Below are 144,179 nucleotides of genomic sequence, written 5' to 3'. Positions count from 1 at the left end.
CGCTGGATCGCTGCTCCGTCCCCATTGAGAGGTGGGAAAACTAGGATGGGTGTTTGGGTGGGGGCTCTGGAAAGGGTGGTGGGAGGTCCGATAGATAAGTGGGGGGGGGGGCGCATACATTTTTTTTGCTATGGGGCCCATGCATTTCTAGCTACGCCCCTGGTCTGGACTCTTTTATGGGTACAACAAAGTGATCCTATGCACTGCAAATGGACTTTGGACATAATATTGTTAGCCAGATAGCTAGCACCTTACTTCATTGCTCATATGTACTGCCTCTGAGGACGTTAATACTAATGGTCTTATGTCACCTTGTGTTAGCTTAGAAAGCCTAGGCATTGTATTGTGTTGTTGCTACACAAAGGGGGACCAAGTGGTAAGTTACAAGCAGATCTAACACCGTCAAGGGTAACCCCGCTGCTAAATGTGTTTATGTATGTGTTTATGTATGTCTAGATGTCCTAAAGCCTTGTTCGCAGCCTTAAGAAAATATGTTTAGCTACCAGTTTAGTCAAGGTGACCGTGCAAAAAGCTTTATGTAGACCTTGGTGCTGGGAAGGGATTACAGGATGAAGCCACCCTTCTATTTACTAACTTTTAATAGTATCAAGGAGAGATTACAGTACATGACACCCCACACTTCCAGTGGTACTAGGGCTCAGTATCCACAACGGGAGTATTTGAACGCTTTGTGCAGTCTTTTTGATTCTCTGGTTATTACCAAGCGGGACAAATGCATGAGACATAGTCTCATGCAGCACTCTAACCTCCATTGGGTACCCTTAGAGCACACCCTAAGCACAAGCAGAGGGCAACTTGGTTTTAAGTAAGGGTGTATGTAACACACCAGAGTGGTGTTACCACTTCTGCACCTTTCTTCTATCTTTTATGGTCTAACCTGTATGTCACCTATATATTTATTTACAGGTCCCTCAACACTGCATTTATAATAATGTTTTGTAACTGTTCGTCTAATGTGCCTGGTTCACCAGCAGGTGGCAGCGTTTCTGGCAGAGCTATCTTAGATAGAATGGAACTTACCGTGGGCTAGTTCTACTTCCTGTACGAAGGGTGGGGACCAGTTAGAGTTAGAGTTTAGTTTACCCTCCTGAAAGTAGAAGCCTAAAGCCTCAGGAGCCAGGAGTAAAGTTCCTTGGCTGAGTGAGAGAAGGATAGAGAAGAGTTTAGTTTGCCTGCCAGTTTAATGCTAAAGCCTGCTGGAACCAAGACAAAGCCTGTGAACTGTTTGAAGAAACGTTTATTCAAAGTAAAGCTGCCATTGAACTTCATCTCAAGGTCTAGACTCCAAGTCTTTCCAATCCCTTAAATGTTCCCCCTTTTCATTGCTTCGGAGCCAAAGCATGGGGTCCAGCAGTATCCAGGTAGGAGCACCGTGACACATAAAGAGACATTTAGGCCGCACTACACCACTCGGCATTTACACCTGGGATGCATTATAGAAGGACCCTGGGGGGAGATGGATATTAGATAGACAGACATATAGATAGACTGACATAGAGGGATGGATAGATGCATAGATAGATAGATTAGATTTAGATATAGACAGACTCACCACTTGAAGCCTTTTCAGTAACTTAGTGAAGCATGTCAGGGACAGCACCAACAGGTCATATTTGTAAGGGTCTCCAGACGAGGTGCACAGTGCACCACACAAACTGCTCACAACAAAACAGCATGTGGGAGGAAGCAGTTGTTGCTTTCCTTCTCAAGAGACTTCACAGCTCACAGGAAACTCATGGGCCGTCACAGTTGTTAGGTAAGAGCTGATGACGGGGAAGGAGGGATGGAGCAAGGTGAAAATGAATAGATTCATTGCCTTTGGAAAAGTTGCTCTGGCGCCCCCTTCAGGAATGCAGGGCATTGCACCCTGTGCGGCCACACTGGTTGCACAACCCTAAGGCCGTCCCTGCCTTCAGCTCCTGCAGTGCGTCCTGGTCAGTAGTCACCCTTGTATTTTCATTAACTGTGGACCAACTGAGCAGGGGGCCCTGGGCAATCATTCAGTGTGGTAGCTCTGCAGTGCAGGGATTCAATTGTACAGTCATATGGGTCCAGCAGTCAGTAGATTCAGGCTTAGGACAAAACATCTGGGGCCGAGGCCCCGAATGTTTTTATTTATTGACGCCCATATATCCCCTGTATAAAAATGACTGAAATTGAAAGGGGAAAAATAAAAAATAGTGTGTTTTCACGTTTTTTTTATTCAGTTTGACAAATGTCATATATTGCGTAAACATTGTTAAATTAATGCAAAGCACTTACTAATGTATTGTGATTGTCTATATTGTTTCCTTTGCTGGCTTGATTTAATCTTGCGCCGTTCAGTATTTGGCGCAGGCGCGGCGAGGAAGCTGGTAGCCTGAGAGCGTCTTTCCCTTCCGAATGCTGAACGGCGCGAGATTTCACCAGAGCACAAGGCTGGCAGACAGATGCGAGCTCTGCCTGGCCCTGTCAATCAGGACTTGGAGGGAGGCGACAAAGGTGGGAAAACGGAGCATCTAGGAGCAGGAACAACGCTCCCCTACTCCTAGAGGCTAATTAGCCTATTATAAAAGTTAGATTTCTGGCGTAACATCGCTAATGTCAGCTAGCTTAATAGGGTTAAATATGGTGACAGAAACCCTTTAAGACATGAAAACAGACTATTTTTTTATTTTACATTTTCCCAGGTAAAAAACAAAAAATAATAAAAATGACATAAAATATCTCACTTACAAAAAAAAAAAAAAAAAGAAAGATACAGACATTATCTAAATGACCAAATGGGAAAAGAAAAGTTAGGGCTTTTGAAGACGCATGTACTAAATAAGTGGAAGATGTGTGTGTTAGGGAAGGGGGGGGGGGGGGTAAATGGTCTTGAATTGGTCAATAATTATTGTCATATTTACTTACAGAAGATTAAAAAGTTAAGAGAATGGCATTTCTCTGTAAGCAGAAGATGCTGTTCCCTGACTGTAAACTTCAAGCACATTTGGCCACAGGACAGCAGAACCCAGGGGCGTAACTAGAAGTGACTGGGCCCCACAGCAAATTTTTGTATGGGCCCCCCCTTCCCCCAGAAAACTACTGATCGTTAAACAAAAACAAGCCCTCACATAGACCGAAATATAGAAAAGTAATTTTTAAAGTAATTAAACCAAATAAAAACCATACAAGTTTAGTATCGTACTGAGCCGCAGAATAAAGACGGCATTTTTAGTGAACGCTGTGATGTGAAAACCTCAAAAATCTTGGCGGAATTGTGTGTGTTTTTTTTTTGTTTTGTTTTTTTAACCCACAAATATATTTTTTTCCTGCTTTCTGATACAAGACATGGTAAACTAATTGGCGGCATTTAAAAAATGCATCTTGTCCCACACAAAATAAGCCCTCATATAACTGTGAATGGAAAAATAAAAAGGTTATGGCTAATGTACAAATGAAAATGGGGCCGGTCTTTAAGGGGTAAAAGGTATCAAACTACAATGATTTATATTGCTTGCTCTTTTTGAGAGCATCAGGGTTTTTGCGCATTTTACATACACAGCTCTGCTACATGCGCACACACACACAGCTCTGGGTGCCACATTATATATCACTGTGTTGCACATTTTACATACTCCGCTGTGCACATTATACATTCCTCTGTCTCATACAGCTCTGCTACATACACCACACACACTACTGTTCTGGATTTACACTATACACCTATCTTTGCTGCATTATACACATGAAGCACCCTCAGCTCTGCTACATGCACCCCACACACAGCTGCTCTGGGTAGGCAGACACACACAGCTCTGCTACATACACCACACACACTACTGTTCTGGATTCACACTATACACCTATCTTTGTCTGCATTATACACATGAAGCACCCTCAGCTCTGCTACATGCACCCCACACACAGCTGCTCTGGGTAGGCAGACACACACAGCTCTGCTACATACACCACACACACTACTGTTCTGGATTCACACTATACACCTATCTTTGTCTGCATTATACACATGAAGCACCCTCAGCTCTGCTACATGCACCCCACACACAGCTGCTCTGGGTAGGCAGACACACACAGCTCTGCTACATACACCACACACACTACTGTTCTGGATTCACACTATACACCTATCTTTGTCTGCATTATACACATGAAGCACCCTCAGCTCTGCTACATGCACCCCACACACAGCTGCTCTGGGTAGGCAGACACACACAGCTCTGCTACATACACCACACACACTACTGTTCTGGATTCACACTATACACCTATCTTTGCTGCATTATACACATGAAGCACCCTCAGCTCTGCTACATGCACCCCACACACACAGCTGCTCTGGGTAGGCAGACACACACAGCGATGCTACAAGCTCGCTGTACATCTTGTTTGCAGATTTGACTAAATCTGCAATGTGTGAATGAGGCCATACACATCATCCCTGCATTAACCCCTAAGTACCCGGAATTGTAAGTGCTAGGGTGCTAACCTCATGTGTTCAACAGTTCAAGCCAAAGTCAGGAGCAGATGAGGATCATAAAGGCGCTACCAGTCCACAGCCTGGCTCCTCCCACCCACATGACCGGTCACATGGTCATGACATCATCAAAGGTCCTGTAGCTTAGAAGGATCTACATTGAGCTGCAGGGCGCAGAGCCACTATGTCTGGTATACTGGGAAATGGGGGTGCAGAGCTGAGGCATCCCCATATGTTTAGCTCTGCAGGGATAGACAGGGTACGCTGCCGGGGGCCGGGCCCCTTGTCAGCCCGGGCCCCGAAGCAGCCGCTTCCCCTGCTTCCCTGGTAGTTACGCCACTGGCAGAACCATCGTTCTACCAACAGTTTTCAATGCTGGTTTGTGTAGTAACATGCCTACAGATGCGTGTTTTCCCTGTCGCCCTCATCCAAGACTCCAGAATCATAATTAGGCTTTCCTTCACAAAGATTCAGTTCACTGCATAGCCCTGTACCTAAATTCCCAGGCTTGATGGGGCCCAACCTTGGCACCTAACACAGGGGCCCACTCCCTGCCAGCATTCCATCCTCTTACTCAGTGTCACACAACTGATACGGGTTACACGCTGGAGTTCGTTCTTCCTGACTAGCAAAAAGAACTGGCATCACAACGTTGTATTTGGGCCTGGAATTCTCCTTCTTCTGGAGTAGCAAGGAAACCTGGCATCAGGACATTGTATTAGGGCTTGGGACTCCCCTCTTAGAGCTAAAACTGAGAGCTGCTTTGTATGAGCGTCCCTGACTCAGTCAGACTTAGGCCGCCCTTCTAATACAGGGACAGCCATTCATCTGAAACGAAATACCTGGCTGGATGTGGATGGTCGAGGCTTGCCCCAGCAAAATCAGCTGTTTTCTGGAGATGTTGAGAGAACATCAGCTGATGACTCCAGCGGCCACATTTTCAGTGAACAAGGAGTGAAGGAGTGACAGCTCCTTTAACTAAGGCCTCATGCACACGGCCGTGCTTCACGGCCAAGAGCGGACCGTGGAAACCCGGCCTCATTGGTTGCTATGACGCCGTGCACTCCCTGCTGCCGCCACAGTACAGTAATGCATAGAGCATACCAGTGTATTACTATATTGCGGCGGCAGCAGGGAGCGCACGGCGTCATAGCAACCAATGACGCCGTGCGCTCCTACTCTCAGCAGGAATCCAGCCCGTGAAACACGGCCGTGTGCATTCGGCCTTAGGGGTTTGCTATGAGGTCTGAATTAATTTAGGGTTCTGACCAGAGGTTAGAATACATTTTATGGCCTGGTTTGGGTCTGAATTAATTCAGAGGTTTGGTCTGAAGTCTCAATTGCATATATGCAGTGTCCCCACTATGTGACTGTGGGCACCGCAAACTCGTTTTTATTGTGTTTTAATGTCTTGTATTATGCCTTTATGCTGTATTTAATCTCATGTCATATTTTCCAATGTGATTCTGCATGTAAGATCCTTTACACAGACCTAGTTAGGGTGCACTACACTAGTTTCTCCACAAGATGGGGCAGTGTTACAGTGTATAAATAGCTTAGCTCAGGTCCAAGTTAGGCAGAGTAGAGTTAGTTTCTAGACAGAGAGCAGCCATGAAGTAGCTGCTTGTTGGAGGGAGGCCTCCTGTTGGCTCCACAGCCCAGGGTTAAAGCCACAAGATTCCACCCAGAGGTGAGAAGTCCACTTCTACAGCACACTCCTCCGGGGTGACCAGTGTCCAGCTACTAAAGCAAGTATTCAAGGGGATTTTATATTGTCTTAAAGTTAAAGGATAGCACACGGCCATACTTAAGGGCTTCCCAGGCACCTTTGCAAGCAGGTGTAGGACACAGCTTCCGGCATCCACACCTTCCAGTTTAAACCCTGAGGACATATAGGCCATCTGTCAGAAAACCCTGGAAAATAGAGGTTCAAGGATTCTGCAAACCACCTTCTAATCAGGTTACAATCAGGCGAGAGTTTTTACCAGCCAGACTTTTATTTCTTCAAAGCCTAGTCTGAAGCAGTAGCTTTCTTACATATATATAGGACTAAGAGTCTGTTTCTTCAGAGGACTTACATCACCCTACCCCCCGTATGCATGATACTGTATTTCATACTTGGCTGTACTAATGGACTGTTTATTACTTGGATGTAATGTTACCAAGAGCAATGTTCAGTAAAAGTTATAAGCTGGATTGCACCATCCTTGCCTCAGTCTCCAATTCCTCAATTAACACTACAGTAAATGGTTGTACCACCACAAAAGGTACTGGCGTCACGACTACAAGGGATCTTGCCATAGGCACATTAATACAGACCACCTAGGACACCTCGAACCACCATCTGGCCTGTGTCCCTTACACCAGAGTGTGCCCCAGAGAATTCCTGTGCTGTTCTTCTTATCACTTATGCGAGCCAGCCCAGGGACAACATAACCGTGAGTAACCAGAACTGTATTAACCTCGGCCCACCTATTGCTCACACCGTGACCTCACATATAATTCCCCTGTCGGTCTGGTATACTGCATATACAGCAGAGTGTAATGCACTGTGTGCTCTGACACTTTTCTATCACATCCAGCATTACCGTTTCTAGTAGTCTGTGCTACTGTATTGTTTGTTTCTTTGGAATTGCATCAGACAGGCTAGTCTTTGCTCCCAGAGCATCAATAAATCTTGGGTACCCTGTTGTCAGATTCACCAATTGTCCTTCCTTAAACTACTTGTAGTATGTAATAATCACTGCATACCAGGAACACCTCACAAGACCTGCCATTTTGGATATCCTCTGACCCAGTTGTCCAGCATCAGACAGGCCCACCAGACAACCAGAGAATCCTCCGGTGGGCCAGGTTCTGATGCAATAGTGGGCCCCAAAGATTCAAGAGGAAAAATACATGTGGAACTGCCTTTGGAGCCAACAACTTGCCACTAGAGTCTGTTTCTTTCAATCAAAATGTGTTAGACTTGATTGATGATATGGGGTTTGGGCCCCCAGAAAACTTTTTCTGGTGGGTCCAAGAAACCTCAGTCCGACCATGCAGTTGTCTGTCGACAACAATCTGGTTCTTGTCAAACTCGCTCAAATCCTTACTCCTTTTTCCTGCTTCTAGTACATCAACTTCAGGAACTGAATGTTCACTTGTCACCTTATATGTATAATCCACAATTGATATTGACACAAGATAATGTTATTCAGTTCACCTACGATATGTGGTTCCAATGTTATGGCTGATCGGTGTGTAATGTACTGTGCACCGCAGTTGGGCAGCCATATAGCAGAGCAGTGGCGTAGGGATCACCATAGCAACGGCTATGGGGCCTTACGCCACTGGGGGCCCGTCCGGCCGCCTTCTGTTGATTATTAGTATTATTATTATTTTTTTTTTTACACACACACACTACACACAGGTAGCCAGGCCCGAGCCCAGTGACATAACTACCGGCGCCCCGGCAGCGTGTGTAACAGTTTATTTTCAAGTTAGTTAAATATGATCGATTCTTAATGGCTGTACTAATGTTCAGGGCCCCAGCGGCTGCTGACCAGGCCCCCTCACTAATGTGATCTAATCTTACTGTCTCCTGATGTGTCTGGGATTCGAACCCAAAACCTCCAGTGTATCCGTGGCAAAGCATTTACCCTCACAGCCATAAAGGCTGCATTGCAACTGAAAAAATATGAGACTTCTACTGTTATAGCTGGCTAAGTGTACATCTATACACATGACAGCTGCCCCCAACACACCCAGCACTGCTATATCTCTATATGACAGCTGTCCCAGCACACAAAGCTCTGCTTTATCTCTATATATGACAGCTGCCCCAGCAAACCCAGCTCTACTACATCTATACACATGACAGCTGCCAAAACACAGCCAGCTCTGCTACATCTATACACATGACAGCTGCCCCAGCACACTCAGCTCTGCTATATCTCTCTATATATATATATATACTGTATAGCAATACTTAGAGATATATATAGATGTAGCAGAGCTGGGTGTGTTAAGGCAGCTGTCATGTGTATAGATGTACAGTTAGCCAGCTATAACAGTAGAAGTCTCTTATTTTTTCAGTCAGCAGCAAGGCATCTCTTATGGTCTTGTGGTTAGCTGCTTTGCCTCTGATACAGAAGGTCCTGGGTTCAAATCCTAGCAGAAACTTTTCTGAAATACAAGCACTGACTTCATATATGGACATACAGGACGGGACACAGGAAGAGGCTGCATCACATCGCTGACATGGAGGTAAGTAGAAGTGTTTATTATTATTATTTTTTAATACCCGACTGTTACTGCCATGGGGGGAGGGGTTGGCACCTGATACTGGCACATGGGGGGAGAGAGGCACTTGATACTGGCACTTTTTTTTGGGGGGAGATGGCACTATAATACTGGGACATGGGGGGGAAGAGAGAGGCACTTGATACTGGCATGTGGGGGGGTTGGCACTTGATACTGGGACATGGGTGGGTTTGGCACTATGATACTGGCACATGGGGGGGAGAGAGGCACTTGATACTGGCACATGATGGGGGGCATCTATAGGGACATTTACTGGCACATTATTAGGGGGCATTATGGGGGACAGTAGGCCGGAAGCCTATCAGAGGCCGGACACTGAGAGGCATCTACTGGGGCACTATATATGGGGCATTTTATACTGGTACATTATGGGGGGCACTAGCAGGAAGGGGGGAGAGGAGCACTATGGGGGAATTTAATGGGGGCACTATATAGGGGTATTTTATACTGGCACATTTTGGGGGCACTATGGGGACATTAGCTCAACTGGGGATATTACAAGGGGGTATTTTTTGCATTGTCACATTATAAGGAGAATTATTTCTACTGGGGGGGGCATTATGGTGGGCTTTATTACTCCCCTATGGTATGACCCCCTAGTAGCAGCACCAGCCTCTCACTGCTCTGCTAGCCCTCTGCCTCTTCTCCAAATCCTTATTATGAAATCTTTCTCATTAGGATAAAACACAACATCAGCTCCGCCGAGCTCCCGGCAAAGTGTGGAAGTGGCGTCCGAGATCCCCAAGGGCCAAGCCAAGTAACTGTAAGTGTTCATGTGAAATATGTTTATGTTATACACATATAGCGTACACTGTGCCACACAATATACAGTATACCGCTACAATGTGCCAAAGGAGTGGGGTGTACACAGGAGGAGGGAGGTGCGAAGCGCGCTGGAGGGGCCCTTACAAATATTTGCTATGGGGCCCAGTCACTTCTAGTTACGCCCCTGGCTGTGGTATTTGCCTCACCTGTGGTTGCCGCTGGCAACAGTATGGATGTGGCAGCATAGCAGTCTGAGCTGTGTCTTGGCAGCTTGCTATGCTGTGCATGCGGTTGTGTGTGATATCTGTGTATGTGTGCACTTGGTTTTATGTATTGTGTGCACTTCCCCTTTTAAGTGGTGTTTTCCCTTCCCTGGTGCTGGAAGGGTTAACTCCCTTCCCAGTGTGTGTGTGAGTCACTGGGTGTGTCTGACCGTTGGGTGTGGCCACTTAGGCCTATAAAGCCTCTGTCTTTGGCTTGGCTCAGTAGGTTGCTTCAGCCAGGCATAGCTGGAGCAGCCTCCTGTGTATTACCATCTACCAGTGGGGGCCTCCCTTCTGGTCATAAAACTTTGTTATTCAGTGTTATCTAGGTGTGTGTGGGGTTTCTGTATTATTGCAGCTTATGGTCCGGGTCCCTGTGTGATGTCTGTGTGTGCTGTCTTTGTTGGTGTCCTGAACAAACAGCACCTGCACATGGGTTCCTGGTTGTGTTGTCTGTGTTCTGGTGAGTGTGGTGTTGATTGCGTTTGCCTGTCACTGCCATAAGGTGTTTCTGTTTCCTTTGTAGCTTGGCCACATTAGGCTCCTGTTTCTCCGTGTCTTGGAGGAACGGGCTGTCTACCCAGCTCCTAGCTCAGGGAACGACGGAGGGTCAGTAGGGATCCGAGGTTCCTGAGTATGGGCCCTCCTACCTTTAGGGGCGGCCCATGCAGCTAGGAGTCAGGGTCAGATTAGGGAAGCGCTAGGAGGTGACCTGCTCCCTAATTCTGTGGTTCTGGCCAAGTGACAACCCTTCCATCTCCTGGCACCGCACAGCTGAGGGTTTTCCCCATCCTCAGCCATGACAGTGATATGTTGAATGGTCTTACTGGAAGATCCCATCTGCCCCAGGGAAGACAATCAGTATGTGTGAGTGTACAGGTCCTTCTAAAAAAAATTGCATATTGTGATAAAGTTCATTATTTTCTGTAATGTACTGATAAACATTAGACTTTCATATATTTTAGATTCATTACACACAACTGGGGTAGTTCAAGCCTTTTATTGTTTTAATATTGATGATTTTGGCATACAGCTCATGAAAACCCCAAATTCTCAAAAAAATTAGCATATCATGAAAAGGTTCTCTAAACGAGCTATTAACCTAATCATCTGAATCAACTAATTAACTCTAAACACCTGCAAAAGATTCCTGAGGCTTTTAAAATCTCCCAGCCTGGTTCATTACTCAAAACCGCAATAATGGGTAAGACTGCCGACCTGACTGCTGTCCAGAAGGCCATCATTGACACCCTCAAGCAAGAGGGTAAGACACAGAAAGAAATTTCTGAACAAATAGGCTGTTCCCAGAGTGCTGTATCAAGGCACCTCAGTGGGAAGTCTGTGGGAAGGAAAAAGTGTGGCAGAAAACGCTGCACAACGAGAAGAGGTGACTGGACCCTGAGGAAGATTGTGGAGAAGGACCGATTCCAGACCTTGGGGGACCTGCGGAAGCAGTGGACTGAGTCTGGAGTAGAAACATCCAGAGCCACTGTGTACAGGCGTGTGCAGGAAATGTGCTACGGGTGCCGCATTCCCCAGGTCATGCCACTTTTGAACCAGAAACAGCGGCAGAAGCGCCTGACCTGGGCTACAGAGAAGCAGCACTGGACTGTTGCTCAGTGGTCCAAAGTACTTTTTTCGGATGAAAGCTAAATTTGCATGTCATTCGGAAATCAAGGTGCCAAAGTCTGGAGGAAGACTGGGAAGAGGGAAATGCCAAAATGCCTGAAGTCCAGTGTCAAGTACCCACAGTCAGTGATGGTCTGGGGTGCCATGTCAGCTGCTGGTGTTGGTCCACTGTGTTTTATCAAGGGCAGGGGCAATGCAGCTAGCTATCAGGAGATTTTGGAGCACTTCATGCTTCCATCTGCTGAAAAGCTTTATGGAGATGAAGATTTCATTTTTCAGCACGACCTGGCACCTGCTCACAGTGCCAAAACCACTGGTAAATGGTTTACTGACCATGGTATTACGGTGCTCAATTGGCCTGCCAACTCTCCTGACCTGAACCCCATAGAGAATCTGTGGGATATTGGGAAGAGAAAGTTGAGAGACGCAAGACCCAACACTCTGGATGAGCTTAAGGCCGCTATCGAAGCATCCTGGGCCTCCATAACACCTAAGCAGTGCCACAGGCTGATTGCCTCCATGCCACGCCGCATTGAAGCAGTCATTTCTGCAAAAGGATTCCCAACCAAGTATTGAGTGCATAACTGAACATAATTATTTTAAGGTTGACTTTTTTTGTATTAAAAACACTTTTCTTTTATTGGTCAGATGAAATATGCAAATTTTTTTAGATAGGAATTTTGGGTTTTTATGAGCTGTATGCCAAAATCATCAATATTAAAACAATAAAAGGCTTGAACTACTTCAGTTGGTGTGTAATGAATCTAAAATATATGAAAGTCTAATGTATATCAGTACATTACAGAAAATAATGAACTTTATCACAATATGCTAATTTTTTTAGAATGACCTGTATATGACTTGCAAGGATGGATTCATACCAAAAATTATATTATACCGCCACTGTACAGTACAGATGTGGTGGTATCTATTTACACCCAAAATATATGGATACATTTTGTAAACTGGATTATTTAAAACATAACCTTTACTTGGTCATTTAAAATATTTCACACTGGGTGAGAGACAAAAAGTAACAAAAACAACCTCCACTATATCACATAAAACCAATGAATGCGTGAAAAAATGGGTGGATCTCACCTCATCCGAGCAGGATCCACAATCGCAGAGGGTGGTCCTGGCAGTTGATGGTGCCTGTGACCGGTGTGACCAGGGTGCTGAATTCGTGATGGCAGTATTAGGCCTCCTATTTAACCCTATTCTGGCTTTCCTGCCTACCTTGGGGTAGGGGACTGTTCTTATCGCCTGCCTACCACACATGGAGCACCCGCCCCGACAGGGGCGACCCCACACCGAACCTTACCCTCGGTATGGGTCTAGTGTTCTATATAACCCTATTACAATGCCCTACATGCCATGTTTCCATCTTTTATTACGCTCAGGCGCAGGTCCTTACCTCACTTCCGGCCAGCCCGTACCATGTGACTTGAACTTCCAGTCCGGTGGAACGCACGCGAGCGTTTGGATGCTGGACTTTAGGACTGTTCTGGTACCTCTGGAGTGGGGTACCTTTGGCTACAGTCCCCCTTGCAATATTCTGTCTGTAAATCAATAAGGAATCAGGGTGTTCTATGAGCTGCTGCCCTCTGGAAGGAATCCTCCTGCAGGAGGGGGGCCTACCTTCCCTGCTACATCTTTACGCATCTGTATCCAATACTAGACAAACTAAATACTTCCTGCAGTAGGAAACAGAGCTAGCCCACTTCTGCCCAGCAGGAGGGAGAATGGAATGGTGAGTTCCATTCTATCTAAAGATCTCTCTGCCATATATCCACTGCCACCTGCTGGTGAACCAGGCATATTACACAAAATGCAACAAATAACAGTTACATAGTAACTAGGGATGAGTGAATTGACTTTGGATGAAACATCCGAAGTCGATTTGCATAAAACGCTCCGTACAGTATTAGAATGTATTGGCTCTGATGAGCCAAAGTTATTACTAACCCCTGCAGTATACATAATGTCCTCCATAATGGACCCCACCATTAATAACATTACCTATAGTGGCCATTTCTTCTGCACCCTGTTTTCTATAGGCATCCTAGGGGTATATAGAAGGGGGTACAGGGCAGAATCCTTGAAGGATGGGGCCTGGATGTATTTCTGGAGTGTAATAATATTACAGGCTATAGCTACTAGAGAGGGGTCGTTGATCCAGGGAGTTATTCTGATTGCCTGATTGGAGTTGGGAAGGAATTTTTTTATTCCCCTAAAGTGGGGAAAATTGGCTTCTACCTCACAGGGGTTTTTTGCCTTCCTCTGGATCAACTTGCAGGATAACAGGCCAAACTGGATGGACAGATGTCTTTTTTCGGCCTTATGTACTATGTTACTCCAAAGAGGAAATTTATTAAAGGGATATTCCCATCTGGGACATTGATAGCATACCACTAGGATATGCCATAAATGTCGGATAGGGGCAGGTCCCACCTCTAAGATAGGCCCTGAATTGAAAGGAGAGCACCCCACAATGTCCTCTCCATTCGCTGCTATTGGTCTTCCACAAATTGCCAAGCAGGTGCGCTGTGTATCTAACCCCATCATGTGTGGTACTGTCTGCTGGGCTGTGTATCTAATCATCTCCCAGAATGCTCTCATTTAGAAAAGGTGCTCCCATTAGTTACAGTACTCCTTGTAGTGCCCCCAGTATTCATAATGTTTCCTGTAGTGCCCCAAATAGTTATACTGTTTCTTGCAGTGCTCCTAGTATTTATAATGCCCACCTGTATTGCCCCCAATAGTTATAATGTACCAAGTAATGCCCCCAGTATTTATAATGCCCCCTTAGTGCCTCAATAGTTATACTGTCTTTATATTGTATTTATACTGGGGGCACTATAAGACACAGTATAACTATGAAGAGAGCTTATGAGGAGCCGGAGCCGAGGATGGAAGTGGTAGTGGCTCTGACTGTCACAGTCAATCACAGCAGCTGTCCTCACACCGTGGTTCCCTGGGGCTGCACAGTGAAAGGAGGGCATACCTTTTCTTCCCTTGGGGCACACCCTGATTCTGGATAGGTTCAAGGCAGGTGGTGAGAGCACAATGGCCAGGAAGAATAAACGTCTCTCTTTACTGTTCAGCAAAATGGGAATTGTGATGCATCCAACTACAAACCGGATTCCAAAAAAGTTGGGACACTAAACAAATTTGGAATAAAAACTGAATGCAATGATGTGGCAAATGTCAATATTTTATTTGTAATAGAACGTAGATGACAGATCAAACGTTTAATCTGAGTAAATGTATCATTTTAAAGGAAAAATACGTTGATTCAAATTTTCACGGTATCAACAAATCCCCAAAAAGTTGGGACAAGTAGCAATAAGAGGCTGGAAAAAGTTAATTTGAGCATAACGAAGAGCTGGAAGACCAAATAACACTAATTAGGTCAATTTGCAACATGATTGGGTATAAAAAGAGCTTCTCAGAGTGGAAGTGTCTCTCAGAAGCCAAGATGGGTAGAGGATCACCAATTCCCACAATATTGCACAGAAAGATAGTGGAGCAATATCAGAAAGGTGTTACCCAGCGAAAAATTGCAAAGACTTTGCATCTATCATCATCAACTGTGCATAACATCATCCGAAGATTCAGAGAATCTGGAACAATCTCTGTGCGCAAGGGTCAAGGCCATAAAACCATACTGGATGCCCGTGATCTCCGGGCCCTTAAACGACACTGCACCACAAACAGGAATGCTACTGTAAAGGAAATTACAGAATGGGCTCAGGAATACTTCCAGAAACCATTGTCAGTGAACACAATCCACCGTGCCATCCGCCGTTGCCAGCTGAAACTCTACAGTGCAAAGAAGAAGCTATTTCTAAGCAAGATCCACAAGCTCAGGCGTTTTCACTGTGCCAGGGATCATTTAAAATGGAGTGTGGCAAAATGGAAGACTGTTCTGTGGTCAGACGAGTCACGATTCGAAGTTCTTTTTGGAAATCTGGGACGCCATGTCATCCGGACCAAAGAGGACAAGGACAACCCAAGTTGTTATCAACGCTCAGTTCAGAAGCCTGCATCTCTGATGGTATGGGGTTGCATGAGTGCGTGTGGCATGGGCAGCTTGCATGTCTGGAAAGGCACCATCAATGCAGAAAAATATATTCAGGTTCTAGAACAACATATGCTCCCATCCATCTCTTTCAGGGAAGACCCTGCATTTTTCCACAAGATAATGCCAGACCACATTCTGCATGAATCACAACATCATGGCTGCATAGGAGAAGGATCCGGGTACTGAAATGGCCAGTCTGCAGTCCAGATCTTTCACCTATAGAGAACATTTGGCGCATCATAAAGCGGAAGGTGCAATAAAGAAGGCCCAAGACGATTGAACAGTTAGAGGCCTGTATTAGACAAGAATGGGAGAGCATTCCTATTTCTAAACTTGAGAAACTGGTCTCCTCGGTCCCCAGACGTCTGTTGAGTGTTGTAAGAAGAAGGGGAGATGCCACACAGTGGTGAAAATGGCCTTGTCCCAACTTTTTGGGGATTTGTTGACACCATGAAATTCTGATTCAACATATTTTTCCCTTAAAATGGTACATTTTCTCAGTTTAAACTTTTGTTCCGTGATTTATGTTCTATTCTGAATAAAATATTAGAAGTTGGCACCTCCACATCATTGCATTCAGTTTTTATTCACGATTTGTATAGTGTCCCAACTTTTTGGGAATCCGGTTTGTATAACAAAAAACAGTTCCAACTGTACATAGTGCAATGTTCTTCCAGATAACGGTGTATGGATCTAGGCAAGGATAGAATATATAGCTTGGCAACAGTACCTTGGCAATAATGGCTGTAATGTATACTGCGGTGTACAGGGTTTTGATGGCACGTCTGGCCAGGGTGTTTCCAGGTGTGAAGGCTGTTTTAACAGTGTCCCTGTCACTGAAGGTGTGCAGGAAACTAGAAAACACAAAATGAATATACGACTGACTGGATCCAAAACTAAGGAACAAAAAGGGAGAGCCCTGCATCAGACCTGGCTCTCTCCCTTACTGCTCAGCCTATGCGAAAATCCCAATGGTAGATGATCGCATATCCTCGTACCTCAACTGTATAACACCTGAACACCCTATAATAGTGAGGGGACACGACCACCGGCTCCCTACACTAGATACGGAGGGAGTCAGGGTCACCTGGGATCCAGCAAACAAAAAAACACAAATTAATTAACAAAACTTATCTTGTAGAAGACACAGAAGTAAGAACAGCATGCACACACTCCAGGAAGTTGTATAAACCGCAAAGTGATCCACTATGGGAAAAGGATTTAAAGGGATGCAATCAGTGCAACTACATGACAGCTGAGAGAGGCTAACGAGATGAGAAAATGAAAGCAAAACAAAGGAACCTCAAGGAGGAGGTTCTAGACGTCTGTCAGAGCTTCTCAGATGTCTGGTGGTGACAGTCCCTTACTGCAACAAAGTCTGAATTGCTATAGTCATAGATTAACTTGCTGATTCATATGCTTGGCCATGCAGATTCTAAGTTATCCTTCTTCTTCTCTTTCTGTTGGATCTTGCAGAGATCTGTTAGTCTCAGTAGCTTTCTTGGGCCTGAAATGAGGGCGCATAAGGCTTCCTTTGTCTCTGAAATCTCACTAAGTACTCCCTAACTGAGCTGGGTGCAGATGCAGAACTGTATTTTTTTCTGCTGTTCGTAGCGTCTGGCAGAAAGAAAACCTGTTCATAATTTTTCTTAGTCATAATTTAGCCGTGAACAGGGCCGCCATCAGGGGAGTACAGCTGATACCCCAGTAAGGGGCCTGGACCCTGGGGGGGGGGGGGCCCGGCCAGTTCCAATAAAAAAATAAAAAAAATAAAAAAAATATATATATATATATATATATATTTTTATTTTTTTTTTTTTTTTTTTTTCCCCTCCCATTTGTCAGTGACTTGAGTTGAGCTTTATTGCATTGCTAGAGGGGGGCAATTGATTATTCCTTGCTAGTGATGTCCCGTTCATGAACGAATCGTTCATTTGAATCGATCCAGTTCACTGAACCGGAGGAGTCGATTCCTCAGACTGAGCTGATCCGAGTGAAACAGCTCTGTCACAGCACACAATAGCAGAGCCGCTGGCAGCAGTGAGGGGAGGGGCTCGGGAGGAGTGTAATCTGATCCTAGAGAGGAAGCTGCTTCTGCCAGCCCCTCCCCTCCCCGCCCACCAACCAATCAGAGCTGAGGCAAGTCAAGCACTAGCAGCTCTGAGTCTGAGTCACTGACACAAGTACAGGGAGTCTAAGAAAGAATCAAATGAGTCACAGGTGAAAAGAATCTAAAGATCCGATATAGAGACTCATTCGATTCTTTGAGTTAATAGAGCCGTCAGTCAGACTCTAGAACAGTTTACACTGAGGCTGATGCTTTTGTTGCAGCAGTGATTAGATTAAGGGACAGGAGCAGAGAAGTGATAGATGACGACCACGCGATCTGTTGCTCAGAAGCCATGAGATTGTAAGGCTACTTTCACACTAGCAGCAGGACGGATCCGACAAGCTGTTCACCCTGTCGGATCCGTCCTGCCGTTATTTTGCCGGACCGCCACTCCGTCCCCATTGACTATAATGGGGACGGGGGTGGAGCTCCGGCGCAGCACAGCAGTGCATGGCGAAAGGCCGCCGGACTAAAAGTACTGCATGTCTAACTTTTTAGTCCAGCGGCCTCTCACCGCGAACTGCCGTGCTGCGCCGGAGCTCCACCCCGTCCCCATTATAGTCAAAGGGGACGGAGTGGCGGCAGGACGGATCCGACAGGGTGACAATCTCTCTTCAGGTTTATTAGAAAATCGGGGGACTGTGGGGACTATTTTATTATCAGCCAGTGTTACTGTTATCAACTTAGCACATACAGTTTTCCCTGTGCATTCACTTCACTTGGTTGTACTGCTGTCAGACTGCTGTCACTGTGGGTAACGATGCATTGCATGCACAGCACACAGCTCCTAAGTCCTCCTGTCCGCTTCCCTTCATTCCTGACTCACTCAGTCAGAGCTCAGACAATGCACCAAGAGCCGACTCTGAAAGATCCGAACTTTTTATCTCTATTTCTTGCCCAACCCTTCCCCCCCCGCTCCACTGATTCCCGTATTATACCTGGTATACCGGCTCTGGCTGCATTCCCCTTTAAAAGGCTCTGAGCCGCTTCGCAGAGGAATGTAGCTGCGCAGCGGCAGGTGACATCAGACGCTGTCCGCTGCCTGCTGCCGCCTCATGCCGTGACGCCGCCTTCAGATTAGCGCGTCGCAGCCTGCCTGCCACTACCAGACACAGTCAATTCTGGTTTGCAGGCTTGCAGCCAGGTGCGGCGTCGGGAACTTCTGTTCTGGCCTCTGGGAGTGGGACTGGAATCGAATCTGGAAAGAATTGTGGTGGAAGCCTGCCCAGCTGCCCTAGTGCCCTCGCCCCTCGCCCCACTTAACCAGCCCAGGAAGGAGTCAGTGCCGGCTCCATGCTCCACTCCATCACATGTTGGACCGGACGGACTCCAACGATTTATTAAGGTCCATTAGGTTACTTGTTTCCATGAATAATGTTATCATTTTACTGTTAATGGTGGCATACAGTATTTTTCCAAAGCAGAACACACAGCTAAATAGCTGGGGCTGGGTGGGCTGGCAAGGGAGGGGTTAATAACAATAAGTGATGGAGGATCCTGGCCCTGTGGGATAATCCAGAAAACAGCTTTGCATTTTACCCCCGAGCAAAGACCACACAACATAGAGCTGCCGAGCCAAGCAGACAACATAAGGATCAATATGAAAAGAAATAATTTGGAGCCTTTGAAATAGCCCAGCTCAGTAAGGCTACTTTCACACCTGCATTTAGGTGCGGAGACGGATCCGCACCTATAATGCAAACGTTGGTATCCGTATCCGTCTGCATAACTCAGTAAAAAAAAAGTCTAAGTGTAGGTCAAACGGATCCGTCATAACTTTACATTGAAATTCAATGGAGGACGGATCCGTTTGCAATTGCACCATATTTGTGTCAATGTAAACGGATCCTTCCCCATTGACTTACATTGTAAGTCAGGACGGATCCGTTTGGCTCCGCACCTCCAGGCGGACACCAAAACGCTGCAAGCAGCCCCCATAGCGGAATGGAGGCGGAACGGAGCCAAACGCATGCATTCTGAACGGATCCTTATCCATTCTGAATGCATTGGGGCAAAACTGATCCGTTTGGGGCCGCTTGTGAGATCCCTGAAACGGATCTCACAGGCGGACCCAGAAATGGCAGTGTGAAAGTAGCCTGTGCCGCATACTGAGCTGAGCTGTTTCAAAGGCTCCAAATTATTTCTTTTCATATTGATCCTTATGTTGTCTACTTGGCTCGGCAGCTCTATGTTGTGTGGTCTTTGCTCGGGGGTAAAATGCAAAGCTGTTTTCTCTACGGCCACCGTGCTGCAGTAGGCCGCATACCTTTTCCTGGCCAGCCTGCAGCCTGAGTTACTTCCCAGGCATGCGGCGCGCCACATGATGATGTCATCATGTCTGCATGTCCCAGATGACATCATCATGCAGCACGCTGCCTGCACTAGGACACAGCTAAATAATTCAGGCTGCAGGCTGGCCTGGAAGAGATGTACACCCTACGGAGTAGGAATCAGGTATTTTTTTTTTCTTCTTTTCATCATAGAGATACAGACCATGGTGGCCATATAGGGGACTGTTTACACTACCATTTGTACTACTGGGGGCATTATAGGGGACTATTTATACTACTGGGGTCACTATATGGGGACCATTTATACTACTAAGGCACTATAGGGGATCATTTATACTACTGGGGGCACTATAGGGGACTATTTATGCTATTGGAGCCAATATAGGGGACTATATAAACCACTAGGGCCACTATAGAGGACAATTTAAATTACTGGGGTAACTATAGGGGATCATTTATACTACTGGGGGCACTATAGGGAATAATTTATATCACTGGGGGGCACTATAGGGAAGCATTTATACTACTGGGGGCACTAAAGGGGACCATTTATACTACTGGGGGCACTATAGGGGACCATTTATACTATAGGGGACCATTTATACTACAGGGAAACCATATGGGATCATTTAAACTACTGTGGCACTATAGGGGAGTGTTTAAGCTTCTGGGGGCACTATGGGGGTTATCACTGTTATTATGGGAGACTTTATTACTACTGGAGGCACTATGACGAACATTATTTCTATTATGGGGCTCAAGACTCCAATTGTTGTAATAGTGATTTATCCCTAGTGAGACCTCTATGCCTGGCCTGTATAAGCAGATATAATCACTGCGGACAATCCTTATCAGATAGCTTGAACTCACCAACACCGAATTTACCTGTGTAAGTTGCTTTATTCTGTAAGCCAGATAGAGTACAGCAGAACAGATGGATTCCGGTATTGTGCAGTCAAAAGATGATGCTTTCATAAGCGTACATGAGAATACATGTATACCTGTACATATGTCTGGATCAGTCTGAAGATACAGGAAATGAAGTACACAGAAGAAGGGGTGGAGCAAAGAAAAGAAATGAGTCACAGATATCACGAACAACAAGAAAAAAACAAGTGCAATACCAAAAACGGCCACTAGATGGGAGCATATAGCCAAATAGAGAATATCATATGAATTAAACTATATAGATTTAACTGCGTAGCAGCACAGGGGAATTATTACTACTCTTACAGGGTGTGCTATTGGGGGGTGTTATCATTATTCGGCACAATATTGAGGGCACTACTGCTAACAGGGGCAGCATTATTACTAATGAGGGCACTCTGGGAGAGAGTTATTAGTATAAGTGGGACTTTGGAGAACACTGTTAGTATGGGGGTACTATCTGTATGGCACTGTTATTGCTGCAGTATAGTGTTTGGGGACAATGGAGAGCACAGTGGGCACAGTATTGGGGTAGCATCAGGATCATAATGTTGGGGCAGGAGGAGGATGATAGAAAAGTGACAAATCTAAGATGTCTGTGTGGTAAACTCTGCAGAGAGAAGATGTGGCTGAAATAAATCATCATGGCGGTCTGGTCTGAATGGAGAAGATGATAAAAGAGAGTCTACATCAGAGGAGACATCACTGGATGGAAAAGATATGTGGTGCTGTTTGTGTTCTCCTGTGTGGTAGTGGTGAATGTAGTGTCCATCTAAGGGCTCGTTCACACGACTGTGTGAAGCCCGTGCTGTGAACCGCAAATTGCGGTCCGCAATGCACGGGCACCGACCGTGGCCCAGCCGCATGGGGATCATGGACCCATTCACTTGAATGGGTTTGCGTTCCCTTTCATTCCGCAAAAAGATCGAGCATGTTCTATCTTTTTGCGGTGCAGAGGCACAGAACGGAACTCCAGGAAGCACTCCGTAGTGTTCCGTTCCGTCCTTCAGTTCCGCACCGTTCCGCATCTCCGGATTTGCGGACCTATTGAAGTGAATGGGTCCGCATCCGTGACGGTTTTGTCCCTACAAAACTGATCTGTGCCCTACCTGTGTAAGTACGATTACAACAATGCCACATATGTGTGAGTTTTATATATTTAAATACTGACAAAATAAAAAACGTTGAAAAAAATATACTGTATATTTTTTTACATCACCATATTCTGACCTCCATAACTTTGTAGTTTGTATCGTTATGTGTACTGAGCTGTGTGGGTATTTCACAGAGATGCAAGATACATTTGCATAGGGGAAATTAGAAACTATCACTGAGCATAAACCCTAAAATTTTACTTTTATTGATATTCAGATAAAATAATGTCAAAAACCCAGACTTATATATATTACCCCTTAGGGACCGGGCTAATTTTCACCTTAAGGACCAGGCCGTTTTTTGCAAATTTGACTAGTACTTTATGTGGTGATAACTTTAAGGCTACTTTCACACCTGCGTTAGGTGCGGATCCGTCTGGTATCTGCACAGACGGATCCGCACCTATAATGCAAACGCTTGTATCCGTTCAGAACGGATCCGTTTAGCTCTGCATCATCAGGCGGACATCAAAACGCTGCAGGCAGCGTTTTGGTGTCCGCCTCCAGAGCGGAATGGAGGCTGAACGGAGGCAAACTGGGTTTTGGGCCGCTTGTGAGAGCCCTGAAACAGATCACAGAAGCGGACCCAGAAACGCCAGTGTGAAAGTAGCCTAAAACGCTTTGACTTATCCAGGTCACATATTTAACTTCATGACACTGGTAAAATGGAGTAAAAAAAAAATCATTTTTATTGTAAAAAAATACAAAATTTGCCAAAAATTGGGAAAAATTAGCAAATATCCAAGTTTCAATTTCTCTACTTCTAAAATACATAGTAATACCTACAAAAATTGTTATTACTTTACATTCCCCATATGTCTACTTCATGTTTGGATCATTTTGTTAACCCTTTAAGTGTTCCACAAGAATTAATGGAAAATAGAGATACAATTTCAAAATTTAACTTTTTGGGCAGATTTTCCATTTTAATAGTTTTTTTCCAGTTACAAAGCAAGGGTTAACAGCCAAACAAAACTCAATATTTATGGCCCTGATTCTGTAGTTTACAGAAACACCCCATATGTGGTCGTAAACCGCTGTACGGGCACACGGCAGGGCGCAGAAGGAAAGGAATGCCATAAAGTTTTTGGAAGGCAGATTTTGCTGGACTGGTTTTTTGACACCATGTTCCATTTGAAGCCCCACTGATGCACCCCTAGAGTAGAAACTCCAAAAAAGTGATCTCATTTTAGAAACTACGGGATAGGGTGTCAGTTTTGTTGGTACTAGTTTAGGGTACATATGATTTTTGGTTGCTCTATATCAGTGGCATACCTACCATATAAGCAGACCAGGCAGCTGCTATGGGGCCCGTGAGGAAGGGGGGCCTGCAGTGGATGAGAGTCCAAGCCCCTGTCAATCTTCCTAACTGTCTCCCATCTGCTAGCCCCACCTTCTGCCTCCTAGCCCCGCCTCCCACCTGCTAGCTCCGCCAACCGCCTGCTAGCTCCACCACGTCTGCTTCCTCTGGATTGCCACAACCCCCCCCCCATTAATGAATTAAGTGACGACTTGTAGCTGAGGAGTCAGGACAGTGCAGATGTCTGTGTGGAAGGAGGGGGGGGTCACTCAGCTTTCCCAGACTATTCCTCAGCACATATGCCATTCAGAACAGGAAGAAAGCTGGTTGTCGCTACAGTATGTAATGTGACTCAGACTATATCTCATGTCTCTCCACATGTGCCATACAGGACAGCAGGAAAGCTGGGTGCTGTTACATCATGTAATGTCACTCAGATTTCCTGCTATCCTGCAAGGCATCAATGCAGATAATAAGAACATGGAAAGGCAGGGCGGAGGGGTTCACCCAGCTTTCCCAGAGACTCCTGTCTCTGCATATGTGTCATGCAGGATAGCAAGTAATGTCAGTATCTCCCAGCTGTCCTACATGACACAGAGAATGGGGGAAGGGGGGTGTTCTGCCAGATTCCTATACCTGGCAGAAAGCTATACCTGGAAGTGACGCGGCCACACCGGAATCAGCTGGAGGAGGGTGTGTGTGGATCTGCGCAAGCGCAGATCCACTGAATTCGTGAAAATAATTGCACCGCCGCGGGAGAAGCACCTACTTCATTTGCATGCGCAAAACAGTACTCCTCGTGTGCGCACTCAGGGGTAGGTAGATTTTTCAGTGAAAAGTGTTCCATCAGAATTCCCTACCCCTGAGTGGTCATGCGCGGACACATCATCTGGAGCAGTTCAGCCTCACCACATAGCAGAGCTGAGTGCAAGATATTGGGGACTCCACATAGCAGAGGTATTTGCAGGATATTGGGGTGGTGGGGTCAACACATAGCAGAGCTGAGTGTGGGATATTGGGGACACCACATAGCAGAGCTGAGTGCAGGATATTAGGGACACCACATAGCAGAGCTGAGTGCAGGATATTGGGGTCACCCTGAGTGCGCACGTGCGGTGTACGGTTTCGCGTATGCAAATGAAGTAGGTGCTTCTCCCGCGGCGGTGCAATTATTTTTACGAATCCAGTGGATCTGCGCTTGCGCAGATCCACACACCCTCCTCCAGCTGATTCCGTTGCGGCGCGTCATTTCTGGTACGGCCGCGTCACTTCCGAGTATAGCATTCTGCCATGGTATAGGAATCCGGCAGAACAGGGGCACTCACTTCCTCAAACTTTTCTCATGTCTCTGCGCATGTGCCATGCTGGACAGCGGGAAAGTTGGGTGGTATTACATCATGTAATGCCCCAGATTCTTGTCAAAATATGCTGAACACCGCCGGAACCTACCAGATACCATTCACTATAATGGGTCTGTTGGGTTATGGCCTGAGTGCTGCCATTTTGTAGAACAAAATACTGCTGCATGAGGTGGGGCAGGGGAGAAGTTAGGGAGGGTAGTGAGAGGAGACAGGGCGCATAGTGGGAGGGACTATAAACGTGCATGGGGGCCCAATTTAAATTCTTGCTATGGGGCCCAATGTTTTCTATGTACGTCCCTGGTCTATATTACACTTTTTGTGAGGCAAGGTAACAAGAAATAGCTGTTTTGGCACAGTTTTTTTATTTTTCATCTGACAGGTTAGATCATGTGGTATTTTTATAGACCAGGTTGTCACGGATACCTAATATGTATACAATTTTTTTATTTATGTAAATTTTACACAATGATTTCATTTTTGAAGAAAAAAAAACATGTTTTAGTGTTTCCATAGTCTGAGAGCCATAGTTTTTTCAGTTTTTGGATGAGATGACGGTTTGATTGGCACTATTTTGGGGTGCATATGACTTTTTGATCGCTTGCTGTTACACTTTTTGTGATGTAAGGTGGCAAAAATTGGCTTTTTGTACACCGTTTTTATTAACGTGTTCACCTGAGGGGTTAGGTCAATTTACTTAAGGTTTTCACAAAAAAAATGATGTTTTAGTATCTCCATATTCTGAGCATATATAGTAACATAGTACATAAGGCCGAAAAAAGACATTTGTTCATCCAGTTCGGCCTGTCATCCTGCAAGTTGATCCAGAGGAAGGCAAAAAAAAAACTGTGAGGTAGAAGCCAATTTTCCCCTCTTTAGGGGAATAAAAAATTCCTTCCAGACTCCAATCAGACAATCAGAATAACTCCCTGGATCAACGACCCCTCTCTAGTAGCTATAGCCTGTAATATTATTACACTCTAGAAATACATCTAGGCCCCTCTTGAATTCCTTTATTGTACTCACCATTACCACCTCCTCAGTGTCACCGCCAGCTCTGTGAGAAGATCTGGCAGACCTTCTTCTCTCCCTTTATAGTCCCTCCCATACTGCCTCACTTTGTGGTTTATACTTCTTCCTGGATGTCTTCACTGATGGAGGCTGCGTCTCCTGATTACTCAGATAAGTCTGTTTCCTTTATTTGTGTTTTCTTGCTGGCTTGATTGTAGGTGACCCTGACTCCGTCCGTATTAAGTGCAGGGAGCCGGTGGTCGTGTCCCCTCACTATTGTAGGGTTTTCAGGTGTCACATAGTATAAGGTACGAGGGCATGCAATTGTCTACCATAAAGATCTTTGCATGGGCATAGCAGTCGGGGAGAGCTCTAAGGGTTTTATAGGGCTCACCCATATGCTCCTTAGTTTGGGATCAAGCCAGTTGGATGTTTATTTATATGTTCCAGCTTTCTGCAACACCATCCGTGACACTCAGGCAGAGAATTCCATAGTCTCACTGCTCTTACCGTAAAGAATCGTCTTCTATGTTTGTGTACAAACCTTCTTTCCTCCAGACGCAGAGGGTGTCCCCTCCTCACAGTCACCGTCCTGGGGATAAATAGATGATGGGAGAGATCTCTGTACTGACCCCTGATACATTTATACATATTAATTAGATCTCCCCTCAGTCGTCTTTTTTCTAAAGTGAATAACCCTAATTTTGATAATCTTTCAGGGTACTGTAGTTGCCCCATTCCAGTTATTACTTTAGTTGCCCTCCTCTGGACTCTCTCCAGCTCTGCTATGTCTGCCTTGTTTACAGGAGCCCAGAACTGTACACAGCACTCCATGTGTGCCATAGTTTTTACATTTTTTGGGCGATTGTCTTAGGTAGGGGCTCATTTTTTGTGGGATGAGGTGACGGTTAGATTGTTACTATTTTGGTGGGCATACGCCTTTTTGATTGCTTGCTGTTGTACTTTTTGTGATGTAAGGTGACAAAACAATTGTTTATTTAGCACAGTTTTTATTTTGTATTTTTTACGGTGTTCATCTGTAGTACAGAAAGCAAGAGTAGGAGATCTGTTTGTTGAGACCCATTGGACTCACAGTTCACCCTGGAACACCTTATCATGGATGAGATACCAGTTTTTTTTTTACTTTAATTTGTCCCTTTTACTATTCACTTAGGGCACCATAATTGGCTCCTCTGTGATTTACCCAAATCGATAGCGCTGTTGAGTATTAAGAAGTATCGGGACATAGGGATTGCGTCCGGTAATCATGGTAGCGCTGTGCTGTATTTGTGCTGCTTTGTAGGAGGTGTATCCAGTCTTGTGAACCTTACTTCCGGTAAGTGAAACGCATAATGCATTCCACTATCTGTCGGCGCTTCCAATATGCGTTCCACAGCGCCCAGCTGACGTCCAATCCGCCCGAACCAGTATGTATGATACAGCGCTTGCGATTTTTATAACTAGTATCTCTGCTACCTTCATAAATTTGGGTGTGCATGATATTGAATGGAAAATCATATAGGTATTGAAAACCAACATAATGTTCGTCTGACCATGTGACCGGAAGTGACGCGGTTTTCAATATAGCCTATAAAAGGAAACAATAGTAACATCACTGGTGCGGTCCTTTTTATCTTGGTGCCCTTATCATATGTGTCTTATGTATCACTTGCAGCTTTTATGCATCAACTAAACGCTGTCCCCTGATGAACCACTTGGATATCTCCTTTTGGAGAAACGCGTCGTGAAGATTGTTTTAGTCAGTAGGGACACCTAGGGACTTTGAGGGTTTAGCCACCGAGAAGTGGGGTCGCCCCTTTTGGGGAGGGTGCTCTGCTTTTAGGCAGGGACAGCCGGCAGGGATAGCTCAGAGAGAGGACATCTTCCCTACCCCATTTTCTCGACTGCTGGCCCACAGACTACCTGGTAATGTGTAACCGTGAGTCCCTCAACATCTAGAGACCATCTGTATGCAAGTAACCGTGAGTTTTTACATCACAACCGCTGGTTATTTATTGCATTTTTTCAAGGTCTATCATATATGCAGATGATAGGCTGGTTACTTTTCTCTGCTGATATTGTATAATATTGTACTACATTGACTCTGTATCTTCAGTGCAGGCATCAGATATAGGTTATCTTATTTACCTTTAATATATAGTCTGGGGTTTGGTTATTATTTTATCTGAATATCAATAAAAGTTAAATTTTAGGGATTTAGGGGTGTGGGGGCAAATTTTTTGTGGGATGATCTGTAGTTTTTATTGATACCATTTTGGAGTCTGTGTGTCTTTTTGATCACATTGAACTTTTTGGGGTAAGAGAAGCAATGTAAAAATGGCAAATAGGCCATTTAGATACTTTTTTCCATTACACCATTCGCCATATTGAAAAACTATTTTGATATTTTAATATTTCGTGTGTTTTTGGACGCAGTGATGCCCATGATGTTTACATTTTTTTATTATTTAAATTAGTGGACGCCATGATTAAAGACCGCACCAGCGCCGTACATGTGGGAAAAAAATTCCAAATGAGGGGGAATTGGAAAAAAAATTTAATTCCTTCACCGTTTTATGTTTTTTTTCCCCACGCCATTCCGTTTGCGGCAAAATTGACCTGTGCCCTTCATTCTCTGGGTCAGTACAATTGCAACGATACCCTATACGTGTAGGTTTTTTATGTCTAAATAGTGTAAACATAAACTTTTTTTTTTGCATCATCATATTCTGACCCCCATAACTTTTTTATAGTTATATCTACTGAGCTGTGTGGGGGCTCATTTTTTGCAGGACAATCTGTAGTTTTTATTGATACTATTTTGGAGTGTGTTTGACTGTTTGATCACATTGTATTACATTTTTTGGGTAAGAAAAGCAATGACAAAATGGCAAATTGTCAATTTTTACCCTTTTTTCCATTACGCCATTTGCCATATTGGAGCAATATTTTTATATTTTAATAGTACGGGCATTTTTGGTTGTAGTGATACCCATGAGGTTTATATTTTTTGTTATTTATGTATTTTTTTTTATCATATGGAAAGGGGGATGATTAAACTTTTATAATTTTTTATATTTTTAACAGTTTTTTTTTTACTTTTTTGTTATGATTTCGAAGCTCATATTTGAGCGTACAAAATCCAATATTTTTTCTTAAAATTCTGAACAATCATGGATTTTTTAAATCCATTTATTACTGAGAATTGCTTGTTTCTTATGTTGGCCTGCCTGAAGTGCATTGAAATCAATTACTAGCATCCCAACTGGCAGCAGAGGATGCTAGTAAGAAGCCTGGAAGCGCAAGTGAGCATTATTGCCGGTCACGGTAATTAGCAGCTGTTTGAAACAGTGGAGACCCTCCAGCCATGGTGCCCGCTGCACGTGTGACCAGATGCCATGTTTGCACATCACTACATGTACAGCGCTGGAAGTGAAAGGGTTAAACAACATTAGATTAAATAGAAAAAAAAGGGGGGGGGGGCTGGATGCACAGTCACAAATAAGCAGTGGAACCCTTTTCCAGGAGTAGGTTCAGTCTCCTTAAAACAGTCAAATCCACAAGCAGTTGCAGGGACTGCGCTGATACCAGCAGTAAAAGACACAATGCAGACTTCAAAACACGCTCCAGCAGGCAGCTGTTATCAATCCACTCCTATGGACATCTCTTGCAGCGTCTTGGTACCAACCGAAAACTTCAATATACGGCATCAGTTCCTTCACAAGACAAAGAGACACATAGCGCAATACCCAAGTGGTAAAAGTAAGTATCCAATTTATTGTACTTACAAAGTCCATATGGTAAAAAACATTTCATAAAACCGCACTTCCCTCTGAGGTGTGAACTCTGCCCAGAGAGTGCTTACAGTCTGCGGTTCTGGACGGGCAGATAACCGTGCGTTAGGGAATTGTCTCTTATATTATGTCAGCTCGGGGTGCATGGCACATAACCAGCCCGCCACTCGCTCGGTCACTCAAACTCCGTGGCTCCTTTGTAGCCCCTCTCCAGTAAATCTGCCTGAGATGCAACACTCAACCTCCACCAATGGAAGAATCCCAGGAGAAAGAGAATAAAAATCCTCCACCACCCCAAAGGGCCAGAGCCACAGCAATCCAAGACCATTTTATAATAAATAAAGGTTTTTGTGTGTGTTTCTATAAAAAACTGTTGTTGTGCCATTTCTCCTGCTTCCCTATTTTCTATAGCTATCCTAGTGGTGTATTGAATAGGTATAGGACTGAACCCTTAAAGGATGGGTAACCAAGGAACTCCAGAATGGAAATGTATTAAACTGATATTCCCATCTGGGACATTTATTCACCACTGTCTCTCTGTCCCCAGTTCCAATCTCTTATACCTTGCCCAGTAATTTCCTCTGATATCACATAATAACAGCCTGGACATGCTAGGAGTTGTAGATCTCTCCCCCTATAGCTTCTCCTGTAATATCCTCTGATATCACATAATGGTCTGGACATGCTGGGAGTTCTAGTTCCCTCCTTTCAGCTCAATTTCTGCTTTTCTTTACACAATATGCTATAGAACTGACTGCCTGCAGCCAACACTAGGGGGAGCTCAGTGCATAGGGATTATACAGTGGACTCCTCCTAGTGAGTCAGAAAATGTTGCAAACAGTAAAAGAAATTTTGTGCCAGACGCTATCTCACCTTGAGCCCCATAGTGTGATCTGCCCCTGCAACAGTCGTGCTACAGAAAGCCCCAATAGCTGTAATTTGTGGAAGAACCTGGCAATCAGTGATGGCCAGTTCGTATTGTTCGCCCGTGAACACATGCGGGCTGCAATCTTTTCTCACAAGTCCGGCGAGGCACAGGTAAGCCCTTACCTGTGCCTGCGCCCGGAGCCGGTCTGAAATCAAATGCGGCCTCCGGGAGCAGGCAGTTCCGAGAACAGCCGCCGGGGGCCTTCATCGAGCTGTTCTCGGAACCTGTGCCTCGCCAGACTTGTGGTAAAAGATGGCAGCCCACATGTGTCGCAGGCGAACAATGCGAACTGACCATCACTGCTAGCAATTTCCCTGCAGCTCCATCAGAGAAGAAATAAAGCACACAGCTCCCACTGAAATCATTGTGCTGTTCTTGTAATACATACACCAACATAGACGTGGGTTCTTTACTGTAAGAGCAGTGAGACTACAGTATGGAACTCTCTGCCAGAGGAGGATATATATATATTTTTTTTCATAGTGCGGATTTCTGTGTGTTTACTAACAGTTTTTGGGGCAGATTTGAGGTGGATTGTACACAGATTTCACCCTTGCATTGTAAAAGATGAAATCAGCTGAAAGAAACCGCATGGCAGGTCAATTTCTCCATTAAAAAAAAAAGCGCAAAATGTACATGAGATTTGTCTAATCTCATACTCTTTACTGGTAGTTAGAGTTGAGCAGACACCTGGATGTTCGGGTTCGAGAAGTTCGGCCGAACTTCCCGGAAATGTTCGGGTTCGGGATCCGAACCCGATCCGAACTTCGTCCCGAACCCGAACCCCATTGAAGTCAATGGGGACCCGAACTTTTCGGCACTAAAAAGGCTGTAAAACAGCCCAGGAAAGGGCTAGAGGGCTGCAAAAGGCAGCAACATGTAGGTAAATCCCATGCAAACAAATGTGGATAGGGAAATGAATAAAAATAAAAATAAAATAAATAAAAATTAACCAATATCAATTGGAGAGAGGTCCCATAGCAGAGAATCTGGCTTCACGTCACCCACCACTGGAACAGTCTATTCTCAGATATTTAGGCCCCGGCACCCAGACAGAGGAGAGAGGTCCCGTAACAGAGAATCTGGCTTCATGTCAGCAGAGAATCAGTCTGCATGTCATAGCAGAGAATCAGGCTTCACGTCAGCCACCACTGCAACAGTCCATTGGCATATATTTAGGCCCAGCACCCAGGCAGAGGAGAGAGGTCCCGTAACAGAGAATCTGTCTTCATGTCAGCAGAGAATCAGTCTGCATGTCATAGCAGAGAATCAGGCTTCACGTCAGCCACCACTGCAACAGTCCATTGGCATATATTTAGGCCCAGCACCCAGGCAGAGGAGAGAGGTCCCGTAACAGAGAATCTGGCTTCATGTCAGCAGAGAATCAGTCTGCATGTCATAGCAGAGAATCAGGCTTCACGTCAGCCACCACTGCAACAGTCCATTGGCATATATTTAGGCCCAGCACCCAGGCAGAGGAGAGAGGTCCCGTAACAGAGGATCTGGCTTCATGTCAGCAGAGAATCAGTCTGCATGTCATAGCAGAGAATCAGGCTTCACGTCAGCCACCACTGCAACAGTCCATTGTCATATATTTAGGCCCAGCACCCAGGCAGAGGAGAGAGGTCCTGTAACAGAGGATCTGGCTTCATGTCAGCAGAGAATCAGTCTGCATCTCATAGCAGAGAATCAGGCTTCACGTCAGCCACCAGTGCAACAGTCCATTGTCATATATTTAGGCCCAGCACACAGGCAGAGGAGAGAGGTCCCGTAACAGAGAATCTGTCTTCATGTCAGCAGAGAATCAGTCTGCATGTTATAGCAGAGAATCAGGCTTCACGTCAGCCACCACTGCAACAGTCCATTGTCATATATTTAGGCCCAGCACCCAGGCAGAGGAGAGAGGTCCCGTAACAGAGAATCTGGCTTCATGTCAGCAGAGAATCAGTCTGCATGTCATAGCAGAGAATCAGGCTTCACGTCAGCCACCACTGCAACAGTCCATTGGCATATATTTAGGCCCAGCACCCAGGCAGAGGAGAGAGGTCCCGTAACAGAGAATCTATCTTCTTGTCAGCAGAGAATCAGTCTGCATGTCATAGCAGAGAATCAGGCTTCACGTCAGCCACCACTGCATCAGTCCATTGTCATATATTTAGGCCCAGGCACCCAGACAGAGGAGAGAGGTCCCGTAACAGAGAATCTGGCTTCATGTCAGCAGAGAATCAGTCTGCATGTCATAGCAGAGAATCAGGCTTCACGTCAGCCACCAGTGCAACAGTCCATTGTCATATATTTAGGCCCAGCACCCAGGCAGAGGAGAGAGGTCCCGTAACAGAGAATCTGGCTTCATGTCAGCAGAGAATCAGTCTGCATGTCATAGCAGAGAATCAAGCTTCACGTCACCCAACATTGGAACAGTCCATTGGCATATATTTAAGCCCAGGCACCCAGGCAGAGGAGAGAGGTCCCGTAACAGAGAATCTGGCTTCATGTCAGCAGAGAATCAGTCTGCATGTCATAGCAGAGAATCAGGCTTCACGTCAGCCACCACTGCAACAGTCCATTGGCATATATTTAGGCCCAGCACCCAGGCAGAGGAGAGAGGTCCCGTAACAGAGAATCTGTCTTCATGTCAGCAGAGAATCAGTCTGCATGTCATAGCAGAGAATCAGGCTTCATGTCAGCCACCACTGCATCAGTCCATTGGCATATATTTAGTCCCTGCACCCAGGCAGAGGAGAGAGGTCCCGTAACAGAGGATCTGGCTTCATGTCAGCAGAGAATCAGTCTGCATGTCATAGCAGAGAATCAGGCTTCACGTCAGCCACCACTGCAACAGTCCATTGTCATATATTTAGGCCCAGCACCCAGGCAGAGGAGAGAGGTCCCGTAACAGAGAATCTGTCTTCATGTCAGCAGAGAATTAGTCTGCATGTCATAGCAGAGAATCAGGCTTCACGTCAGCCACCAGTGCAACAGTCCATTGTCATATATTTAGGCCCAGCACCCATGCAGAGGAGAGAGGTCCCATAACAGAGAATCTGGCTTCATGTCAGCAGAGAATCAGTCTGCATGTCATAGCAGAGAATCAGGCTTCACGTCACCCAACATTGGAACAGTCCATTGGCATATATTTAGGCCCAGGCACCCAGGCAGAGGAGAGAGGTCCCGTAACAGAGAATCTGTCTTTATGTCAGCAGAGAATCAGTTTGTATGTCATAGCAGAGAATCAGGCTTCACGTCAGCCACCACTGCAACAGTCCATTGTCATATATTTAGGCCCAGCACCCAGGCAGAGGAGAGAGGTCCCGTAACAGAGAATCTGTCTTCATGTCAGCAGAGAATCAGTCTGCATGTCATAGCAGAGAATTAGGCTTCACGTCAGCCACCACTGCAACAGTCTGCAACACGCCAGACCTGCAGGGTATGACGAAGTGAGGTCACAGTTGTGGGCAATCGAGGGTACTCACTATATTTGAAGAACCCTGGGCAGGCGCGTGGCAGTGAAGGAGAGGTAGACACAGTTCCTCTAGGGCACACTCTGTAGATAGGGACCAGGCCTGATGGTAGTTGAGGTGCCCTGGATGTTACAGGTATTTTGTGTGCCTGGGGCAAGGTCCCTGTGGTATTCGTGACGCCAGTGCCTTTGGACGGTGGCACGCCGGTTGGTGGTTGGAATGATGAAGGTACACAAGTATATAGTGAACCAAAACGTAACTTTACTGAACAATCCAACTTTGTACAGCAGATGTAGCACAGTCTTCAGATTACAGTTCCACAAAGGGGCTTATTCACAATATGGCAGGCAATAGTCATGCAAGATACGCTGAGGGTAAATTCCACAAGCACTCAGCAGCAGGTTGTACCTTTCTCAGAATCAATGTACAGTGTCTCTTCTAGAACTCCTGCTCTGGCTTTATATCTCCCAAGGCCCGGATGCCTAAATGGGTGGCTTAAATCCTTGGTTACTTTCTTCCTCAGGTATTATACTTCTTGCTGCACTGTCTAAAGGTTCTCTGCCCTTCAGGGTCACTTTGCTTACTCTGGGTCGCCTCCTCCTATCAGATGGATAACTGTAGGTTTTCTCCCAAGAGGTTGGATCCTGCAACTGGGGTATCTCTACTGAGCTGATCCTAGCTTCAGGAGCTTCAGGTGGACGAGGTGACTCCTCTAGTCCCCTGGAATGAACTAACACTTCCCTGTCTGGGCCTTCCTATATGTAACTAGGGCTCTCCAGCTCCCTCTAACGTCTGGGAGGCTAAACTACACCCTGACAGGCCTGACACCCAGATAATACAGGGAAAAACATGCACATGACATTTAATGCAATGCAACCCATTAACCTGTGCAGTGCCCACCTTTACCTGGTGGGACACTACATACCCCCACGCTATAACGTTGCCCGTCCTCGGCGCAACATGGAGGGTCCGCCCATCTGGAACGGCAACCTGAAAGATAGCAGAGAACATACATATACAATATTCAACACATTAACAATATAACAGTTAATAAATGCACTGAAAGGAGTGATGACAAGGGGCGTCGTTCTCTTCTCTCAGGATAAGGTGAGGGAACAGGGGCGCTGACCTGGCACAGCGTATCAATAACCCAGGATAGTCCATATAAAATGTAGATAAACAGAAGTCCTTGGAGGCTCAAAGAACAACATGAGTCCGTACCCAGGCTTGCAATGGTGAAACAGGGGTTTCCCGTGAGGGGCTACCTGGGCCCAGAACGTAGTCCACAAACCTCACAGGTCGGTGCCCCCTGGTAGAACGGGTAGACCTCCTTACTGGCAGGGATTCTTCCTGCCTGGCTTCAGGAATGTCAGAGGAGCCCATTGCCTCTGGAGCTTCTTCAGGAGGCTGAGGGCTAACAGGAACAGGAGCAGGAACCAATAGATTCAACCAAGGCGTGAGGGCCCAGTGGAGCGGCTCTTTATCATGGATTAAGTTCTCCACAGCCTGCATAGGGTCCATAGGTGGAGCCGGCAACTCTTCTTCAGTAGGCTCCGGTTCCATCTCCTCCGCCGCTGGTTCTCCTTCTACACAGGGCTTGAGGCGGTTCCTGTGAACAACTTGGGGACTTCTTCTTTCCCTGGAGATCTGGTAAATGTGGGCCGCAGCATTAGGTATGGCAGTGATAAGGTAGGGAATCCTTTCCCATTTGCTGTCCAACTTGCTGGTCCGATGGTTGTTTTTCAACCATACCTTGTCTCCCAGAGCCAGCGGTCCCGCATGGGCAGTCTGGTCAAAGTCTTTCTGCTGCCTTTCTCGGACAATCTCCATCCATTCCTGGACAATCTCCTTAGCATTAAGAAGACGCCTTTGGTGCTCCACTACCCAGTCAGTCTTGGGCAGTGGGTTGATCTCATCCGGCACTTGTACCCCTAGGGAGTGGTCCGCAGGCAATCTCCCTTGTCGGCCGAACATCAAATAGAACGGGGTGTAACCGGTGGAACAGTGGATGGTGTTGTTGTAAGTGTACATAAGCTGCGGCAACAAAGTAGGCCAATCTCCCCTCGTCTCAGGGGGTACTGCTCTCAGCATTTCAATGAGAGTCTTATTCATTTTCTCACAGAGTCCGTTACCTTGCGGATGATAGGCGGTGGTCCGGACCTTCTGGCAGTTGTGTAGCAGGCACATCTCATGGAACAGCTGTGACTCAAATGCGGACCCTTGATCGGTGAGGATCCTTTCTGGGCAACCGTAGGGCAGCAGGAAATGCTTCCAGAACGCCTCCGCTGTGGTCTTTGCTGTCAGGTCTTTCACAGGCACTGCTACGACAAACTTAGTGAAGTGATCAATTATAGTCATGGCATATGTATACCCTGAGCGACTCGGCTCTAACTTTACATGATCAATGGCAACAAGTTCTAAAGGAGCCTTACTTATGATGGGATGGAGAGGCGCCCTCTGGTCATGGCGTTCAGTTCGCCCCACAGCACAGGCAGTGCATTCTCGGCACCATTTCTCGATATCTTCTCTCATCCCGATCCAATAGAATCTTCTGCGAATGGTGGCCTCAGTCTTTTGCACACGAAGTGTCCGGACTGGTTGTGGTACATATCCAGCACCAGGCTGGCATCCCGACGTGGCAGGAGAATTTGATACACTCTATCATAGGACACTGGATCCAGACTCCTTCTGAGCAACAGGCCCTTTTGAAGGAATAGTTGATGGCGATGTCTCCACAGTCTCACTAGCTCTGGGTCTGCACTTTTCCTGCGGATCCTCTCAGGGACTTTTCCACTGGTAAGGAAGTCGAGCAGTTCACCGAGGACTCTACTTTCGGACTGGAGCTTAATCCATCTTTCTTGATCGCCTCTGGACTCAGGACCATCTGATGAGGAAGGATCAGCAGCAGGGGAATCTTCAGTACGTATATTATCCTGCTGGGTAAATTTGTTATAAAACGCTGGCATCTCCACCTCTTCCCAGGCATCTTTCGGTTCATCTGGGGCTTCTGTAGTGGGGAGTCGTGACAGAGCATCAGCGTTATCATTGGAGCGGCCTGCCCGATACTTCACAGTGAAATCATAGTTGGCCAGGCGGGAGGCCCATCTTTGCTCCAGTGCCCCTAATTTGGCCGTATTCAGATGTGCCAGGGGATTATTATCTGTGAAGGCAACAAACGGTGTGGCAGCGAGATAGTCCTTATACTTTTCGGTCACAGCCCACACTAAGGCAAGAAACTCCAGCTTGAAAGAACTGTAATTCTGATCGTTCTTCTCAGCTCCCTTCAGGGATCTGCTGGCATAGGCAATCACCCTTTCTTTGTTATCTTGCACTTGAGCCAACACGGCCCCCAGGCCTCTTTTACTGGCATCTGTGTAGAGGTGGAATGGCTTCTGATAATCTGGGTAACCCAGAACAGGGGGTTCAGTCAACTTCTTCTTTAGGAGTTGGAAGGCAATTTCCCGCTCTTCATTCCATTCAACAGGAATAGGAGTCTTTGGGCTCTTTTTTGGATGCCCCCTCAAGAGTTCCTGGATGGGATCCGCAATTTGTGCGAAATGCGGGATGAATCGCCTATAGTACCCTGCAAAACTGAGAAAGCTTCTCACCTCTTTCACGGTCGTAGGAGTAGGCCAGTTACGGACAGCAGCAAGTTTGTCAGGGTCAGGCTGTACTCCTTAGGCACTGACAATGTGCCCGAGATATCTGACGGCTGGTTTCAGCAGGTGGCACTTGGACGGCTTGATTTTGAGGCCATATTTAGAAAGAACTTGAAACACCTCACCCAGGTGCTTTAGATGGTCTTCATACGTCTTGGAGTATATAATGACGTCATCCAGGTATAATAGCACCGTCTCAAAATTCCTATGGCCTAAACAACGTTCCATCAGCCTCTGGAACGTTCCTGGAGCATTACACAGTCCAAATGGCATATAATTAAATTCAAACAGGCCCATAGGTGTAGTGAAAGCAGTCTTTTCTCGATCTTCTGGGGCCATGGGTACCTGCCAGTACCCACTGGTTAAGTCCAAGGTGGAGAAATAGGCTGATGACCCCAGGGCAGTCAAGGACTCCTCAATGCGTGGCAATGGATATGCATCTTTGTGGGTGATTTGATTAATTTTCCTGTAATCCACGCAGAACCTTATGCCGCCATCTTTTTTTCGAACAAGTACTAGGGGCGCAGCCCAGGGACTATGGCTGTCCCGGATTATATTAGAGTCTTTCATCTCTTGTATCATCTCTTTCACAGACTGATAGGTAGTAGGTGGTATGGGTCTGTGCCTCTCCTTAATAGGAGGGTGAGAGCCAGTGGGTATGGTATGTTTGATCACACTGACCTCTCCATAGTCTGTGGAGTGTTTGCTGAAAGCCTGGTGGTGCTCCTTCACCAGCTTCAGGACCCCCTCTATTTGCTCCTTTGGGGTGGATTCGTTCCCCACATGTAGTTCTTCCCACCAGGATGCCGTAGGGGTGCTGCTGTTCTGCGCGGTCTGGAACGCCTCCGCGGCAGGCAGACGGATCACATCCTGGAAAGACACCTGTAAAAGCTGAGCAACGGGGCAGTGTTTAAAGAGGGTAACGGGATGATCACCAAAGTTGATTAAACGAACCGGCACTTTACCTTGGGACACGGTCACCATGCTCTTGGCTGTCCGTACGAAAGGATGATCCTTAATAGGAAGAGGTTCCACTAGGGCTTGATAGTCCTGGCCCTGGATCCCTAATACAGCACGGCACCACAGGATGATCTGGGAATTTGGAGGCAAAACCACCGGCCGGTTATCCCGGATCCGGACAGTGCAAATTTCTCCTTTCTTGTTGGCGAACCTTTGTTGAGCGCACAGCACGCTAATAGTTTTCTGAATAACTCTTCTGGAAGCAGGTGAGGCGGATGATATGGTTTGGTTCAATGCTTCAAGCACTTCGAAGTAACAATTTTTAAGAACATTAGTCCCTAAGATCACGGGGTGTCCTCCTTTACCTCCGGCTTGTACCACAATCACGCCTTGCTGTGGCAGGGTGGCTTCTCCCACCTGAAGAGTAGGTTCCCAATACCCATGCACTTTCACTGGCTTACCGTTGCTAGCGATCATATCTAGCCAGGACTCTGGTGGCTGGGTGAGGAGACTTGGATCCCAGAACTTGTCAAAGGCAGGCCGTTGAATGGTGGTGACCTGTGACCCGGTGTCCAACAGGGCTTCCAAGGATATCCCGTTGATACATATATTAATTTTCGGACGGGACCCGACATACTTAGGCATCCAGTTTGGATCCTTTGGACCTTCTGTTCTACCTCCCGAGGGGCGGTCCTCTGCCTCAGGGGTTACTCGTTTAACTGCCAGCACATGGATTCGGTATGTCCATATTTCTTGCAATGATGGCAGACAGGCTGTTTTCTACTTCTGGGCCGGCACTTCAGTCGCCCATCAGGCTCTTTTGGATACACATCTCCATATGCAGGTGGGAGCCTGGGAGGAAGAGGATCCTTATCTTCTAGTAACAATGGTCTCTCCCACTCCTCTATCTTTTTGCACACCTTCTCTAGACTTAGAGTAAGATAGTTCACTTGCTCCATTAGTGCTGCCACTACATCTGTGACTGGAGCTTGGGTGGCTTGACCGACTCCTGCAGACCCCACATTAATAGTCTTTGGCTGACAAGTCTGGGGTTCAGAGAAGGTTGCTGGCCCTGGAGCAGGGTTCTGGCCTAGTATGCTGAGGGCCAATTCTTTAAAATCCAAGAATGTACAGTGAGGGTGTTGAGCTGACAACATCCGTAGCTGGCCCTTTAAATGTTCAGTACTTATGCCTGCAATGAATTGCTCTCTAAGATTCCGGTCCTGGTCCTCAGCTTCTTTAGGATCCACTTGGACTACAGCTCTCAGCGTCTCCTGTAAGGACAGGGCAAAATCACGGAGCGACTCTCCAGGCTGCTGTTTTCTGCTGAAGAAACGCATTTTAACTTCTGACACCGTTCTGGCTTCAAATGTGGTGCCCAAACGTTCAAAGATCTGTTCCAGGCTATTTTTCTCAGAACGGGGCCATGACATTACTTCCCTGCGGGCGGCCCCTTCTAACTGAGCTAAGAGGATCTCCATTTGCTGCTCAGCATTGATGGGATAAAGCCGGAACAGATCCAGTATCTTTTCACGCCAAAGTCCTCTTTTTCGCGCCAAACAGCTCCACGAGGCGCACTTGTAATCCAATCAGGTTAAATGGGCAATATGGCTGTCTATTCACTGACAGCAAGCGGTGACTCAAATCGGCAGAAAATAGTCCATACAATGCAATCTTCACACCGCAATTAATACAGTTCACTTTGGCCCAGCAATTTTCAATAAAACAATTGGGGCATGTCACTTTAAGACAATTTTCAGCACACAGTTTTTAAATCCGCAATGGCGCAGGAATATTCGGATCCTGTTCGTGACGCCAATTTATGCAACACGCCAGACCTGCAGGGTATGACGAAGTGAGGTCACAGTTGTGGGCAATCGAGAGTACTCACTATATTTGAAGAACCCTGGGCAGGCGCGTGGCAGTGAAGGAGAGGAAGACACAGTTCCTCTGGGGCACGCTCTGTAGATAGGGACCAGGCCTGATGGTAGTTGAGGTGCCCTGGATGTTACAGGTATTTTGTGTGCCTGGGGCAAGGTCCCTGTGGTATTCGTGACGCCAGTGCCTTTGGACGGTGGCACGCCGGTTGGTGGTTGGAATGATGAAGGTACACAAGTATATAGTGAACCAAAACGTAACTTTACTGAACAATCCAACTTTATACAGCAGGTGTAGCACAGTCTTCAGATTACAGTTCCACAAAGGGGCTTATTCACAATATGGCAGGCAATAGTCATGCAAGATACGCTGAGGGTAAATTCCACAAGCACTCAGCAGCAGGTTGTACCTTTCTCAGAATCAATGTACAGTGTCCCTTCTAGAACTCCTGCTCTGGCTTTATATCTCCCAAGGCCCGGATGCCTAAATGGGTGGCTTAAATCCTTGGTTACTTTCTTCCTCAGGTATTATACTTCTTGCTGCACTGTCTAAAGGTTCTCTGCCCTTCAGGGTCACTTTGCTTACCCTGGGTCGCCTCCTCCTATCAGGTGGATAACTGTAGGTTTTCTCCCAGGAGGTTGGATCCTGCAACTGGGGTATCTCTACTGAGCTGATCCTAGCTTCAGGAGCTTCAGGTGGACGAGGTGACTCCTCTAGTCCCCTGGAATGAACTAACACTTCCCTGTCTGGGCCTTCCTATATGTAACTAGGGCTCTCCAGCTCCCTCTAACGTCTGGGAGGCTAAACTACACCCTGACAGGCCTGACACCCAGATAATACAGGGAAAAACATGCACATGACATTTAATGCAATGCAACCCATTAACCTGTGCAGTGCCCACCTTTACCTGGTGGGACACTACAAGTCCATTGTCAGATATTTAGGCCCAGCACCCAGGCAGAGGAGAGAGGTCCCGTAACAGAGAATCTGTCTTCATGTCAGCAGAGAATCAGTCTGCATGTCATAGCAGAGAATCAGGCTTCACGTCAGCCACCACTGCAACAGTCCATTGTCAGATATTTAGGCCCAGCACCCAGGCAGAGGAGAGAGGTCCCGTAACAGAGAATCTGGCTTCATGTCAGCAGAGAATCAGTCTGCATGTCATAGCAGAGAATCAGGCTTCACGTCAGCCACCAGTGCAACAGTCCATTGTCATATATTTAGGCCCAGCACCCAGGCAGAGGAGAGAGGTCCCGTAACAGAGAATCTGGCTTCATGTCAGCAGAGAATCAGTCTGCATGTCATAGCAGAGAATCAGGCTTCACGTCACCCAACATTGGAACAGTCCATTGGCATATATTTAAGCTCAGGCACCCAGGCAGAGGAGAGAGGTCCCGTAACAGAGAATCTGGCTTCATGTCAGCAGAGAATTAGTCTGCATGTCATAGCAGAGAATCAGGCTTCACGTCACCCAACATTGGAACAGTCCATTGGCATATATTTAGGCCCCGGCACCCAGACAGAGGAGAGGTTCATTCAACTTTGGGTAGCCTCGCAATATAATGGTAAAATGAAAATAAAAATAGGATTGAATGAGGAAGTGCCCTGGAGTCCAATAATATATGGTTAAGGGGAGGTAGTTAATGTCTAATCTGCACAAGGGATGGACAGGTCCTGTGGGATCCATGCCTGGTTCATTTTTATGAACGTCAGCTTGTCCACATTGGCTGTAGACAGGCGGCTGCGTTTGTCTGTAATGACCCCCTCTGCCGTGCTGAATACACGTTCAGACAAAACGCTGGCCGCCGGGCAGGCCAGCACCTCCAAGGCATAAAAGGCTAGCTCTGGCCACGTGGACAATTTAGAGACCCAGAAGTTGAATGGGGCCGAACCATCAGTCAGTACGTGGAGGGGTGTGCACACGTACTGTTCCACCATGTTAGTGAAATGTTGCCTCCTGCTAACACGTTGCGTATCAGGTGGTGGTGCAGTTAGCTGTGGCATATTGACAAAACTTTTCCACATCTCTGCCATGCTAACCCTGCCCTCAGAGGAGCTGGCCGTGACACAGCTGCCTTGGCGACCTCTTGCTCCTCCTCTGCCTTGGCCTTGGGCTTCCACTTGTTCCCCTGTGACATTTGGGAATGCTCTCAGTAGCGCATCTACCAACGTGCGCTTGTACTCGCGCATCTTCCTATCACGCTCCAGTGCAGGAAGTAAGGTGGGCACATTGTCTTTGTACCGTGGATCCAGCAGGGTGGCAACCCAGTAGTCCGCACACGTTAAAATGTGGGCAACACTGCTGTTGTTGCGCAGGCACTGCAGCATGTAGTCGCTCATGTGTGCCAGGCTGCCCAGGGGTAAGGACAAGCTGTCCTCTGTGGAGGCGTATCGTCATCGTCCTGCCTTTCCCCCCCGCTACGCACCGGTGATGGGCCCGAGCTGCGTTGGGTGCCACCCCGCTGTGACCATGCTTCATCCTCATCCTCCTCCACCTCCTCCTCGTCCTCCTCATCCTCCAGTAGTGGGCCCTGGCTGGCCACATTTGTACCTGGCCTCTGCTGTTGCAAAAAAACCTCCCTCTGAGTCACTTCGAAGAGACTGGCCTGAAAGTGCTAAAAATGACCCCTCTTCCTCCTCCTCCTGGGCCACCTCCTCTTCCATCATCGCCCTAAGTGTTTTCTCAAGGAGACATAGAAGTGGTATTGTAACGCTGATAACGGCGTCATCGCCACTGGCCATGTTGGTGGAGTACTCGAAACAGTGCAACAGGGCACACAGGTCTCGCATGGAGGCCCAGTCATTGGTGGTGAAGTGGTGCTGTTCCGTAGTGCGACTGACCCGTGCGTGCTGCAGCTGAAACTCCACTATGGCCTGCTGCTGCTCGCACAGTCTGTCCAGCATGTGCAAGGTGGAGTTCCACCTGGTGGGCACGTCGCATATGAGGCGGTGAGCGGGAAGGCCGAAGTTACGCTGTAGCGCAGACAGGCGAGATGCGGCAGGATGTGAACGCCGATAGCGCGAACAGACGGCCCGCACTTTAAGCAGCAGCTCTGACATGTCGGGGTAGTTGTGAATGAACTTCTGCACCACCAAATTCAGCACATGCGCCAAGCAAGGGATGTGCGTCAAACCGGCTAGTCCCAGAGCTGCAACGAGATTTCGCCCATTATCGCACACCACCAGGCCGGGCTTGAGGCTCACCGGCAGCAACCACTCGTCGGTCTGTTGTTCTATACCCCGCCACAACTCCTGTGCGGTGTGGGGCCTGTCCCCCAAACATATGAGTTTCAGAATGGCCTGCTGACGTTTACCCCGGGCTGTGCTGAAGTTGGTGGTGAAGGTGTGTGGCTGACTGGATAGGCAGGTGGAAGAAGAGGAGGAGGAAGCTGAGTAGGAGGAGGTGGCAACAGGAGGCAAAGAATGTTGCCCTGCGATCCTTGGCGGCGGAAGGACGTGCGCCAAACAGCTCTCCGCCTGGGGCCCAGCTGCCACTACATTTACCAAGTGTACAGTTAGGGAGATATAGCGTCCCTGGCCGTGCTTACTGGTCCACGTATCTGTGGTTAGGTGGACCTTGCCACAGATGGCGTTGCGCAGTGCACACTTGATTTTATCGGATACTTGGTTGTGCAGGGAAGGCACGGCTCTCTTGGAGAAGTAGTGCCGGCTAGGAACAACATACTGTGGGACAGCAAGCGGCATGAGCTGTTTGAAGCTGTCTGTGTCCACCAGCCTAAATGACAACATTTCATAGGCCAGTAGTTTAGAAATGCTGGCATTCAGGGCCAGGGATCGAGGGTGGCTAGGTGGGAATTTACGCTTTCTCTCAAATGTTTGTGAGATGGAGAGCTGAACGCTGCCGTGTGACATGGTTGAGATGCTTGGTGACGGAGGTGGTGGTGTTGGTGGTACATCCCCTGTTTGCTGGGCGGCAGGTGCCAACGTTCCTCCAGAGGCGGAGGAAGAGGCAGAGGCGGAAGCAGCAGAAGAGGCCGAGGCGGCAGCAGCAGAAGAGGTAGCAGGGGGAGCCTGAGTGACTTCCTTGTTTTTAAGGTGTTTACTCCACTGCAGTTCATGCTTTGCATGCAGGTGCCTGGTCATGCAGGTTGTGCTAAGGTTCAGAACGTTAATGCCTCGCTTCAGGCTCTGATGGCACAGCGTGCAAACCACTCGGGTCTTGTCGTCAGCACATTGTTTGAAGAAGTGCCATGCCAGGGAACTCCTTGAAGCTGCCTTTGGGGTGCTCGGTCCCAGATGGCGGCGGTCAGTAGCAGGCGGAGTCTCTTGGCGGCGGGTGTTCTGCTTTTGCCCACTGCTCCCTCTTTTGCTACGCTGTTGGCTCGGTCTCACCACTGCCTCTTCCTCCGAACTGTGAAAGTCAGTGGCACGACCTTCATTCCATGTGGGGTCTAGGACCTCATCGTCCCCTGCATCGTCTTCCACCCAGTCTTGATCCCTGACCTCCTGTTCAGTCTGCACACTGCAGAAAGACGCATCAGTTGGCACCTGTGTTTCGTCATCATCAGAGACTTGCTGAGGTGGTATTCCCATGTCCTCATCATCAGGAAACATAAGTGGTTGTGCGTCAGTGCATTCTATGTCTTCCACCGCTGGGGAAGGGCTAGGTGGATGCCCTTGGGAAACCCTGCCAGCAGAGTCTTCAAACAGCATAAGAGACTGCTGCATAACTTGAGGCTCAGACAGTTTCCCTGATATGCATGGGGGTCATGTGACAAACTGATGGGGTTGGTTTTCAGGCGCCATCTGTGCGCTTTCTGCAGAAGACTGGGTGGGAGATAATGTGAACGTGCTGGATCCACTGTCGGCCACCCAATTGACTAATGCCTGTACCTGCTCAGGCCTTACCATCCTTAGAACGGCATTGGGCCCCACCATATATCGCTGTAAATTCTGGCGGCTACTGGGACCTGAGGTAGTTGGTACACTAGGACGTGTGGATGTGGCAGAACGGCCACGTCCTCTCCCAGCACCAGAGGGTCCACTAACACCACCACGACCATGTCCACGTCCCTTACTAGATGTTTTCCTCATTGTTATCGTTCACCACAACAACAAAAATATTATTTGGCCCAATGTATTGAATTCAAATTCAGGCCATTTTTTACAGACACCTAACACTATCTGGCTATCTATTTAGGTACCGTATTACACTAATACAGGCACAGCAGTAACCACAGATTTAGCTGACTATGAATTTGAGGCCTAGTATTTAGGCGCTGGGTGACAGGTATAGGTTTACTGACAGAATTAGACTTGGAAATGCACAGTAGCGTGTGTGTGAAGTTATTCAGAATGACCCTATGTGCACCTTGAATATTATATACCCTTTTAGGGATAGATTTCAAATAGCTCTGATACAGCAGAAACCACTAAATTAGGAAATTGCTAAATTGGGAATTGTATTTCAACCCAGAACAAAAAATGTGCTTTGACGGACACTAAATAACTTGCCCAGCCACAGCAATAACCACAGATTTAGCTGGATATAAATTTGAGGCCTAGTATTTAGGCGCTGGGTGACAGGTATAGATTTACTGACAGAATTAGACTTGGAAATGCACAGTAGTGTGTGAAGTTATTCAGAATGACCCTATGTGCACCTTGAATATTATATACCCTTTTAGGGATAGATTTCAAATAGCTCTGATACAGCAGAAACCACAAAATTAGGAAATTGCTAAATTGGGAATTGTATTTCAACCCAGAACAAAAAATGTGCTTTGACGGACACTAAATAACTTGCCCAGCCACAGCAATAACCACAGATTTAGCTGGATATAAATTTGAGGCCTAGTATTTAGGCGCTGGGTGACAGGTATAGGTTTACTGACAGAATTAGACTTGGAAATGCACAGTAGCGTGTGTGTGAAGTTATTCAGAATGACCCTATGTGCACCTTGAATCTGATATACCCTTTTAGGGATAAATTTAAAGTAGGCCTGATACAGCAGAAACCACTAAATTAGGAAATTGCTAAATTGGGAATTGTATTTCAACCCAGAACAAAAACTGTGCTTTGACGGACACTAAATAACTTGACCAGCCACACCAGTAACAACAGATTTAGCTGACTATAAATTTGAGGCCTATTCTTTAGGCGCTGGGTGACAGGTATAGGTTTACTGACAGAATTAGACTTGGAAATGCACAGTAGCGCGTGTGTGAAGTTATTCAGAATGACCCTATGTGCACCTTGAATCTGATATACCCTTTTAGGGATAAATTTAAAGTAGGCCTGATACAGCAGAAACCACTAAATTAGGAAATTGCTAAATTGGGAATTGTATTTCAACCCAGAACAAAAACTGTGCTTTGACGGACACTAAATAACTTGCCCAGCCACAGCAATAACCACAGATTTAGATGGATGTAAATTTGAGGCCTAGTATTTAGGCGCTGGGTGACAGGTATAGGTTTACTGACAGAATTTGACTTGGAAATGCACAGTAGCGTGTGTGTGAAGTTATTCAGAATGACCCTATGTGCACCTTGAATCTGATCTACCCTTTTAGGGAAAAATTTAAAGTAGGCCTGATACAGCAGAAACCACTAAATTAGGAAACTGCTAAATTGGGAATTGAATTTCAACCCAGAACAAAAACTGTGCTTTGACGGACACTAAATAACTTGACCAGCCACACCAGTAACGACAGATTTAGCTGACTATAAATTTGAGGCCTATTCTTTAGGCGCTGGGTGACAGGTATAGGTTTACTGACAGAATTAGACTTGGAAATGCACAGTAGCGCGTGTGTGAAGTTATTCAGAATGACCCTATGTGCACCTTGAATCTGATATACCCTTTTAGGGATAAATTTAAAGTAGGCCTGATACAGCAGAAACCACTAAATTAGGAAATTGCTAAATTGGGAATTGTATTTCAACCCAGAACAAAAACTGTGCTTTGACGGACACTAAATAACTTGCCCAGCCACAGCAATAACCACAGATTTAGATGGATGTAAATTTGAGGCCTAGTATTTAGGCGCTGGGTGACAGGTATAGGTTTACTGACAGAATTTGACTTGGAAATGCACAGTAGCGTGTGTGTGAAGTTATTCAGAATGACCCTATGTGCACCTTGAATCTGATCTACCCTTTTAGGGATAAATTTAAAGTAGGCCTGATACAGCAGAAACCACTAAATTAGGAAATTGCTAAATTGGGAATTGAATTTCAACCCAGAACAAAAACTGTGCTTTGACGGACACTAAATAACTTGACCAGCCACACCAGTAACAACAGATTTAGCTGGCTATAAATTTGAGGCCTATTCTTTAGGCGCTGGGTGACAGGTATACGTTTACTGACAGAATTAGACTGGGATATGGCCAAAAAATAACCACACTATTGATGGTTAAATGCACTTGGTGTGACAGCTTGACCAACCACACTACTGAGGGTTAAATGCACTTGGTGACAGGAGCAGCTTGCCCCTGATGTAGTATATGGCCAAAAAATAAACAGACTATTGCTGGTTAAATGCACTTGGTGTGACAGCTTCACCCTGATGTAGGATTTAGCCAAAAAACAACCACACCATTGAGGGTTAAAAGCACTTGGTGACAGCTTGCCCCTGATGTAGTATATGGCCAAAAAATAACCAGACTATTGCTGGTTAAATGCACTTGGTGTGACAGCTTCACCCTGATGTAGGATTTAGCCAAAAAACAACCACACCGTTAAGGGGTTAAATGCACTTGGTGACAGCTTGCCCCTGATGTAGTATATGGCCAAAAAATAAACAGACTATTGCTGGTTAAATGCACTTGGTGTGACAGCTTCACCCTGATGTAGGATTTAGCCAAAAAACAACCACACCATTGAGGGTTAAATGCACTTGGTGGCAGCTTGTGCTGGCGCAACACAAGACACAAAATGGCCGCCGATCACCCCAGAAAAAAGTGACTGAAAAACGCTCTGTGCAGCCTATAAACAGTGAGCAATTCAATAGCAGCAGTTCAATCATCCACAGCTGCAGATCGATCACTGGATGGAGTCTTTTGGAGGAGTTAATCACTGCCTAATCTCGCCCTACTGTCGCAGCTGCAACCTCTCCCTACGCTAATCAGAGCAGAGTGACGGGCGGCGCTATGTGACTCCAGCTTAAATAGAGGCTGGGTCACATGGTGCTCTGGCCAATCACAGCCATGCCAATAGTAGGCATGGCTGTGACGGCCTCTTGGGGCAAGTAGTATGACGCTTGTTGATTGGTTGCTTTGCAGCCTTTCAAAAAGTGCCAAGAAAGCGACGAACACCGAACCCGAACCCGGACCTTTACGAAAACGTCCGGGTTCGGGTCCGTGTCACGGACACCCCAAAATTCGGTACGAACCCGAACTATACAGTATAGTTCGGGTTCGCTCATCCCTACTGGTAGTGTATTACCGCAACATAAATCCGCTCAGAAAAAAAACGTATGTAATCCACAACGTGTGCAGATACCCTAAGGCCTCTTTCAGACGGGCGCTGCGGGAAAAGGTGCGGGTGCGGGTGCGTTGCGGGAACATGCACGATTTTTCTGCGTGAGTGCAAAACATTGTAATGCGTTTTGCATGCGCGTGAGAAAAATCGGCATCTTTGGTACCCAAACCCGAACTTCTTCACAGAAGTTCGGGCTTGGGATCGGTCTTCTGTAGATTGTATCTACATGGTTATAAGGGAAAATAATAGCATTCTGAATACAGAATGCATAGTAAAATAGCGCTGGAGGGGTTAAAAAATAAATAAAAATAAGACAGAAGACAGACAGAAGAGATGCCGGCTGCGCGATCAAGTGGATTAAGGTGAGTTAAATTATTTTTTATAGTTTTTTTTAACCCCTCCAGCACTATTGTACTATGCATTCTGTATTCAGAATGCTATTATTTTCCCTTATAACCATGTTATAAGGGAAAAAAATAATGATCGGGTCTCCATCCCGATCGGCTCCTAGTAACCGTGTGTGAAAATCGCACCGCATCCGCACTTGCTTGCGGATGCTTGCGATTTTTATGCAACCCCATTCATTTCTATGGGGCCTGCGTTACGTGAAAAACGCACAAAATAGAGCATGCTGCGATTTTCACGCAACGCAGAAGTGATGCGTGAAAAACACCACTCATGTGAACAGCCCCATAGAAATGAATGGGTTGGTATTCAGTGCGGGTGCAATGCATTCACCTCACGCATCGCATCCGTGCGGAATACTCGCCCCTGTGTGAAAGGGGCCTAAGGGTCCACATACATCTGGAGTCAGCCTTGTTCAGTATCTCAAATGTACATAATCTTGCTCTTTATAAGGGGTTATCCAGGAAATGATACCCATCCCCTATCCTCAGGATAGGTCATTATCACATATGTGGGGATCCAGGTCCTGGTACCCCTGCCAAGATCAGGTGTTACAGGGAGCCATCGCTCTCTACTGAGCTCTGGTGAGCACAGCCGACTCCTGGCAGCTTTCCAAACACAGCGCCATACATTGTATAGTGGCTGTGCTTGGTATTGCAGATTAGTCCCATTCACTTCAATGGGGCTGGGCTGCAAATAGGCCATGTGACCAATTTACGGTGACGTCACATGGCCTAGGAAGAGGCCGTGGCACTCATGGAGTGCCAAGCTCTTCTAACAGCTGATTGGCGGGACTCCTGGGATTAGGACCCCACGGTTCTGATATTGATGACCTATCCTGAGGACAGGTCATCAATACTAATTATACAATAACCCCTTTATCCTCAATGGCGTTATAATGTCCAAATATATGGGAGGTTCTCTGAAGTGTAGCTCAAACATGCTGACTCTAAGGCCTCATGCACACGACCGTTTTTTTTCACGGTCCGCAAAAACGGGGTCCGTGGGTCCGTGATCCGTGACCGTTTTTTCGTCCGTGGGTCTTCCTTGATTTTTGGAGGATCCACGGACATGAAAAAAAAGTCGTTTTGGTGTCCGCCTGGCCGTGCGGAGCCAAACGGATCCGTCCTGAATTTCAATGCAAGTCAATGGGGACGGATCCGTTTGATGTTGACACAATATGGTGCCATTTCAAACGGATCCGTCCCCATTGACTTTCAATGTAAAGTCTGGAGTTCTTTTATACCATCGGATTGGAGTTTTCTCCAATCCGATGGTATATTTTAACTTGAAGCGTCCCCATCACCATGGGAACGCCTCTATGTTAGAATATACTGTCGGATATGAGCTACTTCGTGAACCTCAGATCCGACAGTATATTCTAACACAGAGGCGTTCCCATGGTGATGGGGACGCTTCAGGTTAGAATACACTACAAACTTTGTACAAGACTGCCCCCTGCTGCCTGGCAGCACCCGATCTCTTACTGGGGGATATGATAGCACAATTAACCCCTTTAGGTGCGGCATATTCCCCTGTAAGAGATCAGGGCTGCCAGGCAGCAGGGGGCAGCCCCCCCCCTCCCCAGTTTGAATATCGTTGGTGGCACAGTGTGCCAACCACCATCGGCCCCCTCCCTCCCTCTATTGTATTAAATCGTTGGTGGCACAGTGTGCCAACCACCATCGGCCCCCCTCCCTCCCTCTATTGTATTAAATCGTTGGTGGCACAGTGTGCCAACCACCATCGCCCCCCCCCCCCCCTCCCTCTATAGCAGTAACATTGGTGGCAGTGTGCGGTCTCAACAGTAGAAGATTCATACTTTACCTGCTTGCTGCTGCGATGTCTGTGTCCGGCCGGGAGCTCCTCCTACTGGTAAGTGAAAGGTCTGTGCGGTGCATTGCTAAAGAACTGTCACTTACCAGTAGGAGGAGCTCCCGGCCGGACACAGACATCGCAGCAGCAAGCAGGTAAGTATGAATCTTCTACTGTTGAGACCGCACACTGCCACCAATGTTACTGCTATAGAGGGGGGGAGGGAGGGGGGGGCGATGGTGGTTGGCACACTGTGCCACCAACGATTTAATACAATAGAGGGAGGGAGGGGGGCCGATGGTGGTTGGCACACTGTGCCACCAACGATATTCAAACTGGGGAGGGGGGGTGGTCTGCCCCCTGCTGCCTGGCAGCCCTGATCTCTTACAGGGGAATATGATAGTACAATTAACCCCTTTAGGTGCCTGAAGGGGTTAATTGTGCTATCATATCCCCCTGTAAGAGATCGGGTGCTGCCAGGCAGCAGGGGGCAGTCTTGTACAAAGTTTGCAGTGTATTCTAACTAGAAGCGTCCCCATCACCATGGGAACGCTTCTGTGTTAGAATATACTGTCGGAAATGAGTTTTCACGAAGTGAAAACTTAGATCAGAAAAAGCTTTTATGCAGACGGATCTTCGGATCCGTCTGTATGAAAGCAACCTACGGCCACGGATCACGGACACGGATGCCAATCTTGTGTGCATCCGTGTTCTTTCACGGACCCATTGACTTGAATGGGTCCGTGAACCGTTGTCCGTCAAAAAAATAGGACAGGTCTTATTTTTTTGACGGACAGGATACACGGATCACGGCCTCGGCTGCAAAACGGTGCATTTTCCGATTTTTCCACGGACCCATTGAAAGTCAATGGGTCCGCGAAAAAAAACGGAAAACGGCACAACGGCCACGGATGCACACAACGGTCGTGTGCATGAGGCCTTATTCATGAAGTGAAGGGGCATGGTGCTCAGAAGATAACATATCATAAATTAAAGTGGTTCACATCCTGATATTGATACTTATACTACAGGCCTCTTTCACTAGTCGGTACGGATGTGTGCCCACCGACAGCACATGTGTTCATTGATTTTAACGTGTTTATTCACACATCTTTATTTGGGTCAGTGCAAAAGCAGGGGTCAAGTATGTCCATTGAAGTCTGTGGGTCCTTGGAAACTACTGACCAAAGATGGTATCACAGACACGGATGTGTGAAGGAGGCATTGTGCTTTTTTGCAGATATCACGCTGACCCATTCATATCTGTATTTTTTTGCTATTTTATTATAGAGCAGGCCAAATTGCTTTACATATTTGGGTCCATAATTCTTTAAAAACTAAAAACAGAGACCCCATGCGGATATATAAGATGAAGATTTTATTTATATTGATTTATGACATAAACCATACAACCAATGCGACAACAAAGCCCTGAGATGCGTTTCACACACAGCGTTCAGCATCGGCTGCCCCGTCCGCTCCATGACTAGGATCTGATTTATCAAAGATTCTGACAATAATCTCCATTTAAAAGCGCTAGAAAATACAATGAACTATTAACTCCACAAAGAGGAAGAGAAAAGAGAGTGTGCCCTCCCAGTGCCGGAACAGAACCATACACAGAATTCAGCTGAACAGTGGCTTCCTGTCTATAGCTGGTGCCGGCCCTGCTCTGGTAGGCTGTCATGTCTCGGCACCTAATGTATCAGCAGTCACTGCTCCATGGGATATAATAAGATATAAACAATGAAATACTGAGAGATAGGCAGCGGCCTGGGAACGGTTTCTGGAATAATTACAGTATATTGTGCGACAGGTATAAACAGAGGCCGTAAGCTCATCTAGCGGATACATGGGTAATAATGCATGCATTTCCTAGAAGCTGAAGTCAAATGTCAGATCAGACTTCCCCATCCGCTGTTTGTACACCAGGTCGAATTTGTCATTCATTGAAACTGTGAATATATCTTTCCACAGTCCAACCCTTCCTGAAAAGCAAAGAAAGAGCGACAGGTTAGAAATCCCAGTCATATATGACAATTGACCCGACGATATACATCCTTGTCCACAGGGGCAGAATTAACTCCTTCAAGCGACAGCCTGTTTGGACCAAAGGCCGAAGCCCCATTTTTCAAATCTGACATTTTATGTGGTAATAATTTTGGAACACTTACTTATCCAAGCCATTCTGAGACTGTTTTCTCGTGACACATCGTACCTCATGATAGTGGTGAATTTGAGTTGATACGTTTTACCTTTATGCGTAAAAAATCCCAAATTTGCAGAAAATTTGGAAAAAGTCGCTATTTTCAAAATTTCTTTGCTTTTAAGACGAATAGCGATACTTCATAAAATAGTTATCACTTTACATTCCCCATATGTCTACTTCATGTTGGCATCATTTTGTAAATGTCATTTTATTTTTTTAGGAAGTTAGAAGGTTTAGAAGTTTAGAAGCACATTTTTACATTTTTAAGAAGGGATTTTTAAGATTTCCAAAGACCATTTCAGTTATGAAGTCACTTTGTGGGGTTTACATAGTAGAAACCACCCATGACCACATTTTAGAAAATACACCCTCAAGTTATTCAAAACTTTTTTTTACAAACTTTATTAACCCTTTAGGTGTTCCACAAGAATTAAAGCAAAATGGAGGGGACATTTTAAAATTTCATTTTTTGGGGCAGATTATCCATTTAAATCCAATTTTCTTGGATCACATCAAGGGTTAACAGCCAAATAAACCTCAATATTTATTACCCTGATTCTGCAGTTTACAGAAACCCCCCATATGTGGTCGTAAACTGCTGTATGGGAACACGACAGGGATCAGAAGGAAAGAAGCGCCATATTGTTAATGGAGGGCAGATTTTGCTGGAATGGTTTTCAGGTGCCATGTCACATTTGAAGGTACCCTTAGAAAGAAAAACCCAAAAAGTGACCCCATTTTTTAAACTACCCCCCTCAAGGAATAAATTTAGCGGTGAAGTGAATGCTGTGACCCAACAAGCGTTTCATAGAATTTAGAAACAGTGAAAATGAAAAATTAACTTTAATTTCCAATATAAAGTTGCTTTAGCCCCAAATTTTTCATTGTCACAAGGGGTAACAGGAGAACATGCACCCCACAATTTGTTATGCACACGTGTTCATAAACCACTGTTTGGAGGAACGGCATTGGTATTTTCTAACATAATTTGCTGAAATTAGTTTAGGGCTCATAACATTTGTATTTTTTCACCAGTGTAGCTGTGTGGGGACTTGTTTTTTTAATAGTAACATTTTGGGGTCTTTTTGATCACTTTTTATACAATTTTTTGTGGAGATGAAGTGGGCAAAAATGGCAATTCTGTCAGTGTTTTTTATTTGTATACTCCTCTTGTGGTAAATATTATATGATTATTTTATTCTGTGGGTTTATACGGTTATGGTGATACCAAATTTATGTATTTTGTTATGTTTTACTACTTATGTTTTACACTTTGTGTTAAAAATAAATGATATTTTGCATCGCCATATATTAAAGTCCATAACCTTTTTATTTTATTACCAATGTAGCTGTTTGGGGGCTTGTTTTTTGCGAGACGGGCTGTAGTTTTTAATGGTATCATTTTGGGGCACACATGTCTTTTTGATCACTTGTTTTTTTATTTTTTGTGAACATGAGGTGACAAAAACAACAATTCCGTAAAAAGTTTTCTACATTATTTTTTACGGCGTTCACCGCACAGGATTAGTAATATGATACTTTTATAGATCAGGTCGTTAAGGACGCGGCGATACCAATTATGTGTATTTTTTTATTTATTTCATTTTTTTATGACATAAATGAACAGATATGAGAAAAGACAATTTTTATTTTATTTTAATTTTTATTTATTTTAATTTTTTTTCACTTTTTCTTATTTATGAAGACCCATCTGGATCTTTAAGATCCAGTGGGCCTGATGGCTATACAGTGCATTGCAATAGTCATCTATTGCAATGCACTGTATAGTGTCTATTACAGTTACACTAAGGCTGATCAGACCCTCAGGGTCTGATCAGCCTTAGGTACATGGCAACCCGGACATCTTTGTAAGGCATCCAGTTGCCAGCGGCGTCCCGATAAAAGACTGAGGGAGCTCCCTCTCTCTCAACCCCATGGATGCAGCGGGCGGCTGCTGCCCGTGGCATCTATGGGGTTAAACGGCCAAGATCGGTGCCACTGCCAGCACTGATTTCGGCCATAGCAACAGAGTGTCAGCTGTAAGTTACAGCTAACACTCTCTGTTGATGGCACCGGCTCCGTTCCTGAGCCGCTGCCATGACACTGAGGCCGGCTGGCAGGAGGCAATGGGGGCATCTGGGGGGCATTATGGGGGCAATTAAATTACTAGGGGCACTGGAGGTCATTATATCAATGGGGGCACAGTGGCAGTCATGCCCGGGTTCAGGCTGTGATCTCCAGCGTGGAGATCACAGTCTAAAACCGTCATTTATTATACTAAAGCGCTCCGATTGGTTAGTATGCAGAGACTAACCAATATGCAGAGACTAACCAATCAGAGTGCTTGCTGGCAAGGGACCACTCTGATTGGTCCCTTGTCAGCTTCCCCAGTGTCTCTGCTCTCGGGTAAAGCGGAGACTTTGGGGCTGTAACACTTTATAGTGTCACAGCCCCGGTAAGCAGTTTGGACGTGACTGTATGTCCAAATGCAGTAAATTACTTGCAATTTGGACGTACAGTAACGTCCAAATGCGTAAAGGGGTTAAAAAACCACTCCCTTATTTTATTTTTATTTTTTTCAGACTAACATTTCAAATAGATATTAAACCTCCTTTACTAATAAAGTTAAATTTTTTGATTCTGAGTTCATACATAAATTCACATCTTAATTTTTAGTTACTGCATCATGTGACTTAGATAGTTTCCCCCCTTCCTGTGCAGATGGAAACTACAAGCAGAGTCTGAAGGAAGATTGCCATGTGCTGTATCTCCGCACCTCGGCAGGACTTTATTCCACCCACTGCAGCCCCCCCCCCCACTCCTCTACATCAGCATAGAATGCTTACAATCACTAATCTGCAAGGGCCTTTTGACTTCACATGACCAGATCAAGTCAGTGCAGTAATGCCGGCAAGGGACCAATCAGAGTGTCCCCTTGCCGGCAATCGATCCGATTGGTTAGTCTGTGCAGACTAACCAATCGGATCGCGGCAGTGAAAAAATGCCGGTTTCAGGCTCTGATCTGCGCTCTGCAGACCAGAGCCTGAAAGCAGATAGTGTTCCTCATGCCCCCCCGATCTGTGCCCCTCCAAGCCCTTGGTGCCCCTCTGTGCCCCCCGATTTGTGCCCCGCCGATCTGTTCCCCTCTCCTGCGCTCATCTCCTTCCTGCCCTGATGAGATCCGCCCCATGCATTCATTTTCTAGCTGCCCCCTGCCCCAGCCTCCCTCAATATTGTAGGCAGTTACAGTACCCCCTGCCCCCCCCCCTTTCCAGCGCTGCCCCCGATCCCCCTTCTGTGTGTGATGTCGGCAGCTCCATTACTGAGCTGCCGCCATCAGCAGAGAGTGTCAGCTCTATGCTGACACTCTCCTGTAACCCCCATAGATGCCGCGGTTGCGGCATCTATGGGGTTAGCAGAGGGAGGGAGCTCCCTCTCTCCACTATCGGGGCTGCAGCGCTGTGATTGCAGCACCCGATGGTTGCCACGGCAAAAAGTGAAAATAATAAAAGTAAAAATAAATAAATATATAAAAATGTAAATTAAAAAAAGAAATTGCCTTTTCCTATAAAATTTTTAAAAAATTAAAATAAAATACACATATTAGGTGTCACCACGTTCGTAACGACCGTCTCTATAAATATATCACATGATAGACCCCGTCCGATAAACACCATAAAAATAAAATAAAAAAAACTGTGCCAAAAAAGCTATTTTTGTCACCTTACATCACAAAAAGTGAAACAGCAAGCGATCAAAAAGGCTTATGACCCCCAAAAAAGTACCAATCAAACCGTCACCTCGTCCCGCCAAAAATGTTACCCTATTTAAGACAATCGCCCAAAAAATAAAAAAGCTATGGCTCTCAGACTATAGAGACACTAAAACATATTCTTTTGGGTTTCAGAAATGCTATTATTGTGTAAAACTTAAATAAATAAGAAAAAGTATACATATTAAGTATTGCCACGTCCGTAACGATCTTCTCTATAAAATTATCACATGACCAAACTCCTCAGATGAATGCTGTAAAAATAAATACATGAAAACTGTTCCAAAACAGCCAATTTTTGGGTCACCTTGCCCCATAAAGTGTAATAATGAATGATCAAAAAATCCTATGTACCCAAAAATTGTACCAATAAAAACCTCAACACTTTCTGCAAAAAACGAGCCCCTGCACAAGACGATCGGCAGAAAAATAAAAAACATATGGCGTTCAGAAAACCAATCCAGCACAATCTGCCTTCCAAAAACTGTATGGCATTCCTTTCCTTCTGCGCCCTGCCGTGTGCCCGTACAGCAGTTTACAACCACATGTGGGGTATTTATGTAAACCGCGGAATCAGGGTAATAAATATTGAGTTTTGTTTGGCTGTTAACTCTCAATGTGTTAAAGAAAAAAAATATATAAAATGGCAAATCTGCCCAAAAAGTGAAATTTTTAAATTTCATCTCCATTTTCCTTTAATTCTTGTGGAACGCCTAAAGGGTTAACAAAGTTTGTAAAATCAGTTTTGAGTAACTTAAGGGGTGTAGTTTCTTCAATGGGGTCATTTATGGGGGTTTCCACTATGTAAGCCCCACAAAGTGACTTCAGACCTGAACTGGTCCTTAAAAAGTGGGTTTTGGAAATGTTCTTAAAAATTGTAAGAATTGCTTCTAAACTTCTAAGCCTTCTAACGTCCTAAAAAAAAAAAATGACATTTCCAAAATGATGCCAACATAAAGTAGACATATGGGGAATGTTAAGTAATAAATATTTTATTAGGTATGACTTTCTGTTTTAGAAGCAGAGAAATTGAAATTTGGAAAATTGAGAATTTTTCCAAATTTTTTGTAAATTTGGGATTTTTTCATAAATAAAGGTGAAATATATTGACTCAAATATATGACTATTATGAAGTACAATGTGTCACGAGAAAACAATCTCAGAATGGCGTGGATAAGTAAAAGTGTTCCAAAGCTATTGCCACATAAAGTGACGCATGTCAGATTTGTAAATTTTGACCTGGACACTGGGGCATCAATGACCCTTGGTCATGAAAGGGTTAAACAACCAGCAGATGCACAGATCTATGTTAGCTATTCTATAAGCCCCTTTATATTAGGAAATTAAACATCATTTTATCAAAAAAAGTGTTTTGATGAGACTAGAGCGTCTTAGGAGGAGGTTCAGTAGGTGGAAACAACATTATGGAGGAAACACCCACCCTCATTTACACTCTCCCCTTTAGGGCAGCAATATTCTGGGACTTGTAGTCAAGACTGCAGCAACATGGGATGAAATTCTGACATTGCAGCAGCCATTTGTAATAAATATAGTAGAGAGAAAAGGCAGATAGAGATGGCAGAACAGCACAGGAAAAGAAGAATGGAGACTTGTAGCAGTAAGAACTGCTTTGACATACTTGTAGAGATATCGTTAGGTTTTGAGAAAGAAAATGATGGGAGTGCTTCTTTCAAGTGGTTAGGTCTGGGATAGTAAAGATAGAGATCAATGGCTAAATAGGATTTAAAAGGGATTAGAAAAACACCAGTAGACAGATGTGGCACATAGGCTGTGTCTGGTACTGAAGGGAATGGTGCTGAGCGTCAATAACACAACCAACCTGTAGACAGATGTGGCACTGTTTCTGGACAAAAGTTTGTTTTTCTAATCGTAAAAACCCCTTTAAGAATGACAGTTCTTCAGTTATCAGAGATAGACGTGCTCAGAGAGGTTGTCACCCCTCATTCTTTTCTGCAACATTACAATGAGTATAGTAGGAATCTGCTTCATTATGAGGCATAATGAGACTGACATTTTGATCAAAAATTAGGAATTTAATTATATATATATACACACCGTTTAATATATATATATATATATATATATATATATATTTACACACACACACACACATTTCTTTTTTTTACTTTTGAGATGGCTGATTGATTTTTACAATGCCTTCTCTGTTGCCTGGTATTCGCCTGCTGGGACCTCTAGGGATCAGCTATAAGAAGAATCCGCTCGTGTTGAAGGTCCCTGTTGCGCCACCACAGGAGAAATTAAGCACTGCATAGTTCCAACAATGAACTTTCTGTGTAATATAGAATAGGGCTCTGTGCTGTAACATATTAGTGTCCTAGATGAGAACCTACTTCTATCCAAAAAGTGGTATTTGACAATGGGTTTTCTAAACCAGACAAACCCTATAAGGGTACATTTATGACCGTTCTAAAACGTTCTAATCAAAAATGGAAAAACTGTCCGCTTTTAAAGGCCGTTTATTTAACTGATGCTTTTTAAGAAACAGATGTTAAAAATGGCCCCCTTCAATTGTATGGGGGGGCCGTCGGTCTGTAAGAAAAAGCCAAAAGAGGAGATGGCCTATTTTTTACGGACGCTGTTCACTGGACATTAAACGGTCATGTGAATATTTCCATAGACATAAACTTGCGTGTGATGGACGTTTTTCACAGTCGTGTAATTGTACCCTAAAGGGGTTGTCCGGGATTAGAATAACATGGCTGCATTCTTCCAGACATAGTGCCATATATATTCATAGGTTTGTCAGGTATTGCAGCTCACCTCCATTGAGGTGAATATGTCCGAGCTGCAATACTAGAAACAATATATGGTCAGACGTGCAAAAACACCAGTAATATTTTTCTAAAGCTACATGCACACGACTGTATGTGTTCTGCGGTCCTCAAATTGCGGATCCGCAAAATTGCAGCAATGCCTAAAACGGACAAGAATAGGACATGTTCTATTTTTTTTTTGCGGGGCTATGGAACGGACATACGGATGCGGATAGCACACGGTGTGCTGTCCGCATTTTTTGCAGACCCATTGAAATGAATGGGCATGCATCCTATCCGCTACAAAAACGGAACGGACACGGAGACAAAATACGTTCGTGTGCATGAGGCCTAATCTTGTAAAACATCTTGCTAAATGACCCGAATCATTTTTATTCTTAGTCAGTGAAATGCCTTACAGATGCGGGCAGAAAATAAGCAGTGGGGGATGTGGTACATGTGTCTTGTAGCAAATTCTTGAAATTTTTAAACACTGCTAAAAAAAAAGGTGAAGTTCCCTTTAAATATGACTTAACAGGCAGCTGACCTGCCTGCATTATGAATGAGACACCTACCTGATGCCTGCTGTTTTCCTGTAAGTGGGACACATGCAATACAAGCTAAGGAAGAACTGAATCTTCAGAATGAAAACAACCAATGAGCTAAAAAAAAAAAAAAAAGCAAAGCAGAACTGAAAAATAAGACAATATCCACAATGGAAAAGAAAACTGAAATAGTAGAAATGAAATAATTAAAGCTTAACATAAGCGAAACAACACATTAACATAAAATGAACATAAACCATATTAACTTGAAATTCACATAAAACATCATTAAAGGGTCACTGGGTTTTCAGAAAACTTTTGATATGTCATGGAGCTATATCACAAGTTTTGATTGAGTGCTGAGACCCCCACAATTGATAGAGAGAGGCGGCTCACATGTTGTACTCTCTCTCCTCACCGAAGGAGGTGGAAGCAGGACCGGCCTGTAGACCTTCTATTGAGTCCGTGAGGAGAGCGCAATAGGTAAGCACTTTTCTCTCCTCGTTCTAGCAATCAGTGGGGGTCTCAGCGCACTGACCACTACCAATCAAAACTTTTTATATGTCTCTATGAAATATGAAATATCTGAAAACTCGGTGACCCTTTAACATAAACATAATTCATAGGTATGGCATGGGAATTGGTGAATATGGCTTCTGATCAAAAACAATGCCACGCTTCTCCAAAGATTGTCTCTGGTATTGCAGCTCAGCCTCATGCACTGGAAAGCTGCAATACCAGGGCTGCAAGGAGATGTTCACCTTACATTACATCTCGACAACAATCAAGAAACCAGCAAGACTGGAGTATAAGGTACGATGTATTTTTAAAGTGATTAAATATTATACTTTGATTGAAATTGTAAAACTATGTTCAAGTTGGATCTTAAAAATAAGGATTGGCTTGGCCCATATAGTGGCTCTATACTCACCTCTCCCGATAGGTAGCGCCTCTGCATTACAGCACTGGTCAATGAGCTGGTGACAGTGTTCTACAGTGGACTCCAACTGAGCTTTATCATATGACACACCCAGGAATCTCACCAGCTGCTCCACCATTGTGCCAAGGTCCTGGTGAGAGAAGCACAACATACTGTATCTATATATATAGCAGCGTTGGGCAGGCAATGATGAGCAGCATCCAATCAGAATACAAGTATCATTCTTGTAAACAAGAGTCTGATTGGTTTTCATAGGCAATACCGTGGTGACATGTTACTTACACCCATGCTGCAGCATAACTAGGGCATATTTCCCATCCATGGGGTCTGGGAAAGCATAGTGATATCCCTTTTGGAAGCAGAAATGTCGGAGAGCTGTAATGGTGGCCATTTTGGTTGTTACCCAAATCAGATATAATAAATAAAAATGAGAAAACTGAATTTAACAATTTGCGAAGGATAACTGGTTTAGTTGCCCATAAAAAGTAATCAGTCTTAACGTTTCATTTTTCAGAGCTCCTTTGCAAAATGAAAGGTGGAGTCTGGTTGGTTGCAATGGATGTTTTTGATAAATCTCCCCCAATGACTTGAAGGGGTAGCCTAGGATGAGAAAAAAACAACTGCGTTCTTCCCAAAACAGCATCACACCTGACCACAGGTACTGTATGTAATTGCAGCTCACTCCTATTAACTTGAATGGACCTGAGCTGCAATACTAAGCCCATCCAATGGGCAGGTGTGGAACTGGTTTTAGAAGAAAACATCCATGTTTCTCTTAGGGTCCATTCACACGATCATAAATGTTTTGCGAATCCGCAAAACACGGGTTCCAGCTGTGTGCGTTTTGCATTTTGCGGAATGCACACGGCCAGCCTTATGATAGAAATGCCTATTCTATTCCGCGATTGCAGACAAGAATAGGACATGCTGTATCTTTTTTGCGGAAAGGCAGAACGGAACTACGGAGGCAGACAGCACGTGGTGTGCTGTCTGCATCTTTTGCGGCCAGATTGAAATAAATGGGTCCACAGCCATTCTGCAAAATTGCAGCCCCAGAAATACGGTCGTGTGAATAGACCCTTAATCTGGAAAACCCTTTTAAGCAATCCTTATAGATGAACTATATATAGCACATAACCCAGTCTCACTTTGTGCATATCTTCATACTTCAGAAAAAGTACATTCGAGTCCATATGGTGATCCCAGAATTCTTGGACATGATCAAACCACGAACCATAACCCACTGGTGAAGAAAAGAAATAAAAATGGTTAATGCACTGTAATAACGATGTCAAGTGTAACTGACATGTAATCAGGGCAGGGCCCATTAATAATCAGTCATGTAAAATATTTGGCGACCGATACCAAATGAGGCACAAAAACCTACGTTCCTGCACATGCATGCAGCACAGTACTTGTAAAAACATTGGCTGAGTTTTATGTGGGGGCCAATCTGTATTCAACTGTATTTAGCTCCCATTATCCTGAACAGGGGCCACATACTGATTGCACTATAGTGGTAACTACAGGCAGCTGGATGGAGCAACGGAGCCTTACCAAGTAGATAAGGAAAACTTAAAGGGTGTTCCCATCTTATAAAGTGATGGCATGTAGCTAGTTTTATCCTGCACAATGGTGATCTCGACCACCGGGCTGTGCAGGGAACTTCAATCGGATAAGACTGGATCAACACTGCGACCAATTTATTCTCAGAGTCAGTAGGTTTCCCAGAGGTCGGGCCTCAACAATTCATGAAGTGACAGCATACCCTACCAATATACCATAACTTTATGAGATGGGAATACCCCCTTAAAGGGAATCTGCCAGCATGTTAAACTGCTGACACCACTAGGCAGAGGCTAAGGAGAGAAATACAAACATACCTTGTGTGGAGTTTTTATCATAAGGAGCAGTAAGAATAAGAAGTTTTATTCTGCCAGATTCTGCTCCTGCAAGTGCACTAGAGGCAGAGCTTCACTGTGAAGTTGTTTCCCAGCTAGTCTTCTCCCCTCTGAGTGACAGCTGTGGCATCCAACCAGGAGACCACTAGAGCGGAGAGGAGGGGCTCAACGCAGAGAGCACAACACATTGAAGCTCCACCTCCAGTGCACTTGCAGACGCAGAATCTGGCAAAACAGAAATTCATATTCTCACTATTCCTGAAAATAAAAACTCCACAAAAAGTATATTTGTCCTGCTTTCCCTACTCCATACCTAGTACCTGAAAAGTATAATTCAGCCCAGCAGACCCTAACGTCTTCATTTTAATAGAACATGGACGACCCAATAAAATCAAGAACTGCTTATACGTTTCAAGGGCAGGTGCTCTCTTAGGCTACTGTCACACTCGCGTTTGGTGCGGATCCGTCACAGATCTGCACAGACGGATCCGTTCAGATAATACAACTGTCTGCATCCATTCAGAACGGATCCGTTTGTATTATATTTAACATAGCCAAGATGGATCCGTCTTGAACACCACTGAAAGTCAATAGAGGACGGATCCGTTTTCTATTGTGCCAGATTGTGTCATAGAAAACGGATCCGTCCCCATTGACTTACATTGTGTGCCAGAACGGATCAGTTTGGCTCAGTTTCATCAGACGGATACCAAAGCGGAATGGAGACAAACTAATGCATTCTGAGCAGATCCTTTTCCATTCAGAATGCATTAGGGCAAAACTGATCCGTTTTGGGCCGCTTGTGAGAGCCCATGACGGATCTCACAAACGGAAAGCCAAAACACCAGAGTGAAACTAGCCTTACTCATAGCTGTGCTTGAAACGAGTGAAAAGTCCTTAATTTTATTGTGTTGTCCGTGTTCTAAGAAATAAAGTAATTCGATTTTAGGGTGTGCAGGATCTGCCTGGTACTTATCACGTTGTACCTATGGGAGCCAGCCCTGTTGTTTCTGCACCACAGATCGTTATCCATACTGAAAAAGTCTAGCTTATCCTAACAATTTTTTCAAAAGTACCCTTCCTAATGCTGTCAGCAGTTTGGTATGATCAAAACTGCTGACAGATTCCCTTGAACTACTGGATGATTGAACGCCTCCAGATGCCATGACAAATGCCAGAACGTGGCACAACAGTTTGTACGGTCTTTTATCAAACAAAAAACGTTATTCTCACGTTTGTCATTCATGAATCTCCGGCAGAATTCCTGGAAGGTTCCTCTGTAGCTCATTGTCCTCAGAGAGCGGTGGAACTGGTAATAAGACACTACAAGATCTTTAGGATTACGAGCCATATAGATAACCTGTAACAAAAATAAATGAACCTGTGTTAAAAACATTGTGAGCAGAGGTCGCAATAATGACTGTACAAGCGTCATAGACGCCTGGTTAAGGCCATTTTACTCCCTGGAAAAAGTCTAAGGCGTACCGATATTCCTTAGACCAGTGATGTCGAACCTTTTAGAGGCCGAGTGCCCAAACTGCAATCCAAAACCCACTTATTTATTGTAAAGTACCAACACAGCAATTTAACCTGAATACTATAGTTCAATATAGTATATATTCCATGTACTTTATCATTTAGCTATTAAAGCCTGCCTACATTCAGTGCCCTGCCTGTGCTGTTCATAGTGCGCTCTGCGCTGATGAATGGCAGGAAAATTCTAAGGCTTATTGGTACACCATAGACTTTTTTTTTACAGTGCTGGTGCCCACAGAGAGGTCTCTGAGTGCTGCCTCTGGCACCCATGCCATAGGTTCGCCATCACTGCCTTAGACTTTTCCTTGCCATTCATCAGCGCAGTGAGCACTGTGAACGGCACAGGCAGCGCAGCAGATGCTGCCTGAAACAAGCAATAACAAGGCTCCGTACAGTGAAGACCTTTGTTATTGGTCAGTTTGAGCGGGCTGCCGGAGCTTATGGCACACCGCTCTGAAGTGAGAAAGGAGGCGCACGATCCTCACTGGCGAGGTAAGCTGTCTTGTGAAATATAGTGGGGGTCCCGGATCTGAGCACCTTGTTTTCCTCTCTAATGATGAGTCTGAAGCACTCAGCCAGGCGCTGTCTCTCCTTCCTGCTGAGCGCGGTACTGAAGACGGCCTCAATAGAAGGTTGACCGTCTTCACTACGGCACTCAGCAGTAGGGAAAAGTGTCTGAGTGCTTCAGACTCCTGCTTATAGACGTCAGCGGGGTCCCAGCGCTGGATACGCCAATAGGAGACCTTTAGAACGGACAGACCTGTCACCTGCAGACCTCTATGTTACCTGTCAGCTTTCTTATGAATCCATCAAGGATTAATTGCAGCATGTTCCATCAGAAGCGGCTATAAGGATTTCTTCTGTAATGCGACAGGTGATAAATATTGATCTTAGGACAAACCCTTTAAACCTCATAAAATCACTGCAACAGTGACCTCAGTGGTGCCAACCCCTCAGCGCAACAGTGACCTCAGTGATGCTGACCGCTCAGCGCAATAGTGACCTCAGTGATGCCGACCCCCTCAGAGCAAACAGTGACCTCAGTGGTGTCGACCCCCTCAGAGCAACAGTGACCTCAGTGGTGCCGACCCCCTCAGAGCAACAGTGACCTCAGTGGTGCCGACCGCTCAGCGCAATAGTGACCTCAGTGGTGTCGACCCCCTCAGAGCAACAGTGACCTCAGTGGTACCGACCCCCTCAGAGCAACAGTGACCTCAGTGGTGCCGACCCCCTCAGAGCAAACAGTGACCTCAGTGGTGTCGACCCCCTCAGAGCAACAGTGACCTCAGTGGTGCCGACCCCCTCTGAGCAACAGTGACCTCAGTGGTACCGACCCCCTCAGAGCAACAGTGACCTCAGTGGTGTCGACCCCTCAGAGCAACAGTGACCTCAGTGGTACCGACTTCTCAGAGCAACAGTGACCTCAGTGGTACCGACCCCCTCAGAGCAACAGTGACCTCAGTGATGCTGACCCCTCAGCGCAACAGTGACCTCAGTGGTGCCGACCTCTCAGAGCAACAGTGACCTCAGTGGTACCGACCCACTCAGAGCAACAGTGACCTCAGTGGTGCTGACCCCTCAGAGCAACAGTTACCTCAGTGATGCCAACCCCTCAGAGCAACAGTTACCTCAGTGGTGCCGACCTCTCAGAGCAACAGTGACCTTAGTGGTACCGACCCCCTCAGAGCAACAGTGACTTCAGTGGTGCCGACCCCTCAGAGCAACAGTGACCTCAGTGGTACCGACTTCTCAGAGCAACAGTGACCTCAGTGGTACCGACCCCCTCAGAGCAACAGTGACCTCAGTGATGCTGACCCCTCAGCGCAACAGTGACCTCAGTGGTGCCGACCTCTCAGAGCAACAGTGACCTCAGTGGTACCGACCCACTCAGAGCAACAGTGACCTCAGTGGTGCTGACCCCTCAGAGCAACAGTTACCTCAGTGATGCCAACCCCTCAGAGCAACAGTTACCTCAGTGGTGCCGACCTCTCAGAGCAACAGTGACCTTAGTGGTACCGACCCCCTCAGAGCAACAGTGACTTCAGTGGTGCCGACCCCTCAGAACAACAGTGACCTTAGTGGTACCGACCCCCTCAGAGCAACAGTGACCTCAGTGGTGCCGACCCCCTCAAAGCAACAGTGACCTCAGTGGTACCGACCCCTTCAGAGCAACAGTGACCTCAGTAGTGCCGACCCCCTTAGAGCAACAGTGACCTCAGTGGTACCGACCCCCTCATAGCAACAGTGACTTCAGTGGTGCCGACCCCTCAGAACAACAGTGACCTTAGTGGTACCGACCCCCTCAGAGCAACAGTGACCTCAGTGGTGCCGACCCCCTCAAAGCAACAGTGACCTCAGTGGTACAGACCCCTTCAGAGCAACAGTGACCTCAGTGGTACCGACCCCCTCATAGCAACAGTGACTTCAGTGGTGCCGACCCCTCAGAACAACAGTGACCTTAGTGGTACCGACCCCCTCAGAGCAACAGTGACCTCAGTGGTGCCGACCCCCTCAAAGCAACAGTGACCTCAGTGGTACCGACCCCTTCAGAGCAACAGTGACCTCAGTGGTGCAAACCCTCTTAGAGCAACAGTGACCTCAGTGGTACCGACCCCCTCAGAGCAACAGTGACCTCAGTGGTGCCGACCCCCTCAGAGCAACAGTGACCTCAGTGGTACCGACCCCCTCAGAGCAACAGTGACCTCAGTGGTACCGACCCGCTCAGAGCAACAGTGACCTCAGTGGTGCCGACCCCTCAGAGCAAAAGTTACCTCAGTGATGTTGACCGCTCAGCGCAACAGTGACCTCAGTGGTGCCGACCTCTCAGAGCAACAGTGACCTCAGTAGTGCCGACCCCCTCAGAGCAACAGTGACCTCAGTAGTGCCGACTCTCTCAGAGCAACAGTTACCTCAGTGATGCTGACCGCTCAGCGCAACAGTGACCTCAGTGGTGCCGACCTCTCAGAGCAACAGTGACCTCAGTGGTGCCGACCCCCTCAGAGTAACAGTGACCTCAGTAGTACCGACCCCTCAGCGCAACAGTGACCTCAGTGGTGCCGACTCCTCAGAGCAACAGTGACCTCAGTGGTGCCGACCCCTCAGAGCAACAGTGACCTTAGTGGTACCGACCACCTCAGAGCAACAGTGACCTCAGTGGTACCGACCCCTCAGAGCAACAGTGACCTCAGTGGCGCCGACCCCTCAGCGCAACAGTGACCTCAGTGGTGCCAACCCCTCAGCGCAACAGTGACCTCAGTGATGCTGACCGCTCAGCGCAATAGTGACCTCAGTGGTGTCGACCCCCTCAGAGCAACAGTGACCTCAGTGGTACCGACCCCCTCAGAGCAACAGTGACCTCAGTGGTGCCGACCCCCTCAGAGCAAACAGTGACCTCAGTGGTGTCGACCCCCTCAGAGCAACAGTGACCTCAGTGGTGCCGACCCCCTCTGAGCAACAGTGACCTCAGTGGTACCGACCCCCTCAGAGCAACAGTGACCTCAGTGGTGTCGACCCCTCAGAGCAACAGTGACCTCAGTGGTACCGACTTCTCAGAGCAACAGTGACCTCAGTGGTACCGACCCCCTCAGAGCAACAGTGACCTCAGTGATGCTGACCCCTCAGAGCAACAGTGACCTCAGTGGTGCCGACCCCTCAGAGCAACAGTGACCTCAGTGGTGCCGACCCCTCAGAGCAACAGTGACCTCAGTGGTACCGACCCACTCAGAGCAACAGTGACCTCAGTGGTACCGACCCCCTCAGAGCAACAGTGACCTCAGTGGTGCCGACCCCCTCAGAGCAAACAGTGACCTCAGTGGTGTCGACCCCCTCAGAGCAACAGTGACCTCAGTGGTGCCGACCCCCTCTGAGCAACAGTGACCTCAGTGGTACCGACCCCCTCAGAGCAACAGTGACCTCAGTGGTGTCGACCCCTCAGAGCAACAGTGACCTCAGTGGTACCGACTTCTCAGAGCAACAGTGACCTCAGTGGTACCGACCCCCTCAGAGCAACAGTGACCTCAGTGGTGCCGACCCCCTCAGAGCAAACAGTGACCTCAGTGGTGTCGACCCCCTCAGAGCAACAGTGACCTCAGTGGTGCCGACCCCCTTTGAGCAACAGTGACCTCAGTGGTACCGACCCCCTCAGAGCAACAGTGACCTCAGTGGTGTCGACCCCTCAGAGCAACAGTGACCTCAGTGGTACTGACTTCTCAGAGCAACAGTGACCTCAGTGGTACCGACCCCCTCAGAGCAACAGTGACCTCAGTGGTGCCGACCCCTCAGAGCAACAGTGAACTCAGTGGTACCGACCCACTCAGAGCAACAGTGACCTCAGTGGTGCCGACCCCTCAGAGCAACAGTTACCTCAGTAATGCCAACCCCTCAGAGCAACAGTTACCTCAGTGATGCTGACCCCTCAGCGCAACAGTGACCTCAGTGGTGCCGACCCCTCAGAGCAACAGTGACCTCAGTGGTACCGACCCACTCAGAGCAACAGTGACCTCAGTGGTGCCGACCCCTCAGAGCAACAGTTACCTCAGTGATGCCAACCCCTCAGAGCAACAGTTACCTCAGTGGTGCCGACCTCTCAGAGCAACAGTGACCTTAGTGGTACCGACCCCCTCAGAGCAACAGTGACTTCAGTGGTGCCGACCCCTCAGAACAACAGTGACCTTAGTGGTACCGACCCCCTCAGAGCAACAGTGACCTCAGTGGTGCCGACCCCCTCAAAGCAACAGTGACCTCAGTGGTACCGACCCCTTCAGAGCAACAGTGACCTCAGTAGTGCCGACCCCCTTAGAGCAACAGTGACCTCAGTGGTACCGACCCCCTCATAGCAACAGTGACTTCAGTGGTGCCGACCCCTCAGAACAACAGTGACCTTAGTGGTACCGACCCCCTCAGAGCAACAGTGACCTCAGTGGTACCGACTTCTCAGAGCAACAGTGACCTCAGTGGTACCGACCCCCTCAGAGCAACAGTGACCTCAGTGATGCTGACCCCTCAGCGCAACAGTGACCTCAGTGGTGCCGACCCCTCAGAGCAACAGTGACCTCAGTGGTACCGACCCCCTCAGAGCAACAGTGACCTCAGTGATGCTGACCCCTCAGCGCAACAGTGACCTCAGTGGTGCCGACCCCTCAGAGCAACAGTGAACTCAGTCGTACCGACCCACTCAGAGCAACAGTGACCTCAGTGGTGCCGACCCCTCAGAGCAACAGTTACCTCAGTAATGCCAACCCCTCAGAGCAACAGTTACCTCAGTGATGCTGACCCCTCAGCGCAACAGTGACCTCAGTGGTGCCGACCCCTCAGAGCAACAGTGACCTCAGTGGTACCGACCCACTCAGAGCAACAGTGACCTCAGTGGTGCCGACCCCTCAGAGCAACAGTTACCTCAGTGATGCCAACCCCTCAGAGCAACAGTTACCTCAGTGGTGCCGACCTCTCAGAGCAACAGTGACCTTAGTGGTACCGACCCCCTCAGAGCAACAGTGACTTCAGTGGTGCCGACCCCTCAGAACAACAGTGACCTTAGTGGTACCGACCCCCTCAGAGCAACAGTGACCTCAGTGGTGCCGACCCCCTCAAAGCAACAGTGACCTCAGTGGTACCGACCCCTTCAGAGCAACAGTGACCTCAGTAGTGCCGACCCCCTTAGAGCAACAGTGACCTCAGTGGTACCGACCCCCTCATAGCAACAGTGACTTCAGTGGTGCCGACCCCTCAGAACAACAGTGACCTTAGTGGTACCGACCCCCTCAGAGCAACAGTGACCTCAGTGGTACCGACTTCTCAGAGCAACAGTGACCTCAGTGGTACCGACCCCCTCAGAGCAACAGTGACCTCAGTGATGCTGACCCCTCAGCGCAACAGTGACCTCAGTGGTGCCGACCCCTCAGAGCAACAGTGACCTCAGTGGTACCGACCCACTCAGAGCAACAGTGACCTCAGTGGTGCCGACCCCTCAGAGCAACAGTTACCTCAGTGATGCCAACCCCTCAGAGCAACAGTTACCTCAGTGATGCTGACCCCTCAGCGCAACAGTGACCTCAGTGGTGCCGACCTCTCAGAGCAACAGTGACCTCAGTGGTACCGACCCACTCAGAGCAACAGTGACCTCAGTGGTGCCGACCCCTCAGCGCAACAGTGACCTCAGTGGTACCGACCCCTCAGCGCAACACTGACCTCAGTGGTACCGACCCCTCAGCGCAACAGTCGCCTCAGTGGTGCCGACCGCTCAGCGCAACAGTGACCTTAGTGGTGCCGACCCCCTCAGAGCAACAGTGACCTCAGTGGTACCGACCTCCTCAGCGCAACAGTGACCTCAGTGGTGTCGACCCCTCAGAGCAACAGTGACTTCAGTGATGCTGACCGCTCAGCGCAATAGTGACCTCAGTGGTGCCGACTACTCAGAGCAACAGTGACCTCAGTGGTGTCGACCCCTCAGAGCAACAGTGACCTCAGTGGTACCGACCCCCTCAGAGCAACAGTGACCTCAGTGGTGCCGACCCCCTCAGAGCAACAGTGACCTCAGTGGTACCGACCCCCTCAGAGCAACAGTGACCTCAGTGGTACCGACCCGCTCAGAGCAACAATGACCTCAGTGGTGCCGACCCCTCAGAGCAAAAGTTACCACAGTGATGTTGACCGCTCAGCGCAACAGTGACCTCAGTGGTGCCGACCTCTCAGAGCAATAGTGACCTCAGTAGTGCCGACCCCCTCAGAGCAACAGTGACCTCAGTAGTGCCGACTCTCTCAGAGCAACAGTTACCTCAGTGATGCTGACCGCTCAGCGCAACAGTGACCTCAGTGGTGCCGACCTCTCAGAGCAACAGTGACCTCAGTGGTGCCGACCCCCTCAGAGTAACAGTGACCTCAGTAGTACCGACCCCTCAGCGCAACAGTGACCTCAGTGGTGCCGACTCCTCAGAGCAACAGTGACCTCAGTGGTGCCGACCCCTCAGAGCAACAGTGACCTTAGTGGTACCGACCACCTCAGAGCAACAGTGACCTCAGTGGTACCGACCCCTCAGAGCAACAGTGACCTCAGTGGCGCCGACCCCTCAGCGCAACAGTGACCTCAGTGGTGCCGACCCCCTCAGAGCAACAGTGACCTCAGTGGTACCGACCCCCTCAGAGCAACAGTCACCTCAGTGGTACCGACCCCTCAGAGCAACAGTGACCTCAGTGGTGCCGACCCCTCAGCGCAACAGTGACCTCAGTGGTGCCGACCCCCTCAGAGCAACAGTGACCTCAGTGGTACCGACCCCTCAGAGCAACAGTGACCTCAGTGGTGCCGACCCCTCAGCGCAACAGTGACCTCAGTGGTGCCGACCCCTCAGCGCAACAGTGACCTCAGTGGTACCGACCCCTCAGCGCAACAGTGACCTCAGTGGTACCGACCCCTCAGAGCAACAGTGACCTCAGTGGTACCGACCCCTAAGAGCAACAGTGATCTCAGTGGTGCCGACTCCTCAGCGCAACAGTGACCTCAGTGGTACCGACCCCTCAGCGCAACACTGACCTCAGTGGTACCGACCCCTCAGCGCAACAGTCGCCTCAGTGGTGCCGACCGCTCAGCGCAACAGTGACCTCAGTGGTGCCGACCCCCTCAGAGCAACAGTGACCTCAGTGGTACCGACCCCTCAGCGCAACAGTGACCTCAGTGGTACCGACCCCTCAGCGCAACAGTGACCTCAGTGGTACCAACCCCTCAGCGCAACAGTGACCTCAGTGGTACCGACCCCTCAGAGCAACAGTGACCTCAGTGGTGCCAACCCCCTCAGAGCAACAGTGACCTCAGTGGTACCGACTTCTCAGAGCAACAGTGACCTCAGTGGTACCGACCCCCTCAGAGCAACAGTGACCTCAGTGATGCTGACCCCTCAGCGCAACAGTGACCTCAGTGGTGCCGACCCCTCAGAGCAACAGTGACCTCAGTGGTACCGACCCACTCAGAGCAACAGTGACCTCAGTGGTGCCGACCCCTCAGAGCAACAGTTACCTCAGTGATGCTGACCCCTCAGCGCAACAGTGACCTCAGTGGTGCCGACCCCTCAGAGCAACAGTGACCTCAGTGGTACCGACCCACTCAGAGCAACAGTGACCTCAGTGGTGCCGACCCCTCAGAGCAACAGTTACCTCAGTGATGCCAACCCCTCAGAGCAACAGTTACCTCAGTGGTGCCGACCTCTCAGAGCAACAGTGACCTCAGTGGTACCGACCCCCTCAGAGCAACAGTGACTTCAGTGGTGCCGACCCCTCAGAACAACAGTGACCTTAGTGGTACCGACCCCCTCAGAGCAACAGTGACCTCAGTGGTGCCGACCCCCTCAAAGCAACAGTGACCTCAGTGGTACCGACCCCTTCAGAGCAACAGTGACCTCAGTAGTGCCGACCCCCTTAGAGCAACAGTGACCTCAGTGGTACCGACCCCCTCATAGCAACAGTGACTTCAGTGGTGCCGACCCCTCAGAACAACAGTGACCTTAGTGGTACCGACCCCCTCAGAGCAACAGTGACCTCAGTGGTGCCGACCCCCTCAAAGCAACAGTGACCTCAGTGGTACCGACCCCTTCAGAGCAACAGTGACCTCAGTGGTGCCGACCCTCTTAGAGCAACAGTGACCTCAGTGGTACCGACCCCCTCAGAGCAACAGTGATCTCAGTGGTACCGACCCCTCAGAGCAACAGTGACCTAAGCTAAATTTAAAATTGTCTACATTTTCTATTTATGCAACAGTGACCTCAGTGGTGCCGACTTCTCAGAGCAACAGTGACCTCAGTGGTGTCGACCCCTCCGAGCAACAGTGACCTCAGTGGTACCGACCTCCTCAGCGCAACAGTGACCTCAGTGGTGTCGACCCCTCAGAGCAACAGTGACTTCAGTGATGCTGACCGCTCAGCGCAATAGTGACCTCAGTGGTGCCGACTACTCAGAGCAACAGTGACCTCAGTGGTGTCGACCCCTCAGAGCAACAGTGACCTCAGTGGTACCGACCCCCTCAGAGCAACAGTGACCTCAGTGGTGCCGACCCCCTCAGAGCAACAGTGACCTCAGTGGTACCGACCCCCTCAGAGCAACAGTGACCTCAGTGGTACCGACCCGCTCAGAGCAACAGTGACCTCAGTGGTGCCGACCCCTCAGAGCAAAAGTTACCTCAGTGATGTTGACCGCTCAGCGCAACAGTGACATCAGTGGTGCCGACCTCTCAGAGCAACAGTGACCTCAGTAGTGCCGACCCCCTCAGAGCAACAGTGACCTCAGTAGTGCCGACTCTCTCAGAGCAACAGTTACCTCAGTGATGCTGACCGCTCAGCGCAACAGTGACCTCAGTGGTGCCGACCTCTCAGAGCAACAGTGACCTCAGTGATGCCGACCCCCTCAGAGTAACAGTGACCTCAGTAGTACCGACCCCTCAGCGCAACAGTGACCTCAGTGGTGCCGACTCCTCAGAGCAACAGTGACCTCAGTGGTGCCGACCCCTCAGAGCAACAGTGACCTTAGTGGTACCGACCACCTCAGAGCAACAGTGACCTCAGTGGTACCGACCCCTCAGAGCAACAGTGACCTCAGTGGCGCCGACCCCTCAGCCCAACAGTGACCTCAGTGGTGCCGACCCCCTCAGAGCAACAGTGACCTCAGTGGTACCGACCCCCTCAGAGCAACAGTCACCTCAGTGGTACCGACCCCTCAGAGCAACAGTGACCTCAGTGGTGCCGACCCCTCAGCGCAACAGTGACCTCAGTGGTGCCGACCCCCTCAGAGCAACAGTGACCTCAGTGGTACCGACCCCTCAGAGCAACAGTGACCTCAGTGGTGCCGACCCCTCAGCGCAACAGTGACCTCAGTGGTGCCGACCCCTCAGCCCAACAGTGACCTCAGTGGTGCCGACCCCCTCAGAGCAACAGTGACCTCAGTGGTACCGACCCCCTCAGAGCAACAGTCACCTCAGTGGTACCGACCCCTCAGAGCAACAGTGACCTCAGTGGTGCCGACCCCTCAGCGCAACAGTGACCTCAGTGGTGCCGACCCCCTCAGAGCAACAGTGACCTCAGTGGTACCGACCCCTCAGAGCAACAGTGACCTCAGTGGTGCCGACCCCTCAGCGCAACAGTGACCTCAGTGGTGCCGACCCATCAGCGCAACAGTGACCTCAGTGGTACCGACCCCTCAGCGCAACAGTGACCTCAGTGGTACCGACCCCTCAGAGCAACAGTGACCTCAGTGGTACCGACCCCTAAGAGCAACAGTGACCTCAGTGGTGCCGACCCCTCAGCGCTACAGTGACCTCAGTGGTACCGACCCCTCAGCGCAACACTGACCTCAGTGGTACCGACCCCTCAGCGCAACAGTCGCCTCAGTGGTGCCGACCGCTCAGCGCAACAGTGACCTCAGTGGTGCCGACCCCCTCAGAGCAACAGTGACCTCAGTGGTACCGACCCCTCAGCGCAACAGTGACCTCAGTGGTACCGACCCCTCAGCGCAACAGTGACCTCAGTGGTACCGACCCCTCAGCGCAACAGTGACCTCAGTGGTACCGACCCCTCAGAGCAACAGTGACCTCAGTGGTACCGACCCCTCAGCGCAACAGTGACCTCAGTGGTACCGACCCCTCAGCGCAACAGTGACCTAAGCTAAATTTACTCTTCCAGAAAAAATGTAGCGCGACCTCTGCCAGTAAAATTTTATTACAATGTTGATTATTACCCACTGGGTAAAGGTGGGCACTACACAACGGTTAACAGGTCTACTGCATTAATGTGACGTTAAATGTTAATTTTCCTGTATTATCTGGGTGTCAGGCCTGTTAGGGTGTAGTTAGACATCCTAGACACTAGAGGGAGATAGGGAGCCCCTAGTATAAATGTCCAGGCCCAGACAGGGAGGGGTTAGGTCATAGTCAGGAGTCTGTGGAGACAGAAGTGAGAAGGCACCAGCCAGAGACAAGCTGAGGGCCTCCTCCTGACATGCAGCTAGATAGTCCAGGCTTCTAGTTGCCACCAGGAGGCTAGTGAAGGAGTACAGCCTGCCTGGAGACCATTAATCCAACAACCACAGAAGAAGTAACCCCAGTAGTAGGGATGAACCTCCTGGGAGAAACCTGCAGCATCCCTCACAACAGGAACAGTACAACCAGCTCAGAGAAGTAATGGGCAGAGGTACTATAAGATAGAAGCAAGGGTCAATACGGGAGGAAGAATTATTACCAAGGATTAAAGCCAGCATTTAGGCATCCGGGCCTTGGGATCCTGCTGTAGATTTGTCTAGGTTTTCACCTGAAAACAGATGCAAATTAGGGCTCATTCACACGTGCCCCATGCCTGTATTACAGCCTGTACACAGCAGGTCCACAATATACGGGCACAGGCTATGTGCAGGCCATACTGCGGATGACTTGAATGGGTCCGCAATCCACAAGATATGCAGTGGAGCGGAGGCACGGATCAGAAGCCCTCGGTAGCACTACAAATCGCTTCCGTGTGATTTCGGTCGGTGCCTCTGCACCGCAGAAAAATAGAACGTATCTTGCGGATCGTTGACCCATTTAAGAGAATGGGTCTGCAAACAGTGTGCACTCTGTCGGTACCCATGCATTGCAGACCACTATTTGCAGTCCGCAGCATGGGCATGGGTCACACATGAGGACTTACTGAAAGGAAGTCAATTTTGAGACCAGAAATTTGAGGATCTGCTGAAGGGGGTCCTATACTATTTATGAATCAGTGCCATTATTTGGGGGCAAACAGGAAGGATTTTGCTCGGAGTGTGCCATTTTTTGTTTCTTACTTAAGATTGGAAGCCATGACACCGTGAAAGACACATCACAGACACCAAACCAACCCCCTGGCAGATCCCGATGACTTATAATTGGGTCTGTCAAGATTCCAGTGGGATGTCTGTCGCTCTGACGTATAGAATTGTGCCGCATGTTGTACTACTCTTCCTATCAGAGCTGGAGAAGCTCCAGGTAAAAGCTTTTGATAGTAGTGCAAACACTTATGTCATGAGTGTATACTAGTGTGGATCAAGCACCAAAGTGCTCGGGTGCTCGAGTAGAACACCTCAGGATGTTCGGATGCTCTACAGAGAACCCAAGCACAATAGAAGTCAATGGGAGAATCCAAGCATTAAACCAGGCACCCCCTGAAGAGGGAAGGGTGTCTGGTTCACAGGTCAGAAATTGATGGAAACACCATTAAAATGTTTCGGGAACAGCATGGGGAGGATGTCTGGATACATCTTGGACTCCCAGGTCGCTGTGGGAACGATGTTGTCCGAGTAGTACGCCACTTTTACAGACTGACAATAATACACACAAAACGGAAAAATTGTTGGGAAACATTCTTTCCTATATATTTGCTTGCATATAAAGTGCAAGTGCTGCCAAAAATTACAAGGAAGAGGCACTCCGAAACAACCTGTATATCACATAAAGGAGGGCCTCATTCACATTGTGGTACAATTAATCAGGTAGTGAGACTCCTACACTCAAAAAGCCTATGCACTAAGTGAAAGGGCTTCCAAAAATTACAAGGAACTGGCACTCAAATAAACCCTTTATTACACATAAAGGAGGGCATCATACACACCCTTGAAAAATTATGATTGATGGCCTGCTGGTGACCCTCAAAAACATTAGGAGCAAGGGCCTTCTGGTGACCCTCAAAAACAATAAGAGCGAGGGCCTGCTGCTGATCTGACCCTCTAAAACATTAGGGGCGAGGGCCTGCTGCTGAGCTGACCATCTACAACATTAGGCCCTAGGTGTATTACTGTACTGTGCCGGCAGCAGGGAGCGCACGGCGTCATAGCAACCAGTGACGCCGTGCGCTCCTGCTCTCAGGAGGGATCCAGGCCGCGGTTCCACGGCCCGCACACGGCTGTGAAACATGGCCGTGTGCATGGGGCCTTAGAGGCGAGGGCCTGCTGCCTAGCTGACAATCTAAAACATTATGGGTGAGGGTCTGCTGGTGACCCTTTAAAACATTAGGGGTGAGGGTCTGCTGCTGAGTTAACCCTCTAAAACATTAGGAGCGAGGGCAGCCTAATAAGCATGTTGATATGATGGAGGAGGACGAGAAAAGGAAGATTCAACCATATACCCTTGTTTGTGGTGGAAGGGGTGCATGGGAATACAGTTTTTTTTTAATACATTATAAAAACACATTTAAAGTGCCTTTATGTTCAGCCGCTTTCCTCCGGTGGGGTAGAGAAGTCAGGGGCAATCCAGGCCTTGTTCATTTTGAAAAGAGTCAACCTGTCAGCATATTCAGTTGACAGGCGGATGCGCTTATCAGTTATTATGCCCCCAGCAGCACTAAATACCAGCTCAGAGAAAACAATTGCAGCAGGGCAGGTCAACACCTCCAAGGCGTAAGAGACAAAGGGATCACTGAGGGCGCTGACACAGTCTGCTACGTACTCCTTCGCCATCTTCCAAAACTTTTCCCTCCTTGTGACACTAGGCCGCGCAAAAGGGTGAGGGTGCTGGCGGGGTGTCATGAAACTGTCCCAGGCTTTGGAGAGTGTTGCCCTGCCTCTGTTGGTACTGCTGTGAGTTCCCTTCGTCTCCCCTCCATGGTTGCCCAAGGAACTACGTAATTTTTGGAGCAATTTATCCACAAGGACCTTCTGGTGTTGCACCATTTTGCTAGTCCTCTTCACCACAGGAATGAGATGAGAAGTTCTCTTTGTAGCGGGGGTCGAGAAGGGTGAACAACCAGTAATCCATGTTGGCCAAAATGCGTATAACCCGAGGGTCACAGGAAAGGCAGCCTAACATAAAGTCAGCCATGTGTGCCAGAGTCCAAACAGACAAGACTTTGCTGTCCTCATCAAGAGGATGACTCTCAATCTCCTCATCCTCTTCCTCCTCTTCGGGTCCATCCACACTGAACAGATGGAATAAACCTGCTATGGGTACTACCCTCTGTAGCGGAGGTAACCATTTCCTGCTCCTCCTCCTCATCCAATTCACGCTGAGAAGACAAACGGAGGGTGGTCTGGCAATCAGCCTGTGTACTGTCTTCCCCCATTTCCACCTCTTCCACATGCAAAGCATCCGCCTTCATTGTGAGCAGCAAGGGTTTTAGTAGACACAGAAGTGGGATGGTTATCGCCGCTCACCATCTGTGTCAATTCCTCAAAGTTGCGTAAAACTTCACAGAGGTCAGACATCAATGCCAACTCTTTGCTGGTAAAGAGCGGAAGATGACTGGAAAGGCGACGACCATGTTGCAGCTGGTATTCAACTACTGCCCTCTGCTACTCACAAAGCCTGGCCAACATGTGGAATGTGGAGTTCCAGCGCATGCTCACGTCGCACAACAGTCGGTGAGCTGGCAATTGCAAGCGCTGCTGCAGTGTTGCCAGACTGGCGGCAGCTGTAGATGACTTTCGGAAATGGGCACACACATGGCGCACCTTCACCAGTAGCTCAGGCAAATTGCGGTAGGATTTGAGAAACTGCTGAACCACTAAGTTGAACACGTGGGCTAGGCATGGTATGTGTGTGAGCTTCCAGCTACTGACTGCTGGCTGACTGGTGCTGTGAGATGAGAATTCAGAGGTGGAAGTGGAGGAGGAGATGGAGGAGGAGAAGGGGGGGTTGCAGCCACTAATGTAGGCGGTGGCGGAAATCCTGATAGAAGGTAGGGCCCGCAATCCTTGCCGTTGGTAGCACCTGTGCCATTTCAGGGTACGACTCGTTACCGGCCTCTACAACGTTCACCCAGTGTGCCGTCAGGGAAATGTACCGTCCCTGGCCAAAAGCTCTTGTCTATCTGTCATTCGTTAAGTGGACCTTCCCAATAACTGTATTGGTCAGGGCACAGGTGATGTTACGGGATGTTACGGGATGTTACGGGATACATGCTGGTGTAAGGTGGGGATGGCACACCGGGAAAAATTGTGGCGGCTGGAGACTGAGTAATGAGGGACAGCCGCCACCATTAGGCTGCGGAAAGCCTCTGTGTTCACAAGCCTAAATGGTAACATTTCCAAGGCCAGCAATTTGGAAAGGTGCGCATTTAGTGCTATGGCCTGTGGGCGGGTGGCTGGGTATTTGCACTTTCGTTCAAAGGCCTGGGGTACGGACATCTGTACGCCGCGCTGGGACACGGAATTGGATGTGCTAGATGATGGTGCTTGCAAAGGTCCAGGTGCAGGGTGGAAAGGCATCCGGGACTGCGTCTTGGCCAGGGTATTGTCCATCACGTAACACAGGGGAAGAGGAGGCAGTGGTGTGACCCGCAGATACTGATTGTGGATCCAGGCATTCAGCCCACCTATTAGGGTGCTTTGATGCCATGTGGCGGATCATGCTGGTGGTGGTGAGGTTGCCAGTGTTCACTCCCCAGCTCAGGTTGCAAATGACAATTCTTTTATCGTCCGCATTTTCCTCAAAAAAGCGCCAGACTGCGGAACATCTACCCCTTGGCAAAGAAGATTGCCGCAAGGGGGTGATCCAGGGAACAGTTGTGGGCCTGTTTGGTGTGGCCGCCTTCTCCCTTTTTCCACCCCACTGCCTCTTCCAGCCTGTTGCGGTGCTGCGGATCCCTCTCCCTCTGTACTGCTGTCCTCGCTCGGCTTGCCCCCTTCCCAGGTTGGGTCAGTGATTTCATCATCCATCACCTCCTCTTCCACTTTCTTACTCTGGTTATCCTCCTGACTTGTTGACCTAACAAGAACCTCACTTATTGACAACTGTGTCTCATCCTAATCATGAACCTCTTGAGACACTAATTGCGGTTGACTTATTGGCAACTGTGTCTCATCGTAATCATCCACCTCGTGAAACACTAATTGCCGTTCCCCACCATCATCTTTTTCTGACTGTGGATACTCAAGAGGTTGGGAATCAGTGCACAAGATCTCCTCATGTCCCTCTTCAAGCAGGCTTGGCGAGAGGCCCAAATCAAGGAATCCTTGAAATATCCGAGTGTGGAATCACTTGTTTGCCAAGACTCCATGGTGGGAGGAAGGAGGATGAGGGTGAGGATTCTGTTGACCAGACTCTTGGCTACTGAGACTGGACTTTGTGGAAGACAGGGTGGTGCTTAACCGACTGGAAGCATTATCTGCTGCAATCCAACCGACCACCTGGTGTCCTGCACCGCCCTGCAAACTGGGTCATGAAGCTAGGTATCGTGAATGAGTGTGTTTCTTGTGCTCTGGCAGCAGGCACAGTTTCACCGCCACAGCCTCTGTGTGCACCATCGGCCACCCACTTCCCCTTCCCTTATATGCCTTGAGCATATAAAATGGTATTGATGCTTGAAAGTATGTCACAAGTACAGTAGCGCAGGTTTTGTAAGTGTATGCGCAAATAAATTAACAGCTTAACGACCCAGGACGAGAATGCTGGTCCTAAATCAACGGCACTTAGCGCTAGAGGATGAGCATTCTCGTCCTGCGGTCCTTTGAAATTGTATATCTATTTTCCATTAATTCTTGTGGAACACCTAAAGGGTTAACGACATTTGTAAAATCAGTTTTGAATACCTTGAGGGGTGTAGTTTCTTAGATGGGGTCACTTTTATTGAGTTTCTACTCTAGGGGTGCATCAGGGGGGGCTTCAAATGGGAAATGGTGTCAAAAAAACCTGTCTAGCAAAATCTGCCTTCCAAAAACTGTATGGCATTCCATTCCTTCTGCGCCCTGCCGTGTGCCCGTATAGCAGTTTACAACCACATATGGGGTGTTTCTGTAAACTACAGAATCAGGGCCATAAATATTGAGTTTTGTTTGGCTGTTAACCCTTGCTTTGTAACTGAAAAAAAAAAAATTACAATGGAAAATCTACCCAAAAAGTGAAATTTTGAAATTGTATTTCTATTTTCCATCAATTCTTGTGGAACACCTAAAGAGTTAACGACGTTTGTAAAATCAGTTTTGAATACCTTGAGGGGTTTAGTTTCTTAGCTGGAGTCACTTTTATGGAGTTTATACTCTAGGGGTGCATCAGGGGGGTGTCACGACCATGTTTATGGCCGTGACTCCTTGGGAGCCGCACACAGTTGCCCGTGGTTTGGGTTGTAGTGTCAACCGCAGCTGGAGGCATAATGTTGTTGGCCTCAGGTGCGGTTGCCGAGGACAACAGGTATGTGTGCGGTTCCCTTGGAGTTGTGTGCGTGTTTGTATGCACTTTCGTATGTTGGTGTGCACTCTGTGTTATGTGTGGTGTGCACTTACATCTTCCCCTCACTGTGGTTGCCCGCGGCAACGTTTGGTCGTTGTGTGTACATGTGGTGGCAGTGTCCCGGCCTTCGGGCTGACTCCCAGGACATGAGTGCCACCCATGTCGTTGCCTGCGGCAACAGCCACAGTGTGTTTTGGACACTTCTCCTTTTAAGTTGTGTTTTCCCTTCCCTGGTGCTGGAAGGGTTAACTCCCTTCCCAGTGTGTGTGTGTGTGTCACTGGGTGTGTCCGACTGTGGGGTGTGGCTTCTTGGCCTATAAAGCCTCACTGTTTGCACAGGTCTGAGGGTTGCTTCAGCCATGCTTAGCTGGAGCAGCCTACATATTTTTGTAGGTATTAATATGTATTATAAAAGTAGAGAAATTGAAACTTGGAAAATTGCAAATCTTTCAACATTTTTGGCAAATTTTGTATTTTTTTTATAACTAAAAATGCATTTTTTGCCTCCATTTTACCAGTGTCATGAAGTATAATATGTGACGGAAAAAATTTCTCAGAATGGCCTGGATAAGTCAAAGCGTTTTAAAGTTATCACCACATAAAGTGACACTGGTCAGATTTGCAAAAAATGGCCTGGTCCCGAAGGTGAAAATGAGCCCAGTCCTTCAGGGGTTAAACTGAATGTGACTGATATTTCTGATGGGCAAACATTATACAGGAGATGTAGCGAAGGTAATGTCTCTATCACCAGCGGCAAAAAAAATTACACTGAATGTCACAGATATTTAGGATGGGCAAACGTTATACAGGAGATGTAGCGTAGATAATATCGCTGTAAACAGCGGCGAAAATATTAAACTGAATGTCGCTGATATTTAGGATGCACAAACATTATACAGGAGATGTGGCGCAGGTAATGTCGCTGTCATCAGCAGCAAAAAAATTTGACTAAATGTCACAGATTTTAAGGATGCGCAAACGTTATACAGGAAATGTAGTGCAGATAATGTCGCTGTCAACAGCGGTGAAAATATTGAACTGAATGTCACTGATATTTAGGATGTGCAAACATTATACAGGAGATGTGGCGCAGGTGATTTCGCTGTCACCAGCAGTGAAAAAATAAAATGTCACAGATAATTAGGATGCGCAAATGTAACACAACAGATGTAGCAGAGTTTGTGTCACTGTCAGCAGCGGCCAAACAATTGCACTCAATTTAGCGCAGGTTGTGCTAAAAATATATATTGCAGCCAGATAAAACAATAGTCCTTAAAAGGACTTTTGAGTCTCTAACACCTTTCAAGACTAAACCCTGCCTAAAAAATAAAACAATTCCTGTCCCTACACTATCTGTCCCTTCTTCTGCAGCTCTCTCTGACTAAGACTGAGCCGAACCACGTGTCATTGGTTGCTACATAGCACCCGATGACACGTTCAATCCAGCCAATCACTGTAATGCCAGTAACCAACATGGCTACGGCATTACAGTGAGTACCAGCACTTCCTCGCACGTTTATTGGCTGCGTAGCAGCCAATAAACGTGTGGGGAGGAGACTCGAGTATCGCGTTCGAGCACATGTGGTGTTCGGCCGAATACCGCGATGTGCCCAGCATCGTGATGCTCGAGTCAAAATGGTGTTCGGACGAGCATGCTTGCCCAACATTAGTATATACCTCTGAAGGAAGCCATACATTTGGTGTACACAGAAACACTAACAAAAGGTATTGCTAACTACAAGTAAGCAATCACAGGCCACACCATGTTACTACAACAACAGTGGCAGTTATGATGACATCACAGGTCACATGACATCACAGACACCATATGATGTCATAATTGGTGCAGAATGACCAAAGTTCTAAACCAGAACCATTTTGTGTCACTTGAGCTTGACAGCTTGAAGAGGACATATCCAGGTATGTAGCTCTTCACTCAATGCTAAGACCTCAGGCCTTCACATATCATGTAGCTGGAGGATGGAGCAAGTACAGAACTGCGCCATTAACCAGAACTATAGTTAAGGAGCGGCAAATGGGGCAAGGATCCCGGGTGGGGTGCAAACAAACCAATTGTCCATGGCCAGGCAATTCAGAAATGGGACTAGGGTAGCCAAATTCAACACTTGGATGAAAGTAAGCATAGATATATCTCTGCCATTAACCCCCCAAAAAATATATAAGAAATTTTGCTTGGTCTTACTTTATGGAAAATGTGAGCATCTGGGCACTTAGTTTGACCAGAAACCTATCAGATTCCACCTTTCATTTTCCAAAGGAACTGTGAAAACTGAAAGGTGGAATCTGATTGGTTGCTATGGGCCACTAAGCCAGTTCTACTTTACATCAGTTTGATAAATCTCCCCCTGAGTTTTATTTCTTCAAAAAGTACAGAATATGGCATGTATGATCCTGGCCTTACGGAGATTGTCCCATCTGGACAACCGCTTCTCTACATGAGAACTTCTTAGCAATTAGCTATTATCAATGGGGGATGTTACAGCCTCTCCAGGACACAGATTTTATTTCATGGCCGCCTACAAACTATGTGATACGATACATGAATGGCTGCCAACTGTCTCCAATGTGAGGGGCCTGTTTCAGAGAAAGTCCCTGCAAATTTGGGCCTTTCTGAGCCCAAAATGGGAAGGGCTCATGTAACCCTTGACCATAAGTGGGTGGTCCTGGGCGGGTTTGGGGTGTTTCATCACTTCTCTAACTCTCTGTTTTCAGCTGCTTTGGGTCCTGTTGGATATGGGGGTGAGTAGGGACTAGTAGGTTATTGCTGCCAGGAAGCCCAGTGTGGAATCCTGTGTAGGCCTTTAGCACATGGAGCAGTAGCTGATATGTATTGAAGGTAAATGATCCCTTTAAATAAGAGCCATGACATTTACTAATATATATTGTGGCTCTTACACGCCGTGCTGTGATGTAGTGCTATGCAGGTGCAGTACTAGAAAGATTTTCCTGACACTGCTACTTTTACAAATCTGTGACGGTGATCATGCACTTGATTGTTTGGCTGGCAGCTATGATGAGATCACAAGACTGATGACATCATAGACCCCACAGGACATCACAGGGCACATGACAGCATAACACCTCATGACATCACACCTGCTGCAGAATGTACTAAATTCTAAATCAGAATAATCTTGGGTCATTTCAGCTTTAAAGCTAGAAGAGGACAAGTCCACGCAGAAGAGGACACTTCACTTAGTGCTATAGATTGTAAGAGATTGTTAGACTGTAAGATCTGAGGAGCAGGACATGCATTGTATATTAGATTGTAAGCTCTTCGGAGCAGAGTTTTTACTGTATATTAGATTGTAAGCTCTAAAGATCAGGGCATGTATTGTATCTTAGATTGTAAGCTCTTAGGAGCAGGTTGTCTCTTTCCTTCCAGGGTCAGCTCTCCAGAGCTTTATATTACATACATATATACAGCAATATGCAGCAGGACAGATCTAATCCAGGGAGAAATCCGATCGCCACATCTGGGGTCAGGAAGGAATTTTTTCCCCCCCTGAGGTAGAACTCTCCGGGGGGTTTGTTCGCCTTCCTCTGGATCTTTGGATCTGGTGGCTCTCATCTCAGGACAGTGGTGGACTGGTCTGAATGACCGCAGCAAGTCCTGTGGTCTCCCCCGGGCCTGACCTGAGAGTCACTGTGATCCCTGTTTAATTAAAGGGCCAGTAATATTTTATTACAATGTTGCTTATTGCTATTCCAATAAAAAAATAAAAAAATAAAAAAAACAATATTTTGTGGTGTTTGTTTTTTACCTGGATTTTGTCCTCAAACAGTGACTATGATGAGAGTGATTGTTGCTGCTTAATATTCTAGAACTATAGAACTATACTTAACTCCTGATCAAGTATATAATAATGTGTATCATCCCCTAACCACATGGGAGCAGCTGCTGCAGGACCAGGAACTATAGGGGGCAACATTATAATAAAGTGTATCATCTCCTAAAAACATGGCGGCAGCTGTTGCAGGACCAGGAAGTAAAGGGGAATACATTATAATAAAGTGTATCATCTCCTAAACACATGGCGGCAGCTGCTGCAGGATTTGGAACTATAGCGGGCCACATGATAATAAAGTATATGATCTCCTAAACACATGGCGGCAGCTGCTGCAGGATCAGGAAGTAGAGAGGAACCCATTATAATAAAGTATATGATCTCCTAAACACATGGCGGCAGCTGCTGCAGGACCAGGAAGTATAGAGGACTACATTATAATAAAGTATATGATCTCCTAAACACATGGCGGAAGATACTGCAGGACCGGGGACTATAGGGGGCTCCATCATAATAAAGTTAATAAGCTCATAAACACGTGGCGGCAACTGCTGCCACGGTTCCCCCGGTGGTGGCGGCAGCCTGCGTGCGGCAGCAGCATCCGGTGTAGTGTGGATGCTGAGGTTGCACCCAGGGGTGGAGGTCAGACAGGTCTATATGGCGAGTGATAGAAAAGCATTGTGGGAGATTTCTCACAGATTGACGTTTTATGCCGGTCTCTGATATCTCCAGCACAGCCGGAGAAAGTGACTGGTTTATAGCGAGTTGCAGGCCTCGTCGTATGTTAGGTGCATTCACCGCCAGCTCAGAGCTGCTGTAGATTTGTCTAGGTTTTCACACGTGCCCCATTCACACGTGCCCCATATTACAGCCTGTACACAGCAGGTCCACAATATACGGGTACAGGCTATGTGCAGGCCATACTGCGGATGACTTGAATGGGTCCGCAATCCACAAGATATGCAGTGGAGCGGAGGCACGGATCAGAAGCCCTAGGTAGCAATACAAATCGCTTCCGTGTGATTTCGTCCCGTGCCTATGCACCGCAGAAAAATAGAACATGTGTTAATTTTTTTTCAGTGCGGAAAGTATCTTGCGGATCGTTGACCCATTCAAGGGAATAGGTCCGCAAATAGCGTGCACTCGGTCGGTACCCGTGCATTGCAGACCACTATTTGCAGTCCGCAGCATGGGCACGGGTCACACACGCTCATGTGAATGAGCACTTACTGAAAGGAAGTAAATTTTGAGACCAGAAATTTGAGGATCTGCTGAAGGGGGTCCTATACTATTTATGAATCAGTGCCATTATTTGGGGGCAAACAGGAAGGATTTTGCTCGGAGTGTGCCATTTTTTGTTCCTCACTTAAGATTGGAAGCCATGACACCGTGAAAGACACATCGCAGACACCAAACCACCCCCCTGGCAGATCCCGATGACTTATAATTGGGTCTGTCAGGATTCCAGTGGGATGTCTGTCGCTCTGACGTATAGAATTGTGCTTCATGTTGTACTACTCTTCCTATCAGAGCTGGAGAAGCTCCAGGTAAAAGCTTTTGATAGTAGTGCAAACACTTATGTCATGAGTGTATACTAGTGTGGATCAAGCACCAAAGTGCTCATGTGCTCGAGTAAAACACCTCAGGATGTTCGGGTGCTCTACAGAAAACCCGAGCACAATGGAAGTCAATGGGAGAACCAGAGCATTAAACCAGGCACCCCCTGCTCTGAAGAGGGGAGGGTGTCTGGTTCACAGGTCAGAAATTGATGGAAACACCATTGAAATGGTTTGAGAACAGCATGGGGAGAATGTCTGGATGTTTTTTGGCCTCCCAGGTCGCTGCTGGGAACGATGTCCAAGTAGTACGCCACTTTTACAGACTGACAATAATACGCAGAAAACCAAAGAAAAAAAATCGATTTTAGAGGAAAATTGTTAGGAAACATTCTTTCGTATATATTTACTTGTATATAAAGTGCAAGTGCTGCCAAAAATTACAAGGAAGAGGCACTCCGATACACCCTGTATATAACATACAGGAGGGCCTCTCTCACATTGTGGTACAAATGTTCAGGTAGTGGGACTCCTACACTCTAAAAGCCTATGCACTAAGTCAGGCATCCTCAAACTGTGGCCCTCCAGCTGTTGCAAAACTACAACTCCCAGCATGCCCAAACATACTACAGCTATCAGCCTACAGCAGGGCATTGTGGGAGTTGTAGTTTTACAACAGCTGGAGGGCCGCAGTTTGAGGATGCCTGCACTAAGTGAAAAGGCTTCCACAAATTACAAGGAACCGATACTCCAATACACCCTTTATTATACATAAAGGAGGGCATCATACACAACCTTGAAAAATTATGATTGATGGCCTGCTGGTGACCCTTAACCTCTTCCGGACATAGGGCGTACAGGTACGCCCTTATGTCCTGGTACTTAAGGACACAGGGCGTACCTGTACGCCCTGTGTATTTTCGATCACCTGAGAGGTGATGGTGACATCACCTCTCAGGATCGCCTCTGATTGGTTGGTGGGCGGGCCGGCAGGATATTCAAAAGATGCAAGCGCTCCTCTCCTCCTCCTTTTGTGTTCCGGAGTCGAAGGAGAGAGGAGCTGCTTGCACGTCTCGTCCATCGGTGCCAGCATCACCCCATCTGTGCCACCAGGACCCGATCTGTGCCCCAGCACCCCCATCTATCCAGCAGGTACTTAGGGAAAGCATAGGGAAAGTTTGGGTTAGGCAGGGAAAATAAACGGAAAGTTAGTTTGGTAAACTTTGATTGCATCACCCTAAGTTAGGGTGTCTAGGGTCCAAAGCACAGCTGTGTGACCCTAGACCCCCCAGGGGTGCTGCCGTTTGCCCCCCCAAACTTTTTTGGGGTGCAGTATTTTTTTTATTTTTTTTTTGTGTACGCTGACTGTGGCCGGCACTTTTAGCGTCCGGCCACTGTTAGCGCATCGCACACCCCACCGCTGATCAACTTCGGATGGTTGATCAGCGGTTTTGAAATGTTTTTTCATATTTTTTGCCCTTTTTTTAGTTAGTTTATTTTTTTTTTCTGTTAGTTTTAGGGTGAGTTCGTGAACACCCGTGCCCCCACACACACGCACACCAAATAAATATTTACACACACGCGCATACACACGTAGACACACACTCCCCTATGGCCCGCCAGACGTTCTCGGCCGAGGAGGCATACGCCCAGCTTGCTTCTGACTCCGAGAATCCCAGTGAGGACGAGGATGACCCCACATTCCTGTTGTCATCCACGTCCTCCTCCTCATCTAGCGGAGACAAGGGGACCGCCATGTTAGGGACCCTGTGGCCCAGCCTAGTACGAGCCGCTCTGGGGCTCGTACTGGTTTCCCGGCCCACCAGTTAAATCCACCGGAGCACCCTGCCGGTGAACTAGTCTGGTGTAGCCCACAGCGATACGAGCCCATGATTCCTGATTTTGTGGGCCAATCAGGAATCCAGATTTCCACAGTGGGCTACACTGAATATGACTTTTTTTGTCATATTTTCAGTGACCCACTGGTAAATCTGATGGTGGAGCAGACGAACCTGTACGCCCAACAATTCGTCGCTCAAAACCCGGGCTCCTTTTTGGCCAGGCCCGGTGGCTGGACGCCGGTCAGTGCAGCCGAAATGAGGACATTTTGTGGCCTCGTGCTGCATATGGGCCTGGTCAAGAAACCCAGTGTCAGGCTGTACTGGAGCGGAGACATCCTATACCAGACCCCACTTTACAGTACGGCCATGACACGCTCCCGGTTTGAGGCCACCCGGAAATGTCTGCATTATTCAGATAATGCAGCATGTGACCCCCGAGGTGAACCTGCCCATGACCGTCTGTATAAGATACGGCCGGTCATCGATCACTTTGGGGCCAAATTCATGGAGGCCTATGTACCTGGAAGGGAGGTCGCGGTTGATGAGTCTCTCAAGGGGAGACTCATTTTCCGCCAGTATGTGCCCTCCAAGCGGGCGAGGTATGGTGTGAAGCTATAAAAAATTTGTGAGAGTACCTCAGGGTACACTTACAAATTTCGTATATACGAGGGGCGAGATTCCTGGATTCAACCCCCAGAATGTCCCCCCACTCTAGGTGTTACCGGGAAACTTGTGTGGGACCTTATGTACCCACTGCTGGATAAGGGTTACCACCTGTACGTGGATAACTTTTATACCAGTATCCCCTTGTTCCAGTCCCTTGCCGCCAGATCCACATCCGCTTGTGGAAAAATCAACGCGGCCTCCCTGCCCACCCCCTCCAGGTACCTATCCCCAGGGGTGAGACCCGTGCCCTTACCACTGGAAACCTGTTGCTGGTCAGGTATAAGGACAAGAGGGATGTCCTTATGCTGTCCACAATTCATGGTAATGGCATCACCCCTGTATCATCGACTACAATCGGTATATGGGAGGAGTTGATCTCTCTGATCAAGTCCTCAAGCCATATAACGCCATGCGCAAAACCCGGGCATGGTACAAAAAAGTTGCGGTCTACTTGGTACAGGTTGCCATGTACAACTCTTTTGTGCTGTCCCGGAGCGCTGGCAACACAAGGACATTCCTCCAGTTCTATGAGGCAGTCCTCAAGGCCCTGATCTTTTCGGACCGGGAAAGAGCAGGCCGGAGTACTTTGGGAACTGTAGGCGCCCGGATCGTCCCTGGCCAACACTTTCCAGGTGTGGTCCCCCATACTGGAAAGAAGGGACGAACCCCAAAAAAGTGCAGAGTGTGTTGCAGGAGGGGGATACGGAAGGACACCACTACTCAGTGCGACACGTGCCCCGATCATCCGGGCCTCTGCATTGACGGTTGCTTCAGGAAGTATTCCATGGATAAAAAAAGCTGGTTCTCAGACTTGAGACACCCAAAAAAACTAAAATAATTTATTAAAAGTAGACATATTAGGTATCGCCGCGTCGGTAATAATCTCCTCTATAGAAATACCCCATGACCTAACCCCACAGATTAACACGGTCCAGGAAAAAAAAAAAAGGGTGCAAAAAAAGATTTTTTTTTGTCACCTTACATAATAAAAAGTTTAATAGCAAGCGATCAAAAAGTCATATACAGCCTCCAAAATAGTGCCAGTGAAACCGTCCTATCATCCCGCAAAAAATGAGCCCCCACATAAGATAATCGGATAAAAAATGACTCAGACTTTAGAGATACAAATTTTTTTCTTTCTATCAAAAAGGATAATATAGTCTAAAACCTAAATAATTGTAAAAAAAAAAGGAGACTTATTAGGTATTGCCGCGTTCGTAAGAATCTCCTCTGTAAAAATATCCCATGACCTAACCCCCCAGATTAACACGGCCAAAAAAAAAACACTGTGCCAAAACCGCTATTTTGGGCACTTTTCCATTTCAGTTTTTTCCGGTAACAAAACAAGGGTTAACAACCAAACAAAAGTTAATATTTATTACCCTGATACTGCAGTTTACAAAAATGCCACATTTGTGGTCGTAAACTGCTGTATCAGTAAAAGGGAGGCCGCAAAAGGAAAGAACCGACATGGTTTCTGGAAGGCCGATTTTGATGGCCTTTTTTATTGACACCATGTCCCTTTTGAAGCCCCCCTAGAGTAAAAACTCCCTAAAAGTGACCCCATCTAAGAAACTACACCCCTCTAGGTATTCAAAACTGATTATACAAAACTTTATTAACCCTTTAGGTGTTCCTCAACAGTTAATGGCAAATGGAGATGAAATTTAAGAATTTGAATTTTTGGTAACCTTGCCTCGCAAAAATGTAATATAGAGCAACCAAAAATCATATGTACCCTAAAAATAGTCCCCCAAAAAATACCACCTTCTCACGTTGTTTCCAAAATGGGGTCACTTTTAGGGAGTTTCTACTCCAGGGGTGCATCAGGTGGTTGAAACAGGACACAGTGTAAATAAACCGGTCCATAAAAATCAGCCCTCCAAAAACCAAACGGCACACCTTTCCCTCTACGCCCCGCTGTGTGGTCGTACAATAGTTTCCGGCCACATATTGGGTGTTTCTGTAAACGGCAGAGTCAGGGCAATAAAGATACAGTCTTGTTTGGCTGTTAACCCTTGCTTTGTTAGTGGAAAAAATGTGTTGAAATGGAAAATTAGGCAAAAAAATTAAATTCTAAAATTTCATCCCCATTTGCTAATAACTCTTGTGCAACACCTAAAGGGTTAACAACGTATGTAAAATCAAGTTTTGAATACCTTGAGGGGTGTAGTTTCTTAGATGGGGTCACTTTTAGGGAATTTCTAATCCAGGGGTGCATCAGGGGGGCTTCAAATGGGACATGGTGTAAATAAACCAGTCCAGCAAAATCTGCCTTCCAAAAACCAAACGGCGCACCTTTCCTTCTACGCCCCGCTGTGTAGCTGTACAGTAGTTTCCGGCCACATATTGGGTGTTTCTGTAAACAGCAGAGTCAGGGCAATAAAGATACAGTCTTGTTTGTCTGTTAACCCTTGCTTTGTTAGTGGAAAAAATTGGTTAAAATGGAAAATTTGACAAAAAAATGAAATTCTCAAATTTCAGCCCCATTTGCCAATAACTCTTGTGCAACACCTAAAGAGTTAACAACGTATTTAAAATCAGTTTTGAATACCTTGAGGAGTGTAGTTTCTTATATAAGGTCATTTTTGGGTGGTTTTTTTTATTATGTAAGCCTCGCAAAGTGACTTCAGACCTGTAGTGGTCCCTAAAAATTGGGTTTTTGTAAATTTAGGAAAAATTTCAAGATTTGCTTCTAAACTTCTAAGCCTTGTAACATCCCCAAAAAATAAAATATCATTCCCAAAATAATTCAAACATGAAGTAGACATATGGGTAATGTAAGATCATCCCAATTTTTGGGGGTATTACTATGTATTACAGAAGTAGAGAAATTGAAACTTGGAAATTTGCTAATTTTTCCCAATTTTTGGCAAATTAGGTATTTTTTTATGCAAAAAATTTTTTGGGGGACTTCATTTTACCAGTGTCATGAAGTACAATATGTGACGAAAAAACAATCTCAGAATGGCCTGGATAAGTCAAAGCGTTTTAAAGTTATCAGCACTTAAAGTGACACTGGTCAGATTTGCAAAAAATGGCCTGGTCCTTAAAGGGAACCTGTCATGTGGATATTTGATTATAATCTAACTAATTATATACAATCATTAACTACTAAAAGGTGCCTTAGATGTATTCACTTAGTGGTGTGACAGATGGTTACCTCATAATATACACACAAAGATGCCACATGCCGCATGCTAATGAGCTGATTGGAGTCCGGCGTGATGTCATTGAGTCCTGCGTATATTTAATTCAGAGCTATAGCCACTCCCCTGTCCACCTGCTGCTGATTCATATGGAAACAAACTGTCATTCAGCAGCAGGTGGGCGGGGAGAGTCAGGAGCTCATGAATATTCAGGATTCATCATTATCAGCTGGAGCTTTTCAATACAAGATGTTGGCAGATTGACTGGGTCAATTAAAGAAAGTGACCCAGCATTTTGCTAAGCAAACCAGTCACTTATTTATGTTGCCCTCAGTTTTGACACCATAAAACTGGTGACATGTTCCCTTCAAAGTGCCTTTATGGTCAGCCGATTTCCTCCAGTGGAGTAGAGAAGTCAGGGGCAATCCAGGCCTTGTTCATTTTGATAAAAGTCAACCTGTCAGCATTTTCAGTTGACAGGCGGATGCGCTTATCAGTTATTATGCCCCCAGCAGCACTAAATACCCGCTCAGGCCAGCACCTTCAAGGCACAGAGCGCCAGTTCGTGCCACGTGTCCAGCTTAGACAGCCCAATAGTTGTTACGTACTCCTTCACCATCTTCTAAAACTTTTCCCTTCTTGTGACAATAGTCACAGCTGAGGATAGGGAAAACCCTCAGCCGTGCGATGATAGAAGATAATGGTCGCTGCTGGGCCAGGACAGGAATCAGGAAGCAGGTCACCTCCCTAATTCTGACCCTGACTCCTAGCCTGTATGAGCCAACCCTGATGGTAGGAGGGCTCATACTCCGGAACCTAGGGTCCCTACTAGCCCTCAGGGTAGCCCTGGACTAGGAGCAGGGTAAGACGACCTGTTCCTCCTAGATACGGACGAACAGGCCAAGCTGCAAGGAAAGGGGAACATATACAACATATGGCAATGGCAGGTAAGTGAAACAAGTACCACACCTACCTGCCACAGACACACAGCCTGGAACCCATGTACAAGTGCTGCTGTCCACAACAACACAAACGGACACTGCACACACCATGCATCACACAGGAACCCAGGAAACCATAGCTGCAATAAACACAAAGAGACCATAAAAACATCTTCTAACATCAGACATATAGTTTATGACCACAAGGGTGGCCCTCACTGGACAGCTGGTATATAAGAGCAGGAGGATGACTTCAGCAAGGCATGGCTGAAGTACCCCTCAGCTACAGGAATCCAGCAGAGGCTAAATAGCCCAAGTAGCCACCCCCACACACAGAACACACCCAGTGTTCACACACAAAGAAGGGAGTTAACCCTTCCTACACCAGGCAAGGAACGGAAACCACTTAAAGGGGTTGTCCAAGTTATATTTATTGATGACCTATCCATCAATATCAGATCATCTGGGGTCCAACATCCGGCACCCCGGCCGATCAGCTGTTTGAAGAGAAGGCGCGCGCGGTGTCAGCGCTGCCTTCTCTTCACTGTTTACCTTCTAGCTGTTGCATCTGCAGTGGTGAGCAGGTGTAATTACACCCAAGCCGTCCCATTCATTTCAATAGGATAGGATAGGTCATCAATAAATATAACTTGGACAACCCCTTTAAAGGGAAAAACACCCATAAACATCACACTCCACCTGTTAACACCGGCAACGGCTTGCGTGGCAACCATGTCCTGGGAATCAGCCAGAAGGCTGAGACACTGCCACCACATGCACACAAACAACAGGTTGCCGCAGGCAACCGCAAGTGAAGGGAAAATGTCACAGTACACACCATAGGCCGTGACAGCCGCGCATCAGGGTGAGGGTGCTGGCGGGGTGTCATGAAAATGTCCCAGGCTTTGGAGAGTGTTGCCCTGCCTCTGTTGGAACTGCTGTGTGTTTCCCTCCCCTCCCCTCCCCTCTACGGTTGCCCAAGGAACTACGTACTCTGCCGCCAATGTTGTCAGCTGGTAATATTTGGAGCAATTTATCCGCAAGGACTTTCTGGTATTGGACCATTTTGCTAGTCCTCTCCACTACAGGAATAAGAGATTAGAAGTTCTCTTTGTAGCGGGGTCGAGAAGGGTGAACAACCAGTAATCCATGTTGGCCAAAATGCGTATAACGTGAGGGTCACGGGAAAGGCAGCATAACAAAGTCCGCCAAGTGTGCCAGAGACCCAGTCAGACAAGATTTCGCTGTCCTCATCAGGAGGATGACTCTCAATCTTCTCATCCTCTTCCTCCTCTTTGGGCCCATCCACACTGAACAGATGGAAAAAACTTGCTATGGGTACTACCGTCTGTAGCGGAGGCAACCATCTCCTGCTCCTCCTCCTCATCATCATCCAATTCACGCCGAGAAGACGAACGGAGGGTGGTCTGGCTATCACCCTTTGTACTGTATTCCCCCATTTCCACCTCTTCCACATGCAAAGCGTCCGCCTTCATTGTGAGTAGCCAGCGTTTCAGTAGACACAGAAGTGGGATGGTTACGCTGATAATAGCAGCATTGCCGCTCACCATCTGTGTTGATTCCTCAAAGTTGCGTAAAACCTCACAAAGGTCAGACATCCATGCCCACTCATCGCTTGTGAAGAGCAGAAGCTGACTGGAAAGGCGACAATCATCTGTAACATCCTGAAGTATGTCACTAAACTACTGTCACCCGGCTTCATAATGTTAAGTGTATATTTATTATCATCCTGTGTAATCTTGCTTTGCATTGTCCCTTATATGTATTTTCTATGTTTGTTTTATACTATTGCTGTAATTTTCCATGTACACCAACAGGTGGCAGCAGCATGTAGCAGATCTTAGTTAGTGTCTCTAGCCTGCAACAGTCCATTCTAGGTTAGCTCCCCCCTTTTTGAGGAGGAGTGGAATGTTCCCACTTCCTACCTCATTGGGAGGAAGGAAAGTTCTAGTAGTGTACCAGCCACCCCCTGCTGGGGTAGGTTGTGTTAGTAGGAGCTCCCAGAATCAGGGATCCCAACCCTGAATTCTGCCTCGGCTGAGGCAGGGATCCATCTTTCCAGCCTGAGCTATCAGCCTCAGCTGGTCGACCAGAGAAGCAGCCATCCACAGATGTCCTCTCCAGGAAGAGGACATCAAACCCTGCGAGCAGTCCTGTGAGTACAGATCCCAAGACCAGGAGAAGCTAAATATCTCCTCAGCTAGTCAGGCCCAAACTAAGCAGACTAAAGACAGAGCAGAAGATAGATACCTGCCAGATTCTACTAGGCGTATGTACAATAAGCAGAATAGTTAAATTCCTGCCACATATTGCCAAAACCTGCTGGGACCCAAGACTTATGCTGTAACTTGTATGGATCAAAGCTGCCATTCAGTAAACTCAAGTTGGACTTTATTACCTGTTTGGATCTCAATTATTCCTCAATTACTCCTGCTATCCACACTCAATTTTATTGCAAGTAAGCCAGGATCCAGGCGTCCAGCCGTACCAAGGTAGGAGACACGGTTGACACTACACAGAGACATTATCCCCCTCTGGCATTCCTCACCTGGTATATGAGCTATAACATCTTAAAGGGCCCTGCTACAGTACCTGCGCAAGCTGCAATTGGCGTCACAAACTATTGCATTTATATACTGACCCACTGCATCGCAACCCCACTGACCCAGTGTCCTGCTCATTGCACATGTTGCAGCTGGTATTCCACTACTGCCCTCTGCTGCTCACAAAGCCTGGCTAACATGTGGAACGTGGGCTAGGCATGGTATGTGTGTGAGCTTGCCGAGTTCCAAAGCCGCCAACTAGTTACAGCCATTATCAGACACAACCATTCCTGGTTGTAGGTTGAGTGATAAGGGCCACAGCTCAGTCTGGTCCCTTATACCCTGCCACAGCTCTGCAGTACTGGGGTATTGACATCTGTACGCTGCGCTGGGACACTGAAGTGGCTGTGCTAGATGATGGTGATTGCGATGGTCCAGCTGCAAGGCGGAAAGCATCTGGGCCTGCGTCTTGGCCAGGGGATAGGTCAGCACATAACACAGGGGAAGAGGAGGCAGTGGTGTGACCCGCAGATTCTGAATGTGGACCCAGGCGTTCGGCCCACCCATTAGGGTGTTTTGATGCTATGTGGAGGATCATGCTGGTGGTGGTGAGGTTGCTAGTGTTTACTCCCCTGCTCATTTTGGTACGGCACAGGTTGCAAATTACAATTATTTTTTTATTCCTCAGAAAAGCGCCAGACTGCGGAACATCTACCCCTTGGCAAGGGAGATTGCCGCAAGGGGGTGCTCCGGGGAACAGTTGTGGGCCTGTTTGGTGTGGCGCGCCTTCACCCTTTTGCCACCCCACTGCCTCTTCCAACCTGTTGCGGTGCTGCAGATCCCCCCCCCTGCACTGCTGTCCTCGCTCGGATTGCCACCTTCCCAGGTTGGGTCACTGATTTCATCGTCAACCACCTCCTCTTCCACTTCCTCACTCTGGTCATCCTCCTGACTTGTTGACCTAACAAGAACCTCACTTATTGACAACTGTGTCTCATCCTCATCATGAACCTCTTAAAACACTAATTGCGGTTGACTCATTGGCAACTGTGTCTCATCGTCATCATCCACCTCGTGAAACACTAATTGCCGTTCCCCATCGTCATCTTTTTCTAACTGTGGATGCTCCAGAGTTTGGGAATCAGTGCGCAAGATCTCCTCATGTCCCTCTTCAGGCTTGGCGAGAGGGCCAAATCAAGGAATGGCGATGAAAAAAGCTCCTTGGAATATCCAAGTGTGGGATCACTCGTTTGCCAAGAATCCATGGTAAGAGGAAGGGGGATCAGGGTGAGGATTCTGTTGACCAGACTCTTGGCTACTGAGACTGGACTTTGTGGAAGACATGGTGGTGCTTAACCGACTGGAAGCATTATCTGCTGCAATCCAACCGACCACCTGGTCGCACTGGTGTGACTTCGAGAGTGGTGTCCTGCGCCGCCCTGCAAACTGCAACATTAAGCTAGGTATTATGGATGAGTGTGTTTCTTGTGCTCTGGCAGTAGGCACAGTTTCACCGCCACAGCCTCTGCGTGCACCATCAGCAGCACGGCCACTTCCACATCCCTTACTGCTCCTCTTGAGCATATTAAATGGTATATATGCTTGCAAGTATGTTACACATACAGTAGCGCAGGTTTTGTAAGTGTATGCGCAAATAAATTAAACTGAATGTCACAGATATTTAGGATGCGCAAACATTATACAGGAGCTGTAGCGCAGGTAATGTCGCTGTCACAAGCGGCGAAAAAAATGAAATGTCAGATATTTAGGATGCACAAATGTAACAACAGATGGAGCAGAGTTTGTGTCACTGTCAGCAGCATGAAATTTAGTGCAGGTTGCGCTAATAATATATATTGCAGCCAGATAAAACAATAGTTCTTAAAAGGACTTTTGGGTCTCTTTCAAGACTAAACCCTGCCTAAAAAATAAAACAATTCCTGTCACTACACTATCTGTCCCTTCTGCAGCTCACCCTAAGGCTGAATTCACACAAGCGTGACAGATTAGGTCCGGATGAGTTCAGGTTGCGTTTAGTTAAACTCGCACCATTTTGCAAGCAAGTTCAGTCAGTTTTGTCTGCAATTGCGTTTAGTTGTTCAGTTTTTTCCGCGCGGGTGCAGTGCGTTTTGATGCGTTTTTCACGCGCGTGATAAAAAACTGAAGGTTTACAAACAACGTCTCTTAGCAACCATCAGTGAAAAACGCATTGCACCCGCACTTGCTTGCAGATGCAATGCGTTTTTCACGCAGCCCCATTCACTTCTATAGAGCCAGGGCTGCGTGAAAAACGCAGAATATAGAACATGCTGCGATTTTAAAGCATTGCAGAAGTGATGCGTGAAAAAAAATGCTCATGTGCACAGACCCATTGAAATGAATGGGTCAGGATTCAGTGCGGGTGCAATGCGTTCACCTACTGCATTGCACCCGCGCGGAAATCTCGTCCGTGTGAACGCAGCCTAAGGTCCCTTTCACACGAGCGTGATTTCCGCGCGGGTGCAATGCGTGACGTGAACGCATTGCACCCGCACTGAATCCTGACCCATTCATTTCAATGGGGCTGTGTACATGAGCGTTGTTTTTCACGCATTAGTTCTGCGTTGCGTGAAAATTGCAGCATGTTCTATATTCTGCGTTTTTCACGCAGCCCTGGCCCCATAGAAGTGAATGGGGCTGCGTGAATAACGCATTGCATCCGCAAGCAAGTGCGGGTGCGATGCGTTTTTCAATGATGGTTGCTAAGAGATGATGTTTGTAAACATTCCGTTTTTTATCACGCGCGTGAAAAACGCATCAAAACGCATTGCACCCGCGCAGAAAAAACTGAACAACTGAACGCAATCGCAGACAAAACTGACTGAACTTGCTTGCAAAATAGTGCGAGCTTCACTGAACGCATCCGGCCCCAATCCGCAACGCCCGTGTGAAACCAGCCTTAGACTGAGCCGAAACATGTGTCATCGGGTGCTATATAGCTGCGTAGCAGCCAACAAACGGAGGAGGCTCGCGATGTGCCGAGCATCGTGATGCTTGAGTCAAAATGGTGTTCGGACGAGCATGCTAGCCCAACACTAGTGTATACTTCTGAAGGAAGCAATAAAACACTAAAAAGTATTGATAGCTACAAGTAAGCAATCACAGGCCACACCATGTTACTATAACAACAGTGGCAGTTATGATGACATCACAAGGCACAAGACATCACAGACACCATATGATGTCATAATTGGTGCAGAATGACCAAAGTTCTAAACCAGAACCATTTTGTGTCACTTGAGCTTGACAGCTTGAAGAGGACATATCCAGGTATGTAGCTCTTCACTCAATGCTAAGACCTCAGGCCTTCACATATCATGTAGCTGGAGGATGTGCAGTGAAGTACAGAACTGCGCCATTAACCAGAACTATAGTTAAGGAGCGGCAACTGGGGCAAGGATCCTGGGTGGGGTGCAAACAAACCAATTGTCCATTGCCGGGCAATTCAGAAACAGGACTAGGGTAGCCAAATTCAATACTTGGATGCAAGTAAGCACAGATATATCTCTGCCATTAAACCCCCAAAAATGTATAACAAAATGTTCCTTGGCCTTACTTAATGAAAAATGTGAGCATCTGGGCACTTAGAGGGAGATTTATCAATCTGGTGTAAAGTAGAACTAGTATAGTTGACCAGAAACCAATCAGATTCCAAAGGAGCTGTGAAAACTGAAGGGTGGAATCTGATTGGTTGCTATGGGGCACTAAGCCAGTTCTACATTACACCAAATTGATAAATCTCCCCCTTAGTTTTGTTCCTTCAAAAAGTGCAGAATATGGCATGTATGATCCTGGCCTTAGGAGATTGTCCCATCTGGACAACCGCTTCTCTACATGAGAACTTCTTAGCAATCAGCTGTTATCAATGGGGGATGTTACAGCCTCTCCAGGACACAGATTTTATTTCATGGCCCCCTACAAACTATGTGATACGATAGAAACATAGAAACATAGAATGTGTCGGCAGATAAGAACCATTTGGCCCATCTAGTCTGCCCATATATCTGAATCCTATGAATAGCCCTTGGCCCTATCTTATATGAAGGATGGCCTTATGCCTATCCCATGCATGCTTAAACTCCTTCACTGTATTTGCAGCTACCACTTCTGCAGGAAGGCTATTCCATGCATCCACTACCCTCTCAGTAAAGTAATACTTCCTTATATTACTTTTAAACCTTTGCCCCTCTAATTTAAAACTGTGTCCTCTTGTGGTAGTTTTTCTTCTTTTAAATATGCTCTCCTCCTTTACCGAGTTGATTCCCTTTATGTATTTAAAAGTTTCTATCATATCCCCTCGGTCTCTTCTTTCTTCCAAGCATGAATGGCCGCCAACTGTCTCCAATGTGAGGGGCCTGTTTCAGAGAAAGTCCCTGCAAATTTGGGCCTTCCCGAGCCCAAAATGGGCAGGGCAAATGTAAGCCTTGACCATAAGTGGGTGGTCCTGGGCGGGTTTGGAGTGTTTCATCACTTCTCTAACTCTCTGTTGTCAGCTGCTTTGGGTCCTGTTGGATATGGGGGTGAGTAGGGACTAGTAGGTTATTGCTGCCAGGAAGCCCAGTGTGGAATCCTGTGTAGGCCTTTAGCACATGGAGCAGTAGCTGATATGTATTGAAGGTAAATGATCCCTTTAAATAAGAGCCATGACATTTACTAATATATATTGTGGCTCTTACACGCCGTGCTGTGATGTAGTGCTATGCAGGTGCAGTACTAGAAAGATTTTCCTGACACTGCTACTTTTACAAATCTGTGACGGTGATCATGCACTTGATTGTTTGGCTGGCAGCTATAATGAGATCACAAGGCTGATGACATCATAGACACCACATGACGTCACAGGGCACATGACAGCATAACACCTCATGACATCACACCTGCTGCAGAATGTACAAAATTCTAAATCAGAATAATCTTGGGTCATTTCAGCTTTAAAGCTAGAAGAGGACAAGTCCACACTTTAGAAGAGGACACTTCACTTAGTGCTATAGATTGTAAGAGATTGTTAGACTGTAAGATCTGAGGAGCAGGACATGCATTGTATATTAGATTGTAAGCTCTTCGGAGCAGAGTTTTTACTGTATATTAGATTGTAAGCTCTAAAGATCAGGGCATGTATAGTATCTTAGATTGTAAGCTCTTAGGAGCAGGTTGTCTCTTTCCTTCCAGGGTCAGCTCTCCGGAGCTTTATATTACATACATATATACAGCAATATGCAGCAGGACAGATCTAATCCAGGGAGAAATCCGATCGCCACATCTGGGGTCAGGAAGGAATTTTTTTCCCCCCTGAGGTAGAAATCTCCGGGGGGTTTGTTCGCCTTCCTCTGGATCTTTGGATCCGGTGGCTCTCATCTCAGGACAGTGTTGGACTGGTCTGAATGACCGCAGCAAGTCCTGTGGTCTCCCCCGGTCCTGACCTGAGAGTCACTGTGATCCCTGTTTAATTAAAGGGCCAGTAATATTTTATTACAATGTTGCTTATTGCTATTCCAATAAAAAAATGGAAAAACAATATTTTGTGGTGTTTGTTTTTTGTCTGGATTTTTCCCTCAAACAGTGACTATGATGAGAGTGATTGTTGCCACTCAATATTCTAGAACAAGACTTAGCTCCTGGCAAGTATATAATAATGTGTATCATCCCCTAAACACATAGGAGCAGCTGCTGCAGGACCAGGAAGTATAGAGGAATCCATTATAATAAAGTATATGATCTCCTAAACACATGGCGGCAGCTGCTGCAGGATCAGGAAGTATAGAGGAATCCATTATAATAAAGTATATGATCTCCTAAACACATGGCGGCAGCTGCTGCAGGATCAGGAAGTATAGAGGAATCCATTATAATAAAGTATATGATCTCCTAAACACATGGCGACAGATACTGCAGGACCAGGGACTATAGGGGGCTCCATTATAATAAAGTATATGATCTCCTAAACACATGGCGGCAGATACTGCAGGACCGGGGACTATAGGGGGCTCCATTATAATAAAGTTAATAAGCTCATAAACACGTGGCGGCAACTGCTGTCACGGTTCCCCCGGTGGTGACGGCAGCCTGCGTGCGGCAGCAGCATCCGGTGTAGTGTGGATGCTGAGGTTGCACCCAGGGGTGGAGGTCAGACAGGTCTGTTGTGGAAATGTTATTATGCGGACATTTTATCTTAGGATGTGTGTGTGTTTTATAGATTGTCATCATGTCTCTCAGTGGTAATGGTAGATTATTGTATACATGTGTTTGTATGGGGTGTGTCCATTGTCTGCACAGCCACATTGGCTGCTCCTCCCTGTCCTTTGATATTTCATCACTTCCTGTATCCTTGTCTTCAGCCAGCACCTTTTACACCTTTTGTTTAGTCAATAAAGGACGGACGCTGGGCATGGAGGAGGAAGAGTTGCTCAGAACTGAATCAAGATGGTAGCACCTGGGTCTGGCTCTTGCTGCAGCTGATGGAAGAATGCATTTACCTTTTTCCTTACACAAACTTTGATGCGAGCTGATTGCAACCATTAATTTGTCTACAACAGGTCTATATGGCGAGTGATAGAAAAGCATTGTGGGAGATTTATCACAGATTGACGTTTTATGCCGGTCTCTGAAATCTCCAGCACAGCCGGTGGATGTGACTAGTATATGGTGAGTTGCAGGCCTCGTCGTATGTTAGGTGCATTCACCGCCAGCTCAGAGCTGCTGTAGATTTGTCTAGGTTTTCACCTGAAAACAGAAGCAAATTAGGGCTCATTCACACGTGCCCCATATTACAGCCTGTACACAGCAGGTCCACAATATATGGGCACCAGCTATGTGCAGGCCATACTGCGGATGACTTGAATGGGTCCGCAATCCACAAGATATGCAGTGGAGCACAGGCACGGATCAGAAGCCCTCGGTAGCACTACAAATGTTCTATTTTTTTGCAGTGCGGAAAGTATCTTGCGGATCTATGACCCATTTAAGGGAATGGGTCCATAAACAGTGTGCACTCGGTCGGTACCCGTGTATTGCAGACCACTATTTGGAGTCCGCAGCATGGGCATGGGTCACACACGCTCATGTGAATAAGCACTTACTGAAAGGAAGTCAATTTTAAGACCAGAAATTTGAGGATCTGCTGAAGGGGGTCCTATACTATTTATGAATCAGTGCCATTATTTGGGGGCAAACAGGAAAGATTTTGCATGGAGTGTGCCATTTTTTGTACCTCGCTTAAGATTGGAAGCCATGACACAGTGAAAGACAAATCGCAGACACCAAACCACCCCCCTGGCAGATCCCAATGACTTATAATTGGGCCCGTCAGGATTCCAGTGGGATGTCTGTCGCTCTGACGTATAGAATTGTGCTTCATGTTGTACTACTCTTCCTATCAGAGCTGGAGAAGCTCCAGGTGAAAGCTTCTGATAGCAGTGCAAACACTTATGTCATGAGTGTATACTAGTGTGGATCAAGCACAAAAGTGTTCGGGTGTTTGAGTGAAACACCTCGAGATGCTCAGATGCTCTACAGAGAACCCAAGCACAATGGAAGTCAATGGGAGAACCTGAGCATTAAACCAGGCACCCCCTGCTCTGAAGAGGGGAGGGTGTCTGGTTCACAGGTAAGAAATTGATGGAAACACTATTGAAATGTTTCGGGAACAGCATGGGGAGAATGTCTGGATGCATCTTGGACTCCCAGGTCGCTGGAACGATGTCCGAGTAGTGCACCACTTTTACAGACTGACAATAATATGCACAAAACCAAAGAAAAATTGTTAGGAAACATTCTTTCCTGTATACTGTATTTACTTGTATATAAAGTGCAAGTGCTGCCAAAAATTACAAGGAAGAGGCACTCCGATACAACCTGTATATCACATAAAGGAGGGCCTCATTCACATTGTGGTACAATTAATCAGGTAGTGAGACTCCTACACTCAAAAAGCCTATGCACTAAGTGAAAGGGCTTCCAAAAATTACAAGCGACTGGCACTCCAATAAACCCTTTATTACACATAAAGGAGGGCATCATACACACCCTTGAAAAATTATGATTGATGGCCTGCTGGTGACCCTCAAAAACATTAGGAGCAAGGGCCTGTTGGTGACCCTCTAAAACATTAGGGGCGAAGGCCTGCTGCTGATCTGACCCTCTAAAACATTAGGGGCGAGGGCCTGCTTTTGAGCTGACCATCTAAAACATTAGAGGCAAGGGCCTGCTGCTGAGCTGACCATCTAAAACATTATGGGTGAGGGCCTGCTGGGGACCCTTTAAAACATTAGGGGTGAGAGTCTGCTACTGGGCTGACCATCTAAAACATTAGGGGCGAGGGCCTGCTGCTGAGCTGACCCTCGAAAACATTAGGAGCGAGGGCAGCCTAATAAGCATGTTGATATGATGGAGGCGGACGAGAAAAAGAAGATTCAACCATATACCCTTGTTTGTGGTGGAAGGGGTGCATGAGAATACAGTGTATTAAATAAACCATAAAAACACATTTAAAGTGCCTTTATGTTTAGTCGCTTTCCTCCGGCGGAGTAGAGAAGTCAGGGGCAATCCAGGCCTTGTTCATTTTGATAAGAGTCAATCTGTCAGCATTTTCAGTTGACAGGTGGATGCGCTTATCAGTTATTATGCCCCCAGCAGCACTAAATACCTGCTCAGAGAAAATGCTGGCGGCAGGGCAGGCCAGCACCTCCAAGACGCAGAGCGCCAGTTCATGCCACGTGTCCAGCTTGGATACCCAATAGTTGTAAGGCACAGAGGGATCACTGATTCCTACACCATCTTCCAAAACTTTTCCCTCCTTGTGACACTAGGCCGCTCATCATGGTGAGGGTGCTGGCGAGGTGTCATGAAACTGTCCCAGGCTTTGGAGAGAGTTGCCCTGCCTCTGTTGGAACTGCTGTGTGTTCCCCTCGTCTCCCCTCCTCGGTTGCCCAAGGAACTACGTACTCTGCAGTTAGCGTTGTCAGCTGGAAATTTTTGGAGCAATTTATCCACCAGGACCTTCTGGTATTGCACCATTTTGCTAGTCCTTTTCACCAGAGGAATGAGATGAGAAGTTCTCTTTGTAGCGGGGGTCGAGAAGGGTGAACAACCAGTAATCCATGTTGGCCAAAATGCATATAATGTGAGGGTCACGGGAAAGGCAGCATAACATAAAGTCAGTCATGTGTGCCAGAGTCCCAACAGACAAGACTTTCCTGTCCTCATCAGGAGGATGACTCTTAATCTCCTCATCCTCTTCCTCCTCTTCGGCCCATCCACACTGAACAGATGGAATAAACCTGCTATGGGTACTACCCTCTGTAGCGGAGGTAACTATTTTCTGCTCCTCCTCCTCATCCAATTCGCGCTGAGAATATGAACGGAGGGCGGTCTGGCTATCACCCTGTGTACTGTCTTCCCCCATTTCTACCTCTTCCACATGCAAAGCATCCGCCTTCATTGTGAGCAGCGAGCGTTTCAGTAGACACAGAAGTGGGATGGTTATGCTGATAATAGCAGCATCGCCGCTCACCATCTGTGTCAATTCCTCAAAGTTGCGTAAAACCTCACAGAGATCAGACATCCATTCCCACTCGTTGCTTGTGAAGAGCGGAAGCTGGCTGGTATTCCACTACTGCCCTCTGCTGCTCACAAAGCCTGGCCAACATACTGTGTCAAAATTATATTAGGATGTGTATTTAATATATTGTGTATTGTCATCATGCCTCTCGGTGTCAGGGTAAACCATTGGAGTGGATATCTTCCCGTGTATGTCCTGTCACAGCTGCTGGGCGCAGGGGTCTCCATCTGCAAATGGTCCATGTGCTAAGCACTGGGCTGTGGGCCGGGGGAGGCTGATGTGTTCAGCAGAGCAGTGTTTTGTTGGCTGATGTATGGACGCCGGCTAGGGCCCCCGCGCAAGACATGGATTTATTGGCTTGGCGTGGATGCATTTGTTAAGAGAACAATAAATGAAAGGAACGTGCGTTTGTTGTCTCTAGTGCGTCTGATCAGCCGCTGGAGATAATGACGTTGTCCTGTAAATAAACATGCAATAAACACTGAGCAAGGCTAGATAAGGTTCGCTCCAGTGGTTATAGGATACATGTGTTTGTGAGCTGGCTATGTTCTCATCTTCCTATGTCATCACTTCCTGTATCCTTGTTTTGGGCCAGCCTCTTTTACACCTTTTGTTAGTAAATAAAAGAAACAGACTGGGCAGAAGGAGGAGGAGTTGCTCAGGAGAATTCAAGCAAGATGGTAACACCTGTGTCTGCCTCTGACTGCGGCTAAGGGAATGGGGGTTTACATTTCCTTACACAAAGACATTGGAGAGCAGATCTCTAATTTTAATATATCTACATCAATGTGGAACGTGGAGTTCCAGCGTGTGCTCACGTCACACAACAGTCAGCGAGCTGGCAATTGCCAGCGCTGCTGCAGCGTTGCCAGACCGGCGGCAGCTGTAGACACCTTTTCAAAAATGGGCACACACGCGGCGCACCTTCACCAGTAGCTCAGGCAAATTGTGGTAGGTTTTGAGAAACCGTTGAACACATGGGCTAGGCATGGCATGTGTGTGAGCTTCCAGCTACTGACTAATGGCGACTGGTGCTGTGAGATGAGAATTCAGAGGTGGAAGTGGAGGAGGAGGTGGAGGAGGAGAAGGGGGGGATGCAGCCACTAATGTAGACGGTGGTGGAAATCCTGATAGAAGTAGGGCCCGCAGTCCTTGGCGTCGGTAGCACCTGTGCCATTCCAGGGTACGACTCGTTCCCGGCCTCCACAACGTTCACCCAGTGTGCCGTCAGGGAAATGTAGTGTCCCTGGGCAAAAGCTCTTGTCCATGTGTCAGTCGTTAAGTGGACCTTCCCAATAACTGCATTGGTCAGGGCACAGGTGATGTTACAGGATGTTACGGGATACATGCTGGTGTAAAGCAGGGACGGCACACCGGGAAAAAAAGTGGCAGCTGGGGACTGAGTAACGAGGGACAGCCGCCGCCATCAGGCTGCGGAAAGCCTCTGTGTCCACAAGCCTAAATGGCAACATTTCCAGGGCCAGTAATTTGGAAAGGAGCGCATTTAGTGTTATGGCCTGTGGGTGGGTGGCTGGGTATTTGCGCTTTCGTTTAAAGGCCTGGGGTATGGACATCTGTACGCTGCGCTGGGACACGGAAGTGGATGTGCTAGATGATGGTGCCTGTGAAGGTCCAGGTGCAGGGTGGATCGCATCCACTCCTGCGTCTTGGCCAGGGGATTGTCCAGCACGTAACACAAGGGAAGAGGAGGCAGTGGTGTGACCCGCAGATACTGATTGTGGACCCAGGCTTTCGGCCCACCTATTAGGGTGCTTTGATGCCATGTGGCGGATCATGCTGGTGGTGGTGAGGTTGCTACTGTTCACTCCCCTGCTCATTTTGATATGGCACAGGTTGCAAATGACAATTCTTTTATCGTATGCACTTTCCTCAAAAAAGCGCTAGACTGCGGAACATCTACACCTTGGCAAGGGAGAGTGCCGCAAGGGGGTACTCTGGGGAGCAGTTGTAGGCCTGTTTGGTGTGGCCAGCCTTCTCCCTTTTGCCACCCCACTGCCTCTTCCAGCCTGTTGAGGTGGATCCCTCCCCCTCTGTACTGCTGTCCTCAAACGGCTTGCCACCTTCCCAGGTTGGGTCAGTGATTTCATCATTCACCACCTCCTCTTGTTGACTTGTTGACCTAACAAGAACCTCACTTATTGACAACTGTGTCTCATCCTCATCATGAACCTCTTGAGCCACTAATTGCTGTTGACCTATTGGCAACTGTGTGTGTTCCCCACCGTCATCTTTTTCTGACTGTGGATGCTCAAAAGTTTGGGAATCAGTGCACAAGATCTCCTCATGTCCCAATTCTCATGTCCCTCTTCAAGCAGGCTTGGCGAGAGGGCCAAATCAAGGAATGGCGATGAAAAGAGCTCCTCAGAATATCCGAGTGTGGAATCACTTGTTTGCCAAGACTCCATGGTGGGAGGAAGGTGGATCAGGGTGAGGATTCTGTTGACCAGACTCTTGGCTACTGAGACTGGACTTTGTGGAAGACAGGGTGATGCTTAACCCACTGGAAGCATTATCTGCTGCAATCCAACCGACCACCTGGTTGCACTGGTGTGACTTCGAGAGTGGTGTCCTGCGCCGCCACGCAAACTGGGACATGAAGCTAGTGTGTTTCTTGTGCTCTGGCAGCAGGCACATTTTCACCGCCACAGCCTCTGCGTGCACCATCAGCAGCACGGCCACTTCTCTGTCCCTTACTGCTCGCCTTGAGCATATTAAATGGTATTTATGCTTGCAAGTATGTCACACGTACAGTAGTGTAGGTTTTGTAAGTGTATGCGCAAATAAATGAAACAGAATGTCACTGATATTTCAGATGTGCAAACGTTATACAGGAGATGTAGCGCAGGTAATGTTGCTGTCACCAGCGGCAAAAAAATTACACTGAATGTCACAGATATTTAGGATGGGCAAACGTTATACAGGAGATGTAGCGCAGATAATGTCGCTATCAACAGCGGCGAAAATATTAAACTGAATGTCACTGATATTTAGGATGCGCAAACATTATGCAGGAGATGTGGCGCAGGTAATGTCACTGTTACCAGCAGCGAAAAAATGAAATGTCACAGATATTTAGGATGTGCAAATGTAACACAACGGATGTAGCACGCAATAATATATATTGCAGAGAGATAAAACACTAGTCCTTAAAAGGACTTTTGAGTCTCTAACACCTTTCAAGACTAAACCCTGCCTGAAAAATAAAACTATTCCTGTCCCTACACTATCTGTCCCTTCTTCTGCAGCTCTCTCTGACTAAGACTGAGCCAAACCACGTGTCATTGGTTGCTACATAACACCCGATGACAAGTTCCAGCCAGCAAATCACTGTAATGCCAGTAACCAACATGGCTATGGCATTACAGTGAGTGCCAGTACTCACTCGTACGTTTATTGGCTGCGTAGCAGCCAACAAACGTGCGGGGTGGAAACTCGAGCATTGCGCTCGAGCACATGCGGTGTTCAGCCAAACACTGCGATGTACCGAGCATCGCGATGCTCGAGTCAAAGTGGTGTTCGGACGAGCATGCTTGCCCAACATTAGTATATACCTCTGAAGGAAGCCATACATTCGGTGTACACAGAAACACTAACAAAAAGTATTGCTAACTACAAGTAAGCAATCACAGGCCACACCATGTTACTACAACAACAGTGGCAGTTATGATGACATCACAGGTCACAAGACATCACAGACACCATATGATGTCATAATTGGTGCAGAATGACCAGTTAAACCAGAACCATTTTGTGTCACTTGAGCTTGACAGCTTGAAGAGGACATATCCAGGTATGTAGCTCTTCACTCAATGCTAAGACCTCAGGCCTTCACATATCATGTAGCTGGAGGATGTGCAGTGAAGTACAGAACTGCGCCATTAACCAGAACTATAGTTAAGGAGCGGCAACTGGGGCAAGGATCCCGGGTGGGGTTAGGGTTGGACGATATCAAAAATATTCCCACGATAACGATATTAAGAAATTTATCGCGATAACGATATATATCGCGATAAATGCCCATTTAGAAGAAAAAAACACTTGGGGCCACAAGGAGACGTTATACTGTATGGGGCAGCCACAAGGAGACGTTATACTGTATGGGGCAGCCACAAGGAGACGTTATACTGTATGGGGCAGCCACAAGGAGACGTTATACTGTATGGGGCAGCCACAAGGAGACGTTATACTGTATGGGGCAGCCACAAGGAGACGTTATACTGTATGGGGGCAGCCACAAGGAGACGTTATACTGTATGGGGCAGCCACAAGGAGACGTTATACTGTATGGGGGCAGCCACAAGGAGACGTTATACTGTATGGGGGCAGCCACAAGGAGACGTTATACTGTATGGGGCAGCCACAAGGAGACGTTATACTGTATGGGGGCAGCCACAAGGAGACGTTATACTGTATGGGGCAGCCACAAGGAGACGTTATACTGTATGGGGGCAGCCACAAGGAGACGTTATACTGTATGGGGGCAGCCACAAGGAGACGTTATACTGTATGGGGGCAGCCACAAGGAGACGTTATACTGTATGGGGGCAGCCACAAGGAGACCTTACACTGTATGGGGGCAGCCACAAGGAGACCTTACACTGTATGGGGGCAGCCACAAGGAGACGTTATACTGTATGGGGGCAGCTAGGCAGCCACAAGGAGACGTTAATTGTATTAATCATTGGTGGCAGTGGCCACAGGGTCCCCCTCCCCCTCCCATCATTGGTGGCAGTGGGGCCCCCCTCCCTCCCCAGTATTAATCATTGGAGGCCACAGGGTCGTCCCCCCCATCATTGGTGGCAGTGGGCCCCCCTCCTCCCTCCCCAGTATTAATCATTGGAGGCCACAGGGTCGTCCCCCCATCATTGGTGCCAGTGGGCCCCCCTCCTCCCTCCCCAGTATTAATCATTGGAGGCCACAGGGTCGTCCCCCCATCATTGGTGCCAGTGGGCTCCTCCTTCCCCAGTATTAATCATCGGAGGCCACAGGGTCGTCCCCCATCATTGGTGGCAGTGGGCAGTTCTGATCGGAGTCCCAGCAGTGTAATGCTGGGGCTCCGATCGGTTACCATGGCAGCCAGGAAGCTACTGAAGCCCTGGCTGCCATGGTATGTTAGTGAGCAGCATTATACTCACGTGCGCCGTGGCCGCTGGGCGCTCCTTCTTCTGTCTGTGCGACGCATTGCTAATGCTTATACCATTAGCAATGCACCGCACAGACCTATGAGAAGAAGGAGCGTCCGGCGGCCACGGCGCACGTGAGTATAATGCTGCTCACTAACATACCATGGCAGCCAGGGCTTCAGTAGCTTCCTGGCTGCCATGGTAACCGATCGGAGCCCCAGCATTACACTGCTGGGACTCCGATCAGAACTGCCCACTGCCACCAATGCAGGGACTTAAGAACATTCCCGGCACCCGACCTCTGAGAGGACGCTGTGATCACCTGAGGGGTTAATTGCGCAGATCACAGCGTCCTCTCAGAGGTCGGGTGCCGGGAATGTGAGTCACAGAATTCCTTCCCTCCCTCACGCTAGCTGAATTGTAAATGTGCTGTACAGTTCATGCTGGGGCGGGCGGCCGCGGATGCAGATTTAGAAGCGGTCAGCGCACATGACCGCTTCTATGACGTCACGAAATACCGCGGTATTTAGGAAACGGCGATATCGCCATATTGCCGTTTTTTTAATACCGCGGTATATCGTGATACCGGTATATCGCCCAACCCTAGGTGGGGTGCAAACAAACCAATTGTCCATGGCCAGGCAATTCAGAAATGGGACTAGGGTAGCCAAATTCAACACTTGGATGAAAGTAAGCACAGATATATCTCTGCCATTAACCCCCGAAAAAATATATAAGAAATGTTGCTTGTTCTTACTTTTTGGAAAATGTGAGCATCTGGACACTTAGAGGGAGATTTATCAAACTGGTGTAAAGTAGAACTAGTATATTTGACCAGAAACCAATCAGATTCCACCTTTCATTTTCCAAAGGAGCTGTGAAAACTGAAAGGTGGGATCTGATTGGTTGCTATGGGGCACTAAGCCAGTTCTACTTTACATCAGTTTGATAAATCTCCCCCTGAGTTTTGTTCCTTCAAAAAGTGCAGAATATGGCATGTATGATCCTGGCCTTACGGAGATTGTCCCATCTGGACAACCGCTTCTCTACATGAGAACTTCTTAGCAATCAGCTGTTATCAATGGGGGATGTTACAGCCTCTCCAGGACACAGATTTTATTTCATGGCCCCCTACAAACTATGTAATACTATACATGAATGGCTGCCAACTGTCTCCAATGTGAGGGGCCTGTTTCAGAGAAAGTCCCTGCAAATTTGGTCCTTCCTGAGCCCACAATGGGCAGGGCTAATGTAAGCCTTGACCATAAGTGGGTGGTCCTGGGCGGGTTTGGTGTGTTTCATCACTTCTCTAACTCTCTGCTGTCAGCTGCTTTGGGTCCTGTTGGATAAGGGGATGACTAGGGACTAGTAGGTTATTGCTGCCAGGAAGCCCAGTGTGGAATCCTGTGTAGGCCTTTAGCACATGGAGCAGTAGCTGATATGTATTGAAGGTAAATGATCCCTTTAAAGGGAACCTGTCACCAGTTTTATGGTGTCCTAACTAAGGGCAACATAAATAAGTGACTGATTTGCTTAGCAAAATGCTGGGTCACTTTCTTTAATTGACCCAGTCAATCTGCCAACATCTTATTGAAAATCGTATTGAAAAGCTCCAGCTGATAATGATGAGTCATGAATATTCATGAGCTCCTGACTCTCCCCGCCCACCTGCTGCTGAATGACAGTTTGTTTCCATAGGAATCAGCAGCAGGTGGGCAGGGGAGTGGCTATAGCTGTTAATTAAATATACGCTGGACTCAATTACATCACGCCGGACTCAAATCAGCTCATTAGCATGCGGCATCTTTGTGTGTATATTATGAGGTAATAATTATATGATATATATTGTGGCTCTTACACGCCGTGCTGTGATGTAGTGTTATACAGGTGCAGTACTAGAAAGATTTTCCTGACACTGCTACTTTTACAAATCTGTGACGGTGATCATGCACTTGATTGTTTGGCTGGCAGCTATGATGAGATCACAAGGCTGATGACATCATATAGACCCCACATGACATCACAGGGCACATGACAGCATAACACCTCATGACATCACACCTGCTGCAGAATGTACAAAATTCTAAATCAGAATCATCTTGGGTCATTTCAGCTTTAAAGCTAGAAGAGGACAAGTCCACGCTTTAGAAGAGGACACTTCACTTAGTGCTATAGATTGTAAGAGATTGTTAGACTGTAAGATCTGAGGAGCAGGACATGCATTGTATATTAGATTGTAAGCTCTTCGGAGCAGAGTTTTTACTGTATATTAGATTGTAAGCTCTAAAGATCAGGGCATGTATTGTATCTTAGATTGTAAGCTCTTAGGAGCAAGTTGTCTCTTTCCTTCCAGGGTCAGCTCTCCGGAGCTTTATATTACATACATATATACAGCAATATGCAGCAGGACAGATCTAATCCAGGGAGAAATCCGATCGCCACATCTGGGGTCAGGAAGGAATTTTTTTCCCCCCTGAGGTAGAAATCTCCGGGGGGTTTGTTCGCCTTCCTCTGGATCTTTGGATCTGGTGGCTCTCATCTCAGGACAGTGGTGGACTGGTCTGAATGACCGCAGCAAGTCCTGTGGTCTCCCCCAGACCTGACCTGAGAGTCACTGTGATCCCTGTTTAATTAAAGGGCCAGTAATATTTTATTACAATGTTGCTTATTGCTATTTCAATAAAATAAAATTGGAAAAACTATATTTTGTGGTGTTTGTTTTTTGTCTGGATTTTGTCCTCAAACAGTGACTATAATGAGAGTGATTGTTGCTGCTTAATATTCTAGAACTATAGAACTAGACTTAGCTTCTGATCAAGTATATAATAATGTGTATCATCCCCTAAACACACGGGGGCAGCTGCTGCAGGACCAGAAACTATAGGGGGCTTTATTATAATAAAGTATATAATCTCCTAAACACATGGGAGCAGCTGCTGCAGGACCAGGAACTATAGGGGGCTACATTATAATAAAGTATATGATCTTCTAAACACATGGCGACAGATACTGCTGGATCAGGAAGTATACAGGGAGTGCAGAATTATTAGGCAAGTTGTATTTTTGAGGATTAATTTTATTATTGAACAACAACCATGTTCTCAATGAACCCAAAAAAACTCATTAATATCAAAGCTGAATATTTTTGGAAGTAGTTTTTAGTTTGTTTTTAGTTTTAGCTATTTTAGGGGGATATCTGTGTGTGCAGGTGACTATTACTGTGCATAATTATTAGGCAACAAATATATACCCATTTCAATAATTTATTTTTACCAGTGAAACCTATATAACATCTCAACATTCACAAATATACATTTCTGACATTCAAAAACAAAACAAAAACAAATCAGTGACCAATATAGACACCTTTCTTTGCAAGGACACTCAAAAGCCTGCCATCCATGGATTCTGTCAGTGTTTTGATCTGTTCACCATCAACATTGCGTGCAGCAGCAACCACAGCCTCCCAGACACTGTTCAGAGAGGTGTACTGTTTTCCCTCCTTGTAAATCTCACATTTGATGATGGACCACAGGTTCTCAATGGGGTTCAGATCAGGTGAACAAGGAGGCCATGTCATTAGATTTTCTTCTTTTATACCCTTTTTTGCCAGCCACGCTGTGGAGTACTTGGACTCGTGTGATGGAGCATTGTCCTGCATGAAAATCATGTTTTTCTTGAAGGATGCAGACTTCTTCCTGTACCACTGCTTGAAGAAGGTGTCTTCCAGAAACTGGCAGTAGGACTGGGAGTTGAGCTTGACTCCATCCTCAACCCAAAAAGGCCCCACAAGCTCATCTTTGATGATACCAGCCCAAACCAGTACTCCACCTCCACCTTGCTGGCGTCTGAGTCGGACTGGAGCTCTCTGCCCTTTACCAATCCAGCCACGGCCCCATCCATCTGGCCCATCAAGACTCACTCTCATTTCATCAGTCCATAAAACCTTAGAAAAATCAGTCTTGAGATATTTCTTGGCCCAGTCTTGACGTTTCAGCTTGTGTGGCTTGTTCAGTGGTGGTCGTCTTTCAGCCTTTCTTACCTTGGCCATGTCTCTGAGTATTGCACACCTTGTGCTTTTGGGCACTCCAGTGATGTTGCAGCTCTGAAATATGGCCAAACTGGTGGCAAGTGGCATCTTGGCAGCTGCACGCTTGACTTTTCTCAGTTCATGGGCAGTTATTTTGCGTCTTGGTTTTTCCACACGCTTCTTGCAACCCTGTTGACTATTTTGAATGAAACGCTTGATTGTTCGATGATCACGCTTCAGAAGCTTTGCAATTTTAAGAGTGCTGCATCCCTCTGCAAGATATCTCACTATTTTTGACTTTTCTGAGCCTGTCAAGTCCTTCTTTTGACCCATTTTGCCAAAGGAAAGGAAGTTGCCTAATAATTATGCACACCTGATATAGGGTGTTGATGTCATTAGACCACACCCCTTCTCATTACAGAGATGCACATCACCTAATATGCTTAATTGGTAGTAGGCTTTCGAGCCTATACAGCTTGGAGTAAGACAACGTGCATAAAGAGGATGATGTGGTCAAAATACTCATTTGCCTAATAATTCTGCACTCCCTGTAGAGGACTATATTATAATAAAGTATATGATCTCCTAAACACATGGCGACAGATACTGCTGGAACAGGAAGTATAGAGGAATCTATTATAATAAAGTATATAATCTCCTAAACAGATGGCGGCAGATGCTGCAGGACCAGGAAGTATAGGGGGCTCATTACTATAAAGTATAATCTCCTAAACACATGGCGGCAGATACTGCAGGACCGGGGACTATAGGGGGCTCCATTATAATAAAGTTAATAGGCTCCTAAACACGTGGCGGCAACTGCTGTCACGGTTCCCCCGGTGGTGGCGGCAGCCTGCGTGCGGCAGCAGCATCCGGTGTAGTGTGGATGCTGAGGTTGCACCCAGGGGTGGAGGTCAGACAGGTCTATATGGCGAGTGATAGAAAAGCATTGTGGGAGATTTATCACAGATTGACGTTTTATGCCGGTCTCTGAAATCTCCAGCACAGCCGGTGGATGTGACTAGTATATGGTGAGTTGCAGGCCTCGTCGTATGTTAGGTGCATTCACCGCCAGCTCAGAGCTGCTGTAGATTTGTCTAGGTTTTCACCTGAAAACAGAAGCAAATTAGGGCTCATTCACACGTGCCCCATGCCCGTATTACAGCCTGTACACAGCAGGTCTGCAATATACGGGCACCGGCACAGGCTATGTGCAGGCCATACTGCGGATGACTTGAATGGGTCCGCAATCCACAAGATATGCAGTGGAGTGGAGGCACGGATCAGAAGCCCTCGGTAGCAATACAAATCGCTTCCGTGTGTTTTCGGCCTGTGCCTATGCACCGCAGAAAAATAGAACATGTTCTATTTTTTGCAGTGCGGAACGTATCTTGCGGATCGTTGACCCATTACAAGGGAATAGGTCCGCAAATAAGGTGCACTCGGTCGGTACCCGTGCATTGCAGACCACTATTTGCAGTCCGCAGCATGGGCATGGGTCACACTGAAAGGAAGTCAATTTTGAGACCAGAAATTTTAGGATCTGCTGAAGGGGGTCCTATACTATTTATATTTAAATATTTTATTAATTATAATACAAAAAATACAGGTCAATACAACATTTATAATACTATAAAATCCACAAGTCCGTCGATTCCAACCCTGAGCATACTCGGCAATAATTACATAAACACAAATGCCCATAACCATATGAGTATTGAAAATCGAATGGAGATCCCGCCCTCTGGGGGGAGAAGGTCAGAATCCCCCAGCATCCGTCATTTAATGCCTGAGGGACCTGCCATCCCCCAGCATCTCTGCAGATTCTACAATACTCCAGAACAACTGCACATTCTTTGCCGATACAGACAAGTAGAAAAGACCGGACTAATGAGATCTTCCCCATCCCACCCCCCAAACCCCCCACCTTGCAGGAAAAAAAAAAAAAAAAAAAAAAAAAGGGGAAAAAAATAATAATTCCTAATTAATTATCCGTGTCCCAATCTTCCCACAGCTGACTCCACTTTGCGCAGGATCCTCTTTGTTTGTACAGAATCCTCTCATAGTTTCTCACTTTCTCAACCAAACCCAGCCAGGTCCTATACTATTTATGAATCAGTGCCATTATTTGGGGGCAAACAGGAAGGATTTTGCTCGGAGTGTGCCATTTTTTGTTCCTCGCTTAAGATTGGAAGCCATGACACCGTGAAAGACACATCGTAAACACCAAACCACCCCCCTGGCAGATCCCGATGACTTATAATTGGGTCCGTCAGGATTCCACTGGGATGTCTGTCGCTCTGACGTATAGAATTGTGCTTCATGTTGTACTACTCTTCCTATCAGAGCTGGAGAAGCTCCAGGTGAAAGCTTTTGATAGCAGTGCAAACACTTATGTCATGAGTGTATACTAGTGTGGATCAAGCACAAAAGTGCTCATGTGCTTGAGTAAAGCACCTCAGGATGTTCGGGTGCTCTACAGAAAACCCGAGCACAATGGAAGTCAATGGAAGAACCTGAGCATTAAACCAGGCACCCCCTGCCCTGAAGAGGGGAGGGTGTCTGGTTCACAGGTAAGAAATTGATGGAAACACCATTGAAATGGTTCAGGAACAGCATGGGGAGAATGTCTGGATGCATCTTGGACTCCCAGGTCGCTGCTAGGAACGATGTCTGAGTAGTGCACCACTTTTACAGACTGACAATAATACACACAAAACCAAATAAAAAAATAGATTTTGGAGGAAAAATTGTTAGGAAACATTCTTTACTATATATTTACTTGTATATAAAGTGCAAGTGCTGCCAAAAATTACAAGGAAGAGGCACTCCGATACAACCTGTATATCACATAAAGGAGGGCATCATACACACCCTTAAAAAATTATGTGGCCTGCTGGTGACCATCAAAAACATTAGGAGCAAGGGCTTGCTGGTGACCCTCTAAAACATTAGGGGCGAGGGTCTGCTGCTGAGCTGACCATCTAAAACATTAGGGGCGAGGGTCTGCTGCTGAGCTGATCATCTAAAACATTAGGGGTGAGGATCTGCTGCTGATCTGACCCTCTAAAACATTAGGGGCGAGGGTCTGCTGCTGAGCTGACCCTCCAAAACATTAGGAGCGAGGGCAGCCTAATAAGCAGGTTGATATGATGGAGGAGGACGAGAAAAAGAAGATTCAACCATATACCCTTGTTTGTGGTGGAAGGGGTGCATGGGAATACAGTGTATTTAATACACCACAAAAACACATTTAAAGGGAACCTGTCATGTGGATATTTGATTATAATCTAACTAATTATATACAATCATTAACTACTAAAAAGTGCCTTAGGCTACTTTCACACTAGCGTTCGGGGCTCCGCTTGTGAGTTCCATTTGAAGGCTCTCACAAGCGGCCCCGAACGGATCCGTCCAGCCCTAATGCATTCTGAGTGACTGCAGATCCGCTCAGAATGCATCAGTATGGCTCCGCTAGGCCTCCACTCCGCTCAGCAGATGGACACCTGAACGCTGCTTGCAGCGTTCGGGTGTCCGCCTGGCCGTGCGGAGGCAAACTGATCCGTCCAGAGTTACAATGGAAGTCAATGGGGGCGGATCCGTTTGAAGGTGACGCAATATGGTGCAATTTTCAAACGGATCCGTCCCCCATTGACTTTCAATGTAAAGTCTGAACGGATCCGTCTGAATACAAATTACACTTAGACTTTTTTCTGAAATATAATGCAAACGGTTCCGTTCTGAACGGATACCATTGTTTGCATTATAGGAGCGGATCCGTCTGTACAGATACCAGACGGATCCGCTCCGAACGCAAGTGTGAAAGTAGCCTTAGATGTATTCACTTACTGGTGTGACAGATGGTTACCTAATAATATACACACAAAGATGCCGCATGCATGCTGATTTGAGTCCAGCGTGATGTCATTGAGTCCAGCGTATATTTAATTCAGAGATATAGCCACTCCCCTGCCCACCTGCTGCTGATTCATATGGAAAAAAACTGTCATTCAGCAGCAGGTGGGCGGGGAGAGTCAGAAGCTCATGAATATTCATGACCCATCATTATCAGCTGGAGCTTTTCAATACAAGATGTTAGCAGATTGACTGGGTCAATTAAAGAAAGTGACCCAGCATTTTGCTAAGAGAATCAGTCACTTATTTATGTTGCCCTTAGTTAGGACACCATAAAACTGGTGACAGGTTCCCTTTAAAGTGCCTTTATGGTCAGCCGATTTCCTCTGGTGGAGTAGAGAAGTCAGGGGCAATCCAGGCCTTTTTCATTTTGATAAGAGTCAACCTGTCAGAATTTTCAGTTGACAGGCGGATTCGCTTATCAGTTTTTATGCCCCCAGCAGCACTAAATACCCGCTTAGAGAAAACGCTGGTGGCAGGGCAGGCCAGCACCTCCAAGGCGTAGAGCGGCAGTTCGTGCCATGTGTCCAGTTTGGACACCCAATAGGTGTAAGGCACAGAGGGATCACTGAAGACGCTGATACGTTCTGCTATGTACTCCTTCACCATCTTCCAAAACTTTTCCCTCCTTGTGACACTAGGCCGCGCATCAGGGTGAGGGTGCTGGCCGGTGTCATTAAACTGTTCCAAGCTTTGGAGAGTATTGCCCTGCCTCAGTTGGAACTGCTGTGTGTTTCCCTCGTCTCACCTCCTCGGTTGCCCAAGGAACTACGTACTCTGCCACCAGTGTTGTCAGCTTAAATTTTTGAAGCAATTTATCCGCAAAGACCTTCTGGTATTGCACCATTTTGCTAGTCCTCTCCACCACAGGAATGAGAAATGAGAAGTTTTCTTTGTAAAGGGGGTTGAGAAGGGTGAACAACCAGTAATCCATGTTGGCCAAAATGCGTATAACGCGAGGGTCACGGGAAAGGCAGCATAACATAAAGTCAGCCATGTGTGCCAAAGTCCCAACAGACAAGACTTTGCTGTCCTCATCAGGAGGATGACTCTCAATCTCCTCATCCTTTTCCTCCTCTTCGGCCCATCCACACTGAACAGATGGAATAAACCTGCTATGGGTACTACCCTCTGTAGCAGAGGCAACCGTCTCCTGCTCTTCCTCCTAATCATCATTCAATTTGCGCTGAGAAGACGAATGGAGGGTGCTCCACTTTTGCACCCTGCTCCCTCTTCTGCTGTGCTGGTGGCTCTGTGCGACCACCGCCTCTTCCTCCGAACTAGACAGGTCCATGTGGGATCAAGGACCTCATCGTCCTCCACATCATCTTCCACCCAGTCTTCACCCCTGCCCTCCTTGTCGGTCTGCACACTACAGAAAGCCACAGCAGTTGGCACCTGTGTTCCGTCATCATCCGAGACTTGTTGCGGTGGTCTTCCCATGTATTCATCCTGAAACATAAGTGGTTGGGCATCGGTGCACTCAATCTCTTCCACTTCTGGGGTAGGGCTATGTGGATGGCCCTGGGAAACCCTGCTAACAGAGTCATCAAAAAGCAGAAGAGACTGCTGCATGACTTGGAGCTCAGACTGCTTGGCTAATTTGCAAAGGGGTGAGGTGAAAGACTGATGGACATGGGCTGAAGGTGCCAACTCTGATCTTTCAGCAGGAGACTGGGTGGGAGACAATGTGAAGGAACTGGAGGCACTGTCAGCCACCCAATCTATTTTCGCCTGTACTTGTTCTGGCCTCACCATATGTAGAGAGGCATTCGGCCCTACCAAATAACGCTGAAGGTTCTGTCGCCTACTCGCCTATTTGACGCTCTCCTCATTCTTTGCGTTCACCACCCAAACTAACAGATGGTTTATGTCAGACGACAATGTAACCGCCAATAGTCAACAATTAAGTTAACTGACAGTAAGGCAGTGCCGGTGTCATAAAGAGGAAACATTTCTTGAGGTCACACAACAGTGTGACAGGCGAATTTTATGCAATTACTTCACGGTCACAAAAAATGTTAATTTGTTAACCAACAATTTAACAGCAGTATTGACTGGTTGTGTTGGACTGTCAGAAATGCAGCAAAGGCCGCAAATGTAGGGTCTTGAACAAAATGGGTGTTTTTTAATACATGAATATAACTGCAGTATCTAACGCTTGTATTGGACTATCACAAATGAAGCAAAGGTCGCAAATTTAGTATCTTGCACAAAATGGGTGTTTTTTAATACCAGAATATAACAGCAGTATTTAAAGCTTGTATTGGACTGTGACAAATGCAGCAAAAGCACCAAATGTAGTATCTTGCATAAAATGGGTGCTTTTTTTAAAACCAGAATATAACTGCAGTATTTAATGCTTGCATTGGACTGTCACAAATTGCAGCAAAGGCCCCAAATGTAGTGTCTTGCACAAAATGGGTGTTTTTTTAAACCAGAATATAACAGCTGTATTTAACGCTTGCATTGGACTGTGACAAATGCAGCAAAAGCCCCAAATGTAGAATCTTGCACAAAATGGGTGTTTTTTTAAAACCTGAATATAACAGCTGTATTTAACGCTTGCATTGGACTGTGACAAATGCAGCAAAAGCCCCAAATGTAGAATCTTGCACAAAATGGGTGTTTTTTTTAAACCAGAATATAACTGCAGTATTTAAAGTTTGTACTGGACTGTCACAAATGCAGCAAAGGCCACAAAGGTACTTTATGGGAAAAAATATATAATTTTTTCAACCACAATTAAACAGATGGATTTAACTGATTTTCTTTCACTATCACAAATGCAGTGCAGGGCGAAAATGTACTTTTTAGCAAAAAAAAAAAACTTGTCCCCACAGAATCTAACAGATGGATTTACTTGGATTGTATTTTACAGAATACAAAGGGAATATGTCACCCCCTGGGTCCCTGAACTCACAGACGGATCCCTTTTATTTTCCCTTCCCCTGGCACATATGCAGTGCAGGTGCACTTAAAAAATGGGTATATGTTGCCTACTGAACTAAAAGAACAAGGTTAACTTATTGTCCCTGGCACATATGCAGTGCTGGAGCACTTAAAAAAATGGGTATATGTTGCCCACTGAACTAAAAGAACAGGGTTAAATTATTGTCCCTGGCACATATACAGTGCTGGAGCACTGAACTTGCACAAAATGGCCGACGACGCTCACCTAACTAACAGATGGATAAAACTTATTTTTCTGTGTCACTAGGCTCATGGCAGGGTACAAAAATGTTGCACTGCACCCACAAAACAAAATCGCAGTAGATCGCAGAGTTAATAACAAGTTGTGATGTGATATCAGATAGATTATTTCTTTCCTATTCTCTCCCTCACAGCAGCAGCATCCTCTCCCTACACTAGTAAGGGCAGAGTGACGTGCAGCGCTACGTGACTCCAGATTATATAGAGGCTGGGTCACATGCTGCACTGGCCAATCACAGACATGCCATTAGTAGGCATGGCTGTGATGGCATCTAAGGGCACAAGAGTTAAATGCTTGTTGATTGGCTGCTCTGCAGCTTTTCAACACGCGCCATTAAATCGCCGAACACCGAACTCGAACCTAAACTTTTACTGAAAAGTTTGGGTTCGGTCCGGGGTCCAAAATTCCTAAAGTTCGGTACGAACTCGAACTTTACAGTTCGGGTTCACTCAACCCTAGTCACGAAGCATCAGCTCTACAGGGAGTGCAGAATTATTAGGCAAATGAGTATTTTGACCACATCATCCTCTTTATGCATGTTGTCTTACTCCAAGCTGTATAGGCTCGAAAGCCTACTACCAATTAAGCATATTAGGTGATGTGCATCTCTGTAATGAGAAGGGGTGTGGTCTAATTACATCAACACCCTATATCAGGTGTGCATAATTATTAGGCAACTTCCTTTCCTTTGGCAAAATGGGTCAAAAGAAGGACTTGACAGGCTCAGAAAAGCCAAAAATAGTGAGATATCTTGCAGAGTGATGCAGCACTCTTAAAATTGCAAAGCTTCTGAAGCGTGATCATCGAACAATCAAGCGTTTCATTAAAAATAGTCAACAGGGTCGCAAGAAGCGTGTGGAAAAACCAAGGCGCAAAATAACTGCCCATGAACTGAGAAAAGTCAAGCGTGCAGCTGCCAAGATGCCACTTGCCACCAGTTTGGCCATATTTCAGAGCTGCAACATCACTGGAGTGCCCAAAAGCACAAGGTGTGCAATACTCAGAGACATGGCCAAGGTAAGAAAGGCTGAAAGACGACCACCACTGAACAAGCCACACAAGCTGAAACGTCAAGACTGGGCCAAGAAATATCTCAAGACTGATTTTTCTAAGGTTTTATGGACTGATGAAATGAGAGTGAGTCTTGATGGGCCAGATGGATGGGCCCATGGCTGGATTGGTAAAGGGCAGAGAGCTCCAGTCCGACTCAGACGCCAGCAAGGTGGAGGTGGAGTACTGGTTTGGGCTGGTATCATCAAAGATGAGCTTGTGGGGCCTTTTTGGGTTGAGGATGGAGTCAAGCTCAACTCCCAGTCCTACTGCCAGTTTCTGGAAGACACCTTCTTCAAGCAGTGGTACAGGAAGAAGTCTGAAAGGTAAGAAAAACATGATTTTCATGCAGGACAATGCTCCATCACACGCGTCCAAGTACTCCACAACGTGGCTGGCAAGAAAGGGTATAAAAGGAGAAAATCTAATGACATGGCCTCCTTGTTCACCTGATCTGAACCCCATTGAGAACCTGTGGTCCATCATCAAATGTGAGATTTACAAGGAGGGAAAACAGGACACCTCTCTGAACAGTGTCTGGGAGGCTGTGGTTGCTGCTGCACGCAATGTTGATGGTGAACAGATGAAAACACTGACAGAATCCATGGATGGCAGGCTTTTGAGTGTCCTTGCAAAGAAAGGTGGCTATATTGGTCACTGATTTGTTTTTGTTTTATTTTTGAATGTCAGAAATGTATATTTGTGAATGTTGAGATGTTATATAGGTTTCACTGGTAAAAATAAATAATTGAAATGGGTATATATTTGTTTTTTGTTAAGTTGCCTAATAATTATGCACAGTAATAGTCACCTGCACACACAGATATCCCCCTAAAATAGCTAAAACTAAAAACAAACTAAAAACTACTTCCAAAAATATTCAGCTTTGATATTAATGAGTTTTTTGGGTTCATTGAGAACATGGTTGTTGTTCAATAATAAAATTAAAGGGGTTGTCCAGGTTCAGAGCTGAACCTGGACATCCCTCCATTTCCACCCCGGCAGCCCCCCTGACATGAGCATCGGAGCAGTTCATGCTCCGATGCTCTCCTTTGCCCTGCGCTAAATCGCGCAGGGCAAAGGCATTTTTCTGAGTTCCGGTGACGTACCGGGGCTCTCTATGGGGCTGACAGGAACCCCGGTGACGTCACCGGCACTGATGGGCGGGATTTGGCTCTGCCCTAGCCAGTAAAACGGCTAGGGCAGAGCTAAAGCCCGCCCCTCAGAGCCGGTGACGTCACCGAACACACTGCTGGGCGGAAGTTACCGCCCGGCAGTGTGTTATTGTAAACACAAGAGCCTGTGCCCTGCGCGATGTAGCGCAGGGCACGGGAGCGCATCGGAGCATGAGATGCTCCGATGCCAGGCTCAGGAGGGCTGCCGGGGTGAAAATAAGGGTATGTCCGGGTTCAGCTCTGAACCCGGACAACCCCTTTAATCCTCAAAAATATAACTTGCCTAATAATTCTGCACTCCCTGTATATATGACAGTGACATCTAGTAACAGGAACCAACATTATCACATTAATCTGCATACACTGAACCACTTTCAAGCAAGGTTAGGCATGGAATGCAGGACAGGTTCTCTAGAGCAAGATGCATTCTTCTATTCATTCAGCATTGCCCAATTATGTTTTAAAGACAAAAATGACCAAACCAAACATTTTCCCCATCATCATCAGTCAGAGTTCCTCACCTTGGACTCTCCATTGTGCAGGTCTGTAGGCAGGAATTGATATGGGAGGTGACTTTTTATAAGTCTAGGAGATGTCAATTCCTGAAACAAAGCAAACATACATGGAACATTATCAATATATCTACAACAACATAACAGAGATTTAAAGAGAAAGGTTGAGATTAGAAGAACAAGCTGCTTCCTTCCAGGAAGGGCACCATTGATGTACATGACTGTTTCTGGTATTGCAACATTTAAGTGATTGGGGTTGAGCTGCAATATCTGACAAAGCCCATGGACATAATTGGCATAGTTCTGGACATCCGCCTTTAGGATAGATTCGATATTAGATAGATAGATGGATACAGTTAGGTCCATATATATTTGGACATACACACAATTTTCTAATTTTTGTTCTGTACATTACCACAATGGATTTTGAACAAAACAATTCAGATGCAGTTGAAGTTCAGACTTTCAGCTTTAATTCAGTGGGTTGAACAAAATGATTGCATAAAAATGTAAGGAACAAAAGCATTTTTAAAACTCAATCTCTTCATTTCAGGGGCTCAAAAGTAATTTGGCAAATTAAATAATTGTAAATAAAATGTTAATCTCTAATACTTGGTTGAAAACCCTTTGTTGGCAATGACTGCCTGAAGTCTTGAACTCATGGACATCACCAGGCGCTGTTTCCTCCTTCTTCATGCTCTGCTAGGCCTTTACTGCTGCGGTTTTCAGTTGCTGCTTGTTTGTGGGCCTTTCTGTCTGCAGTTTGGTCTGTAACAAGTGAAATGCTCTATTGGGTTCAGATCAGGTGAAGTAAATTCCACTTCTTTGCTGTAATAAACTCCTGGGTTGCTTTGGCTTTATGTTTTGGGTCATTGTCCATCTGAAATTATGAAACGCCGACCAATCAGTTTGGCTGCATTTGGCTGGATTTGAGCACACAGTATGTCTCTGAAAATCCCAGAATTCATCCGGCTGCTTCTGTCCTGTGTCACATCATCAATAAACACTAGGGACTTAGTGCCACTGGCAGCAATGCATGCCCAAGCCATCACGCTGCCTCCGCCATGTTTTAAAGATGACGTGGTATGTTTTGGATCATGAGCTGTGCCATGCCTTCGCCCTACTTTTTTCTTTCCATCATTCTGGTAGAGGGTGATCTTGGTTTCATCTGTCCAAAGAATGGTCTTCCAGAAGTGTGCTGGTTTTTTAAGATGTTTTTTTTAGCAAAGTCCAATCTAGCCTTCTTATTCTTGAGGCTCATGAGTGTCTCGCACCGTGCAGTGAACCCTCTGTATTTCCTTTCATGAAGTCTTCTCTTTATGGTAGATTTAGATATTGATACGCTTATATATCCTGGAGAGCGTTGTTCACTTGGTTGGCTGTTGTGAAGGGGTTTCTCTTCACCATGGTAATTATTCTGCGATCATCCACCACTGTTGTCTTCCGTGGGCGTCCAGGTCTTGTTGCATTGCTGAGGTCACCAGTGCTTTCTTTCTTTCTCAGGTTGTACCAAACTGTAGATTTTGCCGCTCCTAATAGTGTAGCAATTTCTCAGATGGTTTTTTCCTGTTTTTGCAGATGAGGGATGGCTTGTTTCACCTGCATGGAGAGCTCCTTTGACCGCATGTTTACTTCTCAGCAAAATCTTCAAAATGCAAGCACCACACCTCAAATCAACTCCAGGGCTTTTGTGTGCTTAATTGAGAATGAAATAATGAAGGAATTGCCCACACCTGCCCATCAAACAGCATTTGAGTCAATTGTCCAATTACTTTTGGTTCCTTTAAAAACAGGGTGCCACATGTAAAGAAGCTGAACCTCCTAAACCCTTCATCCAGTTTTAATCTGGATACCCTCAAATGAAAGCTAAAAGTCTAGACTTTATGTCCATGTCCATTATATAACTATAACTTGAATATGTTTTAGCAAACAGGTAAAACAAAAAACAAAATTTGTGTCCAAATATATATGGACCTAACTGTAGATCAGCCAAAACGGTATCATATAGCCTACACCTTTAAGGGGACCTGTCATCTCTCCTAACATGTCTGTTTTAGTAACTACTTGCATTTCCAGTTGAACCATTATTGCATGATTGTCTAGTAGGAGGAACAGAGGAATCACACAATATAGAGTCATAAGAGTAGATTTTCCAGAATTATTACATGGGGAATGCAAGTACTTACCAAAACAGGGATGTCAGTGGCACCGACTGGTCCTCTTTAATGGCTTGAAGGGGTTGTCTCATCATAGACAATGGGGGTATATCGCTAGGATATGCCCCCATTGTCTTATATGTGTGGGACCCGCAACTATAAGACAATGGGGGCATTATCCTAGTCATATGCCCCCATTGTCTATGATGAGAAAACCCCTTTAAGACCCTTTTACACGGGCCTACTGAGCAGGAAATTATCAGAAACGAACAGTTAATTTCCAATAATTGCCTGCGTGTTAGAGGATGTGAAAGCTGCAGCAATCGCTCTTCCCCCTACATATTCATTGTTTCCAGGCAGCACACATCTGTTCACACAGTACAATATGCTGCCTAGAACTATGCTTTCAACGATGCTTTCCCCCAATGAACGAGCTTTTGCATTGGGTAATCACCTTTATTCAAGGCAGTTATTGGGAACGAGCATCCTAGGAACACTCCTTCCCTATAATTGCCCTAAACATCTGCCAATGTAAAGGGGTCTTTGGAATCAATACTGCATCTTAGATAACTATGGGTCCTCAAGTTTACTAATAGTCCTTTTTACATGGGCAGATTTCTACTTCTTAGACCACGATACAGCATGTTGATTAGTGCCAGTTAAGTGCCTTTTTTTAGAAGTGTCGAAACGAATGAACACTAATGTGATTGTTCATCCCCATACAGTTTTTGATTTATTGACGGCATAACCCCAGTTTACATAGGGCAATGTGCTGCCGAAAAAAAAATATTATTTTTTATACCACAAACAAAATGAGATCATCCAAAAAAAAACTAGATTAGAGTGGTTGGCGGCATTTTTACACCGGGCAACATTCAGGAATGGGTAATGTTCCTTCTTGATCATTGGTCAAATGTAAAAAGCTTGTGAAGGCATAAAGTACTATTATAATGAGAAGGGTCAAGTGACACTTAATGACAAGTCTCCTGAAAAGAACATACCTTGATTATATCTAATCCAGGCTGTGGATACTCAAGGACAGGCAGCTGCTCATCAATGTTCATCAGACCTATCTCATCAGGGTCAGCTCCTTGACTTACTAAATACACTATTTCCTGCAACAAGCTGGTTCCTACAGGAGAATGGATCAAACAGAGAAAGTATATGAATTACAACCACATTTGCATTCACATGTTCAGTTCATATCAAATGTCCAGTTCTTTAAATCACCATGACTCCTGAGACCAGCGGCAAATAGATGATTTCCCCGTAGGAAGCCATGGTCAGCCAGGAATTGTCCCTGCAGGAGTAATGTAGTGTTACATGGAGGCCTTTCAGATGAGTGCTGGTGGTTCTTTGGTCTGGCTCACAAAGGATGGGGGTCCCAGTTGGAAACCCCCCTCTTATATTGTTGGGAGTTATCATGACAGGAATATTCCTTTAACTCTTCAAGGTCATCCTGTAGATGGCACTTTAAAATGTACTTGTCTCATGACAGGTGTTCTTAACCCCTTAAAGGGGTTGTCCGGGATCAGAGCTGAACCCAGAAATATCCCCATATTCACCCCTCCGGCCCCTATGATATGAGCACTGGAGCATTTCATGCTCCGATGCTCTCCTTTGCCCTGCGCTGTATCGCGCAGGGCAAAGGAATTTTATGGAGTTCCGGTGACGTACCGGGCTCTCCATATTGTAAGCTAGGAGGAGGCTTCTGCCCAGAAGTGAGCCTGGTGACTTCACCGGCACTGATACTCAGGCTTTAGTGCTGCCCTTGCCTGTAAAGTGGCTAGGGCAGCAGTAAAGCCCGTCCGTCAGAGCCGGTGATGTCACCAAATACACTGCCGGGCCTCCGCCTAGCAGTGTGCGGAAGTAAATAAACAAGCCCTTGCCCTGTGCAATCCAGCATGAAATGCTCTGTTGCTCATATCATAGGGGTCAGAGGGGTGAAGATTGGGATATGTCTGGGTTAAGCACTGGCCTATCTTTTTTATTTTTTTTTATCAATACGAATATTCTGCCATTGTTTTTTTTTTTTTTTTTTTTTATGATATTCACCATGATAAATTACTTGTTCTTTACGCCTCATGCACACGGTCGTTGTTTTGGTCCGTATCTGAGCCGGCGTTTTGGCTGCTCGGATGCGGACCCATTCACTTCAATGGGGCCGCAAAAGATGCGGACAGCACACGGAGTTGCTCCGTTCCGTGGTCCCGCTAAAAAAATATAACATGTCCTATTCTTGTCCGCGCTTTGCGGACAAGAATAGGCATTTATATTGAAGGCTGTCCGTGCCGTTCCGCAAATTGAGGAACGCGAACGGACGCCATCTGTGTTTTGCGGATCCTGGATTTGCGGACCGTAAAACACACCACGGTCGTGTGCATCAGGCCTTATTCTGTGCTTCGGTATGATTACAGCAATACCCGATTTATATAGTTTTTTACTACTTTTCTCAATATAAACAAATGACAGTAAAAGCAATTCCACCGTTTTGGTTTGGATCATTATAACAAATAACAAGTATGTGATTTGTATGGTAGAGTTATATGCCTGTCATTGTAAAACTGACAGGCATACACAATTGGCAGGACTAAGAGCCTTCTTTAGTCCAGTGGCAACTATAGGCATCCTATAACTGAAACACAGGGTACCAGTGGTGAGATAAAGGGAGCCTCCTCTATTTAACCACTTAAATGTTGCAGCATTTGAGAGCTTAAACAGCAAGGACCCGTGTTATCTCCGATCTTGGCTACTGCCGCACCATGTGCTGTACCCCAGAATTGGGTACTTGTAAACTGTTTTCATTATGTAATGTTATTTGATATGTAAATGCCATGTAATGTCCCAGCATATCTCTGTATGGATCAGTCGGGGTTAACGATTCTAAATTAGCCCTGCACAAAGTTAGAGGAAGCAGTTAGGTCTGTACCTAGCCCAGTCAGTCACTTTGTGGTGTATTAGTTGAGGAAATGAGAAGGAGCTAGATGTGGTCACTCCTCAGAACACCAAGCCTGATCTCCAGAGAATCGTCATCTCTGAGCAGTAAAGCCATTTCTATTCTAAAATTACTCCAGAATGAGACAGAGAAAGCGAAGAGTCTGCATGGCCGAGCATTGGAGACAGTCAGTAAGGTATTTGCATTTGCAGTTTAAGGCTGTTGGAGACTTTACTGCAGTGAGGGAGACATTGCTGAGACACCCTTCACAAGCGGACATGGTTGGCCCACCGTATCTTAATCCTGTACCCCTCAGCTGGGAATTACTCCCACTATTGTACAAGTAACATTGCCAGCCTTAGATTCTGCAGATAGTGACTTTGGGGAGATGGAGTGAATGAGTACTACAATCACCATCCTGGGCTATAACCATACATTGCTATCTGGAAAGATTTGCGCTGTCAACTGATTGAATTGATTGGATCAGTGTGTTGTTACTGTAAGATGTACTACAACCCACATTCTGCACTTTAGTTAAGAGAGACTGACTGTCTCTATCACCATTCGCCGGCCACAGCACCCACACGCTCTCCCTTGCCCCCGCACCAAACTCACAACACCAAGGGCACCCTACATTAGGGGGTCCCAAGGGAAGAAAGGGTGCCCATCCCTGTCACTGCCCTGCCCTGCGCCACAGCAGATGAAGCAGGCACAGCTCCTGTGTATGCAACTTTCTCCTGACATAGATGCATGCCATCTGCAGTAACTGTATCATGCCAGCACCCATATTCAGAATGCAACACCCCCAGCAGACAGCTGATTTTGCCAGGGGTGGCCTTGTTAGGACAGATGTTTCCCAATTAATGGCCACTGCGGGGAGAATGTAGTAATGCATGGATGGATGACGCAGGTCCACCACAGAACACGCTGCTCTAAGACTACTTTCACATGAGCAGCAGCCTTCTGCGACATGTCGTAGTTGTATTCCACCTGCCTCCCGACATGTTTGCCATGCTGCCACTGGACCTCCGGCCCGCCCCCATTATAGTGAATGGGGCTGGAGCAGACTTTCGCCGGCACTCATGCACTAGCGGCAGCACAGATCCGGCAGGCTGTTCACCCACTGGAACAGCCTGCAGGAAAAGGCTGCCGCTAATGTGAAAGTACCCTACATAGCTGCTCTGTATTTCTACAGAATTATACTGACATAATGATGTCAGTATAAGAGCTCATGCACTCGACCGTGCCGTTTTTTGCGGCCCGCAAATCGCAGATCTGCAAAAAACAGATGCCTCCTGTGTGCCTTCTGGAATTTGCGGAACGGAACAGGAGGCCCATTATAGAGATGCCTATTCTTGTCCGCAAAAGGGACAAGAATAGGACATGCCTCATAATTTTTGCTGGGTCACGAAACTTTTGCGGACCCATTGAAATTAATGGTTTCGTATACGGAATCAAAATACAGTCCGTATATGGAACGCAAAAAAAAGTTTGTGTGCATGAGCCCTAATTCAGTAGATGTAGAGGTGGGGGGGATGGGGTTCCTGGTCTTTACACTATACTTCATCACCCTTGCAGCAGGAGCATAGTGTAATTACAAGTACTCGTCCCATTCAAGTGAATGGAGTGGGTACTTGTATTAGACTGCACTTCTGAGACGAAATGCAGTGTAAGGGCTCATACACACGACTGTGCCTTTTTTTGCGGTTCGAAAATTGCGGATCCGCAAAACACGGATGGCCCGTGTGCCTTCCGCAATTTGCGGAACGGAACAGGAGGCTTATTATAGAAATGCCTACTCTTGTCGGCAAAACGGACAATATGACAGGACTCAAAAATTGCGGGGCCACGGAATGGAGCAACGGATGCAGAGAGCACACAGAGTGCTATCCGCATCTTTTGTGGACCCGTTGAAATGAATGGTTCCGTATATGGACCGTATGCGGAACACGGAAAACGGCCCTTATACGGAACGCAAAATACGTTCGTGTGAACGAGCCCTAATAAAGAGGAAGTGGTGCTCACATGGAGCACCGCCTCCTCTTTAAACAGCTGATCGTCGGGGTTTTCAAAGGCCGCTAAGGGGGCTTAATAAAAAAAAAGTTAAAAAAATATATATATAAAAATTCTAATCATCCTCTTTCCCCATAATAAAAAAAAGAAAGATCATTTGCACCTATGCATCCCAAAATGCCTGTATTATTAAAATATAAATGTATTTATCCCATATGGTGAATGCCGCAACGTAAAATAATTTTAAAAATTACTGGGTTTTTTCTAGTTCCAACCCACTGTATGCAATATCAAATTGTGCCATTAGTAAGTTCAGCTTGTCCCACAAGACAAAAAAATAAAAATAAAATAAAAAACTCATATGGCTATGTGAACGGAAAAATAAAAAGATTATGGCTCTGGAATAAGGAGTAAAAAATGAAAACACAAAAATGGAAAATCGCATGGTCCTGAAGGGTTTAATATGATTTTTTTTTTCTAATGGAGTGTCAGTGGCTCTGCTAATTTAGATTCAAGTACTAGAAGAAGAGCTGTGCGCCATTTGCTAAAAGAATCTGAAATTCTATAGAATTTATACCTCTGTCTTATGATATTCCATGCCAAGTAAGACACATTATTAGTATGGCGGATGCTTCGTGCCTTTCAGCAAGGCTTGATGTCTCATCACTTATTCATGACCACTTACAGTCTATAATCCAGGATTTTTTCAGATGCCACCAGTGTACAAACTAATTATGAAAGGACTTGAAAGAAAATCATGGCTGCTATCTCCCAGAAACAGCGCCACGCTTGCCCATCACGTGTCAGGTATTGCGGCTCAGGTCCATTAATACCACACACAACATGTGGACAGGTGTAGTGCTGTTTTTTATAGATTTTAATATCAGCCATCTTTTTCTAATCCTGTACAACTCCTTGAATAAAGTAATATATAATCTAGGACATGACAAGCTCCTTCTAATAAACCTAGAACCAGCCCTGTACCTCACATGAGATCTGCACATTCATTGCTCTGCTAGATTTATATCAAGCTGACAGCTCAGGGGGAGTGTGTCCTATCTTAGGGGGTGTGTCCTTTCTCAGGGGTGTGTCCTTTCTCAGGGGTGTGTCCTTTCTCAGAGGGGCGTCCCTTCTGCTGCAGCTGGAGGCAGTTGAAGGATGGAACTGAGCATGTGCGGCCATCTCAGTGAGCAGGGCAGAGAAATTAGAAAAAGAGCAAACAGTAGGTGGCGCTATACAGATAGGGTTAGTTGAGTAGCTATAATACATTTTTAATTACAGAAATTACAAAAGTATTCAGATCCAGGTGCTGGTTTAAAAACTGAGTAATATATATATATATTTTTTAGGTATTGTTCAAACCGCGATGGTAAGCACTAAATATATTCTGATGCTCACTGCCCAGCCATAGTGCTAGAGATACCTCCCCGATGTGTCCTAGTTCTCCTCCCAAAGGGGATACATGGTATAGAGGGGTGGGTCTAAGAGGGAGAGTTGATTGAGGGTCGTGGGCACAGATTAAGGCCTCTTTTACACGACCATTTTATTTTTTTGGTTTACGGGCCGTTTTTTGCGTTCCGTATACGCTCATGCACACAACCGTATGTATTTTGCGGTCCGCAAAACAACACGGGTAATATCCGTGTGCATCCGTTTTTTGGGGGGATCCGTTGTAACAATGCCTATCCTTGTCCGCAAAACAGACAAGAATAGGACATGTTCACGTTAGTTCATGTGGTGGTGGGCACATGACTGTATGTATTTTGTGGATCCGTAAAAAAAACAAAAAAAACAGATGACCTCCATGTGACGTCCATGTTACATACGTATTTTTTGAAGAAACATTGTAACAACGGCCAAGAATAGGACATGTTAGTTTTTTTTTGCGGAACAGACTTGCGGACATAAAGATATGGAATGCACACAGAGTCATTTCCGGTTTTTTTGCAGGCCCATTGAAATGACTGGTTCCACATACGGGCCGCAAAAAAATGGAACAGTCACGGAAAAAAAATAAACTTGTGTGCATGATCCGTAATAGAGAGATGAGCAGGAACCAATTTTATAATATCCATATTCCTAATGGGGCACAGAGAACGTGGGTGTCCTGAAAAGCCCCTTTAAAGTTAGGAGCCCTGAACCACTAAACGTAGCACCCTGCCACTTATGCCAAATGGGTACCGAGCTAGTCGTACATGGCATCATATACCCCCAAGCTAACCATTTTCTCATGGAGCTGATACGTGCCAGCAAAGACGAGGATAATTCTACGGAAAATGCTTCTCAACCAATCTTTGCTGACTTGCTGCCAATATCTGATGGCGACTCTTCCAGGTGACCTGTCATAACCAATCATCACCTGAGAGGAAAACCAGTGTCGATAAAATTACGGAAGGCAAGTTGTAGATGTTGCTCTAATACCCGGGCACATCTGGTCCTAAGATACTGGCCAAGAAGTAAACAAAGAGCTCCCAGGATTCCTGCCAGCAGTGCACGGGTTAACCAAGTTGTCAGCGTCTAGGGGCATATTCCTGCTGATGCTGTTAGGTGGGCAGTGCCACCACTCCCTGGCCATACATGCCAGCCCCAGATCTCCTTCTATTCCAGCCTTAGACCTGATGCCATTAAAGTTTTCACTTATCATTCTGCAGACAGACGCCCTCCCCACCGGCCAGCCGCTGCGCCCTCATGCCAGGCTCCTGCGCCCACCCAATGCAGACTATGCCCACTGCCCAGGCTCATTAACCCTTTACAGCCCATGTTCTGCCTTTACCTGATTTGGGATATGTAACGATCCAGATGTCTTTCTTTCTGACAGTGAAGTCAGCAATCTCCTCCATCTTCCCTCTGCAGAATGGGGGTAACCTGATCCCATTGTATTCAAAGTACTTGCTCTCAAACTCCACTGGAGTGCTGGGGGTCTCTGCCTCACTCTCTGCCATACTCAGAGGTGCAGGGGGGCGAGCAGGTGACGGCAAGCCTGGGGGGCCAGTGTGGGAGAAGGGATGCAGGATGCTCTGAGGAGCGATGATGTAATGCGATGCTGAAGATGCAGCAAACCTTCCCGCCGGCTCCCTCTAGTGCTCGCGAGGCGCCAGCTCAGGCAGGCTAACACGCGCATGCGCAGCACTCCCTGCTCGGTAATGATGCACTTAGGGGAATTGGCACAGGTTGCTTGTCTGTGAAAGAACCGCACGCAGGCTCCATAGTTCTGGTGTGTCTTGTGTCTTGTGTCTTGTGGCGTGTGACCTCCATGTAATGTACTACCTGTCCATAACAGTCTGTAGGTTTCAAAGGAGCCTTTATATATAAGGACAAACTATAACTCCACAAAAACAGCCAAACAGTTCTGGAACTCATCCCAGAAGTAATGTCCAGGTCTTTTGATCTTTGGACATGAATTTCTTGACATCATTTGGGAGTTTGTCATCCTGGGACCCAGTGCCAATGGCTTAAAGGGAACCGGTCCCCTTAAAAATGCAGTGCAATCTGCAGGCAGCAGTTATAGAGCAGGAGGAGCTGAGCAGACTCATATATAGTTTTATGGGAAAAGATTCTGCAAAACTTGTCTTTTATTCCTTAAATCTCTGCTCATTCTGGACTTTGAGGTCAATGAGGAGGTCCTATCAGTGACTGACAGCCTTCCCTCTATGACTTGTATACAGAGATAGCTGTCAATCACTGATAGGACCGCCTCCTGGTCTACAAAGTCCAGAATGAGCAGGGATATAAATGAGTAAATTTTACTAAACTTTCCCATAAAACTATATATTAATCTGCTCAGCTCCTCCTGCTCTATAACCTGCCGCCTGCATGTTCAATGTGACGGGTTCTGTTTAACTACCAATAACTACATATACCTTCATATATGTAATGATGACGTCATTAGAATTTATAGCGGGCGGTACATTATTTCATGTACGACAACACTTCAGCTGCTGGAAGAGAAACGGTGAGCTTAATTGATTCATATAAGGGCATCAACCTTTGCAGCAGCTGAAGGGTGCATTATGCTGGCACACTGCGGCTTCTCTTTTAAAAGAGAACCTGTCAGTAGACTCATACTGCCGTAAATGCAGGCAGCAAATACCAACAGGCTCCCTCATTAGCATTCCCTTTGCCCTAGAATTCTGGCCGAAAAAAAGTAGCACTTTTTGTACCGTCATTTTATGCCGCTCTTACTGAGCAAGGTTGGGGTACACAACTGTAAGGAGCGTCAGTGCTACACTTGTGGCCAAGTCCTTTGCAGCCTAAGCACTCATGCACATGACCGTATGTATTTTGCGGTCTGCAAAAAACGGTTCTGCGACAAATACAGAGGTCGTTTGTGTGCATTCAGTATTTTGCAGAACGGAACAGCTGGCCCCTAATAGAACAGTCGTAATGCGGACAATAATAGGACATGTTCTTTTTTTTGCAGAACGGAAATACGAACATACGGAAACGAAATGCACATGGAGTAATTTCAGTTTTGTTTTTTACGGACCCTTTGAACCAAATAGTTGGCAAAAAAAGGAACGGACACTGAAAGAAAATACGTTCATGTGCATGAGCCCTAAGCTGCAGCTGTGACTTGAACCTTTTTTTCTGACACTCTCACTACTTTTCCAGAAAGTGGGCAGGGAGGGACCTAGTGTGAAAGTACCCTAAGGGGTTATCCCATGACTAATGTAAAAAAATGAAAATGGGGTTTTTACTGAGACTAGTAGCGTTAAGAGAATCGAGCTTCGGATCATAGATTCGGATGCAGCATTCAAATGTCTGCGCTTCTGCGAGGGAAACTCGTTATCACCGATGTCTCGCTGGACTTCGGGATTTGATTTTTAAACTTGAGAACTATTTTAAAACTTGGATCCGGTACCAACTTCATATTTCTGTTTTAAAAATGTTTTTCAAGTTTAGAAATCAAATGCTGAAGTTATTCACCCAAGTCTCGTGAAACTTCAGTGATAACTAATTTTAACCCATACATTTTAATTCCGTACAGAGACGGTTCTCCGTACAGCATTAAAACAAATTTTTGAGCGAGTCGACTTCAGATCTCTGAGATCTAGGGCTACCCTGGGAAACACTAGTCTTTAGTAAATGACCCCCTACGTCCCCTCTGAATCGTTGCGATGTTTCAGAATAGAACATAGGGGGGAGATTTATCATTTTTTTGGCGTTAAAAAGTCACAAACCTTGCGCTTCTGTGCCCTCGCCACTTTCTGAAAAGGGGTCGTGGGGCCGGCGGATCTGCCACATTTATCTTCATTCGTGCCTGTTTCTCAAGACTACGGCAGCCAGGAGATGCCATAGATTTCATTCTGGTGTATATATGACAAGGCCTGCGACGCATCATAAATTAGGTGTGTCCTCAGGTGGCACAGGAGATCAAATGTCCCCTGTGGTTCTTCGTAATGAGGGAGCCTGGTGGTTTTCATGCTGTATGCAAGATGAATCTACTTTAGAGACCTGAGATGTCAGATAACATTATAATCCTTTGTAAAGCCTGTTTATATAATCTCATAAAATCTCACTACCCCCTGACCTACCTGTGGAAAACGGTGGCAGGATCTTGCAGGATTATGGGATTTTATAGGATTAGGCTCAGATTACACAACGCATTGTAGTGGGGTTTTATGTGTGCTTTTGCTTAAAATCACGGTGGTCTGATGTGATGTCAGAATGAAAAAAATCTGAATTTCCATTCACATAATGCAGGCCAGGGGTTTCACTGTTAGGCCATCGACCCATTTCCTCACGTACTCAGTATGACATTAACCCATAGTCACCAGCCTGTTTTGCACTTTAATGACCGAGGAAATTGTATTTTAGTTTTTTCCATTGTTGTATTTCAAAATCTATCATTTAAAAAACAAAATTCTGTCAGTATAGATATATGAGGGCTTGTTTTTAATGGCACGATGTTGGATAAAAAGAAAAAAAAACTCTCACCTGTCCGTGGCCCTGCCATGCCCACACTACTGCCCTGTTCTCAGCCATTCCCAGTCCCAGCACAACCAGGAAGTGGCTTGGTCCTGTAACCGCTGCAGCCAATCACAGGACTCAAGGGTCACATCTGTTTGACTGGCCCACACAGCAGTTACATGGCGATAAGGAAAAAAATAGCAATTATTTTCTTTTTTAGTTTTTTCTATGACATTCACTATGCTAGATAAATAATTTGATATTTTTAATGCTGAGGGGTTTTTATCTTTTCAATGTTTTATATGAGTATTTTTTTTAAATGTAATTCGTATTTTCGCCACTTATTAGATGCACAAGAGGACTTTGACATCTGATCACTTCCATAATACACTGTACTACTTATGTAATACATTGTACTATGCTGACAGTAGAAAACTGACAGTCAGTCTATTAGACCATGCCCATAAAGTAGACCTCAGGGTCTTTAACAGACAGACAAACTGTAAAGTCATTGGCAACCTGCAATCGTAGGCTGATCAGCACCCTCTGATCGCATTCCAATGGAGAGCCCCCACCATCTGAAACCACGCTTGCCGTAAAACAATAAAAACGTAGCACATTGTCTGCCCAAGTGGTGCTTGCTTGTGGCACATAGCCAGTTCCCCAATGTGTTTTGCCTCTTATATGTATATTTTTTTAACTTCTAGCATCTTTAAAGTTTTTTTTTCCAGGAGTACAATATTGATGACTTCAAGATAGGTCATAAATACCTGATCGGTGCCACCTTGGCCAGTCAACTATTTAAAGAGGCACAGCTTTCTGGTGAGCGCTGCAACCTCTTCCTAGGCCAGTGACGTCATGTTCATTGGTCACATTGGTCTTTGTGCAGCTCAGTCCCATTCAACTGATAAAGCTATAAAGTGTTGTACTTAGTATGCTGTGAGGAGGTGCTCATCGGAGTGGAGCAGCCCCTTCAAACAGCTGAACCCAAGAGGTGTCAGGTGTTAGACCCCAAGGATCAGATATTGATGACTTATTCTGAGCATATCAACTGTTTACCAGTAGGTGCAATGGGAGTTGAGTAGTACATGGCTACACAAGGTTTGCTTGTAGTCTGTAACCATGGAGACACATAAGTCCACATACATCCTCTAAACAGAAAAACTGGGAAAAAAATGGTTTCAAAAGGACAATAAAAGATTTCGAGATTCCAGGAGAATAAAAGATTTTGAGATTCCCCCACTAGTGATGAACACTAAGGCTTGCCATACTGAGATGTTTTTCTGCCAACATGGCAACATGTCAGCAACCATCATCTGATGGGTACATTGTATTTAGGTAGCGTAATACTATCAATTTGCCTTATCCATATTTAGTTTGCTTTTAACTTCCTGTACTATCCAATCCAAATTTCCATTTTTACCAGCAACTGTCTACGTAGTGATTCCTGGATGCTCCATTCATCTGTATCTTCTTTCAATTGATTTCTTGTAAGTGATGTAGTGGAAATGTTTCCCTTGTCTGTCCAGGGTGTAGAGCTGCCTGGATAATGTGTAGAGAGCATGCACTATGACTATGCAATCCATGTGTCCTATGTCACTGATGTAGATGAGCCCTCGTCCCTGAATATGCAAATGTTAGCATGTACTGGCCCTTTGAGATCCATCCTCCATTATGACTAGACACACATAAAGATTATACTAGATTTTATTTTTTTATTAATTTATTAATTTTACTGGACACCTTTGGGAGGGCCCTAAACAGACCAGAAGGCCTTGACTTGTTTTTAGAATTTTTGTACTATTTAGTATTATTGTACATGTATGCTATGCAATGTGGTTTCTCTTTTGATTTCTGTATGCTTCTGTTGTTCTCTTTTCTTCCGACTTTAATTTTCTTTTCCTGGCTTTCTTCTCCTGCCCCTTCTGGCTCCCTCGGTCCCCTTTCTATGACCTTTGCCTATTGTGGCTCCTAACCTTGACTAATACAACTCTATCATTGCCCACAATTTACAGGGTCCATTCATGCAGATTTTTTTTCCCGGAGACTCCGTTTTCTTTGTCCTCTACTGCATCATACTTCCACAGAGCATTTCCAGGTGATAACTTCTTCCAAGCATAGATCGGTGGGAATTTGGTTGCCTCATTGTGCCCCTTTTTTCCTCATGCAGTAAGGATCCTCCTGAAGGTCGATATTTACTACTTTCAGGTACTCTGTATGATTCATATGTCATTTTTATTAATTACTACAGACCAAAAGATGTGGAAGAAACTGAACCCACTGATAGAGGGCTCAATAATCATGGGATTTGATTTAGATTCAAGTACCTCTTTGGACAAGTTGGTCCCATTGCTGTCCAAACCTGTATTGGCTACTTCTCTTCATATAAAAGATATATGACAATATGGCCCGGTTTATACATTCTATAAATATGATAGATTTTTGGAGGCAGTTTAACCCCACGGCATGTGACTTCACCTTTTATTCTTCTTCATATAAGATGCACACAAAAATTCAAGAATCCCTTTTTTTTCTACAGTCTAGGTTTTTGCCTCTGGTGAGGGATGTCAGGACCTTGAGGTGGTCCAGAGGTGGCAAAGGAAATTCTCACTGAGCTTGAGTTTTTTTTTGTTTTGTATATAGAGCATGTCAGAAGATTTGTACCTATGGAACTGGTTGCATGTGCGCTTGGCAACTGAAGTTATCTGTGTTGGTCCCATGTTCATATGTGCCCGCATTGCTGAGAAAAATAATGAACTAATATATGCAAATGAGCGTCTAGGAGCAACGGGGGTGTTGCTGTTACACCAGAGGTTCTTCTGTCTCTGCACCTGACATGTCCCTTCCACTTTGATTGACAGGGCCAGGCAGGCGTGATCACATTTTCACAGCCTGGCCCTGTCAATCAAAGTGAAGAGGGCAAGACATTTGCAGCAACACAAAACTTCTTGAAGTAACTTCTTCTTGAGAAGATTCTTTTGTTTATTTAGAGACAAGGGCAGCAAGACAGCATTGAAATAAATCAAAAAGTCAGGCAGATTATGGCATAGATGGAAGTGTATAGCAGCAGTAGAAAAAAGGCAGAGCTTCCTTTATGTCCCCAAACACGGTCTTTTATACCCCAAAGAACAAAGGAATAATTAGTATTATAATTCAAGTTTTTCGCAGTGTACCACAGTCAGTAGACATCAATTTGTTTCATACATTGCATCATTAATAGCTTAACATTATTTTCTATGACCACATTAGAACATCACCATACGTAAGAGAAGTCACACCTCTTGTACACTTTTCAATTCTTGACTGGTTAAAATTTCTTGTTATGTGGCAACGTCTTAACATCAATATGCATAAGGAAGACTTACGCCTCCTTATACTTCATGATAGTTAATTGGCTAAAAGTGTTCTAACACGTATGAGAATGAATATCTGATACATTTTTAACCTTTGATCCATCGTCCTCTGATTCCATTATCCTTGAAAGTGTTTGTCATAAACTAAAGAAGCTGACAGGTGTCCAATAATTAAGTATCTAGATTTATAGCAGAACCCTTTAGCGGGTAATTTATCATGAGGGGAATATTTGAAGTCAGTTTTTCTTCAGTCTGTGTTGGAGTACTTTATGGCACTTTTATCAAATGTCACCGGTTGTTTGATAAATTTGGCTTGTCCTTAAACCTAACACTTCTGTCTAGAGAAGCTCCTCCAGTTTTCCTCTTCCACCCTCCTACTGGAGTAAGATTGCAACTTTTTTGCGACTTTTTAAAATAGTCACAATGATAAATCTGGAGCGAAACTCATTAACATAGCTAAACCACACCCACTTTTCCACCCATATTACAAAACTGGAGTGAGTGCTGTAAAAATGCAAAAAGCAGCAAAGTTTTGCGCAAGTGCATGTAAAAAGTAGCAAATTTTTACGCCAGAATTCTGGGGTGAAAGTATGGTAAATCAGGGCCATAGAGTATATAAATATGTCACTATGGCTCCATGATCTCATGGCTAGCTAGTCCTAATCAGAAGGCATGTTTTATTTTCAATAAATATTTATTTGGTTGTTTTATATAAAACTGTAACAGCATGTAAGCATACAGCAAATAAAAGAAAACAGAAATAATAGAAATAAAAGCGTCAAATAATAACAATATTGGTGGTGCTATTGTGTATATTTCAGCAAAAAGGAGCCACAGTGAACAATACTTAACCTCTCTGTGGCCGTCTACACAGGTGCAGAAAGGTCATGATCGGATGTCAGCTTGCTGCAATTACCACTCCCAAGTTATAAGGGTAGCTACATTGAAGTGAGTATAGGATTATCTGAAGTCCCCCACCAGATAGGGTCTGGAAGAGGACTAGCATGTTGGCTTGATAGCCAAGGTAGCCACTGATTATGGGCCTTGATCCTTGCAAGGTAGGAGTATATATTAGTTTGTGTTGCATATGTTGATTTATCAGTTGAGTAACTTCTTTGAGACATGGTGTAATCGCTTGTTTCCAGTGACGAGCTATGATTTTCCTAGTGGCTGTGAGAATATGCGCAGATACTAGTGTTGAGCGAGCATACTCGGCCAAACTGCTGTTCGGTTCGAGCATCGCTATGCTCGGCACATTGCAGTGCTCGGCCAAATACTGCAGGTGCTCGAGTATAATTTAATACAATAAAAGTCAATGGGAAACCCGAGCATCAAACCAGGCACCCCTGCCAGGTATGTGGAAGCCATCAATCTATCCATGAGACAGATAGTCAGCATATCCTACAATGGCAGCCTTGTGCACTATAAGATATTCTAAACCAGCTCTCATCTGACTGAGAGTCAGTATGCCTTAAAGTTGCTTCACATCTGTTGGATGGCTTAGGTGGACCTGCGCATCTAGATCAATATCATTAGGGTGACAAAAAGTTTTCTGATTGTCCTAACATAATATTCAATAACCTTTCTATACAGTTTTGTCATGTAAAAACTCATTTGCATAAACATGGGCATATGGGAAAGACATGCAAATGAGCAGAATCTGCCTTGTTTTTCAGCTGAAAAACCATTTGCATGCAAAATGTTAGATCTACACTACACATGAACAGCACCATATATTGGATTCATAGTCCAATAGATGGCACTGTTCATGACTCATCTATTGGTTTCATAGTCTTATAACAAGACTATTAGACAATGAGTCTTATGACAAGACTATTAGTCTTGTCCTAAGACTATGAAACCAATAGATGGCACTGTTCATCTTGTTGGGGTGCTAGTAAGTGGGGCGCCCTGCTCAACAGAGTCCACACACACCGTGTAGCACTCAGCCTTTTGCATGGAAAATTCACGATTAGAATATTCGCGATCTACACTACTCATGAACAGCGCCATCTATTGGATTCATAGTCTTGTCATTAGACTATGAAACCAATAGATGGCTCTGTTCATGAGTCATTACAAGCAGGGTAATAGTCCTCAGATACACCCTAGCAAGCTTATATTACCGCAGATAAAGTGCTAGAAGATGTGTGAATGATAGCAGCAATCTGATATACACCTCAGTGTTAGCGCAGGCTATTATAGGACTTATGTGGACTATGTTGAGCAGGGTGCCTCACTTACTAGTGCCCCAACAAGATGAACAGCGCCATCTATTGGTTTCATAGTCTTATGACAAGACTAATAGTCTTGTCAGAAGACTCATTGTCTAATAGTCTTGTCATAAGACTATGAAACCAATAGCTGGCGCTGTTCTTGAGTAGTGTAGATCACAAATTTTCCATGCAAATGGTTTTTCAGCTGAAAAAACAAGGCAGATTCTGCTCATTTGCATGTCTTTCCCATATGCCCATGTTTATGCAAATGAGTTTTTACATGACAAAACTGTATAGAAAGGTTATTGAATATTATGTTAGGACAATCAGAAAACTTTTTGTCACCCTAATGATATTGATCTAGGTGCGCAAGTCCACTCAATCCATCCAACAGATATGAAGTAACTTTGAGGCTTACTGGCTCTCAGTTAGATGAGAGCTGGTTTGAAATGTCTCATAGTGCACAAGGCTGCTGTTGTAAAGTATGCTGACTGTTATCTGTCTCATGGATAATTATTGGCTTCCACATACATGGCTTTTGGCATATAGCCTTTGTGTGGTTGTCT

The 144,179-nt window shown here is 46.3% G+C and overlaps 1 protein-coding gene across 1 annotated transcript; it reads right to left on the bottom strand.

The window, feature by feature from the left end:
- Positions 1–52,903: 52,903 nt before the first annotated feature.
- SULT4A1 (sulfotransferase family 4A member 1) lies at positions 52,904–135,076 on the bottom strand. The gene is made up of 7 exons (XM_044277439.1): positions 134,908–135,076; positions 128,188–128,318; positions 125,040–125,120; positions 64,424–64,550; positions 62,438–62,532; positions 61,281–61,419; positions 52,904–53,016 (listed from the first exon to the last, which is right to left on the bottom strand). Exons 1-7 carry the CDS (start codon positions 135,074–135,076, stop codon positions 52,904–52,906), a joined length of 855 nt encoding a protein of 284 aa, XP_044133374.1.
- Positions 135,077–144,179: the final 9,103 nt, after the last annotated feature.

The sequence above is a fragment of the Bufo gargarizans genome, chromosome 2 (assembly GCF_014858855.1).
Source record: "Bufo gargarizans isolate SCDJY-AF-19 chromosome 2, ASM1485885v1, whole genome shotgun sequence".
Taxonomy (NCBI): domain Eukaryota; kingdom Metazoa; phylum Chordata; class Amphibia; order Anura; family Bufonidae; genus Bufo; species Bufo gargarizans.
Note: the sequence above shows the minus strand (reverse complement) of the source record. Positions and strands in the feature narration are given on the sequence as shown.

Bases quoted from the DNA above. Each gene is read 5' to 3' on its own strand.
- SULT4A1 (XM_044277439.1), bottom strand. From the start codon at position 135,076: ATGGCAGAGAGTGAGGCAGAGACCCCCAGCACTCCAGTGGAGTTTGAG. The intron at 125,121-128,187 runs GTATGTTCTTTT...GCTTTGTTTCAG, and splicing joins CTGGATTAGATATAATCAAG to GAATTGACATCTCCTAGACT. The intron at 64,551-125,039 runs GTGAGGAACTCT...TTTTTGTTACAG, and splicing joins TGCACAATGGAGAGTCCAAG to GTTATCTATATGGCTCGTAA.